Raw genomic sequence first — 144,179 nt, forward strand, 5'->3', positions numbered from 1 at the left:
AGCAGAAATTAGGCTTTCTTGTCCGAGGTCATTTAAGTGAAAAAAGAAAAAGCGCTGTAAACAACGCTAGACTGGTGGGTAATAAGCGAATGAATAATGCAGAAAACAGATTTGAGACGGGAAACTGTTCCTGAAGTACAGAGAGAGAGAGAGCTGTGCAGGAAGTGTGCTTTTTATCGTGGTGGAAGCAAAACAGCAAAAGTCAGAGGGAATTCATGACGACATTGATAAAATGTGAAGCGCAGTTTGCTGCTTCTTTTGCTGCTGGCTCGGTGAATTTTGGTTGGAGAGAGGCAAAACCTGCAGCTCAGAATCAGCGCAAAAAGACGTAAACACAGCGCGGACCCGAAGAATCGCTAAGCTCCGACAGCGTGTCCGTGTTCGGGCCTTCGGGTGAGAAAGCCGAGAAAGACGAAGCTGATTCTGATGTGTTGGGTCCGCTCCGTGTTTAGGTCTTTGTGTGGAATCCGTTAATGAATTGATATCGCTTTATTCAAGCTACTCACCTCTCTCTTCCACCTGCACTTTCAACTGGACCACGGCCAATCAGAGAGGTCCCGCCCCTGACTATCTCTGATTGGTTTAGTCCACGATAGTGTTGTTGACCACACGGAGAGTTACAGAGATTTTTGTTGTTGTTACCGGAACAATATTTATTTTTAGTCGCACTTGCGACCAAATTGGTCGCACTCTAGAGCCCTGATACTGAAGCTACACTGTGATGAGGGACTGAGAAGAAACACTGCTGCTGCAGTGTTGTTAAACAGAGAGTGGAGTGTGTCACATGCAGCTAATCTCAGGTTGAATTTGCCTTATTTTTCATTTGCCCGTGGGTTTGACCACGTGTCTGACACATAGCAGCAGATAGCGTGAGTCATCCAGGCTGCTGTTTGCTGAAGGCCTCAGAGGTCACATATATGGACAAGACATAGACAATAGACTTGAAGTCAAGACCGCCTAAACCAAGACAATACCAAGACCAGAGGGTATCGAGACCAAGACAGAGTCGAGACGAGACCACGTAAAAGTGGCCTCGAGACATCCAACTCTAATAGACAATAACATGTATGGAGGTGTCCCAATCCTGAGAGTCACAGGTAATCTCCAGTCTTATATATTATCTCCAATTAAGACCTGCCAGAGATTTTTATGATGTCCTGATACAGAAAATCTTGGTGTACTTTGTATCTCACAGATTTTGAGCTCTTTTGAAATAATCCACTGCAAACATGAAATTCTGAACATGCACCGAAGAAGGTCAAAGTCAATGTGTAGTTTTTCAAAGATGGGGGAAAGATAGAACTAGATTGATTTTAATGAATTTCCCATCATGCTCTGGGTGGAAATGAATGATGGAGAAGAAGCACAGCTGCTTTTGTGTGTTTCTGAGAAAAAGCAGGTGACACCAGAGCCGTAGACAGAGATCATTGTTGTCGACAATCATCATGCAAATTAACATCATCGTGTGCACAAACCTAGAAAAGACAAACCTGCAACAGCATTAAATCTGTCTGACCTTATCAGAACCTCAAGGCAAAAAAGGACTTAAATAGTTCAGCAAATGTTTGAGATGAATGACGAGCATCGTGAGAGTCAAGCTATAATATTACCTGATAGTAAATCAGCTTACACTGCAGCCACACACAGACTGGTCAGCCACCAGCAATGAGGGGAAGGTGTGTATCCCCCAACCATTTAGTGGTTCCTGGATGCAGCTGATTGCCAAACACTGCTATACACAGTGCTTTAATCACTAGCAGGTTGCCAGTAGTTGTAATGGAAGAAGCTGATTTGTCTGCAGACACAAAAACGACTTGCCATGGGGCGGTACAACTGTGAAAAGTGTGACACAAACTGGAAATGGAGAGTCCTGACTTCCACGATTGCATCCTATTCTAAGATCACCTTTTAGTTGTGACTCTATGCATTTCAGAGTAATGACATCCTGATGTAGGCCATGGGTCCCCCGTCTCCTCGTTTTAGCTTGCCTGTAAAAATCTCACCCAAACTCACAAAGTTATATAAAACAAACTGCTGCAAACTTTTGACTGCATCTGAGAACATGAATGCTTTAAGGATTATTCTCTGTGTACACAACAAACCTCATCCTTAGACAAAGATGCAGTTGAAAGACCCAGAAAGCCCTGATTGATATTTTTATCTCACACCAAAACTCAAAGTAACATTAAATAATAAATAGATGGCTTTTTGTGACCAGCTAACGACTCCACGACCAACTTTGTTCTTAACTGGTTTAAACAGAAATCAGCTGGTGCACTGCAGGACTGCCGGCAGCTTAAACCAGTTCATTAATTACTTTTCGGCAGCAGCTCAGTTCAGTACTCCTCCAGGTTCCCACCAGCTGGACAGTACACACAAACACACACATCATCCTCAGAGGAATGTCAGGCTGGCATCCTGACCTGCCCAGACTCACTCTGTGGAGCTACTCCAGCTCTCTGACTGAGGACTGATTATCTGTTCAGCTCCCTTACTGTGTGTGTGTGTGTGTGTGTGTGTGTGTGCGTAGTTGTTTTGGGAACTCACTCCCAGACTGCATTTGATATATGAAGCCTGGCTGATTTCCATGGCCCACACTGTCCTCTCACACTGCTATGTAAAGTCTATACTGTTTGCATGTGTGGTTCCAGGGACTGTAATTATCCCCCGCGGGGCAACAGATGTCACATTTTATATGAAATAGTGTTTACTGCAGAGTCAACAATTAGTATTACCATCTTCTTACGGCAGCTGTGAGGATGAGCACGAAGCAGGCGAACACACTGAGATGACTAAAACTCTGGGAAACGCTTTTTCTCTCATAGCTTCAGCTGAAATTTAGAGTTCTTAGACAGAGAGAAGACTAGATTTCGACTTAATCCCACAGTTTATTGCCTTTGCTGGCAGGTACAGAGGAACAAACATTATCAAATTGTTACCATCTGACTTCAGCTTGAACGTATAAACACAGAGCAGCAGTGCTAATAAATACACATGAACAGGTCTATGTGCCGGCACTCGATCGAGTACTGTAGTCATCAGACACTCGAGAGTAACGTGACGCTATTGTGCTCATTCACAGCTTCATGTTTTTATTCTTGGGCTCTGCTAGGAGGAGCTTTGCATGATTCACGGTTCAAAATCATCTTTAAAAAAAAAATCTTATACCAGGACTTTGTGCAGTCGCGCAATTAGCCATCATTTGAAACAAGCAGTCCTTCCTTTAACCTAAAGCTCTTTCCAGTGGCTGACCGTCATAACATAAAGACAACTGAGCGTGTTTTCAATGTGAGGATATCCTTGATGTCATGTGGAGCTAAAAGAAAAAAACCCTCAGAAACTTAGATGACAGATTATATGCAACTTTGGTCATGTTTTATTTGATGCCAGCATCCACATCATTAGCTACACCAGTACTAGGTTGGATCACCTTTTGCATTCAGAACTGCCTCAAGTCTTTGTGGCACAGTTTCAGCAAGTTGCTGGAAACATTCATCAGAGATTTGGATCACTACTGACACGACAGCATCACACAGTTGCTGCAGATTTTTGCACATCCATGATGTGTGTTCGACTGGATTAAGATGTAACTAAAAGGACAAGAAACTAGTTTGATGCATTTCAATTTTTGTGGCATGGCACAATATCCTGCAGGAAGCAGCTATCAGAAGGGATGGATATGAAAGGAGAATAGTATTTATGTAGGCTGTGGTGTTTGATTGATTTAATTGGTAACAAGGAGCCCGAAGTGTGTAAAGACAATGTCCTCCACACCGTTACAGCACCTGATCCACTGATACAAGAAGGAGTCGTGTTTTCATTTGTTTACATCAAATTCTGACCTCATCATCCAGATGTTGCAGCACAAATTGAGACACATCAGGTGGATGATCATTTTTCCAACCATTTATCTTCCGATGTTTGGCGATGCCATGTAAATTGCAGCCTCAGCTCCCTGTTCTGATAGGAAACAACCACACCGGGGACTGTTTCTAACAGCACATCTGCTCTAAGGGCTGACATGTACATTCAGAGCTACCCTTTCCATCAGTGTGAAACAGTTTTCCACTGACCTCTGACATCATGGTGTGTGGGGATGTGTACATTAATGCATATAGGAAACTTGTAAATAAATAATCTGCATTTGAATCCTGACAGACACTAACAAATGTTGTTTGTAGACCACTTACAGAAAACATGAGGGCAAAGGAAACTGCACGTGTTGAGCTCATCAGCTGAACTAGCTGTGGTTTAAAGAGGCTTCCTGCAGTGATGCTGTTAGTTTGTGCAGCGCTTACAAACATCGGAACCAATCAAATCAGACGTCCCTTTAAGGGACTTGTCTCTTTACAGAGTACAGTTATATTGGTTTCAAGCGAGCGTGTGTTCGACTGTAAGTGTGAGGTACACCACACTGCTGCCATCTGGTGGCAGGAGCAGAAACGCCAGGACAACATTAATACTTAATGCACAGTATAGAGTTTTATTGTTTATATTAAATCAGAAAGAAAAGCACTATAACGTATGATACAAACCAATAAAATTTTATATCTTAGGGAAAAACAAAAACTCAAATGACATTACAAAAAAATAGTAACACTAGTGGACAAAAAACATTCTTTAAATAACAGAACTGTACATTTTCATACGCAACTAAAAAACAAAAAACAAAACAGAAAAAAGTAAGACACCAAAAAGAAACGAATTAAATAGTGATGGAAAAGAACGACAGGCAGTCAGTACCAAACAGAGCTAAAGCTAAAGTCAGCTGACGCGGGAGGAAGGACGTAAGGCAGCAGGAAACAGGCTGGGACGCGGGGAGGATCAGAGCGAAGAGAGGAGAAACTGCTGTGTGGTTCCTTCACTCACCGTCTTTACAGAGTTAACAAGAGAGAGCAAGTAGCTGAATATAAACTCTTTAGAAAACAACCTCAGTGTAACCCCAGCACCCCCCCTTCATTTTCATTTTGACAAATATAATGACACTGAATCTCTTTGACACACAGACAGAAGCCACAGTCCACACAGTGCAGGACACCTCCAGGTTCCTTTGCATCAATCACTGTAAACTCTCACGAGAGTCGGCACCCACCGTGGACGCCGGACGGATGTAATATCGCAATTTGTAGGAAACTCGAGCCCGCCCATCGACTCAACCGGCGAGCCTTGTTACACTGCATAAAGTCCAAGTTGCACCTGTTCTACAGGTTTCTGAAACTCTTTGAAAAGTTGCATAGGTAAACGAGCAGGCAGCAAACGACAGCCTTCGATTTGACTACAACAAACACTAGAGGGCACCGAATGACTTTGATTCATTACATAATCGTCTGCAAATCTGAAAAACTTTTCACCCAGGAAACAAAAACTCATCTCGCATCAAAATTAAACTCGTGGTGCTTTTCTGCAACAACTGCATGTGTGCTATAGAAAGTCTTCAGTGATGGCTTCATTCTGTTTCTTTGGGTTTGCAGGTTTAAACAAAGAATCTACACAATGAGAATCAATTAGTGCAAAAGAGGTTAAATGCAACGTTACACCATGTCCGGAGTCCACGTGATCGAGAGCCCCCTGAACGACTCAGCAGCTTCAGCCACAGAGTGCTGGTGGAGGGAGGGGAGCTATGTACTGCTACAGAAGACAAACACCAGTAACCCAGTAGCACAGCGCATGCCCCGCCCCTTTTTCTTGTCTTTTTTTAAAAAAGCGCCATTACAAGTCGGTACAAAATGTAAAATAAAATCATATGCAGTGAACGTACACATGAGCAAAAATGTGTCAGGTTCCTTTGAAGCGGATTCAGCCCAGAGCTGTGCGAGCTGTGCCAGACAGAAGTGCCAGGCCGCTCACGTGTGACGCAGGAAAGATCCATCAAAAATGCAAATAAACAAAACGTCTCAGAATCTGACTTCTCCGATAGAAAATTCACAAATCTAAACTTTTTAGTAGCAATATCAAAATGTCCTCTTTGTAAACAGTTTGCCCTTTTTGTCGAGTGGGTAAATACATTCTAGTCACACTGATGCTGAGGCTTGTATACGAGTGTGTAAGCGTGTATTCACAAATCTGTGGCAAACATCTCAAAATCATCTGACGCTCAAATCCCTGTGAGCTGCACTTCTGTTGTTCAAGCAGCCACGGCTGACTTCACTGCAGAACAAAGTCGTGCAGGTGTTCGACTTCATCGCAGCTCCACTCGTACGTTTGAAGAAACGTAAATTGCGTGCTGGCGTTCGCGTCGCCTTTTGGAGCAGCGGCGGGGTTGCTATGGTGCGTAACCATGGTGATTGGCGCAGAGTGGGGTGGGGGTAGGGTGTTGTGAGCTGGTGATGAGTGAAAGGACGGGAGCACTCGAGCTCCTGTCGGACGTCCTCGAGGTTTTGAGTGTGGAGACGGGAGGGGCTGTGTGTGTGTGTGTGTGAGTGTGTGTGTTAGGGCGGGGGGGCTCAAGCGTGCATGAGGGGAACGTTGCTCAGAGCAGGCATAAACAGTGTCTGTTCACAAGTCTCCTTCTTCCGAAGTGGGCATGACCGTGTGGGCGTGTTTCACATTTCATGAATCTTAGTGGCAGTGGATGCATGCACAGTGGCCCTACATGGATTGTTTGCATGCAGATTCAGATTTGTACACTATACACTGCAAATCTGTGTGTGTGTGTGTGAGTGTGTTTCTTTAGACATGTGGTGCTCTTCACATTCAGAGTCTGTCACTGCGGAAAGTATCCTCCACAGATGGGTCCGGCAGCACCATGTCGGGATCACTGAGCATGCTCAGTCCGTCCAGGCTGAGGGGCTCGATGCGCAGCTCGTCCTCCAACGGGAAGCCTACCTCTGAGTCAAAACATTCGGGCACCGTGGAGAGCGCACTGCTGATGTCCTTGGACAGACTGGGGTTGGAGTCATCTGAGAGAGAGAAGCAGGTAACGCCCAATGATCTTTTTGCTTAGACCAAAAAGAAATAAAAAAAAAGCACAAGAGCAGCACAGGTAAAAGTCACGTACATGAAAGTGAGTTCATCTCCCTTCAGTGAGAAACGTCAGCACGGCGCTCTCCTATTCTTTGCTTTCAATGAACACTGAAAATTCGAGGTCGCAGCTGCGTGACATTTACTAATGTCACTGCAGTTCAGCACAATCACTGCAGCTGTCTGAGGCTGCACCGCATTAGCTCAACATCCACCAGCTCTCTGCAACACGGCAAACATCATAATACACAACATCCTGTGAAACAGGTGATTTCTAACACCCATAACTGCACAGGCCAGTGGCTCATGTTAGCAAGCCAGAGACAGGTTAACAGATGGGAGGGGCTCCGTGATCCACCGAAAGCAGTAAAGACAGATGGAAAACGGGAGGTGCAGTAAAACAACTTGTGACCAGCAGAGGAGCTCTCAGCTGGACCGTCCTGACAGACGAAGCTAGCTCTGCTAACGTGAATGAGCCAGATGTTGACTTTGTTTGAAAACAGTAGCACCAAAATGTGGCACCGCATCCAATCGAACAGCAGGCAGCCTGGTGAGGACTCCCTGTGCCAAAGTCACTGACTGCTGTTAACTCAAACTAACAGCAACAGCAACAAAAGTAAGACTAATAACAATGTGACATCATAGCAAACAGTAAGGGTGACAAAAACAGGGCTGTGTAACTGGCTCAGATTCCTGCACCAGGATATCCAAACAGTCCAGCGTGTCAGGAAAACACCGACTGTTCGGTTTGTTTTACATACTCGCATGTTTATTTTTTTTAATCCAGACATGACAGCGGCTCTCTCCCCGTCAGACTCACCAGTCAGTATGATGTTGGGCAGTCCTCCGCTGCAGTTTGAGTACAACATATTGGACCTCATGTGCATCTGGTCCTGCAGGCTGCTGTGGCTGCCACCCATCCCTGACTGAGCAGCCTGCGAGTAATAGAGGGAGGCGGACGACGGATCGAAGCAAGACCCCCCTGCTGTGGAGCTCATTGTGTTTTCCAACAGACCAAACTGATCCAACTAGCAGGCAGAAGGTGGAGAGAAAAACAGAAAGAATCAAGGAGCTGAGATGGTGTCACATTCACCCTGGCAGACTGTACCATGTAGCACGTTTTCTCAGCACAAGAAAAACGTCACATCCTCCTGATCTGTCCTGTCAACACTGCACTCACTTTACTGTTGGTTTGATCTTTGTTTGAGGTTTCACACATACAGTCTGCAGGATTTTGTTTAGGAAAAATGTTCCCAGAAGATATTTCAATCTTTTAACAATTACAGACACTGGAATCTGTGTGTCAATAACCAAACACTCGAGGTTCTCATAGCACATCTGCAGGTTTAACAGTGGTCACCTGATAGGGGACCATCTTGTTCTGGCGATTACAGAACTGCGGCTCCATGAACGGGTCGCTGAAGAGAGCTGCCAAATTGTTGGGCTATCAGGGAGAAAACATTACAATGAGAAGGAAATCAGTTCATTTCATTCGTGATGACGTGTGCTGCCAAAACATATCAGACTTTATTATTATTACCGTATTTTCACGACCATAAGGCGCACTTAAAAGTCTTAGATTTTCTTCAAAAAGTGCGGCGCGCCCTATAGCGCAGTGCGCCCTGTGTGTTGTAAGGAGGACGTAGTAGAGAACACCATGAGAACGCTAAAGGGTGAAGTGTGTGCGTTGACTTTATTGCACATACCTGTATAAAAGAACAGGTATGTGCGTTATGCAGGACATCGTTGTTTTAACAACCCTGAAAATGGCAAAGAGACACGCTTACGAAGCACAGTTTAAACTGAAGGCCATCAGCTACACGGAGGAACATGGAAATCGAGCAGCGGCGAGAGAATTTAAGATTAATGAATCGATGGTTCGCAAGTGGAGGAAGCTGGAAAACAAGCTCCGGCAGGTCAAGAAAACGCAGCTGAGTTTCCGCGGACATAAGGCGATCATCGAGCAAAGAACGAGCGGGAGAAGCGTTTCGACGGTCACCATTCGGCTAAAAGCAGTTTCACTTTCACTTTTTATGAAACGGTGCCATTTTTCCATCCGGACCAGGACTACGGTAGCGCAGCAACTTCCAGCGGATTATAAGGAAAAGCTGGCCATCTTCCGCTCCTACTGCAGCAAACACATCGGCGACAAACACATCCAGCGATGGATGACCGATGGAGACCACAGTTTAACCAAGAGTGGAAACCAGCGCCGGGCAAGTTACGCCACAATTTGCCAATGGATTGTAGATGCTTGGGCTAACATGTCTGCTGGCACTGTTGTTCGAGCTTTCGCAAAAGCCGGCATCATTTCCGAGGAGCCGCACGGCACGGAAAGTGACTCTGACAGTGAAGAAAGTGAACCTGGCATGTTTGATGGAGATTTAGCGCAGCTGTTCAATTCAGACACAGAGGATGAGGACTTCGATGGGTTTGATTGATGATAAAAATGTGAGTACCAAACTTTGTTTTGCTCCTGCTTTATTTTTAAATACGCACACTTGTATGCTTGTGTGTTGTTGATGATGACGATTACTGGTAATAAAAATGTGAGTAAGGTACCGAACTCAGGTTTGCTCCCGCTTTATTTTTAAATACGCATACGGTACTTGTATGCGCCCTATGATCCAGTGCGCCTTATGTGTGTGTTAAATACAGTAATGGCACACATAACTGAGACTGCGCCTTTTAGCACAGTGCGTCTTATGGTCGTGAAAATACGGTACATATAATGTTGCTTCAGTCACTTTAACCGTAACCACAGGAAAGGACAAAAAGCTAAAACAGAATGAAACTAAAGGAGGCTTTGTGTGTCTGCTTCTGAACACATCTGCATAAAAATGATCGCATATGAAGTGCTGACTGACAAATCCAACTACAGCCTCAGTGTTGCACTGGCTTGTTTGTTGTTCAGACTCCATAATAAGATATAAAGGCTCAGCCTTGTCTGTTACAGTTCAAATGCTGAAGCAAAAATGTATGAAAATCAATAATACGCTGCAAACACTGTTGTTTAGTGACATGACTGTGTGTCCCCGCGTGTGCATGCTAACCATTCTACACACACACAGACACACACAGACAGACAAAGACGCTCTTCACTCACTTGGCTCATGTTGAAGTCTAGTGGAATGCTCTGAAGCGGAGAGACGGGCTGCTGCTGCTGCTGCTGCTGGTGTTGGCGGCCCTGGTCCACTACATGCTGGGGTTGTTGGTAGAGCGGATAGGGCGGCGGAGGCTCCCTTGGCATATTGCTGGTATCCAAAGCAACTCCCTATCCACAACAGAGAAACCCAGCAGGAGTCACTAAAGTCCAATAAAGACCTGAAGCTAATTCAGTCTGACTGTAGTGTCATTACTTCATTACTCTGAACAATGACACCAGCGTGTTTTCTGCAATGTAAATGAGTAACTTGGAGGAAATGCTTTGCTTTGTTATGCGTACGTTGAATTTTGGATCCTTCTTTGTGACAGCAGTCGTTCACACAGTGAAATAACTCCTTTTTCTGGTGTTTCCCTCTAGTCAGGGGAAACCTGTGTGTGAGGTGAGTGTACCTGCGTGATGGGGGACAGCGAGGGCGACATGGTCGGAGACAGCTGCTTGGCCAGACCCCTGCGCTGCTCGGCCCCAGGAGACAGGGTGAGGGGGCTGATGGGAGCTGGCCTTCGCCGGGGGGAGTTGCTGGACAGGCGCAGGGACGAGTTGATGGAGGGATTGCTGAGCGAAGACTGCAGCTGACAGTTGTTGAGGGAAGCCTGGATTGAAGGGTTGCTCAAAGAGGAGGAGAGACCTGCAGGGAGAGAAAGCACAGCAACACAGGGACTCAATCACACGAGCTTCAGACCCAGCACGGTGTAAACGAGGAGAGTATGTGGTACTGCTGATGTACTTTTTTCCAGAATACTCTCCAGGCCCCGACTCACAACACTAGACTTTATTGTGTGACTGGGAAGGGAGAGAAAGATGGCGAGCAGAGGAAAGGAAAATGAGAGGACAGAGGGAAACTGAGGGGAAAGAAAAGGGCTGTTTGTAGCGAACCGAAAGAGGGTCAAAGTTTCTCTGTCACTTTGGTGTTCGGCCAAGCTGAACTGTATCCGACATGGGAGCCCAAACACACACGCGCACACGCAACATACACAGACATTTATGGGCGTGACCAGGCAGCAGAGTTCACAGTGGGAGCTCTGAGACAGAGAGAGCCTTTAATGAGTTACTAACAACGTATGGCTGGCAGAGACATGGAGCTGGAGCTCGCTCAAAGTGCCGGAGCTCGGCTTCCTAAGTTAAAGGGACAGTTCGAGCCCCAAATTCATGTATTTTCCCCATCAGCACTGTTATTCACCTGTCCAGACTGTTTCAGCGTAAAGTCCTAAAAGTCAAAGAAAAATCTATCAAAAGCACGTGTTACTCACTCCAAGTATGCCACAACTAAATGTTGCAAGGACAAGTGGAAGCAGCAGTGTTGTGTTAAACTGAGCTCCCACAGAATCACTGCTGTGATGTGTTTTATGAATAATTCAGGCAGACTCACATCTTTGGTCTTGGATCGGTCACGGCTCAATATTATTGGAACGTCCCAGACATATTTGAGGTGTGCGGGCCAGAGATTGTCCGCGGTGATGTCATGTGATGAAAGGGGGGGCACTTTGAGTTTGCGCTATCAGGCAAGAGGAGCAACAGAAGGGGAGGCAGGCACCCATGTATCTGTGAGGTTTCCCCTGGTGTGTGTGTCCTGTGTTTGTGTGTAAACAAGTATTTGTTTGTAATTTACTCATTTCCACGTGGTCAAAATGAGTCTTTATCACATGTGGACTGTTGATTCAGCACCATGGCTACGACAGGCGCAAGAGAGGCACGGGTGCTCCACAGTGACCACAACTGCACAAACAGCTGCTAATTTGTGATTATTTTTGTTTTTTTACAGAAATAAAGCTTTGTATTTTTTTAAATAAACTCCCATAATGACTTGCATATTAAAAAAAACTTTGTTTTTTTTTTTTTTTTATTGGGGAGTGACGGTAACGGTGTTCTGGGAATCCATCCTACCTGAAAAAACATCCTACCCAATGTTTCTGCGCAGAAGCGGCGCATGCGCACAACACCAACGCTGAATTAACTTCTTTTTCTCTCACCCATCCGGAATACTTCTTAAGGTTATGGTTAGGGTTATGGGTGGGGGTAGGGTTAGGTTTAGTCGCAAGTCACCGTCAAATTATAACATGTCTTGTGTAGTTGTTCTGTTGTGTAGTCGTTTTGTTTTGTGTGTCAGTGAGGGCACTAATGAATGTCACAAAGGCACATTTGCAATGTAAACACTGTCACTAAGTAGAAAACCAGCGGAGTGATACACCTCCTGTCGTCAGGCCTGCAGGTTCATCCCTGTGCTGTTCTGTCTTTTGGTGGACAAACTTTTTTTTTTTTTTTACTGACACACATCATTTGTGGGGCATCTTATTGTGACACCTGATTGTTCTCTCACTTTAGTTTTAGTAATACTTTTAAATGGTTGTAGAAAATGAAAAACCAGCAGGTGTATTGGCTGCATTTTTAGATAAATAGTTGTATATGTTTACAAAATGTACAATTTATATTTACCCAGCATGTCTGTGTTTTTTTACAGTAAAAAATACTACTAAGATTTTAAGTTCTTTGTGTGATTTCAGATCAGTAATAGAACTATTAATAGTAATAGTAATACTAATGCAGTATGTCAGTAAAAAAACAACAACATGCTGTTGAGCTGAAAGAATGAAACCAAACCAGGCAAAGGGGAAAAATAAAATGAAACAATCTGAGGGTGAAATACAAACGTAAACTCAAAAGGAGTCAAAAATGGCCGGTTGTATTTCAGACCTCAGAGGGTTAATCCAACAAATCATGAAAAATTAGGTTTAAATTTTTGTTCATGACAGTGCAGATTTCTGACATTTTGTGTAATTTAACATGTAACAATGTGATTGTTTTCTGACAAAAAACAGTGTGAAACTTAAGTCAGACTTGTGTTTGTAAATGAACCGCCCCATGTTGTGTAGCTTTTTATACTTATTGGGCTGCATATTTATTTATTATACAGGTTATACGGTACATAACATCAAAACTCACATGTTTTATGTAACTAAAGTGTGTAATTATGTGGGCTACATACAATAATTAAGTTGTAGACTATATTTATATGAAAAACATGTATTCTTACTGCATTTGAATCATTTTAACCATATTTAACCACCTGCATATGTGTTTGGGGGAAAAAAAGGGCTTTGATTTTGCCACCCCATTTGATTTCTTTGTCACCCTCATGCCACCCTAAGAAAATTTCTCTAGATCCGCCCCTGCACACACACACACACACACACACACACACACACACACACACACACACACACACACACACACACACACACACACACACACACACACACACACACACACACACACACACACACACACACACAACCTTGTGAGTTGCCGATGCCCAGGTGCATCATTGCAGCTGGCAGGTTTCCGGTGCTGCTGCCCCCGCTGATGTTGGGGTACCCGATGTTGTCGTCAGGGTCCAGCGGCGTGGAGAGCGGGGAGGGAAACTGCAGGTTGCTGAGGTCTGGCAGGGAGCCCCCGGTACTCAACGAGCCCTGGTAGTGGGACAGCCCGGGGTTCTGCTCTGGAGACGGGAATATGCTGTAGGAAAGGCAGACAGAACACTGATTCAACACTGCGCCGCTGACCACAAACCATTCGGATTAAAGTAACGAACGCGACTAATTGAAAAGCACTCTCTTCTGTTCCCCACCCACTCTCTGCTTCTTCAATTATTTCCAAATAATAGCATATGGGCAGCAACTGTGCCTCGTCTGTCCCCAGACTATAAAGCAAATGATCGCCTCCATAAACAGAGCAGCTCGGCACCTGGTACTCAGTGTTCTCCCTTTCTTATTTCCATGTTCAACCGGGGCAAGTCTATGAACGCTCTGCAGAAGCTGTTACTGCATTCTGTATCATGAAAAGAGAAGATATAGGTCAGAGCTGTCTCACACGGTACCACAAGGCTGCTGCTAATACATTCCTGGCAAAAATGGAGATTCACGACACCGGAGGTCGTTTGTGGTGGAAGGAAAATAGTGTCAACAAAACATGGTTAAACAATGCCAACGGCATGTGATTGTCGTAACAACACTCTTCCTCTTACTTCTAAAGGTTAAAGGTGTAAAGGACGTCCTGTTTGAAGCAGTGGGAATGCGTGGCATTTCATTTCTAGCATTCCTTTGTTTCCTTAGATCAGCTGCAGTTGTTACTGCCCATGGAAAACACCCACAGCAGGTCAGTTATGACCACAGGAAAACAGCAGAAAACACACACAGTGACCCTGCTCAGACTCACTTGATTCCAGGCACTTCACAGGATTTAGGCCTTGAGGCCAGAGACTGGACCTGAAACAGAAACAGGAAAACTATGATACACGCAAAACATAACTGAGACATAAAGCAACGAAAACCCTGAACATGCATTTACACTTCTTGAAACAACAATTCTGCATTTTGATTTTATGCTAAAATTATTTCAAGGTTGCATCAAAGACAACCTAGTGTGCTAAAAAAAGGCAACGCAACAGCAGCCAGTGACTGCAGTCAGGGCTAGGCCACGCGGTGCGTTTGACTGAGCATGAAAGATCAGCAATTAGGCAACATTTAAAATGTTAACAACATGGAGATGTTGGAGCCTCCCGTTCATGTCAGAGCATGTTCACAGCATTTACAGCTTCAATTAGAGGTTGAAACAGAACTGCCATGAGAGAGAGGAAGAGGAGAAAAAGTCCTGCAGCGGTGTCAAGATGTGCTAAACTGTGGCTTCTTTACTTCCCAGCCACTCTGTGGGCCGTGCACCACCAAAGGGAGCATCAAACCATTTATAGGCTGCACTTGACGAGCAGCGATGAAGAACTTTGTTTAGAAACTGCATCTTGGAAATGATGAACACTTAAACACGCATCCATGTGCACAAGTTAAAAACATGAACACTACCGCCAGGCAGCAGAAAAAGCTCGCCATTATTTCACTTTTCTACTACCGCTTATTGCTCGTGCACATGTTGCTATTCCAGAGAAATGATTTCAACAAACACTTAGAGAATAAAAGCAGTAAAATAAGGATCGCTCAGGCATCAAAACCAGAGCATCTGTGCTGAGAGCGGCTCTTTGCATCAGCACAGCGTATTCATCCAATAATGAGCAGAAATCCCCCTGAATACCAAGAATTGAGCAAAAAGAATGGGGACATTAATCACTGAGCAATGGGTGGTCATAACATTTGAGAATGCTGTGATCAGACAGACAGTGTTCTGACTGAAGGTCCACGTTTAAAACACACACAGTGTGCAAAAGTAAATGTCACGCATGCAACTGTGTTATGTGCAAATGTGCAGCTGGTGACTCGAGGGGTTAGAAAGACCACCATACTCTCTGTGTATTTAAATCATTTCTTGTTCCTTTGTGAATTTCAACATTCCTGATTCCGTATATTTGCCTCTCACATTTCTGGCTGCTAACGATCAGACAGGAAGGACTGGTTTGACCTGCAGTCTCTCCTGAGCCACGGCAGGAATCCACGGTGTCACGATCACCTACGCTGCCACAGACAAGTGCTGTTGGTCCCATTTTCAAGTTTGTTTCTATCAGCATAGAAAGAATGCAACCAGATGTGCAGGGATGAAGCCAGCCTGTGGTCAGTGATGTAAAAAGAGAGCAAACTTCTCACCTTCTTGGCCTGCCACAGCTGCTTGGGTAGAGGCTTACTGACACCTATGAGGTTCTCCTCGTTAGGGATGGTGGGGAAGGAGAAGACTGCAGAGAGAAAGGCGCACGTTCATTCACACATGTTTCCTAATGTCAAGTATAATATGGTGCAATGTGGTTCAACTCACCGTCTCCTGAGCCGTCCACCTCGGCCTCATTTACACTCGCTGCACACCAGCCTCCATCAGAAGCAAACAACCAGGAAGCAGAGTGCGAGTGGCGTGATCGACGAAGAAAGACACAGAAAACAAAGGCGGAGGAACGTTAGAGGATATTCTATATTAACCAGCTGTTTGAATAATCCCAGCACGCCTGATGCTCTCATTAGCCTCTCTGACAGTAACAGGCCCTCTGGCATTCTGCAATTACTGTGCAGTTTCAACAACAACAGCTGGGCATCTGGCATCGTGTTATTAATCAGAGAGGGCGAAGAAAAGTTGGGAGACGACTGTTGTTTTCTCATGCCTCAAAGATGCTTTCTACTCCTCCAGACTTAACAGCAGATCCACATGCCTGTGTCTCGTCCACCCAGCGTTTCTCTTTTCTCTGCCCAAGTCATCGTGTGGGCAACACCACTTCCTGTGAAACACTTCTGTTGCTTATTAGGAAAATAGTTTTTGTTTCTCTCGTTTGCTCCTTCAGAGCTCATCATGCATCAAACTTGAGTTTAGGTCATTTTTTTACGACTGCTATTATAGAAGTTTAAGGGCTGAAAATCTGGAATTCATGTCAATGCTACTTTGGCACAGACACTTCCCAAATTGAAGCCGGCTCGCCCCGGCAGGCTTATGCCCCCCACTACACCAGAGCAACTGCTCAGGCAGAGCTCAAGCAACACAATTAAGAGCCCAAGGCACTGACTTTGCCTCCAAACTGCACCAGCTTCCAATGGGATGCACTGGTCTAATACATGGAGGCAGCATCTGAAATCCACAGAACACAAAGGCTCCACAAACCTGTGACCACAGGTTAGAAGGGCTCAATCATCCAGGTAAGTACTAAGATCATCGGGCCAACTGCTCTTGGTGCAACCTAGGTCTCGGCTGAAGACCAGAGGAGACCGTGCCTTTGCCGTTGCTGCACCCAGGCTATGGAATACTCTCCCTCTTCATATTCGTGCGTCAGATTCCATTCAGTCTTTTAAATCACGTTTAAAAACGTATTTGTTTGATCTAGCATTTAAGGCGAATTAGGGTAATTTACATCTGGCTCTGTATTTAGATTATGTAATTATCTTATTTTATATATTTGTAATTTATATTTTATTGTGATTTTATTTGTACTGCGATTTTAATGGAAAGCACTTTGGTGTACTTCGGTCTTAAAAATGTGCTATATAAATAAATTTTGATTGATTGATTGAAGTAAATCCCTAAACGTTGATTCTGTTCATCTGGACATAGTGGGAGTGGGAGAAGTGTTTGTCACTCATCTTTCACCGTCTTATAATGCTGTGATTGCAGCCCAGCTCTCTGTGAATGGTACTCATGGACGTTGATCGGTGGTTGTTGATCAATGGCTATAATAATCTGCATATTAATGATCAAGGAACTGACCTCCATCGTTCCCTCAGTGGTGCTACTTTCAGTCATTGTGCAAATGTAGTGTTTATCATGTTGGGGAAACCTGCAGTCAGCTGAGACTGAAGAAGTCACCTGATGATGACGAAACGTTTCTCCCACTGAAAACGTCCAGAATCAACCTTTGGAACAAGTCAGAAGTGTTTTGGTTTCATTGGATTTAGACCATATTAGTGCATGTAGTGTGAAGCATAAATCCAATAAAACCTTTAAAGTATAATTGTAATTTGCTTTGAGGACAGATGTTTCCAAAGACTTTTCAGGATCTCCACAGCCCGACTCCTTCCGTGCTCTCATTCTCTCTGAGGCCCATTCAAATTCAGAGACAGCATTCAGATAGAGCAATGAGACAAGACAAGCGTCTGGCATCGCTACATTTCCCCTTTAAAGGTTGTCGAGTCCCCGTAGCTCAATGCTGCAACTAGGACGGAAACGGGACAACTGGCATGGAAAATGGTTGGGCTGGTGTCCCTGGCTCGGATCAGGCCGTGCAATGCTCTCAGTATGGGTGTTGTAAATGCTCAGGATTAAGAAAAAACACTAGTGTCTACTGCCACAGCATAGCAGCAATCAGAGCCCTGTCAGCTGCACAGACTGCTCCTTTTCTACTGACAACAACAGAAACGAAATCTCACGATTAGAGACTGCAGCTGAACTGATCTGTCCAAAGTGTTTCCACCTATTCCTCCAGTGTGACTCATAGCTGTAATTTCTAGTTAGATGCTTCTTTAATCAGCCAGGGCTTAACACCACTCTAAGTCCGCCGAAGCCTTGAGAGGTGTCAACGAGGCCCTGGAGCCTCACAGCTCTGTGCGCTTGTGCAGGAGGCCGTGACACCAGGCTGCTCCATCTCAAGGCCTCTTTCAGAGGAAACGACACAGAGCCTGTGGGTCATGTGCAACATGTATTTTACATTTACAACAGGCTGTGAGCGCAGACTGCACTGTGCATAGTCCCCCGCAGACTTCTTAGTTCATGTTGGAGAAACAGAATTAGCTCTTTGCAGATACAGTTAATGATTTATCAGTTTGACATAAATGCACCGAATAAAGTTTAACTACTTAAACTATTGTCAACGGACATTATCATAATTACACATTCATTTATAGACATAAATCCTTCAGTGGTTTGAGCCTCTTAACAATTCCAATGATGGGAGACTAAAGAAACCTTATGGATTCTGACTGATGGAGTCTCAAGCTGCAGCTCCTCTAATGGCCAAATGAGGCTTTAATGTTAAGGTTTCATTTTAAAATACCTCTTTTTTTTTTCATTATTTAAAAAAATAAATAAATTAGCGCTTAGTTATTTTGGTCTTCTTGGGTAATTTCTCCCTTCATAGCACACCTGTTTGGATTTTGTTTAAGTACGAGGTGTGCTGACAGCTGTAGTCCCATAGCTGCATGCTGGGCCTCACCTCCATTAACTGGAGTCGCTGACCTGGACCTCTGGGGTGCCGTTTGTGCATTTTGGAGCACGTTAACAGACGAGCAAATGTTACAGCTGAAATGCAGCACAGACCATCCAAGAAGTCTGTGCTTCAGGTTTGGTGCGTAAGGCTGTAATATTTTACTCAGTGTGCTGTGTGTCCACTTCATGGATGCAGTTTGCTAACAACAGTTGGTAACTCAGTACTCCACCCACTGATCAACGGCCAATATGCTATAAACACAAAAACTAATGGGTCACAGTGGCTACGTCCATCTAGGATCCACGGGTAGCCACTCCCATCAGTGCATGCGAGCTGGAACTAACATACAGGCAAAAGCAACCCTGTGTGCATAAATGAAGCTCTTTCTTGGGTTAGATCTTGAGGCAATATCCTGTTTGAATGTGTTGTCTAAACAGAAGGAGTAGGAATCCACTGCAGGAGCACTTCTGTTCCACACTTCATCAGCACTGAGATAACAAAGAAGCACAAAGTGAAGGACTAACGAGTGCAGAGAAGAGGACGATCAGCTCTTTGACTCTGAGTCGACTCTCTCTCTTTGGCTCAGCTACAGACGTATAAACAGACTGTTTTAAACCACAAAGGGCTGATGGTGAGTTGTGTAACTGAGCCTAGAGTGGCTTACTGGCCTGAAATGCAGCTGGTTGGACTGTGTTCTCTGTTAATAAATGACCAGGGGAACAGAAACACAAACATCATAAACTAGCATGATTACAATGAAATGAGCCCAGTATAGGAGCGGTCTGCTTACTCTATATGACTAAAACACATCAGCTCTGTATTGCAGTGATCCAGCTTTCTACTCTGAAGTGTAACACATTGGCTAAGTTTTTGAGGCTAAATCCACGAGTGGGTTGTAATTAGTCTCGCTGGACTGTTTCCTGGCCTTTTGGTGGAGCGTTTCACACTGTTATTCCTCAGATTCTTTCATGTGATGGTTCCTGTTAGATTTAGGACCTGATTAAGTGGCTCAGGGCAGAATAAAAACCTCTGTTGGCACCAAAAAGCAGGCACACAAACAGGTTAGCGATGGAACCTGCTGATTAATTCAGCTTGGACTTTCTGACTTGCTCAGATTTGCAGGAGGACGAGGTCACTGCTGCTGTTTGTGGCATCATTTAGCCCCGTGTCCGTCATTGCAGCAATCATTGTTAGAACAAGCACAAGGCTGTAAGATCCATTCCTTCAGTCTTTAACGACTGCTCCCTCTGAACCAAGCCCTGCATATTTCTGCTCCTCAACACTGCTGTTTTAATGCATCTGAGCTGATTTGAAAGGTCAGAGAGAGGGGACGCATATAGGCAACAGTGTGTACTTCTCAAGTCATTTAAACACAGTCGGTCAGAATCTGACTAATGCTCTGTGTTTTTCTACACATCCGACAGGTCAGCTGTTAAAGACAGATTCCAGGTTTACATCCCGCCCTCTGGTTGGGAATATAAAGCAGCCTCACTCTGGATGAATCCTGCACTCCATCTCAGCTGTCGGGATTTGGAGAACAGCATTTCTCAGTGGCTGACAGAAGATTTTACCCAAAAACACAGCGATTCTCCTTCTGCCCCCTCTCCTCGGTCGTTAGTTTTGTCCCCCTGTTATGCACAGCTCGTGGTAGCTCGTGTTGCTCATTACTGAAATGACTCGGTCACGTCTTTTCTCATAAATTGGTGATTTACTCTTAGATCACCTGCAAAACCTTCCACTTCCTGTGGCACTTTTCAGCTGTTGTGGGATTATGCTAATCCGGCCTGCTTAGCAGCGCTGTGTTAGACGTTAATTCACAAATTCTGCTTGAACTAAAATTAGCTGGTGGGGCAGACCGTGGCTTCAAATGAGCCTGAGTATGTGTTTTAAGACACAAAGCTGGGAAGTTTAAAGATGTTCAAACAGAGAGTTTAACAAATGTATTAGTCCAGGTTTACACCACAGGTACCGTAACATAACAGTACTGCTAATCAACAAAACCATTTTTATGTTTGTGTCATGGTTAAACCATCTGCATGTGCAAGTTCTTTAATCAAAATGATATTTTAATACTAGAATATAATGTTGTTAAACATGTGTATTGAGTTAAGGAAATTATTTTGTTTTAAACATATTTTCCAAAAGCGTGTTTTCCTATTTTTACAACAGACGGTCTCATAAATTTGTTAAGCACTGTACTTCCATATCACACCTGTGCAACCAAATGCAACACCATCTTGTTTGCTTGTAGCTTAAAGTGAATCGGGTGACTCACTCTGCACAGAAGTTACAAACTCACGGTGAAGCACAGACGCACAAAACCCACGGAGTGAAGAGGCGACATTTTCTGGTTTGTTTGCGTCTCTCTTCAGGCAAACTGAGGCCTGATGATGTCAGGTTCTTTGATGGCCAATAAGAGCAAAGTAACTGCTGTGAACATAGGTAATATTTACAGGAATAAGACTACTTTAAACTCCAAATGTCTTTTTAATTTTGCAACTTAAAGGCATGTCTTAATGATGGAGATGAATTGCAGGTCTTCTTAAGTCAAATTCTAACTTACAACACTAAACACTGTCAAAAGGGACGCATAGAAAGTGCTCTCTGAATGAGTGTGCGTATGATACTCTCACCATTGCGCTGTGGGGGTCCTCTACCCATCTGCTGGTGCATGCCAAATGGGTCCTGAGGGTTTGGGTTCATAGCACTTGTATGAAGAGCAGAGTCTGAGTTGGTTCTGTGTAGGAGGAAGAGGAGGAGGAAGAAATTATGGTGTGTATTCCAGCACCCTGGACAGAGGCAGAAGGTTTCTGAGGGCTGTAAGGTCAGTGAATCATTCCTGCTCTGGCTGCACATGGGCCACATTCATCTGCAGGCTCCCGCTGACCTTACACATAAACACCCTCACAGCACTCAGCTCAATCTTTAGCAGGACATTGTAACATAATCACCTTAAACCCTGAACGAGACACAGGGAACTCCATGCAATGGTTAAGATTAATATGAATGTTATAACAATCCAATTTCATCTGATTATTTGATTTGAAGCTGCGCTTTTCTTGGCGGTAGATGCCCAATCCAACATTTCACACACATATGTTCACCTTTCACTTGAAGCAATCTCTGAACATACACACACGAGCCAGCCCACACACAGCATCTTCGTCTTGCAGCGCTTCAGCTGAGAGCTTTCTTTAGTGCGCTCCATTAAGCCTAAATAGCTGCTTTTGTGCACCACAATGTAGAAAAGTGTTGTAATCACACTTATACTGTGAATGTGTGTGTGAATGGGTGGGTGACTGGATGTGTAGAGCGCTTTGGGGTCATTAGGGACTAGTAAAGCGTTATACAAATACAGGCCATTTACCATTTATACTTGATCCAGTTTAAGCTTTTAAAGCTGCCAGATTTTATTCCAAGTCTGCTTTGTACCATCCATTACTGTAGGCTGAGGCAGGCGAGTACGTTTGATTATTGAGCACATCGAAATGAAGCTAATGCATCTACACACTTTGGCTGTAAATATAAATCTGTGCTGTGGTTTGAAATAAAATAACAGAGACACATCAAAATGACCATTTTCTTCACTGTGCCAATTATAATGATGACTAGGGCTGGGCGATACATCGAGTTTTTCAATACATCGATATATTTTTATACGAGATAAGAGATGTGACAATATCGTTTATATCGATAGCGTCTATGTCACGTTATGATTATAAGTTTGCTTCTTGTCCACTTTTGTCTCTATGCTGCGTTACTCCGCCTCCCCCATCGCTTCACTTGCAGGCAACGACTAGATGGACACGCAGCTATCAAAGAGGAGCTGGTCGGTAAAAACAAAACATTTGGAAATTACTGCTTTAGTCCTGGCAGCGTTAATCTCATTAAAATGACGTTAACGTGGCAAATCTCCGTTAACGAGTTACCGCGGATCGCCCCGTGCGTGGGGCTGCACGGCGGCAATGCTTTAACGCGCTAACGCCATGCAGCCCCACGCACGGGGGCTGCATGCCCTAAAGTCCTTTAATTTTCTCAAAAATTGACAGCGCGCCTTATGTATGAATTCTGGTTGTGCTCACTGATATTGAACCGATTTTCTGTGGTACATGGCGCTCAAAATTCTGTGAAAAATGTTTTAGTACGACTTTGCTAAGCTACAAGGCCGCACCGCTTGATGGATTGTCGGAGCATTACGGCTATCGTAGGCAGGAGCCTCGCGGAGTGATAGTACTGTGCTTCAACGTAATATTACCGTACTGTGTGTGTATAAGGACCATAAATGGCACCTGTTCAGAGACACGGTTACAAAGAGGATTTCAAACTCCAGGCTGTCAGTCACGCAGTAGAAGTTGGGAACAGAGCAGCTGTGAAATCTGTCTTTGTTATTATGCTCAGCGTCTGTTAGTTTACATTTTGACTGCACAATTGTGAGCTTTTTGTTATGCACAAAAACAACATTGGTTTATTTTATTTATGGAGCATTATTATTAAATGCTGATAATTTATTTCTGAGTAATTTTTGCACGTACATCTGCGCTGTATGTTAATAAAAGTGTCTGTGTGAGATCTGGGACACAGCTTTGACTAAGAGCTCTCTCTTTGTTCTTACTTTATGGCTTTAAGAAATATGGAGAGATATATATCGTATATCACCATCGAGATATGAATTTTGGGTCATATCGCCCAGTCCTAATGATCACTGACTTTATGGTAAATGGCCTGTATTTGTATAGCACTTTACTAGTCCCTAAGGACCCCAAAGTGCTTTACACATCCAGTCATCCACCCATTCACACACACATTCACATTACACACAGTAATACATTCTAAGTTAGGAAATAGCCTTTAAACAACAGTTAAACAAGCACAGGGTGGAGACTCTGTGATCTGCCCCCATTCATAGCAAACAGGTGCATTTACAAACATTTTGATTGCAAATTTAGAAAAAAATAAAACAAAACATTGAATTATCTTCAAAGCATTTAAAATTCAGACATGTCATTTTCATTTTTCCCCTGTTGTAGGAGATCCAGACTTCTGCACTCAGTACTCATCAAATGTGGTCGTGTGTTCAGTCTTTAAGTCAGATTTAAACCCTTTCACAGCTGACGTTATTACAGTTAACTGACTCATTGAAGCTGCCTTTTACTTACAAAATTAAAATAAAATCAAAGTATTGAGTAAGTGTCCTCATTTTTATACGTTAAAAAACAAACTTCAACGTCCTTGCTACTGTGATATTTGCAATTTATTTCCATATTTGGCGGTCAACTGCAGCAACCAAGTGTTCATTCATAGACTGAGAGTGTGTCACAGTCTGGACAACCATTTTTATTCACAAGGCAATCGCACAAATCTCATAATGGGAGGCAACCTGTCTCCAAACAATCGTGATCCAGCTTCAGCTGGTTACAGTTATTCTCAGACTGGTGAAGGTGTGCAAAAAAACTGCCATCTCATTTACAAATGCAGACGGATTGCCAACACGTCGTGATCAATCTGCCAAAAAACCCCAAAGAAAAACAAGTTGATTGACTGATTGATCCAATTTAATGTTGTTGTCATAGTAACAGAAACACCGTTTTCTGATAATCCGCTGGTGCAAACCTAAAAATGTGTATTTTAGACAAACTATTCTCCGTGGTGATGACCTGGAGGCTGATACTCAAAGTTGGTTATGGAAAAATATCATGCTGAATGAAGATGGGAACGCCACATTGGAGATGGTATAAAATTGATCTGGTGCCATTTTACGAGTGTATGTGCGCAGATATTTCATATATCCCATCCAGTCTGTACCTCGAGAGCTGCAATTCGGTGTTTCACAGAAGCCAACGGTCACAGCGAGGTAATACTTGTAGAAAGCACTCAAGCACTTTGCAATGTGTGCCATTTTATTCTTTTCTACATATTCCACTTGTGTGTTTTTAATCCTGTTCTCTTATAATAAGAAATCCAATCAGACAAACAGTAAAGAAGAATGGTGCTAAGGAAGCCGCTGCTCCCCGCAACAATCGAGTACAGTGCAGCTGTTGGTTTGTTATTGCTTTGGTCACATTGTGTTGGTCCAGAGCTGTGAAAGAGATTAAGATCAGACCACATTTTATGAGTAATCAATGCAGAACTCGCTTTAATTCCAACATGTTCTCAACCTTTTCCTGCAACTGCCGCCAACACAAACTGACTCCAGAAAAATCAGAGAACCCAAAGACAATACAACATTTCAGAGATGATGTAAAAAGGCTGAGAGTCAGAAAATGTGAGTAAGGGACCTTGATGTTAGACTGCAAAGAGTCCTAAAGCTGGTTAGTGAGTACCTAATGTTACAGACTGAAAACAGGAGTGGAAAGCTACAAAGAAATGAGTGATAAGACTCTGGAGCTGAGACTCGGGTCCTCTATTCCAGTGCTTCAAAGGAAGAAAGAAGAAGGGGATTATTGAGATGTTACAAATCAGGCAGAGATTTACAACAGATAGAAACCAGGACACGATGTAGACAAGACGGATTGCAAAAAGACAAAGAACAGAATTGTTTGCCACTGTAAGCGAGGGATAAGGCAGGCCGAGTGAAAGAGGGGAAAAAGACTGAGAAAGAGAGGGATGGGGTCAAGGGGTCACCTGTTGAGTTGTGATATTAATCTAAACCCCGGCCGTTTTTCCTCAGTCCATGGCTGCTGTTCCCTTCGAAGACAGACAGAGGAAAAGCATGACAGACACATTTAATGGGTAAAAGCAGAGACCCCTGGCTCCAGCCTTAAAGTTCTGCAAGAGGAGAAAATATCCCTGTAAAAAATGTGACATATTTGCATTGGCATACACATGGAAAGAAGAAAGACCTCGGAAAACACTCAAGACCCAGCACAAAAGTCCTTTATTTCGGAGGAAAATGGAAAGAGGGGATAAATTCAAAACAGGCTGAAGACTGATGGGAAGGGAAAATGAAGACAAAGACAAGAAGCAAGCTAGGTTTATAAACCTCTCACACGTGCAACCAGCACTCTGAGGAAACGACGAGAAACAGAGTCGTCAAAGCCTGAAACGATGGAGTGGGAACGCTGACTGAGTGGATTTTGTCCTAAAGCGCTCATCAAAAAGGGTCCTGACTTCTACGTAAAAGGAAGTAGTAACAGTTTGTTTTTCTCCAACTGGCACAGCTACTCTTCTAAAAATACTAAACTGTGATGGAAAGAACTAAAAACTAAAAATAAATAAATAATACACTAGACCACCCTCTCTCCAGTCATGCTGGCTGGGATGTTTGTGGAATGCTTTCTTAGCGTTATATAGTGGTGCAACGGATCACGGTTGATCCGTAATCCGAACCGATCCCACTCCACGGTTCGGCATGCACGTGATCCGAAGATTCGAAAAAGAAGAAAGAAAAAAAATGTGTATGGTGGTCAGTCTGTCAAGCGGTAGAGTGGAGGAGCAGAGGAGTTTGCGGTATTTAAGCAGCCCTTTGCTGCCCAGTCCGACCGGGCTAAAGCTATTACAGAAGCTATTGGGGTGTTTAGCTGCAGACGGGAGGCCGTATTCTGTTGTGCAAAACAAGGGGTTTAAACTGTGATGAACGTGCTTGAGCCATGCTATGATATCCTGTTGTGCGTCCACTTCAGTGACAAGATCGCTCCAAGCATGTGTGAGCAGGAAAAGTTTAAAGTTATGGCTGAACTGTCACAGACATCTTCTGCTGCCCTAACTACAAATGGGTGGACCTCCAGGGCAACGGAAAGCTACGTGACCTTTATTATATCGTTGTTATATCACAGCGGAGTGGTAGATACAAAGCCCTGCCCTATAGATTACATAAGATTAGATGAAACTTTATTTATCCCTCGGGTGGGTTCCTCCAGGAAATTCTGCAACAGAAGTTGCAGAATGTGAGCAGAAATATACCATATTTACACATATATAAATACAGAGAATACAAAGGGGATAAATAGTATAAACAGGAATAAGAATAAGAATACAAGGGATCGGCACATTTCAAGTATTGTGAGTCTATTACACCGTTGGATATTAACAAAAACTATTGCACAGTGAAAAGGCACTACAGCTTACTTGTTCCCCCCTCCTCTGTCCCCGTTTCCCCTCCCAGTTTGATGGCGTGTGGGACAAAGGAGTTTTTAAGTCTGCTGGTTCTTGACTTTGGGAGAAGCAACCTGTCACTGAACAGACTCCTCTGGTTGTTTATGACCGTGTGCAGAGGATGCCCAGCATGGTCCATAATGTCCATATTGCACCTTAATTTATTTTTATATAAGTGCGTGGAATGAGTCTTGAATTTAATGTTTTTTAATAGGCAAAAAATACTTAAATGAGTAAATGGCGAGTCAAATTTTTGTCTTTTTTTTTCTCATTTTTGCTGATCCGAAAATTGATCTGATCCGTGAGATATTTGATCTGTTGCACCACTAGCGTTATATATTAACAACATGCTCCTGTTTTTCAGGTGCCATCAAAGAAATAGTTGGAAAACCAAAAATCAAAGCAACCAGAAACACAATGACGTCAGGCACTTTGTTAACAAGCTGTTTAGCCACATCTTCACTTTCAGTACAGGGAGACAGAATTTAACTGCCCGACGTGTGAGCCTGGGTTCGAACCTGCTGGGCAGTGAATCTCTGAGTGGACTTTGTCTGTGTGAAGGCTAACGTTTCCTCTCACTGTCCAAGTTAGGCTTAAGATATAGCTGAGAGCCCGCTGTGACTTTTTTCTCTGAGGAATTCGACCTCTGCTACTGTGGCTACATAACAATCAGTTCTCAGAACTGACATAATGTGGGCTGGTTCTCAAAGGGCACCAGTGCAGACCTGTGACAACACTGACTGGGTTCCCTACGTGACGTCTCAAGCCGACTGTCTTGGTGTTTTAAAAGTGGATATTAAAAAAAATCCAGGGTGGATCTGACTGGAAACCAGTGGAGCACACTGCAAAGCTAGCATTGCTCCAAAGCTAGCAAGCTGCCCATCCTCTTTCCAACTTTAATGTGGGCAATAACTTCAAAGTGAACATTACAATATGTTCAGTGAGACTTTTTGGTGGCAATACTATGTCAATGCAGGGACATCAAATATCGATTTTATTAAATACATGAAAATACTTTGGGAGCACTACAAACAAGAGCAGGGCTCGCAAAATTTCAAAATCCCTGGTAGCCCTTCGGGCAGGGACTCTTCAGTTTTTGGTAGCCCAAAATACATTTAAGTAGCCCGAATAAAAAAAGAGAGCAATTTTTTGATTAATGTTTTGTTTCCGTTACAATATTATACTTTAATGTATAATATTGTAACGGAAACAAAACATTAATCAAAAAATTGTTGAAACACAAATTACAACATTGTATAAAAATTACAATCATCAACTCAAATACTTGGTTCTAATTGAACAGAAATTTCTATGAACTTGTAAGAACTGTGTAGGACATGAATCAGTCTGTGTCAGATCCTGAATTTGAAATTTCCACTGAAGTCACGGGTAAGAGGCAAGTGGAACCAAGATCTAGGCCATTTGTTTTTTGAAGTTTGCAAAGACTGCTAAATTTTGCCAGTGGTAGTTCACTCTTTGCAACATAGTATGCTGTTCTAAACAGATTTTTCAGGTTTATTTTTAGTATGTTATTTGCAATTGGTGTTTGTTCTGGGAAAGATATTGCAGACTGAGCAATAATGCATTTCTTGCATTTCTCATGGGTTCTAATGGGGGCCTTTCTTAAAATGACTGGTCCCAGTAACAAAGGCGCTTGTCGACTCAGAAATCGAATAAAACCAACAACACACCCGGCAGAACATTATGTTATTTACACGGGTGCACATGTGCGCATTCGCTGTCAAAATAAAAGACGCGCACCAGATAAGAAGTTGCAACGCGCGTTTGCGTCCATATAAAAAGCACTGTTGTTGTCCGCTAGAGTGGGATTTTCACGGCACATTCTGCACCACATCTCTGTGCGTTCATCATTTGTTTGAAGCCAGCTCACCTCCTGCAACCACTTTTCCGAGAATACATGCTTCTTTTGTGGTTCGGACTCTTTCTGACATTTGTTTGGAGGTGGAGGAACATCAAAGTAATTGCTTAAAGGAGCTTCTTCGACATCTTTAAGAGTTCTAAACAAATGTCTGTCCTCCTCCAGAAAATCCTATGTACGCAAACACGCGTTGCAACTTCTTATCTTGTGCGCGTTTTTTATTTTGACAGTGAATGCGCACCTGCGGACCACTTATGTGCAGCCCTGGTTATTTAGCTCGTCATATTGCAGCCACAGAAATTATTTTGTCCATGAAACCATAAAGCTGCATTTTCTTTTTGCCTTATAGTCTGATTTGTCATAACTTTTCCATTTTGTGGTAAGCTTTTCTTTGGCTGTCACTTCTTCACCCTGACCTGTCTTATTTGGCTCAGCAGAACTAAAATATACATCCTCCTGCTTTTACACACGGACTCACATAAGCTCAGCGATTCTCTGCGCGATCAACCTCTCACATGTTTAAGCTGCGGGAGATTTCACTTGTCATGTTTGCATAGTAAGCTAACGATTGATAAGACGATGTCAGAGGAATTGGTGCACAAATTATCATCACTCACAGATCAGTGCTGTCGCTCTCTATACACAGTTCCCACGATTGCAAAGTGAAAGCAAAAAACAAGCGCAAATTGAAACGCGATTTCAATATGTCACATATTGACAGTGGCTCACCGATGCCAATGACATAATTACCCAGCTACATTTCTGAAAGAATGCAAAAGCATTGACATATATTTTTCCTTCCTATGATAGCCCGACAGGCAAGGCAGATTTTGGTAGATTTTGGTAGCCCAACTGGAAAAATCACTAGCCCCAGGACGTCGGGCTAGCGATTTTGCAAGCCCTGAAGAGGCTCATCACGCCTGACACGAGGCAAACAGTTGCAGTCTGACTGACTACGCTCACTCAGAGCTTGTTGATGCAAATAACTTCTCATTTATAAACGCACACAGATTGCCAGCATGTTGCCATCAGGCTGAGTGAGTTTCAACAGGCTGCGGTTGAGCAGGAAGGTAACTGAGCACAAATTTAACAGTAAAATGAGAATTTCCGTCTGTGTAGACAGCAACACACGTGTGATTGTCAATCATGTATCACACATAGATTGCATGTAATTGCCGACTTGACCCCATCTAATAGACTTATAGCAGACTGACTCCATAATTTTGTGGTTACTACAATTCTTGGTATATTGCAAAACATTAAAAATCGCAATAATATCACATTGTGAGTGAAGTATTGTGACAATATCGTATCATAGGATGTCTCTACAATGATGTAGGCTGGAATCATGTTTTCTCAAATCAGCACAAATGTTCACGCAACACTTACTCATGTTAGCAACGCTGACAGTTTAAGACAAACCTCTGACCTCCAACAGTCTGTGACAGAAGCGTCTCAGGAAACCAACACCCAGAGTGCCGTGCTGGAAACACGATTAGTGTTACTATTAAGCTTTGTGAGTATAAAGGTCTGCAAACCTCCAGACTTACCTGACAACTTACTGCATTCATGCAACTGTAAAAACAACAAACAAAAAGCTACAACACTACGTGTGCGACATTACCTGGCTGTTACTGCAGGGTGTACAACCTGTAGCTATATTTAGATATGACGTAGGCAAAGGAATGGAGATGAGCTGTGGCATCCCACCCATCCCACAACAAATATTTAACTTGCACAAATACGTGTGATTGTTAAAAAGGGCAGACCGGTCTAAATTCATCCAAGACGGGTTATGTTAATGCCATGTTGTACATGTGAATGCCAACCGGCGTTTGTGTTAAACAGCAGCAGCATGACGCAGTTTTCAGGTGAGACAGCAGTTGTTTAGTTGAAACAAATACACAAAAAACCCACAGCTCATTCAATAAATGCATAGAAAAAGCAGCAGCCACCAGGGCCATCAGACCGAGGGCACAATCCCTTAGCAATCGTCACAAAACATCTCCGACAGAGACTGCGGTGGAATTTAAGTCCTCTTCTCTGCACTGCAGCCTCCTGGGAGCCTGGGCTGAGATTTCATCCCGAGAGAGGCTGGTACAGGAACAGCAGGCCAAAGATGGGTGCATGGAAGAGAAGCAGAGCGTGGGACTGCATTGATGCTCTGACCCTGAAGCAGATGGTCTCCAAAGGGACCCAGAGCTGTACTCAGGTTTTATGCCTGAAGCATCTGTAGGAACTAACCCCCTTTAAGAGCAGTCTTCCCACACACAAAAAAAACAACGCACCTTTTTAACACTGGACTGTTCAGAAAGGTGTCGGTGTGTAGGAAGGACAGATGGTGGATATCAAAAACCCTGGCTCAACTCACTACAGATGGACGCATTAGGATACAACTCTTTTTCCCCTCAGAGAAAAAGAAAATCCAGAGAGATGATAAAATATTCCTTTGGCCAGACTGCTGGTCACTGGGCGGTTAAAGGCTATGTGAACAGCTCTGTTCCCCTGCATTTCTCTCATGCCTGGCAATCCCTCAGCTTATGTAACAGAGTCTGTAAACCTCAACATCAGTCATCTGTTTACAAGAGGACAGATGTGCTAATGAATGCAAATATATATTTTTCAATCATCTTCATGAAAAGCAGCTTTTATTAAAACACCATCTTATTTCTAACAGCGGCTGGTAAAGTGTGTACTCTATGCTGTGTACACACTTTATCCAGACCTGCCACAGTTCATCTGGAGATTTTCTCTTCAAGTACTCTAAGATCGGGCTCTGCGGAGGCCGACAGCGCCGCACACACAATTCCCGGGAAATCAAGTTTCCCTAATTTGGATCCATTCTTTGCAACTAAGCTCCGAAACACCTTAAGGATTATTTTAGCGCCCTATATGTTAGCTGTCAGAAAGCTACTGTAGCTAGCTCTGACACTTTCAAACATTAACGTATTCACAGCTTTATAGCTGTTAGTTTTATACCACCACAAAAACACAGTGGCCCAAACTGACATGTGGATATTTGACTTAACAGTGATCTTTTCCCCTGTAATAGCACCTTACCTCTTATTGTTGCTTTGCTTTTTGGTTTGAACGTTTATAGAAGCTGGGTTACAATCGAACACAGGTCTCTCCACAGCGTATACCAACTCAAGGTTGTATGTAGATACATTACATGTAGACCGTGTTCTACCATCACATGCTCAGGACTGAATCATGTTGCTCTTCTTGGCCCTCACCATTGCTCTTTATTACTCTGCCAACATGTTTGGGCTTGTTGTCAAACTTTTACTCAGTGCAGCACATGACATCAAACCAAAAACTCAGCAAAATATGATGAGATTTCTCCTGGTTGCTGTGTGTCCTTTCTGAGCGGCTGATTTTAAGCAGTGAAACCGAACACACTGCTGAGCTAATGCAACGAAACGGTTAAAGTGTTTTGTGGCTCTTCTCCACAACTGACTAACAGTAATGTAGTGCAGATGTAGCTGGCGCTGTAAACACTTACCACCCCACTCTCCCCTGAGACAGTCTAGCTGGAGGATCTGCTTCTGACTGTAACAACACAAGGGCCTGAGACTATTTCCATGAATGCTTATTAACCTTAGCCACAGATGGGGTCTTTGGATGAGACTGAGTGGGTTTAAATATGGAAAACAAATGAACATTAGCCTCTTGCAAAGGATTGCAACACACAAAATTTCTTCAATGGGACTTCCTGGCCAACCAGTTGAAGAAGAGCTTCCCAAATGTGACACAAGTTCAGGCCAAACACACTTCCTGTTTCCCCTCCAATCATGTGTTATGTCTTTATCCAAGCTACATATCCGTCAGCAGGCTGAGAGGAAAAGCATAACAGTGACAGTGCAGAGGGGAGCTTGTGTTGTGTTCACTTATTTGGTCCACACAGACAGCTTACAGAACGAGGACACTTGCCAAACGCAGGTGGTCCAAGGACCGTGACCTGATTTGTAAAATAGCTATGGCTGCATTATCATCAAGAGATGACCGCTGTCGCTTCTCGAGGCGTCTCAAACGCAGACATGTGCAAATGACAACAAGTGACTATGAAAACGTGGTTGTGTGCAGAGTCAAAAAAGAGAAGTACTTCTCCATTGTTTAAGTACAAATATGCATACCGGTATGTTTAAGAAAAACGAAAACTAAGAGGGGACGGGCTAATATGGGTCCTTATTTATGGCTCCCAAGCACTTTACTCTGATCTAACATCATATATTGATCAAAGAGAAGAGCAGCAGAAACAGCTTTACTTCATCGATTTCAGTCTTAAATCATATGAAACATTGAGAGCAACTTATTCTGATTGCAAAGATCTGATTACGTTACAGTTTTTCATTTTCAGCAGTGGCACTGGCATGAGACCACAGCGTGCCCCTGATCCTCAAAGGGATTTGAAATTGGATCTTTGTAGCTTAAATCTTAAATGCTCTTGTATTAAAGAACCTTGAACCTTGATTAACCTCATTCATGGACGGTTATAAGCATCTTCCGAGTATTATTACGATGCCAGATTCAATATTCTGAACCTTTTGTTTTCAAATTGGGATAATAAACTGATGGATTAAGTCAACGTTTAAACTTCTTATCAGCTTTTCAAAACCCACAATCTGGAAACTGTGATAAGTAAAATTCAGGAAGGCTACTTAGCATTTTGTTGTTGTTTGTCTTGGCTCAGCCAGATATACAAATCTCAGAATGATGAACTACATCATTAGAACTAAAAAGCAAATGAAAACACATGTAAAGCCCTCGGATGTCAGGTGAACATGCGAACATTAAGCAGGGGGACAGGGATGCTCTCTGAGCTTTCAAGCTCTACTGAGACAAACTGGGCAGCAGAGTTTGCCCAATGTGCTTCCACTTATGGTACGCCTTATAACCAGCATTATGGTACTCGTAGTTCCTCTGCCTGTGACAGTAAAGTAGGCCAAAATCCACTGCTGAGGGGGAAGCTTATCCCTGTTACACACTGTGACAGCAATCTGCTGCAGGTTGGAGCAGGAGGCTCGATTTGGCCTGCAGAGACTTGATGGAGCTGCAGAGGGGCACGAAGAGGGAACAGGAAAAGAAAACGAAAGGAAAAATGACCACAAGCATAACAAAGGGTTTTTTGGCAGTTTACATAAGAGTATTTGGATTTTAGATTGAGTACTTTGCACCTATAAACAGAGAAACTATGAAAAAAATCCTCTAGCACAACTGAGTCACAACCCATTGAAGACTCATTCAATCGATTGACGAGTTCACATTATCGTTCATAGACTTGTGTGCGCCTTCATGCCAGAAGGTCCAGTGACTGAATCACGTCAAAATGATCGTCACGTTTGCTCATACTCTAAATTCACAAGCTCAACCATTCACCACGAACAGGTCTGAGACAAAAGCAGCGGTGCCGAAATTATATGCACGAATCTGCTTTTAGTTCTTTGTGCCACATGGCTCAGTAAGAAACACGCCCACTCCGAGTGCGCTGACGTCTGGCTGCTCCGCGAGGACGTTTGTCAGCCAACCTGTTTTGTGCTATCAACAATGACGCAAGGGCGTGGGCCTTATTCAGTTCTTCGGCGCAAGCTGTTATAGTACACTGCAACGCAGAGCCAATGTCTGCGTCGCTGCTGTGGAAGAAAACGAGGCAGGCTGATCGGCAGCCGGCCAAGACGGCATACAAAACACAAAGTGTGGAAACACAGCAAGACTGAAAGAGTGAGAAGGGAGGAGCTTGGCTCAGCTCTTCTATTACAGGCCCATAATTCACTCCCTTGTAAACACAGAGAAAAAGCTGTCTACCAGCACACTAACTGCTCTACGCAGCCACGATCAGAGCTCAGGCGTCCAGCCCAGCACAGTCTTCCAGCAGATGCCGAGACAGAGTTTCAGCTAAGTTGGTGATTCTGCACCACGGGGCAGCGACAACACAAATCCCTTAGCAGTAGGATGACTGCTGCTGGGCATGACCTTTAAAACAAAAGGCTATCTGTCAGACACCTTCAGTGAGGCGCAGGCTTCTCAGGGCCAACGCAGCATTTTCACACTTGAAACATTTGTGCAGAAACAGTCGAGGCCAACAACTCCACCCAACAGCCTGCTCCAGCACCTCACTCAGCCATTACTCACTGATCTGTGTTCAATCGAGATAGCTGGGGTCTGGACTTTAAAAGAAAATAACAGCTAGCACACAGACAGACTTGATATGGGAAATACACTGGCAGGAGCAAATGGTTCCTGTTGTAAAATGATCCAGTTAGAGGAAGAAGAAAAGACGATAAGCATTCTGTCAGGAGCTCGGAGGCTCTACTCACCTTCTCCAGTTGTTGTCCGGAGGTGGCGACAGGTACACCGCTCCATACGGAGAGCTCTCTATGTAGGCTTTGGTCAAGGAAACGAGTGACACATCAACACCATAACACAACAGTCAGAATTAAACCTCATTATAAAAGATATGCAGATGTGTTCTGTCTATAAGAAGCAGGTCAAAGCCCTGCTGAAGTGATGTACAGCAGAGAAAAGGTGTGAACAACAGAACCGACCGTCCCAAAACACTCAGTGAAACAACATTTAAGAAAGACATGTTTGCCTTTATACACACGCTGTGGTGCACAGTAGAGAGGGCACGCCATCCTGGATGCTCTAACATGCTGTCCAACAACCTGACTGCTGAACAACATGAAACAATGGCAGCATTGATTTACTCCTGAATGCTGATGCAGAGTTCCTGGCTTTGTCTGCGAGAGGGCAGGGTGGCGCTTCGTCTTGCCAACAGTTACTCTTTCAGCGAGTTGAGGTCTTTTGTTTTGGAAATACGGGGTAGCTGCTTAATTCAAGCAAAGCCACGCGAGACTGACGGCTGTTCCAGGAGAATCTGTATCACATGGATTATTATTGACATGGGGCAGATTTACAATCTAGATACTTGGTGTCATTCATCAGTTCTCACACAAAACATCGGACAGGCCCAGATACAGAGCAGAGAGGCCATGATCCAGTCAAACTGGATTAACACCTTTCAACAGCTACAATGGAGGAGTCCAGCCCGGAGCGCACAAAGAGGAAAAATGAATGAACAACCTTCTTCTATATGAGCAGTGAGCCTGAAATGGGAAAATCATTCAAAATCAGCCCACCCTGCATTTCTCTGGCCTATTGGAGCCACCATCACATTTTAAAGATTTGCCACTGTTAAAAACAGAAGAACAATCCACTACAAGTGTCTCGGCTTCAGGTGTCGTTTGATACAGACACACTTCATTACATGTTTTTGTGATTTTAACTAATGGTCCAGTCTCAGCGTGAGTCTGCATTCATTAAGCTGTCATTTACAGTCACGCTAGTTTCTCCTTTCACTGCTCCAAGTCTCAGTGTGAGTGCACCTCCTCAAACATATGCATGCAATGTGAACAGTAGAGCTGACATGAAAGGTGGAGTGTATATATGTGCGTATCGATGAAGGTGAGAAAGCTGCTTAACGTAACAAACAGAAAAAGAGAGTGTGCAGCACAGGTCGTCCTCGGATCTTTCCAGCAGTATCAACACACACGACCTGACTGTGCCTAAGACAAGAGCAACTGGAATACCTTCAACCTGAGCTACACTGCTGATGACTGAATCAAACAGATCAGGCTCATAGTTTGTCCCATTGTCACGATGACAGCATCTCCAACTTTCATAGTCAGGATCAGACTGACATCAAATTTGTCATTTTTATTTTGAAGGTGATGTGCTGCCCCCTGTAATCACCACGTAACAAGTAAAGAGTAAGTAGAAGGTCGACTTTCCAGCTCAAGTTCAACCAATCATCAGTAGCCTAGCTGACAGAAAGATTACTGTTCAATCCTAATAGGGCAACGATGACATGTCTCCTCCCCCCAGCTTTTTATCTGCACAGTGGCAGATTTGGCTCTCAGCAGTTCTAACCAGTGTTGTTGACTAAAGTTTCATTTCCGCTACTGCGATGTACATTTTTACTATTGAAATAATCAGATATTAAACAGGAAGGCTATGACACCATGTGACCATGAAGCACAGGTGCTTAGATGGCCTCCTGTCCCACAGGGCCCATTCTGAGCAACAAACACCTCATTATTGACCTTTGCAGACACCAATGCACAGAACTGACACCACCGCTTTTGTTTTGATACTACGAGATCAAACATCAACACGGGGGCCCCACCCAGGTTACATGTTACATTACAGTATACAACTTTCATTAAAATTAAAAAACAAACAAAGCTATCCATCCTAATCTCTCATCCTGTTCTACTGCTCGCTGATGTGAACCACAATCACAGCTCTTTAACTGTTAAGCAGAACAAAGGTCTGCAAACTGGGCTCAACTTTATTGTTTTATGTCAAACAAAAGTGATCAAAAGGAAGTGCAGCTTATGCTCCTATCTGGAAATGTACAGCTGCAAAACTTAACTGAAATAGAGAGTATATGTAATGTGTATATTTTGAAGGCAGTGTTCATACAGCAGTTAATGAAGCTGTCGTAAGCTTTGGAAGAGGTGTGGTGTGTTTCAGTCTTTAGCAACACGGGTTGGGAAGCGCATCTGTAACCGGAAGGTTGCCGGTTCGATCCCCGGGCTCTCTGTCCTGGTTGTTGTGTCCTTGGGCAAGACACTTTACCCTGCCGCCTACTGGTGCGGAGTTATATTTACTTAGGCCCACAGGAACCAGTCTACCTGCAGGTTGTGGTTAGAGGGCCCAGCTCGCTCCAGAGCAGCAGGAAGATAACTGTGGAGCTTCTAGAAAAAGCCACTAAATGATGTCAAGCACCACCACAACAGCAACTTGGTCAGCCAATAGAGAAGCACAGGGTGTGAAGGACTGCAGCTAGCTGGTTAGCAGTGACTAAAAGGTTCAAAGAAGAATGAGGGCATCTACTAGCAAATCGATTATGGATAGCATTGTTTGCTCAGATACAAAGAAATCACCAAATATGTTGAGCTGCTGTTGATATAAATGGGTCCAAGTGAAAACGATGCCTGGGAAACAGTGGACACATCTACGTGTCCATCCATACAATGTCTTCACCAGTCTGTCACAGGGCCAAGTTAGAACTTAACAAACAAAGTAAATGGACTGGTCCTTATATCGCACTTTTCTACACTGGGCTCATTTAGCTTTTCACACCCATCTGTACGAGCACGTTTTTCTAGGTTGTTGTTTTTTTTCTACGCAGGTGCTTTTCTATCCAGCATTCACACTCCAGTGGACACATCACAGAGCAACTCTAGGTTGGTATCTTGCCCAAGGATATTTGGCATGCAGCCACCCCACAAGTTACCACTTGTTTCATTATAGTGTAACAGATGCACAACAACTTTGGTATTGATTCAAACCAGAGTATTGATTTTATTTTGGCAATCTTACTAAAGTCAGTTAGTATAGATATATAAACTTTTATATATAAAGAGCTTCTCTTCAACATCTGTGCAGAGGCAGGGAAAGAAGAAACAAGTAGGGCTGCTAGAAGTGTGAACAAATGCTTAATTTAAATATAAAAAACTGGGTGTGAATGAATCCACATCAAGAAACTCATGTTTCAGTCATCGGTTAGAAGCAGCTACTGTTTTTGTGCGATTGCATGTTGGATAATGATAACAGCACACAACAGGCTCAGTCTAAAAAGGAATCGGGCCGTCTCTCCTGCACTGCAAATTCATTTTTAGAACAGTCTGTCCAAGTTACTTCTCTCATCTCTTATAATGGTTGCTCATCATTCATGAGTTAAATTATTATACGTGAACTGCCTACGCAGCTGTTATGCATCCTGACAAACACCGCGCATGTAATTGCTGACTGCTAAAAACAATCACAATAATTAACTGTGCATCGTAAAATCGTACAAATCCTGAATTATTTCACTGCCGACCGTGAAATCTACAAGGACGTATAAAACGAAATGATTTCTCTTCTCTTGCTCATTTCAGCTGTGATGAGACTCCATGATGAGATGAAGGTCGCAGCTACGAGTCAAACAATCACCGCTCTGCTCCTGCATCTTCACCATGAAAGTCTCACTTACTGCGACACGTGCATGCAAAACACACACATATGTACCCACACCTTCAGTGTGCTCTCAGACGATGCTGAGAATCTCCTGCTGTCAGTGTCTATTAGGAAAAAGCAAGCACATTGTCTCTGCGTCACACTTGAAATTAGCATAATGACTAATTCTGCTCCTGAGGCTAGAGAACATCTGCCTACACCAGTAAGTGTCGTCACATTAAAGCTCACTATGAACACAAACCATTAACAAACAAAACAAAAACCACCTGGAAGCCACAGCACCTACTTTCTCATCGTCGATTAACCTTTCATGATGATGACAACATCCGTATTGCACAGAAACTATCGTTCGTTCAGGCTTTAAAGGATATCTGCCGGCCGTGCTTGTCGAGGGGTCGGCGATGGGGAGAGTTGATACGGTTGCGGTCCCTGTGGACCCTCTCGACCAGCCCGTGGTGGCGAGTCCCTCTCACAGAGTCCAAACCTGAAGGGAAGCCACCCTGTAAAGGACACAGCAAAGGAACTGTTCACATCACACACATCAAAAAGCTGTTTCCTGAAATGTAGTTAGAGCTGCTGACACTTGGTGAAAGGTGCTGCAGAACTGAAATGAGCCGTTTAGTAATCATGTTAATTAAGGTTGTACACCTAAACAGAACAGACTTAATGTGATCACTAACACCTTTTACACCTCACTGTGCTCCATATTTTCACTCTTGTACACTATTAGAGCAGTTATGCCACAGTCACTGGCCCTCAGTAGTAGCTCCTCCCCTTTCCCCTCTGGTTAAGATGACTTTCTTCTGATTGGAAGCCCCTCCCAAACCAGCGGTTTAAACAGCAGGTCGATGGGGTTTGTGGGCCTTAGATGACCAACGCAGAGATATCCCTTCTCTATGACATCTCATGCTGCTGTGCATAAAAAACAACTACCTGACAGCGAGCATATGGAGCAGTCTGCAGCCAGATTATCTGAAACTTTAGCCATGTGTGTAATTTAAAAGTCAACATTGAAAAATGTGACAGATACACACAATAGGTCCCCTTTAAAAGTCTACAAACACTGTCAGAGACCAATATGTACCCATGCATTTTCATCACATAAAGTGCCACAGTGAAATACATGTAATGTCACATGTTTAACAGTTTAGAGCTGTTTATTCCCTGGCTGAAACCCAGACATGTTACTCAACTATGTTAACATAAAGATCGAACCATCTGTTTTCATACAAGTCATCTTTAAAGTGTCTGGTAGTTATGTCTATATATGCAGCTCTGACCACAGGTATGTGGTCATAGAATTAAAACACTAAGACTAAACATCTTACAGACATTAACAGTGAGCGGCAGGTAACAGAGCACAAAATAACGCTGAAACCGATTAAAAACCCTGAAAACCATACATTTCACACCTGAGCCTCAACTCTCGCGGCCCAGTACCAAACGACTCACGGACCGATACCGGTCCGAGGCCCGGGGGTTGGGGACCACTGACATAGAGCACCTAGAGAACCACAACCACTATCCTCAGTGATTTGTGAGAGCAATGGGTCAGATATAGAGCATAAAGCAAACCGCCTCAGTGCAAATTAGCAGTCATTGCTCGATGAAGTCAACAAGACCACATTATTTACCCAAAGCAGAGATGAGATCCTGAAATAGCTGAACTCAACACCTTCCATCCCATGCCTGCACTAGAAAGAGAGCACCTAGAGAGTCTATAAAATTACATCAGAGTCCGTGATGAAGGGCAGTCCTGGCAAAGTCAAACCCGCCGAGAACAAGTCTGACTTGTAGCTAACAATATGAACCAAGCTCCCACTGTACAGGGACATGATAGGAATACCACATACCCCAACTTCCCAAAACATCCCGAAATGCAACTGGATCCCATCTCCAAGTTTACTAGTTGTGTTTTGTGTGTACATATGGAGATAAGTTGGGAAAACTCCCACAAATGCTTGAATATCCTTGAGAAAGAGCTGAACGAAAACCAAATCGTTCTTCCAGAATCCAAGCTTCAACTAACGGATAGACTCCCCTCTCCAGCACCCTGACATAGACCTTACTGCACTCAGGATCTCCTTGGAATATTGTTGAGATTCTGACTGAGGGTGGGATTTAAAGACCTCACTGCCCGAGGCCTCAGCCAGATGCTCCCAACGGACCTTTGCTATATGCTCGGCTGTACTAAGCCTGTGTGACATCCTCTCCACGCTACCGATAGTAGTGTTGCATTATTGCATTGGTTAGGTTTTGTATGCTTGCAGTATTCAGGTCTTATGAAAGGAATTTTGGAGTTTAAGAGGTCGCACTTTAGTGGAGAAATAAATCAGTTCAGTATACAGATTATCACCCCAGTCAGCTGAGATCAAGCAGAGGACGTTTCCACCTCTCGTTAGGGCTGGGCCATATTATACCGTTCACAGTAATACCGGTACAATGTTAGGCAACGATAAGAAAATGAAATATCGCAACATAATATGGGTGAAACGCGCATGCGCAGTGCCTTTGTTTTCATACGCACATGGCCGAAAAAGCATGGTGGCAACAGAGAATGAGAAGGGAAAAAGCGGATCGTTGAGTGAAACAGATGAACTAGAATTAGTTTGTAAAAATGCTGCCACTTCAGTGATGCGGAACTGGTTTGGTGTTTGTCCATCAGATACACAACAAAGCACTTTTTTTGTAGAACATGCAAGCGGGCTGTCGTTATTGCCGTATTTGTTGGACTAAGGTGCTTGTAATTCTGGGAGCAATCTGGGTCCTAAACTCCGCCCATTCCAGGTCCCAAAGTCAAACGAACACTGCAGCATCACTGAGAGTTAAAAACTGTCTAAATTCTTTCATCTTTAATAAAACGATCAGCGTTGCTGCTTTACCAGGTGTAACTATGAAGTTTAACATCCAGGCATCCATGAAAACAGAATTTATTACATTTAACGGAGTTAGAAGCTAGCAGGAAGTTAGCGGAAGTTAGCTCGCTAGTTTCGCTAGTTACCTAAGCATGATATAGCATGTTCTGGCAGGGAGATTTCTGAAAAAATTCAAACGTACAGCTCTGCTATCACTTCCAACATAAATGAAGACAGAAAACTAAACAGCAGTGACGTTTGTAGGGTTACTGAAGTTGGGCTAGCTGGTATATAATGATGTGCTACGTGATCGCTAGCGACACAGCTATGTTAGCATAATATAAACAGTGAAGCTGGAGGATGAACGCTAACTTTTTTCCACTCGATAAAAGTTAACGTGAAGGTTCCTGATGGTTAGAGACAAATGCAATCGCATGGCAGGATGCTGTAAACGGACCAAACTTCAGTCAGGAGAACAACTGAGATAATCCATCCACAATACAAGGTTAGTCATTAATATACTGCAACAACATGGGAATAGAGCAGCTGTGAGAGAATACAGCATTAAGGAATCAATAGTACAGAAGTGGAGGAAGCAAGAAGTGTGAGTTGAATAAAGTTTGATTTATCTGACTGCTTTGTTTCGCTTAATGTGCCTAATAATCCCGTGCACCTTATGGTCCGAAAAATACATATTTGACTTTTTTATGCAGTTTAATGTAGCAAAGCACCTCTTTTTAACTTCAGTGGATATTATACATGGTTATGCTCAGGATATGTCAGCGCATTTCTACTGGAAATGCCTTTTGGTTAAACTTTCAGCAAGGAATTTACTTTTACACTGTTAAATGTTTATATAGCTTTAATGCACATAAAAAACAGCTGCTTGTTTAAGTGAAAAGAAATGGATGGGGTTTTTTTTCGCTAGTATGGAGTTCTGTTTTGTCTTGCGTCAATTATATCGTCAGTTATATCGTTATCGCAAATTTTCAAATATATATCGTGATAAATATTTTTGGCCATATCGCCCTGCTCTACCTCTCGTTAAGGCTTAACACGTGATGGTAGTATTGTGGTGTTTGGGAAAAGTTGGGATTAAATGGGTTAATTCTGTCTGATTAAGAAAGCCTTGGCAAGTATTACATTAAGCACTCTGCACTCATTTAATTGAATTAGGGCTAACAAATGATCACAATCGAGTAAGAGCTAGAAGCCATTTAGTTTGAGTCCCAGTAGAGACGAATGCACTCGATCAGTGAGGGAGGCTTTATCCGTCAGTGAGGGGAAAGCTCCACCTCAAAAGGCCATTCTTTCAGCTAACAGGGACACCTTTACCTGGACTTTGTGTATCTTAGGACAGATACTCCTCAGAGAACTGATACATGTCCCAGTGTGACAGAAAAGCTCTGTTAGAACTGCAGCATTGATGTTTTATCCTGGTTTTTCTTCCAGTCTGCAGAAACTCGAGTGAATTATTTAATGCTCTCGAGAGCAGCTTGTTTGCACTTCTAAAGATCCAGCACACAGTTTTGCTGCTTTTGCAGTTGAGCCGCACATCAAAAGTGGGCATCAAACACAGCTGACCTTGAACAACCCCTCAATGAAAACGAGAGCTTACACATGATGGACTGCAATTTCAAGGAAAGCACACATCTTTTTCTTTTCTTTTAATAAGAAATCTTTTTTAGCTTAACTTCAAAACTTCAAACCGACTAAAACCTCCCGTGTTTCTGCACCAGTATGTCCTGAGGCCATGTTCAAACTGACATTAGCCCTGTGAGGCCTCCTTAATAGGTTTGAACAACAATGCTGCACTGATGCAGCTGCAGCGCTAATGCAGAGCTCCACCAAGACCAAACATACATATATAAAGAAAGACAGAAATAAGGCTCGTCTAGTGAAAGAGTTGAATTTGGCTCAACTTCACTGCAGCATAACTGCACAAGAATTGGCCCAAGTGCACAATGAGTATTTCTGTTAAACCTCTGGGCTTTTTTTCCACACAGATTTCATACAGACCTTATCAAGTCCATGATATTTCATTTTGCTTAAAGTCTTAGAGAGGTGTTATTACATTTTGAATGCAGTCTGTGTGGGTGCTGTATATTTTGACGGTGACGAGTTCCCACCTGAAATTCAGTGCTGGTGTTGCCGATTTGATTGACGTTGGGCAGAGAGCCTCCGTAGTACTGTGCCCTTGACTGAGACAAGCGAAGCTGCTGGATCTTCTGAAACTGGACCTACGACAAAAACAGAGTCACGTGTTGATCGTCTGGGCACGTAGAGAACAAGTTCTGAATGAGAAATGAATTTGAGCAACCGACCTTATATCATACTTCAAATTCTGCAATATCCTGCGGATGTCTAAAATGTCACTTGGGGCCCACTCCTGTTATACTGTCACTGCTCCTCAAATTGCATTTTTTTTCTTTGCATGTCTCATCAAATGGATTTATGGTTTTCAATCAGTTTGAAGCAATATCGTAGTGCAAGCAGCCACTCCAGATGCTTTAGCACAGCTGTGCTCTTATTATTTAATCTGATTTTACCATCTACATTTTGGAAGTGAACAGAGAGACAGGCGTAATGTATAAATGCATTAAAAACTGTCTGTCTGATTAAAAAGCAGCCATATCCACTGGACACTGGGGACACATTCTAGGAAATGGGCAGCTTGGCGTCCACATTAGCAGCCTACTGCAAAGACGCCACAATGATTACCTCGCAGAAAACAGAAGGCAGCTTGTTCTGCCAAGGTAAACAGGGCCGGCCCTTAGCTGTGATTGGGGATAGGCAAATCAGAGGGCCAACTTCCCTTAGAGTGCCGAAAGGACAAAATTTAAATTTCAAAGACTGGCCTTGTTTGATTGTATCGTGTTGTATAAGAGTTTACAAAGAGACTGAAGTTGGCAAGAAATTCGGGGCGAGCTAGGACCACTGGACTAAAAACCTTATCTTTTGGCACAAAATGTATCAGTTTCTGTGCAGTGTGGGCGAAAGACTGTTCTGATTCAGCACACACAGCACAGCAGACAGTGGTACGGTGTTTAGAGGTGCTGGTGGTCAGTAACCAATGGGTCTGTGATATACACGACAGAAAAGTTGGTAAACACAGGCTTCCTCAAGCCAACTCAGAAATTTTTACTGCCAACAACTGGTATTTAATGTCAGAGGGTTTCTAGCCTCAAATTTCAGTAACATTGATTATTAATGTAGGACACATGAAAAAAATATTGCCTCTCTTAGAGTGTCTGGGTCAGCCTTTATGTAACATCTACATATATTTATGTATGTGAAGGGTGCAGACTTAAGCCTCTTGGTGTACTCGCTACAATGCAGAGTTCTGCAGAGCTTCTCAGGGGTTGATAGTAAGACTTTATGGTTGGTGTAAATGCTGAAGCAGCTATTTCTAATTTCAGCTGTTTGCTTCAAGTGTGCCCTGTGGCCTGGCCACTGACTGGGCTTTTCTGTCTCAGAGGTCACTTACAGTTCACATCTTATGGCAAACTTAACTCAGTGTCGCCTCAAAACCACATCCTCTTTGACTAGCCATTCAGGACTCTCGCTCGCACAGAAAGAGCCCACTGTCAGTGGATGGAATGAGAATAATGTGAAAAGGCCTTTATATCATCCAAGGAGTTTTTATGACTTGGAATGCATAAGGTTTACAGTCACAGGAAAATGAATTTTCCAGGTTTATGTGTGGTCTGATATCATCCTAGTCACAAATCTAAACAATCTAGCAAATAATACACAAACACTGTACATTTAATGTCTTCAGTAACTAAGAAAACTTCCCATCTCAATTCTGACATAATTGCACCTGCAACGCATGCAGGTCTAAGGTAGCAAAGCACCTCCAAACCCTAATGCTTCACAGCTGGGATGGGGCTTTAGTGTTGGTGTGGAGAGCTGTTTAACCACTAAACAACAAGCGTGTCTTTTCTCAGACAGAGCAGCTACAACAGGAGCCATTACCAGCTCCTAATGTTAACGTTTGGCATCCGTCCGGAAATAACAGAAACGTTTTCATCTATTTTTTAATCATTTTCTCTTTATTTTTTGTAGCATCGCATGAGAATCAATCTGTCTTTGTTTGAGTTACAATTCAGAATTACGTTCTGATCATCTTTTCAGTCACTGAGCACAGTTCCTAGAGTACATGAGGTGGTCATGTCAGGGACGTGCAACAACATCTGCCAACAGCAGCCTTATTGACTTCGGTTGGCCTAAAGACAAATGTTGTGACATTGAAATAGTGTAATATCAGAACATCATTGTTATAGCTAGGGCTGAACGATATATCGCATTTGCGATAATATCGCGACATGATCAAGTGCAATTTTCTAACCGCAAAGGCTGCGATTATACTGCGATTATAAGGCTGTCCAAATTACTACCATATCCCAGAATTCATAGCGCGGCCCAGCCAAACTCCAGTTTCCAGCAATGGCGGCCGCTACTAAGTTTTAAAATTACTCATACTAATCTTTCTGGGTCACAAAATAAACTTTTAACATATTTTCAGGCGAGAAAGTAGTTGTGTAAACATCAAATATCTGCTCGGTTTATCAAGATATCCCATATTTGCAAAAGTGCTTCGACGTTTTCAGAGGCGTCTGCTACCCACCAGCTCGACAGCTAGCCGGGAGCTCGAGGATTACTGATGCGGCCGAGAACGGCACAACTCCCGGCACATCATTTTCAGATCACCGCGGAGTTTCGCTGCTCGGGTTAAACGTAATATATAAGTCACTTAGACAACCTAAAAATGTTATTGTTGGGCTTTTTTCAGTGTTTTGTTTGTTCGTGAGTAAATCGGTTTGGCTGAGATTAAAGTTATTAGATTAGATAAAATAAAACTTTATTAATCCGGGTGGGTTCCTCCTTGGTTTTCACACAGCTGACTAAACGTCAAACAGAAAACTTATTAAACAGAAGTATGAGACAGTCGAGAATTTACACCAGTGTCTGGTTATATTTTAGATAGCAAGAAGCAGACGGCCGAGTTTATTAAACTCCACCGAGACAGCGGTGACGCTAATCAGAACTAGTCAGAAGGCTAGACCGTCCAATTTCACGCCTTTAAACTTTAAAGGCGTGTTTGTGTGTGTGTTTATACAATTGCTATTATGTTTGCACTTTATGTGTAATGTTACTGACTGCAGAGATCAGTAAGATGTGTGTATTTTTTATTTATTAGTTTTATTTATTTAATATTATTTTTTAATTGAATGACTGTCTAGTAGTTCACAGATGTCGAAAAACTGAGTGTGGTAAAGCCACTGATTTTTTTTATGTATATTTCTGCAATCTGCACATTGTACTGACTTTCATTTTAATGTTTACACCAGGGTTCCTTGTCAGCACTTTATGCTCAGATGTTTGTAAGCTAAAAATAAACTATTGTGTATGTTCAAATATACTGTTGTGATTGAAGAAGTTAAATAAAAATGTCAGTCATCAATTCATGCATCACCTCATGTCATCATAACAGAGGTCTGTCTTCCAGGAAAGAACAGTTTAAAATTAATGTAATATAGTATTGGCCATACTATATGATGTATTGCTTGTCTTTGTTTAATAATACAGAAGACAAAGACCTTAAAAAATAATCGCATATCGCATCGCAATCGCAATATTGGGGCAAAAAAAATCGCAATTAGATTATTTTCCATAATCGTTCAGCCCTAGTTATAGCAACACCATGACTTCCCTAGTGTGCATAACAAGGCAAGTCCTGGAATGTCTGAGAGCAAGAGCTGCTTGCCAGACTCTGACAACAACTTAAAAGAGCACTACTTAGCAACTAGGGGTGGGTTTTTATAATCGATTCATCGATTAAAATCGATTCTGGCTTGGATAACGTAAAATCGATTCATTAAAATCCTGAATCGATTTTTTAATATAAATTTATTTTGTCCGAAATGCCAGAATCTCTGGTGACATCTCACAAAATTTCAAGAACCACCAAACAGTAAATGAGAGCAGGTACAGGGATTCTGCACATAGACTTAAACACACAGCGCGACCCGCGGATCAGAATCAGTTAGATGTCGCCTTTCTCACAGTCGGGGCTGAAAGCCGACAGCTCGCTGATCCGGGTCCGCGCTTTGTGTTCACGCCCTTTATGCGCTGATTCTAAAGCAGTTAGTTTGATCTCTCTCCAAACAATATTGACCGAATCAGCAGCAAAAGAAGATCCAAACGCTTCACATAAACATCGTCATGAATTCACTCTTTTACTGTTTTGCTTCCATTGCGATGCGCAGCTCTCTCTCTCTCTCTCTCCCCCCCCCCCTCTCTCTCTCTCGAACAGTTTCGCTTTCTTCATTATTCGCTTGCTTGTTACACAAGTCTACTGTTGCTTACAGCGCTGTCGGCCGCTGTTTTTTCCCCTTTTACATTCTTCCGAAAAGAAAACCTCATTTCTGCTGTTCAATACTGAACAAATTGAAACTTTTTAAAATTATTCAAAATGCAAAATGCTTAGCCATGTCTCTAATAAAACCGCTGTAACGTCAGAGGTAATGTTGATTAATTAATGGTTTTCTTTCGTTTTTGATGTACTGCAGAATATTTTTATAAAATCCCAGGCCAGGAAAATCACCTACATGTTTTTCTGTGTTTTATCTTCAGCTACTTTGACACAAAGGCATCTGCTGTGATGCTCACACCTTGGATAAAGTCTTGAGAGTATCAGCTTCCTTTTTATAGATACAAAAATATGTAAATGTCCTGATCTGAATTATATCTCTGACTGTCAAAATTTCCCAGATTTAAATCGAATCGAATCGAATTAAATCGAATCGTGGATCGAATCGATTCGGGACCTTGTGAATCGGAATTGAATCGATTCTAGAAATCAGTGACGATACCCAGCCCTACTTAGCAACCTCCAACAAAGCACAGCACTTTGGAAAATAAAGGCCAAAATAACAAACATGTTTCACCATTTGCAACAAAAACAAAACAAAAAAACCCCACCAGACTACGAAGGAGGAAAAGATGCTACCAGCAGGTAATGTGCAACCCAAATGTAAACAAATGAATCAACCGAGCATGGCTGGAGCATCGGTTGTCATATGGAGCCATGGTTGCAGTCCATATGACAGGAAGCGCCAACGACAGATGGAAATTACTGACGTAGTTGCATAGTGGAGCTGTAAGCAACAGGTTAAAACACTCAAATGTTCAACGTGCCAGGCAGAAAATTGTTTCACTTTCAATGTTACTATGTGGCAAATACTGTGCAGGCTGCTGAAGAGTTACAAGGTTACTTTAGTTATTGTTATACTAACGTGTTACACAGTTATTTGATACTTTTACTTTAAATTTCCTGAGAAAACACGACCCAGACTGCTTATATTTTGACTTGTGCCATGTCACTGGATGTTTTGGATACTTTGCTTTGTCACTACTATTGCACTACAAACCTGCTGCTGCTCGCAACTTGTTAAACTAGAGTCACACGTTGAATTAGGTACTGTCATCAGTAACAGTTCACTGGAAAAGGCGGCACACTGAAAAAACACTAATGCAAGTAACAACATAATGGTTACAGCCGTGTACTTACTGAACTAAGTACAGTAATGTGTTACCGAGTTACTGAAAAATGTAATGTGACTACAGCAATGCGTTACTCTAATTGTTACATTGTAACCCAACACTGGTCATCACATGTTTACAAGTATACAAATGTGACAAGTGAAGAAAGTGAAGCGAAGCACTGACTGACACAAAGACTGAGACTATGTAACTAATGTGCCGACATCACGAGCCTCTTTAGTTCGCCCTAGTCGGATTTCTCTTTTCAAATTCGTATTACATGAGACAGTAAGCATCAGGTTGAACCTGTGAAAGCATTTTCAAGAAATACACTGACAACGTGTAAACTCTGCATTTCTGAACAGGAAACTCCTTCAGTGTTTATGAAGCCGGAGCATGTCCAGAAGGGGGCCTGGAAGGCCGGCTGCCAACGCCATCAGCATATGGTAGTGTTACTCTTACAACGCCAGCGCCAACGAGCGAGAGCACAGTCTGGGGGAAAAAAGTACTCGTGTACTTTTACTTCACTGGTACTTTAAGTACTTCTATGTCTCTACTTCTGCTCCACTATAATATAGATTAATATATTGTACTTATATTGTAAAGCTTAGTTATGTCTTATTTTGCATGTTTAAAAATATAACTCTAATGAATGATGCTATATAAATACAGATAAAAGTCATTAAGTAAGGAGTCAAACTCATCTGATACACAAATGCATAAATACTTATGAGACAAAATCATTATGTATATGATTCTGCATAATGAGTGCTTTTACTTTAGTTACTTTATTCTTGTGCTCAAACTTTTATACGGTTGTGTTAGATATGTTTTTAATAAAATATTATATTAAAATTAACAATATATAAGAAAATAAAGTAGGTTTATGACTTTAGTAAAAAGTAAGTCTAAAAAGAGAATGTTTCATATAACGGCATCACGGGGTTACACAGAAGCTGGAAAACTGTGCCCATGTTTTCTGTGCCTAATGTGTACACTTTATTTATTTGTGCTAAAAAAAACCCAAAAACTTCCTGTGCCCCCTCCCCGTGCTATCCCATTCAAGAAAAATCCTGTACACGCCCATGACAAACAGGACGGCTTTTAAGCGGTTGGTGCAAATATTAAGGAGCCAATTTCTCCATTCCTGTCTCACCGCCGACTGCAGTTTAAAAAGGCTGTACGTCAATCGCTGCACCCAAAGTCGCAAGTTGCTTAATATTTGGCTCTTGAGTAGAATTACATAAGCCGAGTATCGACGGGTGTGATTTACGGCTGCTCAAGAGAAACGAGAAGTACTGGTTGAATACCAGAAATCTCCGCCGGCAGATGAAGCCTGACAGCTCCGGTGTGAATGGGGTATATGACCACATCCGCGTAGAAGACAAGAGAGCAATAAATGTCAACAAGCTGAAAGTGAAGCGCATTTACCCTTGAGACATTGAGGTCCGTCATCAGCTGTTCAAAGGCCCGCGTCTCCTCTGCTTGCTTCTGGTTGTGCAGCGCTATCTTTTCGCTGAACTTCCTGGGGTTCGAGCCACCTGTGCCTGGGGAGCTGGACATGGTGCGGGCCGCAGTTCAACAACTTCAGCTACTTGTTTTGAGTGGAAGACTGTGCTGGTGGGGTCTTATTTTGCAAAGTCTCTCAGCAAGCGTTGTAGCAAACCCATGAGAATTTTAAGAGCACACCTCGCGTTATCGGTTAAACTAAAGTCACTTCAGACGTAGCTCGGCTGGCTGCACTGTCTCAATGCTTTTACAAGGCAACAGGCAAGCTAACGCGGCTAGGCTAACACTCAAAGCTCCCTTTAATAAAAGTTGTTTAAGTGTGACTAAAAAGCGGACAAAATAAAAACTTTGCAAAGTATATATTTACTCTGACTTTCTAGGCAAACTGCGAGGCGACAATGGGTTAAAGTTAAGCTGTAACTTCACGCTGACACTCTTCCAGCGAACCACTTGTTTGAATCTAACGTTAACATGGCGTTAGCTGTCACTGCTAACATAGCGTTGGAAGTGAACGGAGAGCAACAGCGACAGCTAGTCGGCTAAGCTACTGTCAGTGCCATTTTAATTCCGACAAATGCACTTTATCTGCTTGTCGACATCTACCCGCTGTCGGTATCTTTTAGAGGAAACTTCCACCTAAATATTTACAGCTGCGGTCAGAGAAAGTTGATAGCCTCGTTAGCTAAATCTCTCCACTCCCGCTAGTAAAGCTGACCCGCAGTTGGCCAAAGGTTTACTCGCCGAATTGTATTTCAACAAGTTTCCGCTCGTTTTGCATAGACTTAGCTGTAGTTCCACTTTGTTTCCAACCAAACCGGGGAAAGCAGCCGCTGAATATTGGCAAGTGACGTAAGGATCACAATCCACAGTTTGACACTTTAGCTGATATGACAGCGCTTCGGAGTCGACTCTAGTGTTAATCCATGGACAGCATAGAGACCGCAGACAAACTCCAGCCGAGCGACTCCGTGAAGATAAAACAAACAGCGCCGACAGGGAAGAAAAAAAACGGTGGTTTCCCCGTCGCCGAAAAAATGTCTCTCGGAAAAAATGTTTTTCGCTTATTCGTCCTTGGTTGAGGGAGCGAGTAACAGCAACTCAGATCGGCTGGCTTGTTATCCTCATACTACTGCGAGAAAAACATTACCTCGTCAAAGGCGGTGTGTACCTGTGGTATCCACAAGGGGGCGACAAAGTCACCACGCCCTTACCTTACGCAGCCGCAAGAAAAAGTAAAAACAAAACATGGAACATCACTGGCTATAGCTATAGATCAAGAAAACTACTTCTGTGCTTACAAGATTTTCTTAAATGCGCTATTTAGATATGCAAGTATTGCATTTATCAAATTAATTTTCATGTTTCTATGAAATAGAATAATAAAACGCTGTGTTTCTTGGAATAAGCTATGTACAAATCGTGCTCTGAAATACACATGAAAAACACCCTTAAAATGTACATCGTGCATGAATGTACCATAAACATGAGTACACTGTGCTCTACAATTCACCTATTAGAAATCCAGATTTTGCACATATCATGATGGAAAGTAAAAGAATTCAGGAGCTGGACTGTCCTGTTGTTCTGTTGGAACAAAAGGTTGTGTAAATCAGAATCTTAATGATATGTGAACAATCCAATCAGTCAAACAGGAAACAAAGTTTGGTGTGTGTCTCAGGTTTATGCAGGGCACCCAGTTTTCAAACACACAGAAACATCTGTGCAGGAAAACTCCACACTGCTGTCGAGCCTGCAGACACTGAGAACACTCAGCATTTAGCTACAATACATCAAATTACTGAAAACTGCGGGTATGACACAGTAGTATGACACATTTACAAATCCATTTCCAAAAAAGTTGGAATACTGTGTATAACAGGTAAATAAAAACAGAATGCATGTTGTGCATATCTTGTGCACAATAGCATTACTCCATAGACTTCTGGGCAGAGAGACCAGCTGCTGAAATGTTGGGAAAGGACACAGCAGTCCTGGTTCGTCTTTGTCATGTCTTTCGTTTCACGATGCGTCAAATGTTTTCTGCTGATGGAAGCTTTGGAATGCAGGCGAGCAAGTTTAGCACCTGGACTTTGCCATTGTGACGCCACGCTGTTGTAATAGATGCAGTATGTGAGCTCCAAATCCTGCCTTTACCTTTCAGCACTCGTGTGGAAACACTAATGTAGTGCAGAGAAGCAGAAGGTCCCTCTCCTCTTTATCCCAGAGGATGCAGCATCCTTGTATTCCAAAACAAATTTCACATTTTCTATTTGTCTGGCCACAGAACAGTTTTCCACTTTTCCTCGGTCCATGTTAAGACAGCAGTGTTTCCGGTTCACGTATGGCTTTGTCTGCGCATCGCAGGGCTTGAACCTGCATCAATAGACGACACCGTGATGTCTGGAAGTGTCCCTGACAGAATCACATCGGTTTTTACTGAAGTGCCGCCTGAGGGCTCAGAAATCCTTGCACAGAGAATTCTTCAGCTTCCTAGAATATGTAGATATTATTACATAGCACAGATGATGAGATCATCAAAGTCTTTGCAATTCTACAGTGAGGAAGAGCGATCTGCAGTGCTGAACCTCTGCCTCTCCAAGATGCTCCTTTTATACTCAGTCTGTTACTTTTCCAGGGCTTTGTTGAGGCATGTCGCTGCTGCCGTAGTCAGAATGGACTGAACGTTTTCTGAAAGTGTTACATTTTCTGTTTAATGTTTTCTTTTTAATTGTCAATCAAATCTAGATTTGAAAATCACCATTTTATTAACATTTTGCGCAACATCCAAACTTTATGGGAAGCGGGTTGTAATTTCACTACACATTCCTTCTGGTTGTGTGTGTAGTGGAGGTGGGTTTACAGGTGGTTGTAACATAAAATGGAAATGCTCATTTGGGAAAACGCCTTCTCTTCCTGCACGAAAACTGTAAGATTAGGAAAAAGGCAGCGCATTGGTAGAGCTTTATTCTGAAACTGGAACAAGCACATTTCATCAAATGAAGAACAAATAATGAAGCGAGCACAAGGTGGCCACCTCCGATCAAAGTGAGTCTGCGTGAGAAGCAAAATCGATTTCACCAAGTCTGCACAGATTTTCAGCCTGGCTGAAACAATCGCTTCAAGGACCACTCAAACGCCACGACGTGACAGCGCAGAGTGACATCTAGTGGGCCCACAAGGTGCTGTAACACTGCACGCACACTGGAGCTCGTTGGGTGATGGTGCAACCATCAGCTCCAGCAGACTGAAAACATATAAAATATAAATAATGGCGACCAGGTATTTTCAACGCTAGAAGCATTCTCAGTATTTAACATCTGCTCAGCTTACAAGTCCAAATCCCATCTTGTTTTACAATTCATCAGGCATCATGTTGTGCTTACCCATTTTATAACGTAACAAATCGTTCTACAAGATAAAAAGAAAAATAATGATTTCCAGTAAGTTATCTGAGAAAGCCAGCAAAGCGGCACGTCTGCCCAGTTTCGTGTGATTCCACGTTTCGCTTGCTTCTCTTGCGGGAGCCAGAAGCACAAATGCACGGCAGTTCAGTTCTGAGAAGCAGCAGGGCTGCAGTCACGGCCAGCTCAGTCCACTCAAAACCACTGACCCGTCTGTAGACAGGAAAGGCCTCAGAGCCAGATCAGCACCAGTGCAGCCTGGACTTCAGAGGTAACATCACACTCCTGCAGCTCAGTGTTAGAATTGGACATTTTGGTGACTGATGTCACAGTAAAGCCAGGAGAAGATGATCAGAGAGAGAGACGGCTGCAGCGCTTTCACCATAAACACACGATCAAAGATAAGGAGCCCATCGTTTTCTTTTCTCTCAGTTTTTCCTGGACAAAGTGCCGTGTACTACAACCCTGCTGAAAAGTGCGCATGCACATCGATGATGTTCATCGGGCTTTTCTCAGTCAGGTGAGCGGATGAACTAACAGCTGAAAAAGACGTAAAACTCTCTTTACATAAAAAAAAATACACTTTTTTCTTTTTAGATCTAAGCCCATGCACAACATATTCAGAGTATTTAGAGCAAAAACAGAAATTACAAATCTTAAACCTCTGACCGAGCCTCAATGAGAGATGAGGCACTAGGAAAAAACTTGGGTAATGGAGGTTTTGCATTAAGAATAAAGGATACTACATATCCATGTAATAAAACATAATGCATAAACTTGTATAGGCACAGTGGAGACGTGCTGGAGGAAATGTGTAGGTAAGACAGCATGGTTCTGGTCAGGGCTTTAAAGCAACCCTCAGAGGGGGGGTTGTGGTTTCAGTGTCTCTAGCCCTTTTTTCTCCTCTTTTTTTTCTTCTATTTCCCATAAAATTTCTTGTTGAGCAGGAAAATGAGCAGGTTGACGTTAATGGTGGCCCGGTCGAAGAGCTTCATCACTGCCACGCCTTCATACTGCAGCTGGAGCAGATCCTGTGAAACAAAAACCCAAAGAGCTCAAACAAAATACGTCGCTGGTCAAGCTACTACGAGAAGAGCCAACGAAGCTGAGAAAGGCAACGCTACCTGATATTCTAACTGTAACGTCTCCAAGTGGACGCCCATGAACTTGGCCTTCACGTCAAACACTCCGACCGTCTCCGATGGGGAAATCTCAAAAATGGCATTCTTGAACCTGCGATGAGAAAAGAGCAGAAGACGGCTGTTTAAAGCAGAGGAACGGCAGACTTCTAACCTTGGGCTGTTCATGAAGCTAACTATATACGTGATCAGCTGCACAACTCACTGGTTGGGCTGCAGGTCCTCTATGGAGATCAGCACGCCCTTTTCGTGCAGGCGGGCGGCTGTGTATTTCTGAGAAACCTGTTTGCTCTTCTTAGCCTTGTTGTCGCCTGGTTTCTTTGACAACCTGAGAAGAAAGACACACAAGTGTACAATAAAAGCAGCTCTCAGCACAGACTTCAAGGCTCACTATTGTATTCTAGGCTGTGACATGCAGACTTTAAAAACACTGAAGCCAATGCTGCACGGTCACCATGCAGCAGACGACGCATCGCAAGTCGCCAACGTGCATTTAAATGGAGGAAAAGAACAAAGATTTATGCTGTATGTAACAACAGCAATTTCATCACATTCACAGAGTTCAAACAGCCAAAAGACGAACAAAAAGACAGCTTCGTGATTTAAATTTGACCGAGCAGCCCACGCCACTGCCTGTGTTTCTGTTATGGGCGGATACGAGCCTCAAACATCAGCTTGTGCTAACGAACGCTCACACTGAGCTGAGGATGAGAACAAGCCTGAAGGTTGCCCATCAGGTCAAGTGCATGTTCAGTTTCTGTTTCTTTGTCCCCCCCAGGTCTGCCGAGGGAAGACATGTGGCACAATCAAGAGGTCTTTCTGCCACACCAACAGTGAGAGAAGATGCCGGGCAGGCCAAGAACATCTTTGATCCCCCAGGAAAAGATTATGAAGCTCAACCTGCCTCGAACCTTCAGAGGCAACGATGGTCCATTAAAAAAATCTGGCAGCTATAAAACACTCAGTGATTAGAGATTAAAACCCAAAAACAAGGAGTCCAAGGACCAGTGTGAGAGACTGGCTCCTATTTTTGGTTTTGACACAAACGTGAGCTGTAAGCTCGTCTGCGGAGGGAAAGGATACAGGATGTGACATTTTCAGGTCACGTCTGAAGCCCATTTACGCTGCACGTTTGAGTGCGGTATGTTTCAGATGTGGTACTGAGGTTTGCACTGACAAACGCACAACTTTACCAACATGTAGGTGACAAACTTCGCCGTATCCCCAGCAGCAGTGCAGCTCATGACAGCAGTAACAACCAGCAGACAGTGGAGGTCACTCACTTGCCCTTGCTGGCCAGGTTGTCCATGCAGGTCTTGATGTACTGATTGTAGGAGTCGATCTGCACGTTGTAAAAGTTGCTCTTTGAATTCAGGGCGGCGTTGGTCTGCTGAAGCTTCACCAGCTCGGCTTTCCTCCGCTGCCGATACCGTCTCTGATTCCTGATGTCCTGCAGACATTGAAACGACAACCCGTGAGGCAGCCTCTCTCTTATTTGTCCATTGAAGGGACGAGCAGTTTATTTTACCTTGGCGATGTCATTGATGAGGTCCTGATAGCGGTTCTCTGGGTGGACCTTCCCCAGCTCTGCCAGCCTCTGCAGGTTACTCTTGATCTTGTCCTTCTTGCCCTGCAGCGTCAGGCTGTCGTCCACCACCGGTTTGACCTGCTTCATCTTCTCAGGCGTGTTGGCATCTCTGATTGCTCTCCTCTGCATGGCCCGCTGGTACTCTGCCTCCTGCACATTATGTTCAGAGTCTTTAAAACTGTCATTAACAGAAGTGGCAGCAGTAATACTGTTACACTAGTAGTTGTAGTGAGTTTTTAATTTCCCATAAACTTCACTCCTTTTGATTGAAAGAGGATGTTACCAAATATGTGGCTATTGCAGTTTTGTGTTAGTAATTCACCAACTACAGGACAAAGAGTCATGTGTAAAAGTCAGTTCCTGTTTTGGGTCGTAAGGCAGCTGAGTAGTTTTCCGCTCAGATACAACATGCTGAGTAGACATGTCTCAGGACCATCTGCTGAGATGTTGACTTGGTTACAGTCATCACCCATCCAGATTACTGAGACCTGGTGCAGAAACACACAACGTCATGCACTCCCCACCTGCTCTGGGCTGGCTGTTGAGTCCAGGATCTCGGTCAGAGTCTCCCCAGGCTGGAACCGGATCACATCCACAATGAGCCTCTTGGTGCTGGAGAGAGAAACACAAAGACAGAGATGTGAGAAGTCAAAGAGATCCGACAAACAGCAAGCTGCTGACTTGGACTCTGCGGTCTGAACTCACTTTAGCAGGAGCGTCTTTGCGTCCATCTCAGCGTTGGCCTCACCGGGGACATCGAATTTATTCGTGAGAGTGAGCGACACTTCGGTTTTGCCCATCAGCTCTTTGTTGGGGTCGTCAGCGGGGAGAGGATTTTCACCTGAGTGCAACAGAAAACAAGGCATCGTAAACTACTGACGAGTTCCTGACCCGTGACCTGCAGAGTGGAGGCAGGGTTTAGACAGCCACCGTTTCAGACAGACCTGTTGTTTTCACACAAACGTTCCCTGCCAGCATATTTTAGGCCAGAGGAAGTCCAAAAGCCAGGATATGAAAACCAAAATGAAAACCACAGAACATTGGAGGAAAATGTTCTGTGGTTACGTTTTACGGTGCAGCCACGCTCAGCAACACATTTGAAGTCATTTAGGGATCGATTCCACTCTACCAACATTTAAGGTCCTGTAAACTGAAACATTTAGTTGGCCTTGAAAGCTTGACCCAGACAGACGCTTCCTCTTAGTCACAAATATGTTTCACAGGGTTTTGCAACCCAGGGGTTTCTTATAGATTTGAAATGATTTGGAAGTTTTCAGCCGTTTCTTGGATGTTTTATATTTCTACAAATGTCTTTAAATTTCTTTCCATGAAGCACTCTCTAAACCTAAGTGCTACAACCTTATAGCTAACCTCACATACTCGTTCTTGTGATTGCACCCTCCCTGTGATCGTCCTTTGAAGATCAATCAGCCTGTCTGCTTTGCCACCCAGAGTGTGAATGCACACCTCACACTAACACACTATAGCTAGTTAATGTGAGCATATGCAATTCATGTTAAATAATAAAAACATACCATAGGTGTACCTATTGTACATGTGTACATGCATGTGGTGTGTTTGGCATCAAGCTTACAGCCCACGATAAGAATGAGCAAACATTAATGAACCTTAGTCTGTAAAAACAAGTTTTTTTGTTGTTCATTTAAATATTTGCTATTCACCAGTTATATACATTATATTATGTTATATTATATTATATTATATATATATTAGGGGTGCAACGATACACAAAATTCACGGTTCGGTTCGATACTTTGGTGTCACGGTTCGATATTTTTTTGATACAAAAAAAATGTTCATGCCTTTTTAATTTGTCATTTATTAAAATTATAAATATATATTTTAACTCAAACGTACAGTTTTTAAATTTAATGTTGCTGAAACAACAAAGGGATAAAATAATAAATCTGATCGAGAAATCACTCATCTTTGGAAAAGAGAGTTTATTACAGAGAAATGTCTCTTTCCAATATAAAAGCTATACTATACGCTTCTTCTGGGCTATATTCTCAGCAGCATAAGGAGAATCACGTGCCAACAGCTGTCTAAATGTTTTTGTCTTTGCACTAGGATGATGTCGGCGTAAATGTGCAGTCATATTTGTTGTGTTCCCACTAGTGCTGTCAGCGTTAATCTCGTTGAAATGACGTTAACGCCATAACGTGGCAAATCTCCGTTAACGAGCTACCGCGGATCGCCCCGTGCGTGGGGCTGGACGGCGTCAACACGTTAACAAGCAAACTGAGCTAACGCACTAGTTCCCACCCATGTAATTGAGCATTGCGTGGCACATCCAACATACTGTTTTACTTTTGTCCATGACGCGCTTACCTTCAGGGTCATACGTCACATGAAAACCAAAATAGTTCCAAACGCCAGATCTGAATGAGGGTGGGGGAGGTTCAATTTGCCATGTTGCAAGGAGAGCTTAACTTCTGTCTCGCTAGCTTGCGCTGCGCTCAGTGGATCTGCACTCGAGAGTGCAGCCTAGGCGGAGTAGTCGAATGCAGATCCACTGAGCGCTCAACACAGACAGCATCGTCAGAAGAAAAGTTGATCAAATAAATTACAAATGTTGTATTGTTCGATACATAATACGAATATAGTTGCACCCCTAATATACATATATAGCAGTTTGCCACTTCCAGTGGTTTTGTTCATTTTGTTTTGTCTTATTACTGTTAATTCCTAAATATTACAAAAAAAACGACAAAGCTCACCAATGAGGGACTCCACAGTGGGAACCTCGCCTAGGTCCTCAAGCAGCTCATGGATGGGGTCATTGTGCTCTGGGGCGATGGCATCCTGATGGTCCAGCAGCAGCTAAGGATACAAGTTCAAGTACAAGTACCCGATCAGTGTTCGTACTGTACAGGCAAAACTTTTCAAGACCACCTTAAAGCGAGCGCTTTGGCACCTCAGTCTCAGTCAGTGAGAGATAAATGGATGAATGAGGTGAGTCAAACTCACTGTGTGAGTGTTAATAATCTCTCCGATGGAGATGTAGATGACAGGTTTGGTGACTGTGACCAAGTCTGAGTATTGATCCACGTTGAACTTGTCTTCGAGCGATGGGACGTCGCACGCTGCCAGAAAGAAGCGCCTGTGACAGAAGACAGGAGGAGAATGTCACGGGGAACAGAAACGGTAACAAAGTAACAGTTTTGGTTGTTATTTAGCTGTTCTACGTGCACACATTCATAATCGTATCAGACCTGAACTTCTGGTAGGAGGTGCTAAGGTATTCGTTGATGGGATTGAGGTGGGCGTTATCTCCCAGGAACATCTTGTTGGACGCAGCGTGCTGCAGCATCTTGGCCACAGAGCCCAGGTTCCGTCGCTGCTCGGTGGTCAGCTGACCACCAGCAGACATCTCGATGATGTCAAAGGCATCGGGAGCCACGATGGCCGGGTTCATGTAGCGGTAATACAAAAGGTTGCCCACAATCTGAAAGTTTCAAAGTAAACTTAATGATCACCACCAGAAAAATCAGCAGCATTTCAAAGCTTTGTCTCTATTATGAAGAAAACTATTAGACAAAGAAAGTTTGGGATCTAAAACCTCAGACTGGAAAACACTAACTGAGCAACAACAGGTATCAACAGGTATGACTTCATCGGATTTAATGTTAATTATATAGAAAGGAGGCCTTAACCCAAGACTGTATATGCTGTTATGGTTGGAACCCCTCTACTTTAGGATCATTAGTCATGAGGGTAATGAACAGACTCCCAGGATAAGTGCTAGTGTGTCATGCAGAAGAGCGCTTAAAAGTGTAAGGAACAAGTGGAGCAGTAAGAGAAGGAGAGCCAGAAGAGTGGCATGGCTCACCTTTGCGTCAGCAGTCGGCCGTAACATGGAAAGGAAGGATGGAGCTGGTTGGTGAGGCGGGGAGAGAAGAGCAACAGCAGAGTACGGAGGGGAAAAAAAGGAAAGAGTGTGAAACAAACAGTGAAAGTAGAGCGAAGCAAATGATTGATGAAGAAGGCTGGAGAAGAGAGGCTTATGAAAGATCCAGGTCAAAGGTCAGAGTGTGAAAGAGTGAGCTGTATGCAGAGTGCTTTCTGTGTAGCATGGTTGAACATGTAATGCTCTTAGGGCCACACATCTCTGTGTCAGTAGCACTGTCAGTTTTACACAGGCACAGTCGGCACAGGCACAGACATGCCGATGTTCTTGAACACGACTAAAGTAGTCTGCATGATTCACACTTCAAAATAACACCTGCTGGGTGTTAGCATAGTGCTAACATGCTTCGTCCTGTCTGAAACACAACATTTAAGCTGCTCCTCCCACCGTGTGAGATAACCTTCTCCTGATTGGCTGCCCCTCATGGATAAACAAGAGCATTAAGCTTGCAAATGACTGATGCAAACCTTGAGCAGCTCATCCTCCGTAGCATCTGGGAACTTCTCATGCAGAGTGTCCTTCAGCACTTTGGAGATGAACCGCATCCCGTATCTGAAATAAAACACACAGATGCTGTGACACAAGCCAGAGGTGGGCACTGAAGAAGAAAAAAGCGATGTTGGGAGCAACGTACGGAATCTTTTCCACAGAGACGATTATGGCAGACAGGAATTTGTCAGTGATTGTCTTCATGTTCTTGATGGAGGCTTCCAGTCTGGTTCTCACCTCCTCGTGGCTCATGGCCTGCTCCGGAGTGACGTCATAAGGCAGCTTACTGTAAACAACAGTATGAGGGAGGATACATAGAATAAGGTTAATGTACCTATATGTGCAAGGTAGTGTTCTTTAAAATCTTGTTATTGTGCCGCTCCAGGTGGTGTCTCTGAGTTTTCGGAGAACAAGATGCTGGAGGACACCTCCACCTCACCTGGCCTCTCCAGTCTGAGACTCCATCTGGTTCACCCAGCCCTTGTAGATGTCCACTGGGTCGGTCTTGATGTTTAGCGTTTTGTCATCCATGATCTCCTTGACAACTGGCGCCAGGATCTGCCGCAGTGCATTCTGCCCCCGTGCACCTCTGTGGAAGCTCACTACCATCTTGATTACGGTAGGATTTCCAGTGACGATCTCCTTCATCTGGTCCACTTTTGACCTGCACACAGTTGTTGATGACAAGTCTTTTATTGAATTTAAGACATTTCTTTGTGAATTAGAAAGGTCATCGGGCTTCTCACTTGATCTCCTCCTGCAGGGCGGTCTTGAAGAGCTTGAGTAGCAGGTACTCCTCTCTCTGGTTTGATGCATAGTTATACAGAGTGAAGATTACAGAGTCCATGAACTTGGTGGATTTATTCTGTGGCATCTGGAAGATCAGCTTGGCGAGATACGTGGGGTTGGTCTGAAAGGACGCAGAAAATTTAACAACCTTACAGTATGTATCCACGGTAACACGCTGTGAGGATACTGTGATGCTCAGTGCTTTGTATCTTTACAGGAAAAATGTCAGATCTGTTTACATTACTCTCATTCATCTAAAGAAGCGACTCTGAGAAGTCAAACTGGTGGAAACTTCTCCTCCCTCTGTGCATCAGTGTCCTGTAGCAAAGACAACAAAGTGCAGCGATGTCCTGGGTTCTTACCTGTAACAGGTAGAAGAGGTACTGGTAGGCTTCCAGTTTAAGCCGCTTTTCCTTGCTTAGAGCCTTCAGGCCTCCCTTCTGCTTGGTCATCATCATCATGTCCGACAGCTGGCCCTTGTTCTTCTTGGTCAGCTTTTTACTGTGGGACACCACCTCCTGCAACGTGATCTTGTTCTTCACCAGCAGGCCGATCTTGATGTCCATCAGGTTCAGGTCGTTCTCCAGCTGCTGGTTGGAACGGATGTTGGTGACCACCTCCTCACGGAGCCGCATCAGTTCCAACTCCTCCTGGAAGTCCTGGTCGCTGTGGTCCAGCAGGTGGACGAACTTCCTCACCACCCCCATCGGAGGATTGTCAGCGCTGACTGGAGACAAATAAGGAACATGTCAGGTGGCCCCCCTAAATCGTGAAAAGTTGGTTTGACAGCCCAGGTCCTGCTTACTCAAAGTCTTGTAGTCGTCCCTGGCCTTGTTGGCTCTGATGAAAGCCTGAATCTTCACCACATCATTGATCTGTAAGTGACAACCGCTTGATCAAAGGTGCTCATTACAAACAGCTCCAAAGGGACCCGCAGAGGGTCACATGTGTCAAAGTGCTAAATGAGCCACCGCCTGGAACGCCACAGGAGCCAGAGGAAATGTCAGAGGAGATTTATATCCCGGTAAAAAAGCTTTCATTAAATAACAAGTAATTTGTTTACGTCAATGTAAATTGTGGCAGAGGATGAACAATGACTTCTCTCGAGCGTCCCGCGGCAGCTCATTTGAAACGACAGAGGCTGAAACAAATAATACTAACGTGATCTTCAAAGTACTTCAGACGATCCTTATACTTCTTACGAGCTTGATGCATCCGAACCATGGACTGGATCTGAGAGAGATAAAAGGAATGTGTTAGTTTCACACGTATTTAATCACACGCAGACGAATGGAGCCGCACACTAAGCTTACCTTGACGGCCTCAGCAGTGTGGTCTTTCAGGTACTCCTTACGGTCTTTGAACGCCTTCCTCTGTTTGCAGCCTTTCCAGTGAGCCTGAGAACGAGTGAGACCAAAAATGATGACTTCTTCCATCAGGCTCATCTTTCCATCTACACACAAACGTGATGGCAGTAAACATGGCTATATCACCTGTATACAGGTAACAGCAGGGTCTTGGGATTTCAGGAACTCCATCCTCTCCTTTTGGCCTTTTCGGACCAGATAGCCACGGCAGCGGGCTTGTAACTTGGTTATTAGAGTTTCATTGGCCAGCCACAGCTGCTCTCGATTGTAGGCCGTGGTTACCCCAGAGACCACGCCCTGACAGGCAGAAGAAAATAAAGAGTTAAAAGGTGTGTTAAACAGCCGGGAACCCGCAGAGCTTCCCTGGGAGAGACGCCGACCTGGATGTCCTCCTTGTTGAGCTGAGTGTTGTTCTGAATGAAGTTCTCTGGCTCCACCCAGGTGCCCTCCTTGGTTTGCAGGTTGTAGTAGTAGTTGTGTCCTCCCTTGACCCAGTGTTTCACCCACTCACTGCCATTATCACCTAGACACAGGATGGACGGAAGCAAGATAAAAGCAAGTTTCCTCTCGTAGTTGTGCTGTGAAGTGTAGTAATGTGCTAGCACTTTATTTATTAGCCCTAACACATTTCTTATGGCAGCCTGAGCCTTCAACTGTATGCATTTTACATGAAGGCCAACAGGTTTGTGTTTTTTGCGAGCATAAAGCAGACACTAAAGTCACTTCTTTTGGTTTTTGTGTTTCCTTGCAAAAATTCAATTGCCTGACTGGAACAAACCATTTCTACATGGTTCTGACACAGACAGAAAGAGTCGTGAGTTCATGAAAAGCCACACGAAATGCTCGTGCAGAAAGCTGCAGGTCCTCTAACAGTCACTTGAGCCCGAAGTCGATGTTCCCCTTTTAATAGATATTTAATAGATATTAAGGGCACTGATAAAGTAATACCCACCTCCCCATCAGTAATTCTATCACTATATTTGTGTCTTAGAAATAATCAGCAGGTAAGTCTGTGCACCTGTGCAGCTGATGGCTTTGTACTCCACCCTCCTAACGCTAAGACCTCACTATGCACATCGCGGTGTCTCCATCGTTTATATACAGTCTGTGTTACTTATTTCAAGTGTTGCGAGTTTCATCAAAACGCCACATCACTAATCCGTCTCAGGCTCCTCACCTTCCTTCTTTTTCTCCTGTTTGATCTTGGCCAGGTCGTCCTGATAGGTCTGCGCACACTCAGACGTGACGCCATACAGTCCTGCTCCAGGACCACGCAGAGCGGCCAACGTCTGAGCTGCATCTCCGCTGTCCACCGCCTCGTTAACAGCCTGGATGGCCTGAGAGACTGCAGATAGATAGGCTTTAGTTCTCTCTAGACTACTGAAGACAAGTGTGGCATAAATGTACGTATTCTTACACTGCAAAGCCTCTTTTGTGTCCTGGTTGGCTTTCAGAATGGCATCCTGGATCTCATCCAGCCACAGCACAGCAGAAGGATCCTGTGTCTCCTGGATGAACACATGAAAATATGTTTTGAGACAAACACAGCAAATCCAATCATAAACACGCCACTTTGAGCTCCCGTCACCTCTCTCTGAGCTGCTCACAACATAAGGATGAAGAGTGCTAACAGCAGGAAGTGCATGCTTGGATCTGAGATGATGACCATATTAGGGACATCCCCGATCTATGACATGACAAAGAGCCAAGAATACAAAAAAAGCCTGAGCTTTTGGCTCACAGGGATTTATTCTACATATTATTACAGATGAAGCTCCCATCCCGCTGCCTCAGATCTTCATCTTCTCTTTCTCTCTCTGTTCCCTCTGCTCGTCTGATCACAATGGGAGGGAGGGCCTTTAGCTGCTCTGCCCCTCGACTTTGGAATTCCCTACCCCCGGACCTCAGAAATATTAGTTCATTCTCTCTTTTTAAGTCCACCCTTAAAACTCATCTGTTTAAAATTGCCTATTCTTAAATTTCTGTATGTTTTAACTTTTATCTTCTATTTTTATCATTGTGTATATTTCCAGTCTTTATCTGTTGTACAGTGTCCTTGGGTGCTTTGAAAGGCGCTATTTAAATAAAATGTATTATTATTATTATTATTATTATATGCTGACCTGATTATATGAAATATTCTAATCCAGCATACATGACAAAAAATAAAGTACACTACGGCCCCTTTGTAGGTTTTGCTCAACCAGAAAAGAATTGCCTTCATATATCAGCATGTTGAGAGTTAAATGAGACACAAAAATGGTTAAATATTGCATTTAAAAGATACATTTTCAGAAAAACAGATTATTTTCACAACAGCTGAACAGCAGATTTTGTAGAGATGCTTTGTTAATCCCAGAAAGCCGCTGTCATTTATCTGTGATATTTTTATCTTATGTAACTCCTGCCGTGCATATTTTTACTTTATGGAACATTTGCATAGTGCAATCATTCACAGCTGTAGCCCAGCATGCCATTTGTTCACCATACAAACCACTCCAAGACCTCGACTTCTACAATGTTATGAGATGCAGTGGCAAACAGCAGCATCCAGATGGCGCTCTCTGCCTCTGTATAAAGAGTGCAGGAGCTGGCTGCTGCTTGTTCCCGCTGCTTTTCAGAGCCTGGTGAGAGCAGGCAGCTCATTTGGCAACAACACCCCCACCTCCTTGGTGCGCCCCGCCTCTTCACATTTAGTGCCACGCATTAACAGGAGGTGTGAAAGAAGAGGGCGGATAAAATCTGGTCCCGCATCTTGTGCAGCACGCACATGTGTGGAGTCGAACCAGCCCCGTCGTTATAGTAAATAAAGTCGTAGCTGGGATGGTGCCGATGACTGTTTGTGTGTTTGCATTTTGGCGCTGTAACTGGTGATTGCAGGCGATGAGTCACTGCAGTTAGCAGGAGGTGCTAGACAGGGTGTGGTGGCAGAGTGGGCAGCGGGTGGAGGAGGAGGACTTGGGTGAAAGCTTTATGAAGTTTGTCACACAATACAAGCCCACTGTGGAAAGGGAGGAAGTGAAAGCTGGGGGGTGGTGGGGGGGAGGCCATAATTCATCCATCTAGACTTTTCTTCTATACTTAGAAAACATGAATCTCTCTCGTGAGAAACACACACATGCAGAACTACAGTACAGTCTGCACACTGTAAACACTGCAGCTACAATCACATGAAGAGGATGAGGAGAGAATATTTAGCTTGTTAGTCAGTGGAGTCTGGGCAGGACTTCCTGCTGTTTATCTAGGCACAGCCCTCTGCCCACAACAGACGCCAGCTTCTGCCCAAATATCTTCTCACTAACTGTTCTGCAGAGTTAAAGGAGCGACAATAAGAAGCTAGTCGCAAACTCAACATCCAGCAAAAAACAAAGCAAGCCCTGACCTCACGTTACTTGGAAACAGCCACCTTACATTCCCACTATTCCCTGCCCCTTGGAGACATCAGCGGCGGGGAAATACCTCATTGACTTCGACCCTTTGAAACCCAACAGGAAGCTTTAACCGCTTCCTGTCTTCAGCTCGTTACTTCAATCAGCCGCACTCGCCCGCTGACACGACGAGCACGGTCAGAGTGCCCGCGGGTCTGTAATGCAGCGGTCAACTTTCTGCCCTTTTATGGAAGCAAACGACTGAGACTGGCTTGTTATTTCCTATGCCTGTGAAATCAGCAGGAAAATAGCTGGCTGCTTTTCCCATCCAGGTTTTTTTTCCTCCCCAGCTTCTCTTTTTCTGGTGACTGTACTCAAAGTGAGTTCCCATATGATGTTTTTACAGATTTTAGATGAACCTGATGATGTTGACTTTGAAAACAATGTGGGCAGTGACTTGATAAGAACATTTCCCTTATCAGTGTTTATGCTGGAGCAAAAACAGACTACTTTCTAAAAGCAATGCACCGAGTCCACGCTCGAGAAATCTGGAGGGGACCTTTGGTCAGTGCGGACTTCCTTTGTGCACGGCAGTAAAGCTCTAACCAGCTCCTGCAGCTGAGCTTCAGCTTCAACAGGAAAACAGCACAAGTGTTCTGTGACATCATATGCAAACTGACTGCCTCACCACAAGCGCGCCCAAACACACAAGAACCTCCACAGACTCATCATCCATCCAGTAACGATAACACAGGCAAATGAGTCAAAGAGAGCACGGGTGCCTCTCCATCAATGATCAACCAAAGAGGAGCAACAGAAACGACGTGTCAGGCCTCAGGAAAGAGTGAGAGCAAGGAGACAAGCGCACACGTCCCACACAGACGTGTGACAGGAAGTAAGGGGGGATGGTACACATGACATCAGCGTCCACTCGAATCAAGCACCGCTCCGAGGACAGAGTCACATGAACGACACCTGGTGAGCTTCTTGTGCACCCCCCCCCCCACACACACACACTAAATCATGCAATATTTGCAACAGCTGTGTTTTAGTGACACAGTACGATGTGTGAACAATCAAACACTCCTCGCATAGCCCAGGATCATTAGTCGACCCAAGAGTAGCAAGTCCATCCCATCTGAATAAGACTCAACATTGCACTAAGTTCATATAAACAAGTCAGTAAGTTGATTAAAGTCTTCTACATGCGTCGCATGTCACGTCAAAGAAAACCAAAACCAAGCTGTAACTGTCTAAGCTGCAGTTAAAACTGTAGCCTGTTTGCATAATGTTCACAGGAATACACACAAAAAGCAAATAGAGGCTGAGTGACGCAGTAATTGCCATCCACAGCCCATGCTTAGCAGATGCAGCCGAACACGTTATTCAGTTTTGCGCAGCAGAAATCAGGAACATGAGGTCCTTACATGAGCCTTCTCCCTGCGGGCCTCCAGCAGTTTGTCATGGTAGTGCTGAGCAATCGACGGGTCCACGTCTGTGAGCTTGGCTGACGGGCTCTGCAGCATGGACAGCGTCTTCGTAGGATCTCCCTCATCCAGGGCTTCATTGATCAACCCAATGGCAGCAATTCCTACAAATGCAGAAGCAGACACACACAGAAAGTGTTGGGCTGTCTGTAAACGTGTGATTCTCATAGGACGACAACGGAAAAGCACCTTTTTGTTAAATACTGCCACATCTTGAATGATAATTCAAGATGTGGCAGTATTTAACAAAAAGGTGCACTATAACTAAACTAAAGCTAAGGAATATAACTAATAAAGGTGCTGAAATGTTCTTAAACTTGAACATATCATACAACAAATAAGAAAACATTTTATGGATCAGAGCTTAGATCATTCTGTTCTATTCATGGGTATGTTTGTGTTTTACCCAGAAACTCTGTTCATTTGTTTGTGGACTGGTGTCTCGAGTCCATAGCCATCTATTTTTTTATAACTACGGGGAGGGAGCAGAAGTGATGACACGGGGTGAGAGACGCGAGCGCCAAGTTTCCAGCTCGCTCTACCTGACCTGGCTCTATATGTTGTATTGTTACCATGGATGGGAAATTGGAACAAAGCTTTTCATGTTTATGTAGCATTTATGTAGCTGCAGCATTTTAACCAGCGAGTTTATGGGGCGTGGCTGCGTTTGTTAGACTGCCATTTGAGGAAGTACAATAATTGGCAGTTCAGTGGAGCCATCCACGGTGATGTTGGTTTAAAAACTTTATATCAAAGTGTCAAACCGATGATCTAGCAGCGCCACGCGTTTATGTTTGCTGCACGAGCACGTCTGAGACCGTGGCACTAAATCACACTTTTAATTAGGAAGACTGTCATCAATGACAGAAACTCCTTAAAACAGAAGGATGTTCAGCATTTTTTGGATGGCATCAGGAACATCATCTCAAACTTTGCTGAAATATCGTGGCTCCATGGTGTGGTGGTTTGATCCTGGGAGGACACACGAGATCAGCAAACACACCGATCTACCAGGTGAGACACCTGTGAACAAGCGAGCAGCCACAAGTTTCTGACAAAGACGTGAATGGATGCGATCGTGTGGCCTCTTACGTTCATGCTCCTCCTGCACAGCCAGGTTGACCTGGTCGATGCAGGCCTGAATGTCGTTCCAGGTCAGATAGTCGGACCCTTCCTCTCTGGCTGCTGCTTTGAGACGCATCAGTTCATCCATGTATCTGAGGAGCACAGGGGTAAAGAGTTTGCACGTCTGCTTTTGTTCACGCAGAAACACTCAAGACTTGACAAAGGACGTGTTGATGACGCCAGGCGTAGGCGCTCACCTCTGAGCGTACTCATCCTCAACATTGCTGAGTCCAGTTACGGTGCTGGACAGTTGTTTCCAGAGAGCCCCTCGGTCTCCGACGTCCAGCGCCTCGTTCATTAGCACCACCGATGACAGCATCTCCACGGCAACGAGCAGCTCGGGGTGGGTAAGGTTACCCTGCGGGACAGAAACATAAAGCGCTTCATATGTAAAACTACCATTATTGCTACTAAAATAATCAACTACACTGTTTACTCGGTCATGAAGGAGGTCGTAAGATACACACCGCTTCCAGTCCAGTATATAATAAATATACACCAAGCATGGCTCCATGCTCGGGTAGGAAATGGGAATTCAAACATGGAGCATGGAAAACAGGACCAAAGTATTCCATGTGGAAATAAATAAAATCTTTCTTAGTTACAGAAACTGGTACGGTGAGTTTGATACGACAACACTGCACCTGCACATTTTATGCTTGCTAACCAGGCTTGCTAGCATTAGCTAATAGGTTAGTGGTTGACGCTCTCACACAATGAGGTCACGATTGGCGCCAAAGGAGACACGGCAACGACAAGTTCACAACCCAATGGCTGCCATCACGGTGAGCACATGCTGTGCTACAAAAGACGGATTCTGATGTCTGTCGTGGAAAACACACGAAAAAACTTTTTGGGGGAAAAAAAAAAAGTATATTCTCACATAGATGAGAACTTGGGTTAGGAGTACTTCCTACCTCGGTCTGTGCAGACTTTAGTGTCCTTTCTGTTTTGTGTACGTCTCAGTGAAAAATAAAATAAACTGTGCTATCATCAGAGCAGGCTGGATCCCAATAGAGCACCTGTTGTGATATAAACTGGAAGACTGTCAGCTGCTGCTGTAATTGGCATTAAAGCCACACGAACACGTTTCTCTGCTGAGAACTGTGTCAGTGAGCGTTCACATTATGCACTGAGCTTTGGGTCCGGGTACCTCTTGGCTCTGCTGCTGCAGGCTGGCTAGCTCTCTCTGGTAGAGGTCTGCAGCGCTCGGGTAGACCTCAGGCAGCTGTGCGTCAGGGTTCATGAGCTCCTCCACCGTCTTTTCTGGCACACCTTCTCTGATTGCATTATTGATCCGTTCCACTGCTTTCAGCACTGCACAGAGACAGGAACCGAGTTACAAACGCATAGATAACTTTTTTATAACACAGTTGTTACAGTCGTACTCTTTAGGTAGCTCTCTGCTATCCCGTTGGCCACGTCCACGCCGCTCTGCAGCTCGTCCTTAGTCAGGGCTTCTCCTGGAGACGTCTAAGAAGGAGAAACCAGGTTAATGTGGAAAGAGGGACGCAGGCTTGCTACAGTGGTGGCTGTTAGACTGTTGACCCCACCTGCTCTTTGTTCTCTCGGTCACCCTGCAGCTGTTTCAGGTACCAGGCTTTGTTCTGGGGCTGCAGGTTCTGAATGCCCATGGCCTTCAGCGCCTCATACAACTTATCCTCATCTCCACTCAGCAAGGCCTGTTCAGCTTCACTCAAAGCATTGTTCACTGTTGGAGAGAGGTCGGCATTTCCACGAGTGCACCACAGAATCCAGTAAATACCACAGAGTGTGTGTGTGTGCTGATGTAGCTTACCGTTGACCTTATTGACATTGCCTTGGATTTCTGCCTGGGTAAGAAGCTCATCGTAGATGTCCCTCTCTGCCTCGGCGTTCTCCATTTGCTGTGAGAGCAGAGCAGCACGTTACACGTTTGCACTGCATGATACTAGAATAAGATGTTTGTGCGCTTAAAGGGATGTTTGGGCCATGCATTCAAAGTGCATCAGTATGGCAGTGCTTCGTTTTAGCCATTCTCAGCACATCGCAGACTAATGCCAACATTTTCTTCCATCTTCAGGCTGAACCTTCAATTATTTTCTAATCAAAAAGCAGACGCGACTGCTATGAGCTCCCTTCATCTTTAATTATAAAATAATGTGCCTCAGGCTGCTATGAAAGCAGTGGACGGTAAATCCAGTTACCCGCTTGCGTGAGTTGGCCACCTTCTTCCCTTTGGCCTGGTACAACGTGTCGTGGTACTGCTGAGCACAGCTGGGATCCAGTTTGACCAGCATGGCGTTGGGGTTTTGCATAGCGGCCAGCGTGCCCTCTGGTACGCCCTGGTCAATGGCCTCATTTATGGCAATCACAGCAGCGTGCACTGAGGAGGAGAAGCAGTCACACCGTTTACTTTGTTAGTTTTTGTGGAAAAACTTTGAAACGTGGGATTGTAACATCGCTGCCTTACCAGGCTGTTAAAATTGTGTCCTTTGAGCCACAGCTGACTAAATGAAATCACTTTTCAACTGGTGTTATATACGACACAGTAAAGACGTCACTCATCAGCAGATCTTTATCGATCACGTCTCCATTTAAGAAATCATTTATTGGAAGAATTTGTTTCTGATTGTCTGTGGCTGTAGAGATGCCGTCTGACGCAGTGATGTCAGGTTGGCTTTGGACTGGACTGAAGTAAACAAAGGCAGGCCGACGGTTTCTTACTTAATCAACAATCAAACGTCCTAAATTCCTGAGTTGGAATAATCCTGAGACGGATGGGAAGAAATGCATCCGTTTCATTAAAGCATTTATTAGAAGCTCTGAGAGCCCGCCCCCTCCCAGCGACACCCGAGCCCCTGCTTACATGCCGCTTCATCCACTGAGAGCTCATTGGCCAGGATCCCACCAATCTTGCTGAAGGCGGGCATCTGGATTCCATACTTTTCCAGCTCGCTCTTCATGTTGTTGATCTCCTCCTCTGGGAGAGAGAAGACAGAGCAGATGGAACAGATCCACGGATCGCAGCGGAGAGGGAAAAAGAGAGAAAGGAGTAGGGTTGGGGGGGCAGAGACAGACTGTTCCTGGCTCATGTGTGATAATCTGATTTTGGAGACTGGCTCAGGGACAGCGAGCTGAGCTGGGCTGACAGGAAACCCTCTGACAGTTACTAATGACTTTCACATTTCCAGGAGCTCCTCCGCTCTTTACTCACAGCGCTGCCAGTGCTGCTCTCAGGCTGACGGCAGTTTCACCATGATTTACATATTACTGTATGTTGTTACAGTGGTGGAGGCTCATAGCAATGACATGACATTTAGCATCACGTGATGAGGTCAGGGGAAGTGTACAAGTATTCCCTGCATAGCGGCTCCAAGCTTTTGTTTACAAGTGGAAGCCAATCAGAAGAAACCCAGCAGCGTGATGTTTAACCATAACAATACAGAATGAGCACCACAGGTTACCTGTAAGCGGCACGCTAACTTTGGCAGTGGTCTGGATTTAAGACGACATAAGGACGTTAATAAGAAGCAAACGAGGAAAACAGATGCGCACGTTCAGGCTCGCACTCTTACCAGTGAAATCGACTTTTCCATACAGGTCCTGGATCTGAGGTGCCAGACCCAACTTGAACAAGTACAGACTGCAACACAGGGGAGAAAAGAAGTGAGTATAAACATGAGTGAAGATGTGCAGAAGAAGAGATGAGCGTCACCACAGGAACGCATATAAACACCAGCGCTTGGCTGACACCTCCAACAACTCCAGGATTTTACTACTCGTTTTATTTTTGGTTACGCAATCGACAAATAGTGAACAGCCAATATGTATGAAATATATGAAAAGTACTGTATGTGCCTTTGCTAAAGGCTGGAAATACTACTTTTAATTATCACTGTGAAGAGGTTCAAACCAAGGAGACGTGATTATTCAGCATGTGCCTATAAATGATCTCAGCTGACCTGGGGCTAAAAGGATATTTAGACTGAACAACAGCGATGTGTAAAAGTGAACTCTGAAGGTTACAGGTAGGAAAGTTAGTTTTGCTGTGAAGTAGAGCAGCAGCACAAGAGGATGAAGAAGAAGGATTTGGGATGGCAGTTTTCAGAGGCACCATGTCTTAATCTGAGAAGATGTTTCAGAGCCGCCTTAACACACTGACCACCACAGTAACCGTGAAGGTTTACAAGCTGCTGTACAGCTGCTCACAGCACCAGTTGGACAAACCACACACTTCAGTGTTTACAGTAGAGCACATTTCTGTGGCAGTGCATGTGTGCGTTTTCTTTAGGAGGGTAATTACAGAGCTCAGAGCAATGACAACATCTGCTCTGCTGGCTTTGAAGGCATCAACATCCTTTACACCTGAGCGTGCAATCAAAACAAATGAGCACATACTCTGTGCCGCTGGATACCTCAGTGTCACAGACCCATTGTTGGAGCCTTTTTCAAAAGTCACGCCATATGCTGAGCGCTCCAGGCTTTAATGCTTTTAAAAAAAGAGCCTCAGCAGCAGTCTGAACTGCAGGGCAGCTAAAGCTGGGTCCTTACTGTCAAATCAAACTCAAAGGACGAGACACAAACCTGAGTGCATGTATGCAGTAGATGCAGCGTGGCATGTTCTTCCGGTCATATATGTCTGTGGTCTCAGGGTAGAAGATCTGAAACACAGAGACAACGGCTTCATCATGTCGCAGCATGTGTGCAGGAGTGACTCAGTATATTAGCTCAATGGTGGGATTACTCAATGCAGCTCTTCTATTCACACGCCCTGGCGCTGCCTCTGTGGCACAACTGGAATGAAACATTTAACACAGCTACCAGCGGGTCATTTTCATGTCTGATAGTCGATTTTATTCACGTCCAACTAAATGACCCGCTGCCAGTTTGCTCATGTGGAAATTTCTCACAAAGGAGCCTCGTTACTACAACAGGCCAGTGTTTCCTCATTTTAGGCTGAGTGCTCCTTTACTGTCCTGAATGGACAGTTTACAAACCTGCCAACTTCTCCAAAGCACTCCGAGCGTCCGAGGAGTTCAGACCACAGTATCAAAGTCAACGTCCACTGAAGGGAAAGCTTGTTTGAAGCAATCAGTCACTCTGAAAAACGCTGCTGTCATCAAAAATGGGAATCAACCTAAAACTCATTCTTTTCATATAAAAGCTACATTTAGTGATTCATTTTAAACATTTGACACGAGGGTAAAGCACCGTTCTGTCACGATGCACAGGGACGGCAGTGCTCTTTAAACTGAGTATTGGTGAGCTGCACTTCAGCGCTGCTCTGAGGATCCTTCTCTGTCGTCTGGCAGCCGTGGCCATCGAGCTCTTTTTCCATCCGATTGTTCATTCGTTTGGTTTGAATTATCAGGAAAAAAAACCCCACACCCACTCAGGTCAGACAAACAGCTCAATGCCTGAGGAAATTTAAATTACAGAGTTTCTGACATCCCACTCAAATGCAAGAACAAAGTAAAAATAAAGAACTGCTTTTTTGTGGGGTTGGCATCTTATTTGTAATCTGATATTACCTGTAGCTGCTATCATGACCTTGGTTGATAAAAAAAAAGCTCATCAGGTAAAGTAAGTGTCTCCAAACATTCTGAGCAATAAACTAAAACTGTGTGACTTTTAATGTCCCAGCAGTTTCCCATTCTGACAAACGCATGAAAACAACAAGGTCGGAGGAATGGCCCCCCACCCCCCCAACACTGACACGGCAGCATTAATACTGTAGGACTTAAGCCGCTTATTTAAATCTGACAAAGAACTACTCTTAACAGTCACTGGCTGCAGGACCGACACCCTGTCATATATTTACTGTAATGTCATCTCTAGCACACTTCTTTGCAAGCTTAGCTCAGGCTACCTGGGATCATTTGATGTCTTGAGGGTGAGAAATTGAAATGTCAAACAAAGCATGTGCTTTGAATGTGAGCACTGGCATCACGTAACTGGCTGACAATATGCAAAACCAACACAATCCAGTAAGTCTCTGTTGTAAATGCTTAACTGACAGTTTGTGCACATTTGTGTCCCCTGTGGGCTTTGAGCCGGCCTTACCTTTGGCAGTCCCTTCTCTGCCATGGCGTTGAGCCACTGGATGACATTGTCTGTGTGTCTAAAATGAAGACCAGTCGCCTGTAAGAGAGACGTATTACATCAGAGGAGAACAAAGGCTCACAGTAACAAATTACAGTAAATAAATGACAAATGCATAAACATCTGCATGTTTTCACCTTGTAACGTGTCTGCTCACGGTCGTAAATCTTCTTGAGGGAAACTGTCTGCGGCGCAAAGAAGTTGCCCAGTTTGGCCAGATAAACGCCGTTTCTCAGCCCCTCCTCCAGCTCTGTTGTTGGAGGCAAGTCCTCATCCAGGCAGGCCTCCATCCATCTGCAAGGAGGGCAGCACAAACACGTATCATGCATTACAGTCAACAAAAAGCACAACTTCAAGTGAAGATGGAAACACTGCAGTGCCTCTTAAAGGCCATGAAACAAAGTGAGTCATTGCTCACAGCATTTAAAAGCAAATATCACAGATGCATGCAAAGAACATTTGGTCTTGATGTTTAGATTTCCCCCAATAGGTTTAAAGGCGACAAAGCTAACCATAGCCGATAGCTATAAGCTAATTCAACACACTTAGCAAGACCGCTCTCGAGATCATTTTCTGGCAAATACTCAGAAACCTGCTCTGAAGTACAGCTGAGAAGTTTTTGTTTTTAACCCAAAGCACAAACAACTTTTTGTATGTAATGCACGCTAGTGTTAGCACGTGCAGATAGCAACACTGCACCTCCATGACTGCCACCCCTGCTATTAGAATAAGAGCAAAACACTTTCATCTAAAACGGTTCTTTTTGTATAGCAAGTTTTATTTCAGGATAAATGCCATTAAAATATAAACACATCGGCCATCAGAAGTTTCCACAGAAACATTTTCCTACCATAGCCTGATTCATTGGTTATTATGAATAAGGAGTAAGCCCTGCTCGGGTTTAATATTAATGCCGCAGGTCCAAAAGGTCCAACCTCACAGTTAAAAAGGATCCAACTAGTGTCTTGACTTGATCTCAGGGGGAAAGAGCACAGCTTTCCTTCCTGTGTTGATCCGTTTCACACATCAGTATTAATTCTCTGCAGCTCCAAGACAACAAACCCCCCTAACCTGGTTAGTGCTGCTAACCCCTCAGCATTCCTCACGCGTGACATTTCATTTCTTCCAGGTCACACTGTGGAGGCGCATTCCCGCTGAGTGACAGTGTCAGCCCCGGGCCACAGAGCAGACACGCTGAGCTCTCTCACTGGGACGCAACTGGTGGACTAGATTCCACCAGCAAATGTCACTTACCAGTAACAACATATGAAGCCAGCCAATGTTAGTATGTAATTTAAATCACCCTGTCATCTCCTTTCATTCTCTTAAATACGGGTCAGTTTACACAAATTAAAGGAGGAATGATCCCTGCAGCAAAGCATCATGGCGGCGTGTAACAGCATGGTGAACTTTTCTGCTCTAACACTGGTTATGAAACTACTCTGAGTTTTATCTGTGTAACGTCACAGTGTGAAGGCAGTGAAATGAAATGTGTTCTTGTGAACAGACAGCCTGTGTTTGCATTCGCTAAGGAAACACTCCCACTCTTCAGAAACAGCACAAGGTTAACTCTACGCTGATTACAAGATTCCTTTCTTCCTACAGACAGACTGTCCTTAACACACACACACACACGCACGCACGCACACGCACGCACGCACGCACGCACACGCACGCACGCACGCACACACACACGCACGCACACACACACGCACGCACACACACACTTGTGAAAACTGTCTCTGACTTTATTCAATCAAATACAAAGTACAGAGGCTCATTTTTAGGCAATATCCACGTCTAAGCTCTTGTTAAAACACTTGTGTGACGAAACATTCACAGCAACATTTTCCAACGTGAGAAGCCAGCGAACCACCAGCTGAAACAACTTCCCTCTCAGGAAGTCGTGACACAGGGTCTCCAGACAGGCCTGCTATTGAGGCTGAGGTGATGGACCCACAGCGCAGGGCTCGGGCCTGCCAGGCAGGAACAAGCCCCCCCTTTCACTGCACATGGGAGCAGTGAAAGGCTCCACAAAGGCTGCTCAGTAATGGCTCTTTTATCAAGGCTATACACATTCCCCTTTTCCCCCAAACACAGACACACCCTCCACTTAACTGGGAAGGACGGCGGCCATGAATGGGATCTCTGAATTGTTTGTCGTCAATTATGGCAAAGAGCTGCCAAAAATGATCCGTGTGACATTTACAGGCGTCTACAATTCAAAAAATAACCACAAATATGAAAATGTTATCTGAAGTCTCTAAAGTGGCTGTAAACAGTCTTATCAAAGACGTGACGGTTCAAGAACGTCCTCTGGGACAAGCTCATCGAAGGCTAAAGCTACATTCATGTCATACCAAAAAGATCACCATTAGAAAACTTCTGATATCAAGTTTTTTTGTCCCACTCGACAAAACAGTTTAAGAGCTGCACGCTTTCACACGGACATTAAGTCAGGATTCATGTTTGTGAAACGAAACCAAATCAAATGTTCACACGTCACACTTCAATGATAATATTGGACCGATACTAAAAGCATGAGACAAAGCAAATTAGTGACAATTAAGATTATTTTTAATACTTTTTCCAACAAGGTCCTTATTTAGGAGACAGCTTTCAGTATGTATACTAGCTAGCAACAGTTTACACTGGAAGTACCAGTTTAATGATTTCTGTTGAAAAGCACTAACATTCAGTGCTGACACTCACACTGAATATACGTATTCACAAAGAACTGCAGATGTTTGATGCTCATCGTCCTGCTCTTACTTAAGTTTCAGTTTAATCACTTCTGTAAAACCAAAGGAGTGGCTAATGGCTAATGGCTAATGGCACAGACAGCTAACATGATGTAATGCAGTGTGTGAAAACCAGGCTCAAGCTCAGGTTACTTTTTTAAAATGGTAAGAAGACATCAAACTAAATCAATCTACATGAGTGTGGTTTCATAATGATGACAATAACGTTACACTGCTGTGATTCAGACATGGACGATTTTTTAAAGACAGGAATTCTAAAGTTGTTACATTCTGATAATAAATCTCATCTGTGGAGCTGTAGAAGTTTGTGAATGTAACAGTAATATGCAGAATAAACTACAAGGCCAAATAACCAGTGTTGGGAGGTTACTTTTAAAGTGTATTCCACTACAGATTACATGCCCCAAAATGTATTTTGTAACTTATTCCGTTACGTTACTCAATGACAGTAACGTATTCTGAATACTTTGGATCACTTAATATATTATCATGCTGTTTACAACTACATGAATGTACTATTGTTGTGTGATTTATTACTATTACTGAAGGCTACTCGTCATACCAACTTGATGTTTAAATCTTAATATAAATGAGTAACAGTAGGTGGACATTAGGTAAAGCTGCACTTTCTGCAGCGATCTCGTATAGAAAACGATTCGTCGCGAATATAAAATAGGTCCGCGGCTCCGAACCGTAGTAAAGGGACCTCTGGCTAATACGTCGGGTTCGTGTCGGGCTCGTAGCTGAAAACTAGCTTTACTTTGTTGTCTGGGTCAACTTTGCTAGCGAGAGACAGAGAGAGGCTGAAAGGCTGCTCCAACTGAACTTCTTGTTTCAGAGGAAAACACGAACACAGTGTACAGTCGAGTCTTAATAGCTTACTTACAGCTGGGCTCGTCGGGCTCTCTTTTTGGCTGCAGTGGTTATTATTATATTTACATGCTTCCAGCTCCCGTTTCTGCTCGGTGACAGCTCGTACTTTTCCTTTTTCTCCCTCCCTCGCTCACAGACACATCACGGGTATGACAGTCCATTTTCGCAGCAGCACGGACTACACTGCCCATCAGGCTACATGCTTTAGGGCGATGCCTGTAACACTCTGCCTGTTGCCTTCATATTAAATCATTTTTGTGAATAATTTTTTTAAATATTTCTTCACATCATTATGCTGCTGCAAGTAGAGGTGACATGGGCCACGAGACTGAGACACAGACATCAGAGCCTCTAGAGCCCCAAAAACAGAGAGGGCATAGCCCAACATATGAAACAGGAAAAGACCGCCGTGTAATCCATTTATTTCAGCAAAGTAACTGTATTCTGAATACCACCTTTTTAAACGGTAACTGTAACAGAATACAGTTACTTATATTTTGTATTTTAAATAGTAACGGCAGTACATGTACTCTGTTAGTCCCCAGCACTGCAAATAATCAGCCTCGAGCTGAACATCTGCTGCTGGACCCGTAGATCTTTGTTTTGAAAGGAACCTTTTCTTTTGAAAAAGCAGACAGCTGTCCTTCCTTAGGAAGCACAGCTCCAGCCCCAGAAACTGCTGCTCAACTTCTCCAGGACCACCATAGAGAGCATCCTCACAGACTGCATCACAGTGCGGTGCAGAAGCTGCACAGCTGCTGCTGGACTGTGGCAGGGCCGTACGGCTGGAGAGCCCACACCACAGACTAATACAATCCCACACAAACAGACCAAGAGCAGCTTCTTCCTCGGGCTGTGGCCTCCATCAGCCCCACCCCTCCACATACAACGAGGTGCACTGATAACTGTCAGGACACTCATGTACCCCTATATAAGCACTGTCTCAGGTTAAATAATCTATTTATCATTTTTAATATTTATACTTAATGTTATTTTGCTGATCACAGCAGTTATGTTGTTGTCCTTGTATAAAGACAAAGACTATTCTACTCTAACAGCACAGGACACAGAGGGAAACTGCAGGAATTATTGTCTCATTCCTCCTCAGATCCTGCACGCTTTCAGGAAGCCGATGTCAGTGCTGAGTTCAGAGGTCAGTCTCATAGGAAGAGGTCTGCTACTGACCGCTGTTACTCCAGGAAGACACACCGACCACGCCTCTGCCTGCTATCGAGGAGCTTCCTCTTGTTTTCCTGCATGACTTAAATCAAACGGCCTATACTTGCCCTGCACTCTCTTTGCTAGGATGGTGGGTTTGAGATTGAGGCGGAGCGTTAATAACATAAGCTAACTTCAGCCGCTTCCCTTTTCCCCAGGTTTCACTTTTGGACACAGACACACCGTTAACGTTTGATAACAGCTCAGAAATATAGGCTGTGCAGGCCACACGCCTGGTTACTGTACAGCTGAGTCACTGCTGCCCGATGCCTCTCAGGGAGCGGCCTCATAGGTTTCAATGCCTCATTGTTTGGAACAGTTAGGTCAGGGCTATAAAGAACGATAATGTGCTTCAGTGAGTCGAGTGTGCACATTAGTGAAATTATATTGGTTTAGTATGATAGACATGTGTCTAATGTGAGGCAGGTAATTACACTGATGAACCGTAATTAAGAAACCAGCATTTAGAAATTGGATGTTTGAGGGGAAAATAAAAAGTCCTTTATGAGGACAATCCTACTAAAAAGGGGAAGTCAAGCACTGCCACAGGAAATGACAATTCAGCATTTTAGTCACATGATCAAAAGAAGTCTATATGTTTGCTTATGATAGCATGAACCACACTCAGTGCTGTTTTATTACGGTCGGACAGAATGATCTCACACCTAGTTGAGGATCTTTCTTCATTTCATGCTTTTAATTTTTTACCACTTATAACCAGATTATTTCACATGGGAGTCCAACTAAATCCTGAGTGCTAGTAACACTAGAAAATTCAGCAACTGAGGTCAGAGACAGCGAGACAGCCGCTCAAAGCTTTTATGGTTAGTCTAACTAGTTCATTTATGTTAAATACATTTCCTGCTGATTACAAAAGAAACCTTTGATCAAATTGTAGTTTATATGTTATATTGTGACAGAACTGTAAGAATAAGTTTTGGTTTAGTGAGCCAAGCACCAGTAAAGCCTCACGTCCACACCTATGGAGCTTGTTCTTTTTACATCGCTTAAAAGATCCAGGATTAACTGGATAATCCTGGATTGGCTAAACCTGGGAATGCTGATACGGTTTATTTGGTTCTAATGCAAGTGAACTGAATTAGCTGAGTAGCCATGAATCACTTGAACTGATTCCACAGTGTTGTGGTCACAGTGTAGGGGAAACGTATAGATGAATGCTGTGACAGGAGTCTGCATAGCTACAGCTCGATGAGAGCTTCTGTTTGAGGGCTCTGTGATGAAAGCCAAACAAGAAAGGAGTGGCTGTTGAATAACAATCACAGAAAACGTGACCACGTTTTTACCAAACCACAGCAGCCGCTGTTTGTCCAACGATGCTCGCTCCACCTGAAATCTTCTTCGTGTCATGAATGCAGCATTTGACTGAAACCTCCCAAACCAGACGAGCCCGGCGTGGTTGGACATTTAGTTCCGTCATGTAATACATGCAATAACCGTGCTGTGCAGCAGGTTTGATTTCTATGCTATTTTACTGTGACACCCAATCCAACAGGAGAAATATCTGGGACCTCATCAAATCATTGGCAGTTTGCAGGATTACCATCCTGGTTAAAATGGGAATGCCCCTGTGGAGAACGATCCCTGCGACACACGTATTCATTGGTGCGATGAGCAGAAACACATGCATCACCAGGCCTAACATTGGGCCACTTTTAGCCCGTGGATGGACCGAGCTGTGGAGAAAAGCAGGAAAAGGCTGAGTGGCGACAGCGCCAAGCTTCGGCACTTATCGACGTGCTCTCAGTCTCGCATTGTTCCCCAGCATTACAGACCTATTTCTGTGTGTGCCTGAAAAGAGAAGGGTAGGAAGTGGTGTTTACATAATAGCTGGAAAGGCAAATGATGTGTGGTGAGCCTTATCTAGCAGCAGCACAATGTCAAGGCACACGTGGCCTCTATGTCCTGCTCTGTGAAGCTAAAGGAAGGTGTGTATGCTCAGCCACAACTCTAACACCACAGGCCAATCCAGCCCAGCGGGAATCTGACTGCGTTTCATGGAAAACGAGGCTGTGAGTGATGGAGGGAGACGAGGAGAGAAATGACAGGAGGGAATACAAAGAAAGATGAGTCAAAGCCAAGTTGTCCATTACATGCTTTGCTGCAACACTGGAATCTGTGCACCAAGTGACCTTGCACTTTCCCCACTCACAGTCAAACAGCCTGTCCTGTCTGTGACAGCAAAGCCAACCACGTTACCCTGCACTCACCCACGCCTGCTCCACACAACCCTCTGCTGTCCTTTATGCTACAGAAGGCTTTGATGGATTTATTATTTGCCACCTTGGACATTCTGCTGCATTCTCGTGATAAACGTGAGCTCAGCACATATGCAGGTATGTGCAACAAAAGCTCAAGATTCAGGCTACACCAGCTGCTTTGTTTCAGACACTTTTTCCTGTCCTTGACTCTGTATGATGTTAGAGAGAGCTAATGTAGATAATGCAGTTATCTAAGGCAGCGGTCCCCAAACAGCTGCTGCTGAAACCTTATCGTTATCAGGACTCAAAAAGCCTTTTTAAGACAGAAGATGAACAAACTTATCCGAAAAATAAGGACGACTTGGAACTGTGAAGTATGCAAAGCAGCTCTCGTAGAGCCCAAGAGTCCCAGCACGTCCGACCTGCTTTTACTCGAGTCCCAGACGAGGTCACCTGAGGTCAAATAACAGCTGATGTACAGTACAGCAGGGGGTTGGTGAGCAGGGACGAAACTATTGTGAAGTCCAGAGTGTAACTTGCAGTCTCAGGTTTCACAGGTGGAGGTAGGGCGGGACCTTTCCCGCAGGGCCTTTATGGAGCACTAATCCCTCTCCCTTTCATTCCCATCTCATTCCCTCATTCTCAACTGTTTACTGCCAGCCGAGTGACTCAGGCCTGTTTTCTGGGACGCCTCGCTGTCTCCCAGGAAACAGGCAGCAGGTAGTATTTACACAAATACCCAAAATACTACACTGAATACTACGATGAAGACTCATGTCTCAAAAGGCACAAAGAGCAGAGGAAAGCTGAGTTTCCTGTTAAAACAACCAAGCAAAGAAAAAGAGAAGAAACTAGTAAACAAGTGTTTTTAACTGAAATTTCATCAACAAAAATAAAACTTTGCTCAGAATGAATAAAACAAAAATGTCATCCTTGGAAGCTTTTCATTTATATGGAATCAACACATCAGCTGAGCCTTCAGGTTTAGTCACCTGACGACTGTAATGGCATCGAAGAGGCCATTTTTCACCTCCTACGCTGGCTGTGACATTACGTAACAGGTATTGCAGCAGCAGCAGCAGCTGTACACAACAGCGTTGGGAAACTTTTGAAAACAGGAAACTGCAGGCAGTTGGCCGGAGCTTTAGGAGGAACTGTGCTGCTCTTGAAGGGTGAGAACACCGGGCTTCTGTTTTACACTGCAACATGACGCTCGGCATGGGGACAGTCCTAATCTTAACTTCAACACCAAAATACAGATTTACAGTTTAAAGCCTTTCATTGCTGTTGCTTCAATTCTCCTCGTCCATGCAATCGATGTTCGTTTTCCTTTTTTAAGCATAAACTTCCTAAAATCTTCTTTTCAGTACTGTGGGTGTCAGATAAGCTCAGATAAAAGATAAAACACAGAGGATCCTTGTGTTTAGCATGATAGGTGGTTTATTCGACTGGCTTCTCTTGAGCTAAGATTAAAAGACAGTGGCGTCGCACCATTCCCACGTATTAAGAAGACAATAAGAAAGAAACTTTATCGCGTCACGGGTTAATGTGTGATGAGATATTCTGCACTCCACAGATCTCTCTCTCATATCATATATTCAACACTATGCTAACACAGCATGAGGCAAGCTAATAGCAAAGGGTCAAGAGTTTACAGGTCACATAATGTGATAACTCCATGTAACATAATGTGTTGTGTCAACCTTAATTTAGATTAATTTCTCTTCAGCACAGCTGTGAGGGGTGCACTCAGTGATACCGAGAGCAGGGAACAGAAAACTAGTGTGAGTGTAAATGTGAGCAGCGTGCAGTGAAAGACTCACACAGAGCTAAAATAAATGTAGTCCAAATAAACAACACCAACATGTCATTTTTTTATTTTACTAATCAAATATCACTTCAGTAAAATTATGTTCGCGGATTTATTCATGTCTTAAATTTTATTTTATAAAGTTAGGAAAACAGTCTTGTCTGTTGATAGGTTTGTAGCTTGAACCTATTCGCTGGAATGTTGAAGACAATTTAATTACACAGCAAAAGCAAGACACGAGTAGGCAAAGTTCTTTATGTCTCTCGTGCACGGGAGAGAACTGGACAAACGCCGTCCCTTCGCTTGACCCCAGTCGCTCTCGTCCGCTCCCCCGTAACACTGCTCTTTTATTGAGGTTACATGAATTTACATAGGTTCATTAACATATGACATCTACATACACACAAAGAATACCTTGTGGGGGGGGGGGTTGTCAGTGTGTGACCCCATAAACGACTTCCCTAAACCTGCTGGTCTGGAAGTCCAGCCGTTCATCTAAACAAAAGGCACTTAGACTTAAACAGATGTACGTGTGTTTGCTATACCATATATCAGTAAGAGCAGATATAACCTCTCTCCAGACCTTAAGTTGTGTGCATGCCAGAGTGCTCTGGGAGGCACACAGAGTCTCCACAGACTACTAAGGATCAAACCTCTACCAACATGACAGTGATTATAAAACTCTAAGCATATATGAGTAGATATTTCTAAGCATAAATGACAATCCACTATATCAACCTGACATCTGTTGTTGCCTTACATATAAAAGAATGATTCCTAGTCTCTTGCCGTGGCCAAGAATAAAGCTTATAACCTTTTATGCAAGTTCGCCTGAAAAAAAGAAGATATATGTTAATTGATAAATACATCTTTGGCCTCTTTCACTTTCACCCAACACCTCGAACCCTTGAAGAATAGACGTTCACAAGACTTAACAACATGAGGAACTTTGAGATGTCAGTGAAGCTCTGGCTGTCATAAATATTAATGTATCCAGCGCACACATTAATATTAGCCTTTTAGCTATTGTCAGTTACCCAATAGCCACATTAGCTGTCAAAGCTAATTAGCTGTAAAATCTAATGTGGCTATTGAGCTACTGATAAAATTAACACTCACTGCATAGCATTAACAGGACAACACAATTATTAATTTTATTGCTTTCTTTAACAAGACAAATAATAATAAACATACTTGGCTAAACCTTCATGAAGAAAAGCGTCAGTGAATTGTTGTTGCAGTGACTCAGCCACACCTCTGGTTAGCAGAAAGGCTAGCATTAGCTTAGAGCATTGTGAAAGCAGAGAGAAACACACAATCTGCACCAAGAGCATTTTAATTCATTAAGCAAATGAAGGTAGATACAGCTTAATGCGCCTGTGTGAGTGGATTTTGTGTTGCGGGAAGAGAGTTTCTTAGTGTGGGAGAGAAGTAGCAGCAGCCACAAAAAGAAAGAAGGAAAAATGGATGTTGTTAGCGGCAGTCGCATTCGTTGACTGCACCGTCAGCTCATATCTGCCGTGAGGTTGACTGAACTAGTTACTTCTCTAATTGAAAGGGAGCAGAGCAGTTTGATTTTCAATATAGAGTTATTGCTATAGAATTTATGCTGAATAAAGTACAAGGATTTAAACAGATTACACAAAAATCCCAAAGATTTCCACTCGTATAACAAGAGCTTAGTGGCCGTCAGCTGCCAATGATGTAACCCAACAACCACCTCACTGTGCCACTTGTGATATCTCTCCCCACTGTCGACCACCTCGTCTGTGAAGAAATTCTCATCGCTCTTAAGTGATGGGCGAAATGTTTTCCCCATTTTAAGAGGTGACACACCTTTGCTGTCAAACAGCATTTACTATGACCTGAAGGATGGATTTCATCTGAGCAAAAACAGCCTGAGTGCAGCATGTCAGTCAGTGTCAGCGAGGGTGAAATCACAGGTAAACTCTGCTGTCGTCATGGCAACAAGTTAGGTTTTTTTTGTTAGTTCACCTTCAAATTTATTACCAAAGTCCATGAAAAAAATCCCAAACTAATCAACTACAACTGTGCAGTATTTTGGAGCACAACACCTGCACACAGGTATCTACAGTTACATCACAGCAGTATGGCTGGCTTTGAGGTTGAATAGTAGAAAGAAACTTGTTTGTCGTTGTGTACGAGACCTGGTAGCATTACACTAAGAGCTTCACAGCATCATTTGACCTTTGTGCTGTCTTATTCAGAGTAAAGGTTCAACTCTCGTGCAAAGCATACCCAAATTCTGTTTGCGAAGTGTGTGTGGGAGGAAAAAGATCAGAGAAGGGGAATCAATAAAGAACAATGACTGGGTTCATCATTTGCAGTGACCTTAAACATAATGGATACAATAAATGATCTTAGAGCAGTTATGTGGGCTACACATGACGAGTGGCTGTTATGGAAAGTAAGCTACAGCGCTAAGTTAGATTCGATGTAACTTTCCTAAAAATGCTTAAATCGTTGGCGTATTTTTTTAGATTCACATGTTCGGTTTCTTGCAGAGTTCACTCTCGTTTGTGTGTGCTGAACATAACCAGCAGCCAGCGAGGTTAGCTTAGTACTGAGACCAGCGGGGAAACCGTTAGCATAGCACCTAATCAGTGCCACGAATTCTCACATTTCATTTGTTCGTCTGTCCAACAACCAAAGCACGACCGCCTCTTGAGCTCCAAATCAAAGAGGGACTCAAAACTGGTTTAATCTAAGCTTTATAACGGAAAGTTCCAGCAACGAGTCATTGCAACCTGTTTCAGTCATTTACATAACTGCACTGCCATTTCTTTTCAGTTTTCAAATCCAAATCCTTTCTAACATTTTGCAGGAAAACTGTCATGTAAATACGTACGAGACATCCTCTCTGACTTCTGTGAGCTGTTAATAGACCTGAAAATGAACCACACTCTCACAAAAGAAAACAAAGCCAGACACCTTCCTGTTCTTAATCTCGCCATCTCAGCGCGCTGTCAGCGGCAGGACTAATACCACAGATGGCAGCTGGACGACATCGGTGGTACACACTGACCTGGTGACTGAAGTGCTTCTGAGAAGGTACGAAGCACAAACTGACTACGTACCCACACCTCTGTTATCAATTATAACATTTTCATGGTGAGTGATGCACGTGGTGTCTGCGGGTAAAAGAATTGTTTGTTGTCGTTTTACTTCTTTAACCTGACAGGTGAGTCTGATCTCTGATCTGACCATAAAAGTCAGTCAGGATTCCACCTACGCCTGGACAATAGTTTTATCACTTCCTCCTTGTTCTTTTGAACAGGCTGTGAGTTTTAATAAAAACAAAACAAAACAAGAATTCATGTCCAATGGACAAATTAGAAGAAACTCAAGTTGGAAGATGACAAAGTTTTTCCTTCCTAAAATAACTGCCACTCAATGTTTTCTTTTAAATTCCTTTTTTCCCCCCAAAACATTTTAAATTTTTTTGTTATTGTTGTAACAAGATTATTTTCCAAATCTGGAATAAATAAACTATATCATATAAAGGTACTGATTAGGGCTGCTCGATTATGGCAAAAATGATAATCACGATTATTTTTACTGAAATTGAGATCTCGATTATTTGACGATATTTATTTAACCCTTTAAGACCTACTATAGAACCAAGTCCGCCAGAGATTATATATATTTTTTTTAATATGTGGTAGTGCCATTTGTGGGAGCATTTCAAGTTGCTATACAACTGTTATAGCCCATATTTTAATAATATGTATGCATTAAGTCCATAGTAACTACATTAATTGCAAAAAAGTACAATAAACTACAAAAAAATTGAAAATCGTTTTTGTTTTTTTTACATATATTTCTACTTTGAGAAATTTAAGAGGTTTATCCCTCAAAACTTTAAAAACAAAAAAGTTGCACAAAATAGTTTACAACAACAGGAAATTTATTTTGAGTGTCTTCATAGTTTTATTTTGGAGATACAGCAATTTTTATATACTGCAGGAAAAACAAAAAAAACAATCCTATGATGCAAATTTGCAAAGAAAACAGCAGGTGCATCAAAATAAACTATTTCCAGCAGTGATGTTTGAGTTCTAAGCTCCCAGAAACTATTCAGAAAAGTCAAACATGACCAGTATAGGCTTTTAAGGCCTACAAGTAAAAAACTACATTTCCGCGAAAATGACGTCACTTCCGGTTTCGGCCAGGAAATGGCGGACATGTGATAGTTCGCACTGACGTCTGTTTCAATGTGGGAAGTGTTACGAACAGCTGATCAGATCGGCAAAGCGTGTTTCTGGAATATTATGTTTTTGTTCCTGCAAGCGCTTTTTATGCAATTTTTGCAAAGCTTTATGTGGAAGGAAACCGTGACCGAGGACAAGCTGATGGCATAAGATGTAAGTACAACTCCTCCGGTTTCATATGCAAAACAAATTATTGCGCTAGCTTACACGGTTCAGGTTCTACAGGGATTTAAAAATAGTTACACAACACGGAGCGTGCAGCTCTGACCGGCTTTAAAGGGTTAACAATGACTTTAAAAAAATAATATAAAATAGTGTGCAACACCACTGAAGTTTTTTTTACCTCTCTTTTCAACCAACGGCAGTCACTCTTCTCTCCAAATAACTTCTGCTTAGCTTTCCGAGCTTCCCTCGGGTCCTCTTAATCAGCGGTCTCCAACCTTTTTTGCGCCACGGACCGGTTTATGCCCGACAATATTTTCACGGACCGGCCTTTAAGGTGTCGCGGATAAATGAGGGAGGGGCTAATAATCGGCTCAGTCATTTTTAATGATCGTTGAAAGCCCAGATCGTAATCGTGATTAAAATTCGATTAATTGAGCAGCCCTAGTACTGATTTTTTTGTAACAAATGGACAGAAATAACATCGGAACACACACATTTTTGTCCAATTAGGTAACACATGCCTTTTGTATAGTCACTCTGCTAAAGGCCAATTTTGAACTGGAAAAACCCAGCTATACTATCTGTTTACCAGCCCATACTGTAAAATCAAACAGGTAACCTCTGCCCCTCTTCTTCAGCCAAAACAAACACATGCTCCTCTGCTGCCTACAGTATGCTGCGCATGGTGCCATCAGCTTTGGGGGGGGTAACCTGTCACGACCCGCTCCTACACCCCAAACACAACATCGTGATCTGCAGAAAACATATGCTGAGTGCGTGACTCGTACCCAGCTTCACTACACTGCAGAACATACAGACAGGAAATGATCATGAGAAAAAAAAAAAAAATTGTAGCCCACATGACACTATGTGCCATCTGTGCACTGAGACTACTTGAAATTGTTTTCTGCTTGTGGCAATGTATGAAATGTCTGAATGTGTAGCCTGGATCAATAAAAATAGTATCACACTGAAAACATGTCTGACTGCATTCCCACTGCACACTGCACGAAAGGAGCAGAAAGTGAAAGAAAATTGAAGCGAAACTTCAGAAACATTAGATACAAGATAAGTTTCTTCTTATGTAAATGTTACCCAAACACGCTGCTTTCAACTTCTCAAACAGGACGACTGGATTTCTACTTTGGATTTTTTCTTTTTCATGAAACATTTGGGGGGGGCAGCTGCTTGATTACTAGACAATGAAAATAATCATAATACTCATGGCCTCTCCAGTGAACGGAGCTCAGCAGAGGTGCGCGACTCACTTACCATTCAAATATGGTGTGATAAAGAGCAGGTTGCCTGAGCCTCACTGCTTGCTTCTGTGCATTTAATGGGAACATGAAGATAAGAGCGATAAAACCTGCTGTCGTTTGCATCCGTCTGCCGGGCTGGCAGGTATGAAACGGGCACTTGTGTCTGTATCGACACTTGAATGCACATCTGACAGTAGTAGTGTTGGAGCGGTGGCAGTGCATTCCCACAGCCAGGTACAGGCTCACGCCCTGCTGTGCATCTGTCACATACATTCATATCATACCACACACACTCGCAGCATTCCTGTGCCCCGGCCTTTCTCTGCAGGTGTTCCCTACATGGAGTCGCTTCACTGCCTGAAACTCTGATGTAACAACTGTAACAGATTCCTGCCACCAACGGCCCGGGACACCGTCACTCAGAGGAGTCGTTCTTGTAGAGGTCAAGAGCAAATACTGTGCTGCTACTGGCAACAGACTATTTAAATCAACAGAGGAATTGTGTCTTCATCAAACATCGTAGACTTCCCTTGAAACAAAGCTGTGATCAGCTAGTGGGGCAGTTGGATTAAGTCTGGTAGAAATGAATGTGAAGACGGGAAATAACCCAGACTGGTTTATCCAGGACCGCACGCACACACACACGCGTTACTGAATCCTTTCCTCCAGGTTTGTCTGATATTCACAAACCAGAGAAATGTTGAAAAATCATGTTTGTTAATTTTAAGAAAACAGGGCGTCCTGCCCAACGCCACCTTCAGGCCTGAGATATGAAGCCAAGACACAAGTGCTAACAGCTGCAGTACCTGCAATGGCCACTTGAGGCTGTTCTAGAAACGAGTCAATTCCCAAACGCTCCCAAGTAAAAGGAGCTTACAGCAGAAATGAGCATCAGTCAGGATCACTGTGGTCACTATCACTATAATTGATGAGGCTTTTACATTTGATGATTGCTACCTCACTATTACAGTAACATCAACATCAGAAATTGAAATCTGATTTCAAAATAATATCAAAGATTTCAAAATATTGAAATATATTTTCACACTCATAGGCCATTGTTGCAATGCAGGATGGGTAGTGAAACAGTTGGAATGATCTTTGAGCTCACAGTGAGACAAAAAGTCCTGTGTTAATGAGTCGAAGCCAACGTAACGTAACCGCTATTCAAACAGACACAGGCAGGCGTGTCTTTGCAGCACCTGCTCCTCGATGCCAACTGGGAGGCTGCGCTGGTTAAAAGCTCCACTTTCATTCAGCTGGTAGAGGTCAGTTTGTAACTTTCATTTTATGATAAAAAGTCTATTACTAATGGTAATTTCAAAGATTAGTAATGACTGCCGTCATACAGTCCTTCTCCAGTTTTATATCAGAGTAAGTTTCATGTTGACGCACAGAAACGTGGCCCATAATTACAGGCCCAAACGCTTCTCCAGGCCACTGTGTGTATCAGACATGCCTGCATCACACTGAGCTCTTGGGAATTGCTGAGCTGCCTGACCAGGAAGACTGTCTGCTTCCTCCGGGATCGGGGCAGTGAGCACATCGTTTAGCATCCAGCTGAACAGTGTCTAATATTTTCCTTCTTTTACAATCCGACAGTGATTTTCACTCATTTTCCTGAGGGAGTTTTGAGTCCTCGTGGGAGAAAGTTGTAGTAGCAGCATCTGGTTTTAGTCTTCACTTACCACCAGCAGCATTTGTGAACTCTTTCAGCCAACTACATTGATGAAGTGCATGTGGATGGAAGCGCAGAGAACACAGCTGCAGGGCTTTCAGGGCTCGTCCTCGTCCAAAAGCCCCCCCTCTCAAAGACTGATGTAACGTCCCTTGATTCCTTCAGACTGACAATCCCAACCAAAAAGCAGCACGCTGTGGCATATTTTTATATTTATATAATCGGGTTCATTCTGAACTGTGTAATGACAGCTCTGTGACAATCTGTGCGATCAGCAGGCTGTGCCATCAGAGTGAAGTCTTGTAGTTCACAGCAAATGTGTAAGAAAAATGAACAAGTGTCACATGTTGAATGGTGTGATCTTATATTATTAGCATATTAATGCTGACAACTTGAAGTAGTTTAGGTTCCCAAACTAAGGCAAGAACTTAGCTAAATATCGAATTTACCAATATGGTCTCACATATGCTTTCCTCCAGCAACGCAGTGTGAAAAACACAGGAAACTCATGTGACCCCACATTTCATACTTAGTGCTTTGCTCACCTAAAATGTGCTCTTTTCCTCTCAAGTGTCCTGATTTACCAAATTTACAAATCCTAGAAAGCATTTCAGGGGTAAAAAAAAAAGCCGCCCAACTGAAGCAGAAATGTCAGATACTCCGAAATCATTCCAAGGATTTCCTGATGCCCGCCCGTGTGAGCCGGTGAGGGACGAGGGGCAACACACACCTTCACTGCAGAAGTACAATCACACAGAATCAGAGCGCACGCAGCCTCGCAGCAACCCGGCTCCACTCACACCGGAACCTGTTGCTATGACAACTGTGGGTTTCTGTGGCAACAGTGGGAGATATTAAAATCAACAGGGACTGAGTCACTTCCTGTCTAACACAATCCTTCCTCTTTTGAACCCATGAGCCCGCGCTGACTCCACACACACTGAAAGCAAACATACGTGGCTGCTGACAAGCTCGGGCAACCGCCACCTTTCTCTCTCACACACACACACACACACACACACACACACACATACACACACACACACACACACACACACACACACACACACCTAAGAGAAAGAACAGACCTCACCTATTTCGTCATGAATGTACTAACGAAATCACCCCCAAAACAAGAAGTCGGCTCAACATAAAGTTATGAGGTGTGGCTGCTTGAACCTTTTCAAGTGTGATGATCTGCATTTAGCAATTAATGTTCAAGTACGCTCACCCTGACGACTGAGGTATCCAGTCATACTGCAAGGGTCCTCATAGAGACTTTCTGTTGGGGTCACAGGGTGTTGCTCAGACAACACAGCAAAGAAAAGAAGTAAACAGAGTACGCCTGTGGCTTTTACTCCAGTGAAACCACAGACCTCCAGCATCACTACATGTTTGAAAGTAGGGCTTGTTAGCATACAGATCATTAGAACTTCTTCCAACATTTCAACGCTGGTCACTGAGTGGAGCACCACACATGACATCCACCTAAGAAAAAGCAAGTGTTCTCCAAAGCTAAACGTTTTACCCGTCAGATCAAAGAGTCACTGAAAGGATCACATTGGATTGCGACGCGCTGTTACGCAGTCAGCACCAAAACCACCGCCATTCAGAGACGTCACTTCCAAGCTGCTTGTTCTCTCCAAACTGTAACTTCAGCACAGGTTGAGATTAAACGATGACACGTCTCCGCTGCACGCAACAGTCAAGCTGTGATACGCTTCAGTCAATAAATAGACTCCTGCTTTCTTTCTAGCAAATGTTACATCTCATACTCACAGGTTACATGAGGGCAGACATACAGTTGAATTAGGAACCAAATCAGTGACTTGCTCTGGCTATTCAGATTTTCCCGTGCATGCTTCACATTACCATAACTCCTCAAACATCTTGAGCCAAAATTACTAAATAAGTGCAGCCTGCCTGTCGTGAGCGATAAAGCGTTAACAGATGGCAGATTAGCCAGAAATGAAAACGATGACACCGCCGTACAAGCCATGAACGAGTTCTGCCGCAGATAAGACATTTTCTCCCTTTCTTTAAAGCCAGAAACACTTTTCAGTCATTTGGACGACAGGCGGGATTTTTCTCACTGTGTTGCAACATTTAACCACATTCTCTGGGTTTTGGGGACCGAGAGCGACTAAACTCAGTTTGGTTCTAATATTCTTCGTTTTAAATTGAGCTGAATGTTTTCAGTGGGCGACCCAGACTCTTTCACTTCAGAGCCGGGCTTGCTTTAATATGTACAGACTGTGGGTTGACACAGTGTCACTGAAACAATCATGGCCTTTCCTAAAAGACACACATAACCCTCGTATGTATCCTAATGTGTCATCAGTGGCTTCACAGATAAGCACTTCACCCGTGCCACATGCACTAATGTACCCTGATACTATCGTGGACGCTGGCATTTAAACTATAACAACCTGGGCCGTCCCCCTCAGTCTGTGACTGACACAAAGTGTTTGAGCCTCTCTGATATTTGTTGTTAGATTACAGGACAGTCTGATATTCTGCCTCAGTCCATTTAAATGGGGATGGGACCCACAGACTGTTTCTGGATGGTTTTCATGGTTTGAGCTCGTTGAACACAGTGATGAACTGTGTTCAGCGAAAGTGGTTTTCACAAGTGGTCTTCAGCCCAACAAATGATTAACACCTTTTCTTTTTTTACATGTAGAATTGTCTGAAGGCCTGAACATCACAGCCGTGCAGCAATGCTTACAGCCGTGATGTCATGTGTCACAGATCATTTGACCTTCACTATCACAGCATTTCCCAGAGAGGTGACGAGCTCCCTGCCCTGAAAGACTCTGGACGCTGATTTTGAATCCAGTCTGGGATGCTGGGATGCTGTCCCGGGTGTTTTTGTTGCTTCAGCCCAGCTTTACTGGCAACAAGTTCAGACTGGACATACATTCTTTAAAAAGAAAAAAAAAGGCAACAAGGCCGATCACTTTGACCTTCTTATGAGTCGTCTCTGGTCTGTTTTCTGTAGCTTTTTGGAAACTGGTTGTTTTCTACATAATTCTCTGTGTATATAATCTGACACTAGGTGCAGGGGCTCATTGCGAGCTGACTCACAGCTCTTACTCATGAACCCTGCTGCCTCTGCAGGCTCAGCTGACTTGCAGATGAAGTGACTTTCTTACCTTTTGGCTTCCTCCAGGTGGCACAGGTACTCATAGGCCATGTTCTGCTGGCGCCGCTCATCCATCTCCTCGGCTGTGAGCCGCTCCACGCCATCCAGTACAGCTGGAGGCAGGAAACACAAGGAATGCTTTTGAAACAGCAGGAATACATGGGAAATAAGAAACTATGGCTGTGTTGCTGCACAAAGAGCCTCACAGTGTGGCTATTCACAAACAGCGTTTACACAATGTTCACCTCATCAATTTTTGTTTTGCTTGCATAACTATGGAAATCTTTCCAACCAGCAGCGTGGCCTCTAACTTTCTCCATAAAGCCAGCGTGTTTGTAAGTCATCTGTGCTTCACACATGAACACAGGTGCGTGTAACTTTAGGGAATGCATGTGTGTGGAGATGGCAAACAGTAACCCACACAATGCAGAGGAAGTCACAGGGCGATTCCCCGTGAGATTACACAGAGGCCTGCACAGAGCATGAGTCCCTACAGCCGTGGGGTTTTTCCCACATAATGATGGGAGGGGGATGGGGACGAGAGGAGGGGAGGGACCACCTCAGCAGGTAAAACAGCTTTCAGCAGAAACGGAACATACGGGGCTAAGACTTCAGAAACGGCCTCCTGTTTGGAACCAGGTTTGGTAGCCACTCATAAATGACATACCATCGGCTAAGCAAACCACTTCACATTTTCCACGCTGCGTGGATAAAGTGTCACAGTGCAATCACCACACGTTGCCTCAAAAGGTCTGAGTTTATGGGCGGTGGTTGTTAAGTTGGTAGCTGTTCGCTTCATGTGTGCGAGGACGCAAAACTTTGGACTATCGCCGTCTGTCCCGTTTCCACCAGGTCCAGTCCCCATCCCACGTCCACGTACGAACTAACATGGACGTAAAGCGGCATTTAAGAAGGAAAAAGTCGGGGAAACTGCTTCCCCGCTCTACGATGCCTTGCTATTAAAACGCGGAAGTCATGATTAGGCTGTATCATGCCGTCAGAAATAAAGAGCCAAGCTCGCCGTGAGCGCTTTCTACTAACATACAACGTCTGTTTCGGGACTTTTGGAGGAGTCTTGCGTGAGCGCAGTGTCCACTGTGGTCCGGGGCTGTGTGCGGTTAAAGGAAGCCTTCCTGCCTGGCATCTCAAGGTGAGCACGGGGGAGAAGCGCATAACTTACAGCCATATCTGGGCCGGGGCCCGTCTCCCTCCTCTGAAGTTGACATCCTCCTCTGTCGAGAAACGCGACTCTCTGCGCTCCACTGCAGTCACGAAGAAAAGTTGAAGCGCAACTTCAGTCCCAAACTCAACAGAACTTTGAAAAGAGCAACACGCCGAGAAAGAGCCGAAAGAAAAGCGCACAGGACCTTTCGGCCCTCTTGTTCCTCCTCTGCACAGTTTGAGTTGCGAGCTTTTTTTTTCTTCTTCTTCTTCAAACCTCACTGATGTCACTGGGTGTGTTCTTCATAATCCTGAAGTATGCGTTTCAGGAAACACGGTTTAGCAGCCTGGGGCCGGCCAAGCTGCAGGCGCAGCGCCCCCTGCCGTCCACTCGAAGGCGGGATAGTGCAGGGAGGTTCCCAAGCGGAGGTCCGGGGACCCCAGGGGACCGGGGAAATCGCAATGACATGACAAAATGTTGCATTTTCCAAGAACCTTCCCGTCCAACCTGTAATCATGGGCAGTACATATAAGTCAGCATGTGTTAATGCGGATTTGACCCAAGTGTTCATCTGCAACAAACACTGGGGGGGGGGAAGGATGCTGTGACTTTCAGTTACTGGGATAACGATGTATTTACAGTAGAAAGCTGGAGTAATAGACACAATAAGATAAGATAAACCTTTATTAGTCCCACACGTGGGAAATTTGTTTGTTCACAGCAGAAAGTGGACAGTGCAAAGTTAAGAGCAGCAAAAATTAAGAAAACCCCCCCCCAATAGAATAGAATAAAATAAGATAAACTAGAATAACATACCAAATACAATCAGAATGACAATGATAAAAATGGTTGGCGAATGTGCACAACCGCTAGAATCTTTTTCTGTCTTTCACCAAAAGGGAAAAACCACAGTGAAATATTAGGTTTGTGACAAATGTATTTGTTCTTTTTATGTATGTATAATGTTATAAATACTTTATTATCAGGCTGCAGGAGTGCGTCTGTGGCACTGCACACGAGTTTAAACATTCCTTTGAATTCACATTGTTTCACAAAGTATTTGGACCCTTGGTTTGAGTGCAAACGTGGTAATTGTGAGGCACTCTAAAATATATTTATATATGTGTGTTACTTTAATGTTGCAGGGGAGATGATTTTAATGACTGAAATACTTCTGGGTAGCTTGATCCATAATAGTCACGTTTTAATAAGTTTGGATTTTAAAATGTGCAAAGACGTAAAAAGACTCTGGACGGTTCAAACCAGGATCTTTTTACTGTGAGGCAACAGTGCTAACCACCATATCTACCTATCTATATAATAAGATAAAATACATGTTTGTATAAAGTCTCACAGGCTAATTGGCTAAAACAGTTATCAGATTTAAAAACAAACAAACAAACAAACAAACTTGCAGTTATACTGTTTCTATGGAAATTCAAGTCCACTTATCAGTCGCAAGCTGGCACTTAAAGTAAAGATCTTCTTATGTGAGCAATTTTAGTTAAATGTCATTGTGAGCAGACATGATAGAAGTGTTACGTTAGTGCAGAGCAGAGCGATAACTCTTATTAATAAACCACAGAACAACAAGCCTTCTTATAATTCCTTCTTTGTGCATAACTACAAGGTCAGCTGCTGACTCATTTTTCTCTGTTACTAAATTTAAAGGGGTTTTCCAGCAGTGCAGTAAGCGTCCCCTGAGAGGCCGCTGTCAGCAGCAGACTTTTGAGTTTCGGTGGCCGATACATTCACTGAAAAACGAGGCCCATGGTGCACACACACACGACTCGCTGGAGCTCAGAGCTTTTGTTGAGTTACAGTTCCAATCAAACGATGGTGAAAAGCAGACACAAGTTGGACTCAGCTTGTAGGAATCGATGCAAACACACAGTCTTCTTTAGAAGGATGAAAGCTTTATCGTTAAACCATTTACATTTTTTTTCTAAAATATTTCATAAAATTGTATTTAAAACATATTATTGTGATACACTGAAGCATGTCGTCGACGCCGTTAGGAATAGATTCTGTTATGTGGACGATAATAATGATAACAAACAACAAACAACAGATATTTATATTCATGCTGAATTAAGAATTTCATAAATTTTCCTTGCCATATGTATCTTGACAAAATTTTATCCCATTCATTAAACTGTTTCTGGTTAATTTCTATTGGTAATGTTTGGAATAAATATAATAATTTAGGAAGAATATTAATTTTAATTGAGTCTATTCTCGAATATAAACTTAAATATGGAATTAGATTCCATCTCGCTATATCTTCCTTAATTTTTTTTTGTATTGGTAAATAATTTCGTTCTAATAGTTCTGTAAGATCCTTCGGTATTATGACTCCTAGATATTTAAAGTACTCTGTTTGCCATGCTAATTGATACTTATTTTTAATTTCTTCTGATGGAATATAATTGTACTTAAGCAATTGTGTTTTACTCATATTAACCCTATATCCAGATAGTCGACCAAAGTATTCAAATGATTGCATTAATTTAGGTAAAGAATTTGATGGTTGACCCAAAAATATTAAACTATCATCTGCATAGCAGGCTAATTTATGCTCCTTTTCATGGATATTAATACCTTCTACTTCTTTATTTTGTCTTATATATTGAGCCAATGGTTCCAGATATAACGCAAATAATAATGGTGAGCACGCACAGCCATAGGTAGCCATTAATTTTAATCCTTGCCGTAGGGTTATCATAAAGTGCCTGTATTGTCTTAATTATATTTTCGTGAAAGCCAAATCTATGCAAGACTCGGTAAAGAAAGTTCCAATTGACTGAATCGAATGCTTTTTCTGCATCGATACTGATTACCATTGCTTCTATTTCATTCTTTTGAATATGATTAATACTTTGTAATGTCCGTCGTACATTATCTTGTATTTGGCGCTCTCGGATAAAACCTGTTTGATCATTATGAATTAGATTAGGTAAGAAATTTTCTAGTCGTCTAGTCATGATAGATGTAAACAGCTTGTAATCTGTATTAAGAACAGATATTGGTCTATATGACGCACATTCTAATTTTTCCTTATTTTCTTTTGGGATGGCAGAGATAATCGCTTCTTTCCAGCTAGAAGGTACTTGAGCCTTCTTTAGGACCCAATTCATTGTTAGAAGCATCACTGGTATTAATTCTTCTTTTAGCTCCTTGTACCATTCTGACGTATATCCATCTGATCCTGGAGATTTATTTATTTTAACTTTACTTATTGCTATTCTTAGTTCCTTTTCTGTTATATCTTCAATCAAAGTTTTATTCTGTTCTTCATTCAGTACTGGTAAATCAAGAGAAGCTAAAAAACTGTTAATTTCAACTATACTACTCTCTGTGTTATTAGCATAAAGAGTCTTATAAAATGTTTCAAATGCACTCTGAACTTCTATTGGTTTATTTTTTATTAGTTTTGTCACTGGATGTTTGATTTTGTGAACTGTATTAGCTGCTATTTTCTTTTTTAGTTTCCAGGCTAATACATTCATTGCTTTTGATCCTCCCTCATAATACCTTTGTTTAAGAAACATTAATTTTTTTAAATTTCATATGTGGTCAAATCATTTATTTCATTTCTTGTTTTCCTAATTTCCTCCAATATGTCCTGTGTTGTTTTTCTTTTATGCCTTTAGGCCCCGAATTAGATTTAAAACCCTACAACTTAACAAAGGAAAAGGGGGGTGGGGCTTACCTTCTCTTAGGGAATATTATTGGGCAGCACAATTAAGGCCTATGATATGCTGGTGTAATCCTTCATACGATGCTCAATGGAAAGCCATTGAGGAGGGTCTGACTTCCATCCCCATACAAGCTATTATAGCAGACAGAAGCTTGCAAAATTTAATAAAAACTATTGAAAATCCATGGATCAAGTTGACTTTTAAAATTTGGGAAACAGTAATAAAAGAATATAAACTAGAAGAGGATATAGCAGTTCTTAAGTGGTGTGCATATGACACACATTTTGCTCCAAATAAATTGGACACCAGATTCAAAGATTGGACATATAAAGGATTAACAGCTTTATGTATGGTAATGGAGGAAGGGAGACTAATTAGTTTTGATAAAATGAAAGATAAATATTCATTAGAAACACAGGATTTTTATAGATATCTACAGATGAGGCATTTTGTCAATAAAACGATAAAAGCTAAGGCTGAATTAAGTAAACAGCTGCTAGACGTATTTAAAAGGGCATATAGTTCAAATAAAAATAGAGGTATTATAGGTGACCTCTATAAAGGATTAACAAATATGAAATTACACTCAACCTTGTATATCAAAACAAAATGGGAAATGGAGGGAGGAATGGAGATAGAGGGGGAAGAATGGACAACAATATGGGCATATCAATGGAAATGTAGCAGCTCACAGAGCTGGAGGGAATTTGGGTGGAAATGCCTGATAAGATATTTTATTACACCTCACCAAAAATCTCACTATGAAGGTAACCCTCCCTCTTGCTGGAGAAATTGTGGAAATACAAATGCAATCACTATCATATTTTCTGGGACTGTCATGTTATTAAAACTTATTGGAAGGGAATACATGCAGCAATACAAGAGACATTTGGAAGATATTTACCTTTGGAAAGTAAAACTATTTTTTGGACTTATGCCAGAAGGATGGACAAAGAACGATAAATACTTGTTTAATATTTTACTGGCAGCTGGCAAAAAAGCCATCGCAAAAAATGGCTTTCTTCAGAGAGCCCAACTATGAACATGTGGATGAACATCACATTGGACATTTACAGAATGGAGAAAATGACAGCAGATGTGAACTACAAGAGGGACCTGTTTGTATCACGATGGAAGAAATGGATGGACTACATTAGAAAACGCAGGGCAGTTTTTGCTTTTGCTTTAGATTTTGACTTTGTTAACTACTAGAAGACTAGAGGAAATATTAGTTACATTAATGGAAACAAAAACACTCCCTATATTTATTTATTTATTTTTCTTTCCTTTTTCTTTTTCCTTATGTATTTTTTATTTATGTTGTTTGTTGTTTCCTGTTTTGCTTCTTTTTCTTTTCTTCTTTTTCTTTTATTCTTATTGTATGGATATTTTAGTTGTTTAAATATAGAAAAAAAGAAAAATATATATGTACTGAAAGATAGCTGAAGTTGATGGTATTGTATAGTGATTCTAAAATGTTAATAAAAAATAAAAAATAAAAAAAAGAATTTCATAAATACAGCTTCCCCACACCTGATTAATATCACTATTATACCCACTGTCAGTGTTATCAGGTCCTGCTGTGACGTGTCAAAATGTCTCTTGAAAACAATCATTATGGTACAATTTTTGTTAAGACTGTGGCCAAATACACTTCAAAAATATAGCTTTTGTGTCATCCTCCTTGTAGAAACACTTAAATATTCCTGATACTTATTTAAACACACGTGGAAATCACTGTCAAGTTTGTCTTCGTTCTCCAAAATCAGCCAGGACAGCAATGACAAGTTTCTTTGGAAAAGGGGGCCTGGAAAAATCAAAGCATGGATAAAAAAGCTTGTTTGTTTAGAGTTGAAGCAACTTTTTAAAAAGGCAGTCAAACGTTCCAACAAGCTTTTATTATGCCCCCCCCCCCCCCCCCCCAAAAAAAAGGGGGGTGGGACATGAATAAACTAGTAATAATGGTGCACTCAAAAAATAATATTCCTCCAATTGATCCCTTCTTTTCCACTTATCCCATTCAGGGTGTAGGAAAGCGGCTGGAGCCAGTCCCGGGTGGTGCTGGGTCAGATGGTGGATTCAAACCCAGGTCCTTGTTGCTGTAAGGCATCACCGTGCCCTAAGGTTGTAACCTACACAGCTCTATTTACTAAAAGACGCAGAGCTCCAATAAGGCCCCCCTGACACTGGATGAGCTGTTTCTCTACTCACACACACACTCAGCAGAAATGTAAATCAATGGGCTGAAGGTTTGGGTCTGATCGGTGTTGTTCTACACTCTGCAGGGGCACATCTTTCCTGTGGGGCCAACAGCCTGAGTAATGGCTTCATTTACAGTATTCACAGTTAACAGGCTGTCACATCTGCAGCAGGATGACTTGCAGCTATTTGTGGGGTTGTAATTCTCACCGACTTGTATCATCAGTACAGAGAGCCAGTCTTTGTTTTGTAGTATTGACCCCAAACCTCTCTCTCTCACACTCACACTCACACACACACACACACACACACACACACACACACACACACACACACACACACACACACACACACACACACACACACAGAGGCTCTCATTTTTGCTTCTCAGCCTCTAACAGTTATGGATCTTTTGGCCTGTATTGCTTCTTGTACTGTCACTGCTCTGATGCACTCCGCAAATTATTATTTAAAAGATGATCTTGCTGGGTGGCAGTCAGGTTGGTAGACAGGCGACTAAACATGTTTGAAAGGGTGAGAGGTGAGTTTACAGGAAACAAAGGAATGATGAGTGAGGTGCAGGTAGAGAAACTGGGATAAGGTGGAGTGGGTGTGTCAGACAGGTGACTGGGAGGAGACTGAGGGCCTCTGCAGGGTGGAAGCAGGGATATAAACTGTAACACTGCTCACCTCTGCCTAAAGAGTTAAGGAGAAATAATCCAGCCATAACAGTTTGATCCAGGGCCGTTTCAGGCCACAGCTCCATGAAAACGCTTCTGCTCTTCTTACCGAGGAAGAATTTCTTACTTGTGTTTGTTAGACTTGAAGTAAGAATGCAGAAGTGGCAGTTTTACACACAGTGGTGTTGAAGGTAATTCTCTCAACTGTGTGTGATGTTTTCTGATGTAATCTAAAATATATATTTATATATAAGTACCTGCCCTACAACACAATTCATATGAAAATAAATATTTAAAATATGAATATTTTATTCAGGATGTAATTTGATGTGACTAAATGATAACTTCGTTGTGATACATGGCGGTGCTACAACAGTAAAAGTTATTTTGATGGGCAAAGACGTTCAGAATGAAAATCCCTCCTTCCTTTATCACACAGGAAATGAAGTAAGCAGGTAATCAGGGATGATGCTGGAGGGATGAGGTTTCTAGACATTTAAACGTGTGTGTGTGTTTACACATGATGTGTGAGTTCCTCGTGGTCTAACCAAAAGAGGGAGGAGAGTGGGCTTCTCGTGCTTCTGCCCCCCCTCCCCTTCAGTATTTTCCGGTATGGTAGTCTCGCAGCGGCCTCCCGGGCGGGGCTGTGTGAACCGGTATAAGAGGGGACATGGTCCGGAGGGTGGAGGGAGAGTCACCTGTAGACCTGCTGCGACACTGTGCTCCTCAGCCTCTAATCTGCTGCCTCCCACTGGGACCTCCGCCCTCCCGCTTCACCGCCACCAGCACCATGGATAGCTCCGGGATGCTCCGCGGGCTGCTGCTCGTCGGCCTGCTGTCCGTCCTGTGCCACGGCCAGGCATCACGGGAAGTCTCCGCAGAAGACTTTGGAGAGAAGAAACAAGAAGCAGCTGTAGACAGAGACCTGGTGAGTATCTGCAGAGCTGTGAGTTTATGGAGGAAGGCCACAGTGAGGGAGGGAGCAGTTTAATGATAAAGCTGAGAGACGCCAAATAACTAAGAAAAGAAAATATCGTTTTGAGTACAAACTCAGAATTCTGGACGGATGCTGTAAACTACATGTGAGGTATAAACTGTTTGTGAGGCACAAATACTCAAATCAACATAAACACGTAGGATCCAAATAAAGCGCATTTCATTTGCATGCGATTCTCTCACTTCCACGCTGCTTAAACACAATCAGAATAAACAGAAGTAAAAGTTTGCAGACTTATGCAATATTCCCGGATTTCCTATGACAGCAACTGTTAACTGTCACATCAGCTGCTTTTCTGTCTGCTGTATGTCTTTGGGTTTCAGTGGGGATGCAGCTGCACGTCACAGTTTTTTGTTTTTTGTTTTTTTTTTCGTGAAACTTAAGTGTGATTTACTTGACCCTCGGTGGTTTCTGGTGGCCAAAATGATGGCTCACGTTGTCAATAATTAGAACCATGTTTTTCTTTGATCCGTGAATAATGATGAAGTATTTTTTTTAATAGAAAGAAAAAAAAGTTACATTAAATTATCAACACATGTACTGCACAACGGCTCGTTATATTAATAGTCACGCTGTAAATAACGTCAAACTGAGAGGTGATTATAATGGTCACTTTTGTCTGTTTTGCCTGTTTATCATCATAAGTTGTTGCTGTGGTTAGTTATGAACGTTTTGCCATTTAGCATATGGCATGATAAGCATAATAAACAAAAGCTTTATTATAAAAGCTGAACAGCTTTTCAGAGAGTTCAGTTGAAATTTAGTAAATTGCGTTCTTTCTATTTAATTGCATTTGTATCCTTTGTCATGTGTCTAATTTTTTTTCCAACTGCAAACATATAAACTCATAAATTCATGATTCATATGATTCAAATGAACCTGGACATGTTTTAGTTTGCTGGAATAAAGTTACAGTATCAAAAAATTATCTCACTGTAGTCTTAGTAGTAACTCTGTAACATAATTGTGTTATTAACATGAATAACGCTGACAGTGCAGTGTTACAAATGCTAACACGTTTAACATTTAACTCTAACCTGAGTGAAACTGACTGAAAGGGTAACACAGCTCATAGTGTAGCGTTAACACTCTATCACAGTTAGTTTGACACTTTTGTTTTTATTGTGTATCTTCTGGCTTCATTAAAAAGTTTGAGCACGAATAAATGTGCAAAAGTATCAAAAAGTGGATGAATGTTATTTAAATCAAACTTTTTCTGTTGTTCTGTGCTGAGCAGCTAGAGGCACTGGACGTGCTCCTGGACAGAAACCATAATCAAGTCTCCTCCCCTGAGAAAAGAGGAAGCATCCCACTGGTAACGTCACTCCCCCCCCCCCCCCCGGTTTTAACATTAATGCACCGTGGCTCTAAGGACGTCATTTAGTCTCGGCTTGTAAGACGAGTCATTAATATGTACTGCGTACATCACTCCACTGCTGTTTAATTAAAGCGTATGGAAAATATACCTGCCAGTAATTAAAAGATAACAAGGGAATGCCAACAACACTCTTTCATTCAGTGCAATTACAGACTAATCAAGGCTGCTGCCCAACTCCAATTAGCTGAGAGAGGGAAACTGGAAAGCTGCAAACAGCTTTCAATCCTCCTGTCTCCTCACACAAAATAAGTCAGCCTGTTTCCTACAGGCCCAGCTGGAGGTAATGGATGGCATTTAATTACAGCGCTGAAGAATGATTCATCTTCTTCTTTCTGTTAAATAAATTGAATAACTGTTCGCAAAGTAATGAAGTTTTTGTGCGCAAATAACAGAATAAAAAATAAATATCCTCCCTGACAGATGTGAAAGCTCATAGTTCTTTTTGCAGCTGTTTCCACATTCAAAGATAAATAAGTAAACTCGCTCAGAGTAACAAGTCTGTGTCTTCCTGCTCCCCTCAGTGCGGGTTGGGGAACCGGTGTGCCATGAAGTACGGGCCTCGCATCGGGAAGCTCTGCGACTGTGGAAGAGGAGCCAACTGCAACTCCTACCTCCTCAAGTGCATCTAAACCGCCCAGGGCTCTCCTTTAATTTGTCACCTCTGCTATGCCAAACACATCCTTCAGCACAGCTCCCATAAACCAACCCTTTCATTTATAGTCATAGCTGTTGTTAAACAGTTGTCGCCTGAGGATAAGCATGGATTTTGTACTGCTGACAGTACTGAATATGTTGTGTTTAATGTAAATGTTTCATCTTCAATAAACACGTCAACATATAATTTGTTTTTTTTGTTATTTCTTGGTCCGTGTCGCTCGCCCTTTGTCATTCAGGTTACTGTGTGTTTTTATATTGGAGATGAGAACATGTTGTATAAAGCTTGTTTGGATTCGTTTTTATTGGCACTGCAGCCATTACACTACACAGGAAGTTTGCTCAGCTGGAAGGACAGCACTGTGCAAATTCAAGCTCTTCAATGTAGCTGGAGTGTGTCCAGTAACGATACACATTTATTCTGGTTTCAGAGGCCTTTCGGGCCAGTGGAGAATGCATACGTAAATACACTCTAAAAAATATTCGTTGTGTTTGTCGGTAGAACTTACCAAAAAAGCATTTTTCTGCTAAAAAAAAAGTAAGTTGTCTACATGTACACGTTTCAGTGAGTTGAATAATCAATGTTAGAAGTCAGTGCAACACAAAAATTAAAAAACAGCTCCTTAACTTAAATGTTTGAGTATATTGAATAAAATACTTTTGTCATCAATCAACAACAGAAAATATTAAGTTTGTGTAACATGTAAAAATGAGTTTCAACATCCTTCCTGTTTGAATTGAGACCATTCAGACAGACGAGGGCAACCCCGTAGCATATGTTCGTATCGTGCGCAACAGTTTCTGGATTCTTGTGGCTTCGTGGGAGAAGAGGTGTGTTTGCCCTCGACTGTGTTCGGTGAGTTAAGTAAGTACTGAATTCTAAATAGATGAATTACAAGTTATATTTGTACACTTTAAAATGTCATATTTAAAAAAAACTGAAATTTGATGGTTTTAATCGTAATTTAGCAGAGTAGAGTTGTTGTTGTTTTTTTAAGTTTAGCTAGCCGTTTCTTTTAGCTAGCAAACGTTCCTCACAAATAAAAGAGTACAGATACAATTAAAACATGTCACTTGTCAGGGTACATTTGGTTAGCTGATAGACCATGCCGACAGCAGAGCATGTTCAATTTGAACCCGTATATGTTCAAATTAACCGGTCAGTAGCTGCCTGCATTTTTATCATGGTGTCAGAGTAAATTCGTGTTTCCACATGATGGTCTCGGGTGAGGTAACTAATTACTGACAGAGTAAAATGTGGTGAATTTATCCCTGACTAAAAGTATTTCTATCAATTGTGTTGATGTTCTAAGCTCGACTGGGAATTCTGCCTGAGGTTAAAGTTGGTTGACCTAGCAAAAAAAACCCAAAAAACAATATTGTGTGTGTGTGTGTGTGTGTGTGTGCGCGTGCATACGACTTGCATTTGCTTTCTGTAATTGTAAGCATAATGTAAAGTGTGGGATTGTGGCATGTCCACAGTGGTATTTAACTAGTTTAAAAGAATATAGCCATGGTGGACTGTTTATGCCTTGCCTGTACTGGGATTGTAACTGCTCATTTGAACATATGCTTCCCATAGGAACCGAAAACACACTCCTCACTCATTGGATGACTTCAAGCCTGAGCTGATACAGAGGTGTGTCAGTCGTTTGAATGCAGGAGATGATCCTCTTGAGGAACATAATGAAAATCCATTGTGTGAAGATGTAGCAAATGAAGAGGATGAAGAAATTGGTGAATTGCCTAATTTAATTGAGAAACATTTAGCCCACCTACTACTGAAACTGGAAAGTATATGTAATGTACCTCGCAGGTGTATTGATGAATTAGTTGTTACAGTTACAGTTATAGTTCATGTCATCCTCTGATTCAGGTCCTATTCATCAAAAGCGCAATTGTGCTGTTGATGAAATTTAGGTTACATTTACTTTTACTCACTTTATCCTATTGCTAGCAAAGTGGGCATTTAAAGCAGGCCAGTGTGTAACAGTTTAAATTGAAGTTACAAAGATTAAAACTTTATTTCTTTTAAAAACATATTTAAAATCAATATTTGGCACAATGCAAGTCACATAAATGTAATAGTTTTGACTTTTCACCTAATAAACTGTAAGTTTAAGTTTTGTTTTGCTTTTTTTATTCTCCAGAGTTCAGTGGAAATGAAGAGAGAGGTCGCAATCCGTTGCCTGAAGGTGTATCTGAAAGAGAAGGAAGAGGATCTCTTCAGAGAACAGCTGGTAGGTGAATCTCGCATTCTTTTATGTTTTATTTTTAAATGGCACATAAAATGCTGACATGTTTCCATTTAAACTACCTACTTGCCAGGATGGTGAACAACAGTTCCCAGAAGAAGTGGTAAAGATTGTAGTCACCAGACGTGCAGCAGTGTCTCTCAAAGCTGTCGCTAAAATTGTGATTGAAGGAACAGCAGTCCTGGAAGACCTTGATGTGCCCAGAGCGTGTGCCTTAATGATGGGGCTTATATACACTCTCAATCTGAGCTACCAAAACAAGTAAAGAACACTCTAGAGGTATTTCTGGAACTTGATGGGCTTAAACCAGTCCACGGGTAATGTCTGTTAAGTGCAAACTTCTGTCATGAAACGAATGTGAATTGGACTGTAGTATTCCGATGTGCCTCTTACGTTTTTGTATGCAGTCCTAGATGAGTGTAGTTTTGAGAAAAGTTTGTAATACATATAATCTTAGCTTTGGATTGTTCCGTTGTTGAACATTAAAATCTTTTGTCATTTCCTTGATTCTGCGACAAGTTGAACAAGTTGATACCAATTTAAGTTAATGTACATGAAGTACTTTTTTTTTTCTTAGTCATTTATAATTAAAGGGCTGCTGTAATGTTTCATTTATGTTGTATTGACACAGAAGTGTATTACTTTGAAAATGTTTTGTAATAAAATAATCAATTGGAATAAGTGAAATGGCTTTGTATGATTTTAGAAAAGCTATAGAAACCTAAACTAATTGGCATGGATAATTGTGAGTAGGATATATGTAAAAAAGTTCGTTGGTGTAACTCAACTAATGTAATTTCTCAACTTAATTTTACCAGAAATTTTAAATTAATATTAGGTTGAATAAACTTAATTATGCTTGTGGAGGTCAAGGTAAATCATGTTGGTTTGTTAAACAAGTTGAGTTAGCCAAACCTAAAAATTACTTGCTGAATTTACTTAATAATATGCAAAATTTGTAACTTAAAAAGCTGAGTGGAAATTGTTACCTTACTTTTTTAAGTTGAGGCAACAAAATATTTTTTAGAGTGTAGGAGGTTTCAAACTTGGGAAAAGCCTTAAAAGTATAATGTACTGACACGCTGGTTTATTTGTTTATGTAGAAACTTCAATTCAATTCAGTTTTATTTATATAGCGTCAAATCACAACAACAGTCGCCCCAAGGCGCTTTATATTGTACAGTATATCCTATAATAATAGATACAGAGAAAAACCCAACAATCATATGACCCCCTATATGAGCAAGCACTTTGGTGACAGTGGGAAGGAAAAACTCCCTTTTAACAGGAAGAAACCTCCAGCAGAACCAGGCTCAGGGAGGGGCGGGGCCATCTGCTGCGACCGGTTGGGGTGAGAGAAGTAGAGACAGGATAAAGACATGCTGTGGAAGAGAGACAGAGGTTAATAACAGATATGATTCAATGCAGAGAGGTATATTAATACATAGTGAGGGAGAAAGGTGACTGGAAAGGAAAAACTCAATGCATCATGGGAATCCCCGGCAGCCTACGTCTATTGCAGCATAATTAAGGGAGGATTCAGGGTCACCTGGTCCAGCCCTAACTATATGCTTTAGCAAAAAGGAAAGTTTGAAGCCTAATCTTGAAAGTAGAGATAGTGTCTGTCTCCTGAATCCAAACTGGAAGCTGGTTCCACAGAAGAGGGGCCTGAAAACTGAAGGCTCTGCCTCCCATTCTACTTTTAAATACTCTAGGAACAACAAGTAGGCCTGCAGAGCGAGAGCGAAGTGCTCTAATAGGGTGATATGGTACTACAAGGTCATTAAGATAAGATGGGGCCTGATTATTTAAGACCTTGTATGTGAGGAGCAGGATTTTGAATTCTGGATTTAACAGGGAGCCAATGAAGGGAAGCCAATACAGGAGAAATCTGCTCTCTCCCTTTCAAGGATGCCAATGTTCACATTTTGGACAGAGAGGACAGATGGTTTGTGAGCGACCATCTTTGAACAGAGGCGGGGGTTTACGACACCAACTCTCTGCCATCTATAATCCAGTTTTGAGATCCCTTCCCAGACGCCTTAACGCCCACTCACATCCTGGGCCATCTGACCTCAGGAATTCGCATGATAAGGTGGGGCCAGGTTTCACAATGAACTCACCCGAAACTCTGACTGATTGGGACCCACGCCGAGTTCGACACGTTGGCTCAGGCGATTAGAGGATCATCAGGGGGTCCTTTTGTCCCTCTGTGGGGGGATACTCCCACTAGGTTTATATCTGGGACTCTCCACCATTTGACCTTAGAACTGAAGAAACTTCTCGGATGAGAGGTGAAACGTCTTCAAGTAACTTAAAGAAGTCCAGACGCTTTTCTTTGCAAGCTCCTTTGAATATTTGTTTAATATGTGCATTGAAGGACATGTCCTGGTCAAAAATGACTCCAAGGTTCCTCACAGTGTTACTGGAGGCCAAGGTAATGCCATCCAGAGTAAGAATCTGGTTAGATACCATATTTCTAAGATTTTCGGGGCCGAGTACAATAACCTCAGTTTGATCTGAATTAAGAAGCAGAAAGTTAGCGGCCATCCAGGTCTTTATGTCTTTAAGACATTCCTGCAGTTTAACTAATTGGTGTGTGTTATCTGGCTTCATAGATAGATAGAGCTGGGTGTCATCTGCATAGCAGTGAAAATTTATGCTATGTCTTCTAATGATGCTGCCTAAGGGAAGCATGTATAATGTAAACAGAATACAACTTAGACTCACATTAGTGTCAGGTGTGTTAAAGGTGTTTTAACTTCGTGTAACAAAGAAGACGATTAAAAGACGAACTGTTGCCAGAATAAAGTTGGTAGCACACACTGCCATTTCTAAGTAACCACAGCTTATAACAGGCACGACATACTGTGCAGTTACCATTGACTCAGAGCTCTTTTGTTGTTGTTTTTATATATTTCTGGGAATATTCATGGGAATTGAAAATGAGCACTTAAATCAGTAAAAAAAAAAAAAAGTCTATAAACACACAAACACAAACTGTAATATACAATGACAATGAGAATGATAGTGAAGATGTTCATTATTTCCAGCAGAATCACAACAACACCATCAATCATCTGGAATCATATTTCAATGCAGATGATTACTTTAAACCCAATATTCACTCTTGTTTTTGCTCTATTAGCATCACCACCCAAGTACACTGTGTAGATAACTACACATTACACCTACAGGAGTTGTTTGGCAATGGAAACCCTGCTATGATGTTCGAGGCACACACTTTTTGTGTTTGGAAATCTGCAGTTAGTGAGTCAGCAGAGCGTTGGCAACTTGTATGCACTATACACCTCTGCAACAAAACTCTATAATTTTATATGATCAGTCACTTCTTGGCTAAGCTGCTCCTAAACGACTGTGAAACATCTAAATTTCACAAACTGGTGGCACCGTCTTACAGGACCATGCCAGAATTCAAAAACACATTCTTTGAAACATGTTGGCAACGGCTGCATGGCTACAAGCTGGAGTTGATACCTGTGGCAATGAGACTGAAAATGTCTGGACTCAGTAAGAGATGTGGCCTGACACAACGTCCACACCGTGTACAGCCTTTTACCCTTCACTGGCTCCGCCTGTGAGCTGCAGTGATTGGGTACAACGATTACTTTTTTAAGAGTTAAAAGGCTTAAACCCCCCATAGTGCTGCAGACACAAGGACAACTTGTGTTCCTGACGAGGGGAAGCCTCTTCCACACAGTCTATCTGGATCATTGTTATTATTATATTGTTAATATACTGTTTGGTAGATATTCATTTATAAAATAAGTCAGAATTTGAAGCAGAATATTTCTGCAGTGTATTACAGGGTGTGTCACATAACTTCTACAAGCAGTTGTCTTCATGTTTTGTTTTTAACCCTCCAGTGCAGGAGCCATTAAACAGCTCCTGCACTGGACTCCTGCAGGACTGTGGCTTTAAAGGTTGATGGAGACCCTCTGCTGGCTGATGCTGCTTGGGCTGGAGCCAAGTGCAACATGCTTATTAAGCCCAAAGTGGAAACAGACCAAAGAAAAACAAATCAGCGTGACGGCTCATCATTTATAAATGCTTATTTATAACTGCCCTTTCCTAAACTTTTATTCTTGCTCTTTCCAGAGCCTGTGCACCCTGCTGCGTGACACATTTAACCACAGCTTGGAACAAATGTAGTGTGTTCATAATATTTGGCTGTATTTAGTCACAAACTGTGACAAATAAAAGCACACTGTCCAGCTGCGCCAAAGATATGTACAGTAATGCTGCAAACATGTGGCCTGCAGCCAACAGATACATGCTTTTCATTCATCCTCCTAATCCGCCATGAAAAACCGAGGAGCTCATTTAAAGTTCTTTGGCTTCCTCTGCTTCTGTTGAAGAGATAGCAGACAAACAGCCCTGTAATGCGTCCCCTGTCCAACGGCTGAAGAAATTTAACCTGCATTAAAAAACAAGTCAATCAACAGTGGATGAAAAGCTTCTGTTTTTAATTATTGCAAACAGTGTGTACCATGTGTCCCCAATAAGGCAACCTTACCTGTGAATTTTAACATGTAACATGGGAGATGCACTGCCTTTTAAAATTAGCCTGAAGTCTCATTAGAGGAACCACATGTTTTGGTACTTCCACACTGACTTAAAATGTAAGCCACGTAAATGTTTTCACAGGGGTCTGTGAAAAACCAAGAACACCCCACGATTCAGTAGATTGTAGAACCATGTTTAGTTGAAGTGATGATATTCTGTATGACTGTATCATGTCTCTGACATCACTGCGGAGGAGGCCCTCTCTTCTGCTAACAGCCCACCGTTACCAGTAGCAGGGCCTAATGTAGCCTCGGAGTAGTAATCTGGCCTGCAGGAGGACTAAAAAGGTCTGGAAAGCTCACAGTTTCACACACTGTTTTAGTTTGTAGTTTTCAGACTTCACATCGCTCTCTGTGGTGCCCTTATACTCTTCAGCACCTGGAAATATTGTTAAAGTTCTTATTAAAGCAACATCCTGCCTGATAAGGAATCTATATATCTGTGTCCTATTGCCCAAAATTATTGTGTGCTGGACTGTACTGGGACAGTGGCTGCTGTCGTCACAACCCCAGTGATGTTTCAAATAAGGTTTTTTTTCCAGCATTAAATCTGTTACACCACATTCACTCTGTCCTGGTTTCTTCCAGCCTCATGACTCCCCTGGGTTCTCTTAAAGTGGTGCCAACTTGATGAAAAAAGCTCTTTTTTTGTACAGTTGTGAAGCACAATAGAGAGAGCTGTTTTACAGCAGACAGAAAGCTGTTGTTTCCACTCCCCACCCAGGTAATGTGATCCGTTCCCGACTAGATGGCGTGATTCAAAGATAATAAACTAACTGCTACAATGACTCACATGAAACATAAAAAGAAATAAAAGTCACTATTATTCTTTGTCTGTGATGTTGAAAGTCTTTAGTCTGTAAGAAACACATCATCGCTGCGTGTGCTTTTAGATCTGGGACAAACGAACAACTGCAAAATGTTATGTAGATGACTTGGCTTTTCTTTTTTTAGAAAGTTTTATTCATGTTATAATTCATACATTTACAGCAATGGCAGCCACAGAGCAGAAGAGATGCATCTGCCTGCAAGAAATGAGCAAATGTGTTCATGCTGACTTTAATCTGAATTACATGATTAATGATCACTGGCTACATTTGTGTAGATTAGATTGTCAGATGAAATACACAACATCCCTGCATTAGCTATAATAATCCAGGGCAGCCTTAAATACCACAGTGCTCACTGAGCCCATCAGGATCAGGATCAGGATCAGGATCAGAATCAGGATCAGGATCAGGATCAGTGATCACTGGATCACATGGAGCAGTGCTCGTGATGATGTAAGTTTTTGACCTACGTAATGTTATCAGTATCTAACATTACCTCAGAGTTACCTCAGGCCATTATCAGGCCCACTGTATAACATAATGGGCTTTTGTTAAAGCGGCTGGTGTGTCCCAGTTACACACAAAGTACGTTGATGCATGACGTGCGCGGTACATATGGAGAGTCACGCACATTAACATAAAGTATTTTAAGAATGAATTATTAATTGTGAAACAATTATTCACTTTATATTCATTCATAAATTAAGTTTTGATGTCTAATACTTATTTATACACTAATGAAGCAATTTATTATTTAAACACTGGATTGTCAGCAAAAATTAGGAAGTATAAATGTTTCTAAATGAGCTATTAATCCATTCATAAATAGTTCAAATGGAAAAGGGATTTACAAAAAAACACTCAATAAAAGCTTCATTTAAAATATAGAAAACATATATATACATAAACGTATTTAGGCGCTATACACGAGCGCCTATATATATTTACATATATATGTATATATATATATTTACATATATATATACATATATATGTAAATATATATATATACATATATATATATTTACATATATACATATACAGATATATCCGTGCTACTTTGATCTTGCCCTCTAGCCTCCTTCTCCATGGAGGGTACTGCCCCTTGTGGCTGTTCAACTTGTAGCCAAGCATCTCACTGATCACTGCTGCCGTATTGTAGATCAGCTTGTTAGTGTCGGTAATCGTGGTTGTAGGTATTGTCCGTAGTGCTGCATTAACATCATCTAGCAGACCTTCTGAGGGTAAATATGTATATATGTGTGTGTGTGTGTGTGTGTGTGTGTGTGTGTGTGTGTGTGTGTGTGTGTGTGTGTGTGTGTGTGTGTGTGTGTGTGTGGTCCGCGTCAAGCTTGGCCATGATCCTATTTTTCAGGTCAGTTCCTCTCGCACTCAACGATCCTTCTCCTATCGCACTTGGGGCTATGTAGCCAATCTCGGGTGGGGGTGATGATATCTCCTCCCTGACCTGGCGTCCTGACTAGCCGTCTGTGTGCATGGGTGTTGGACTTCCTCACTGGCAGAACTCTGGTGAGGGTGGGCAGGTGCTTCTCCAACAGCATCACCATCAACACAGGAGCACCTCAGGGATGTGTCCTCTCGCCACTGCTCTACTCCCTCTACACTTCAGACTGTGTGGCCACCCATGGCTCCAACACCATTGTGAAGTTTGCTGACGACACAGTGGTGTTGGGTGCCATCTCCAACAACGATGAGGCGGCCTACATGGATGAAGTGAAGAATCTGGCATCGTGGTGCCAGGACAACCACCTCCAGCTGAACGTCAGCAAGACCAAGGAGCTGGTGGTGGACTTCAGAAGGGGTCAGCACAGAGACTACAAGCCCATTATCATCAATGGAGCTCCAGTGGAGAGGGTGCAGTCCTTCAAGTATCTTGGTGTCCACATCTCCTCAGACCTGACATGGGCTGCCCACATTCAGGTCCAGACCAAAAAGGCTAGGCAGCGCCTGTATCACCTACGACAACTGAGGAAGTTCAGGGTCTCTCCAAAGATCCTCAGGATTTTCTATACAGGCGCTGTGGAGAGCATCCTCACACAGAACATGACATCGTGGTTTGGGAACAGCTGTGTGAAGGACCAAAAAGCTCTCCAGAGAGTGATCCGTACAGCAGAACGCTGCTGCAGGATTGCTCTCCCCCCGCTTCAGGACACCTACACCAGGAGATGCCGGACTAGAGCAGCGCAGATACTGAAGGACCCGTCCCATCCAGGCAACAAACTGTTCCAACTTCTGTAATCTGGTAGAAGGTTCCGCATCTTCCGGGCAAGGACAGAGAGACTCAAGAGGAGCTTCTATCCCCAAGCCATCCGTGCCCTAAACACACACACCCGCCCTCTCACATCATCACATCATCTATAATTGACTGAGACAGGACTCTTCCAGACACTAAACCAAGGCACAATGTACATTTCAATTCCTTTAATTTTAAATATGTTTATATTGTCTATCCTGTAAAATAGTCAGATATCTATTCATATTAATGTACAGAATTCACCTGCTTGCTGCTACTACTGCACATTCACCCAGTGTATATACTATATGTGTATATATATATATATATATATATATATATATATATATATATATTGTTACGTTCTGGTCCCGGCAAGTAAATAAACGTAACAAATAGTTTGCCCCACTCACTTCCCACCCACGCAAAAACCCCAACAACGACACCTTTTTCAAGTATTTAAGCAGCCATTTATTTTCATCGGCAGTGAGCAATGCCAAAACAATAAACAAAACTCCCTATAAAACAATCCCTACTCTTCCCTACACCAAAATAAAAAGAAGCCAAAACAAAAGACAAGTCACTTACCTAACTATCTAACGAAAAACAGGAGAAAACTTGCTCAACAAAAGAAAACGGCTTCTCACGCCTACTAGGCTGCGGCAGTGACAGTGATATATCAGGTGAACCAACCCGTGATCACTACTTGACAATCTATTTACAATTATTTACAACATAATAGCCATCCCACCCAGATATACTATTTACACTATTTACAACCAAGTAGACATCCCAACCAGATATACACTCAAAACTCTACACTGCACTAACATAGATCATCACACAGGTTCTTGGTCGAGTGGTGGAGGCTCGGGGAGGGCTTCCAGGTGGCTGTCGTTAAGTCCTTAAGTACCGGAGGTGGTCCATCAATTATCCACACAGGATCCACACAGGACAGGCAGAGACTCCACCCGGATACCCAGCAGCCACGCCCAGGTTTCCACCTCCTAGGAGAGAAAAAGGGGAAAGATACCCACAGCCATCCCCCCCGTGGGAAGCATAACACAACACACACATCACTGGGTCGTAACAATATATATATATATATATATATATATATATATATATATATATATATATATATATATATATATATATATATATATTAGGGGTGCAACGATATTCGTTTCGATATTGAACCGTTCGATACAGTGCTTTCGGTTCGGTACGCATATGTATCGAACAATACAACATTTGTAATTTATTTTATCAACTTTCCTTCTGACGATGCTGTCTGTGTGGAGCGCTCAGTGAATCTGCGTTCGACTACTCCGCCTAGGCTGCACTGTCGAGCGCAGATCCACTGAGTGCTCCACACAGACAGCATAGTCAGAAGGAAGAGCGCAGGGCACCTCCCCCACCCTCATTCAGATCTGGCGTTTGGAATTATTTTGGTTTTCATGTGACGTATGACCCTGAAGGTAAGCGAGTCATGGACTAAAGTAAAACAGTATGTTGGATGTGCCATGCAATGCTCAATTACATGGGTGGGAACTAGTGTGTTAGCGCAGTTAGCTCGTTAACGTGTTGGCCGTCTAGCCCCATGCACGGGGCGATCGGCGGTAGCTCGTTAACGGAGATTTGCCGTGTTGTGGCGTTAAGGTCATTTCAACGAGATTAACCTGAAAGCACTAGTGGGAACACAACGAATATGACTGCACATTTACGCCGACATCATCCTAGTGCAAAGACAAGTGGAAGCAGAAAAAAAAACAAGCAAGCATGCTACTAACTTTAGCCGAGTCATTTAGACAGCTGTTAGCACATGATTCTCCTTATGCTGCTGAGAATATAGCCCAGAAGAAGCGGATAGTATAGCTTTTATTTTGGAAAGAGGCATTTCTCTGTAATAAACTCTCTTTTCCAAAGATGAGTGATTCCTCAATCAGATACAGGGCTCGCAATATCGCTAGCCCAACGTCCTGGAGCTAGCGATTTTTTTCAGTCGGGCTACCAAAATCTATCTCTTCCCTGCCCGTCGGGCTATTGTAGGAAGGAAAAATATATGTCAATGCTTTTGCATTCTTTCGGAAATGTAGCTGGGTAATTATGTCATTGGCATCGGTGAGCCACTGTCAATATGTGACATATTGAAATCGCGTTTGAATTTGCGCTTGTTTTTTTGCTTTCACTTTGCAATCGTGCGAACTGTGTATAGAGGGCGACAGCACTGATCTGTGAGTGATGATAATTTGTGCACCAATTCCTCTGACATCGTCTTATCAATCGTTAGCTTACTGTGCAAACATGACAAGTGAAATCTCCCGCAGCAAGCTTAAACATGTGAGAGGTTGATCGCGCAGAGAATCGCTGAGCTTATGTGAGTGCGTGTGTAAAAGCAGCAGGATTTATATTTGACTACGATGACCTGGATGACTGAGAACCTTCACAGACAGATATATATTTTAGTTCTGCTGAGCCAAATAAGACAGGTCAGGGTGAAGAAGTGACAGCCAAAGAAAAGCTTACCACAAAACGGAGAAGTTATGACAAATCAGACTATAAGGCAAAAAGAAAGTGCAGCTTTATGGTTTCATGGACAAAATAATTTCTGTGGCTGCAATATGACGAGCTAAATAACCAGGGCTGCACATAAGTGGTCCGCAGGTGCGCATTCGCTGTCAAAATAAAAAACACGCACAAGGGTTAGGGTTAAATTTACTTTTGAGTTAAAATATATATTTATAATTTTAATAAATGACAAATTAAAAATGCATGAACATTTTTTTGTATCGAAAAAATATCGAACCGTGACACCAAAGTATCGAACCGAACCGAACCGAACCGTGAATTTTGTGTATCGTTGCACCCCTAATATATACATATATATATGTGTGTGTGTGTGTGTGTGTGTGTGGTCCGCGTCAGGTGATGAGGAACCAGGGCACCCTGACGAGAAGTGGGCTACTGGAACAAGAAGGCATCGGTGGGCAAGAGACGAAAACAGGGCGTTGTTGGAATTCTACTACGCAAGTAACCCCGGCGGAAGGGGCTACATGAATAGGATGATTCTTCTATGGATTCTTCGATACCCAACATCCACAATAACGGCGAAACAACTAGTAGCTCAGTGTTCCAACATTCGAAAGAAGGGACTGCTCTCACAGCTAGAGATTGACGAGGTACAACATAAATGCTACGGCAAGGAGTCAAGGTTCAAGGTTCTTTATTATTTGTCACATGCATAGTTATACAAGTATAACACACAGTGAAATGTAGCCTGACACGCTCCTCGACATGTGCAAAAATTGGGGGGGGGTGTAGAGGAAGAACATTATATATATATATATATATATATATATTAGGGGTGCAACGATACACAAAATTCACGGTTCGATATTTTTTTGATACAAAAAAAATGTTCATGCATTTTTAATTTGTCATTTATTAAAATTATAAATATATATTTTAACTCAAAAGTACAGTTTTTAAATTTAACCCTAACCCTTGTGCGTGTTTTTTATTTTGACAGCGAATGCGCACCTGCGGACCACTTATGTGCAGCCCTGGTTATTTAGCTCGTCATATTGTAGCCACAGAAATTATTTTGTCCATGAAACCATAAAGCTGCACTTTCTTTTTGCCTTATAGTCTGATTTGTCATAACTTCTCCGTTTTGTGGTAAGCTTTTCTTTGGCTGTCACTTCTTCACCCTGACCTGTCTTATTTGGCTCAGCAGAACTAAAATATATATCTGTCTGTGAAGGTTCTCAGTCATCCAGGTCATCGTAGTCAAATATAAATCCTGCTGCTTTTACACACACACTCACATAAGCTCAGCGATTCTCTGCGCGATCAACCTCTCACATGTTTAAGCTTGCTGCGGGAGATTTCACTTGTCATGTTTGCACAGTAAGCTAACGATTGATAAGACGATGTCAGAGGAATTGGTGCACAAATTATCATCACTCACAGATCAGTGCTGTCGCCCTCTATACACAGTTCGCACGATTGCAAAGTGAAAGCAAAAAAACAAGCGCAAATTCAAACGCGATTTCAATATGTCACATATTGACAGTGGCTCACCGATGCCAATGACATAATTACCCAGCTACATTTCCGAAAGAATGCAAAAGCATTGACATATATTTTTCCTTCCTACAATAGCCCGACGGGCAGGGAAGAGATAGATTTTGGTAGCCCGACTGAAAAAAATCGCTAGCTCCAGGACGTTGGGCTAGCGATATTGCGAGCCCTGTATCTGATTGAGGAATCACTCATCTTTGGAAAAGAGAGTTTATTACAGAGAAATGCCTCTTTCCAAAATAAAAGCTATACTATCCGCTTCTTCTGGGCTATATTCTCAGCAGCATAAGGAGAATCATGTGCTAACAGCTGTCTAAATGACTCGGCTAAAGTTAGTAGCATGCTTGCTTGTTTTTTTTTCTGCTTCCACTTGTCTTTGCACTAGGATGATGGCGGCGTAAATGTGCAGTCATATTCGTTGTGTTCCCACTAGTGCTTTCAGGTTAATCTCGTTGAAATGACCTTAACGCCACAACACGGCAAATCTCCGTTAACGAGCTACCGCCGATCGCCCCGTGCATGGGGCTAGACGGCCAACACGTTAACGAGCTAACTGCGCTAACACACTAGTTCCCACCCATGTAATTGAGCATTGCATGGCACATCCAACATACTGTTTTACTTTAGTCCATGACTCGCTTACCTTCAGGGTCATACGTCACATGAAAACCAAAATAATTCCAAACGCCAGATCTGAATGAGGGTGGGGGAGGTGCCCTGCGCTCTTCCTTCTGACTATGCTGTCTGTGTGGAGCACTCAGTGGATCTGCGCTCGACAGTGCAGCCTAGGCGGAGTAGTCGAACGCAGATTCACTGAGCGCTCAACACAGACAGCATATATATATGTGTATATATATATATATATATATATATATATATATATATATATATATATATATATATATACATATATATATATATAGGCCCTGGCGGACTGACCCCCGGCTGCCAAGACTGGCAATAGGGACATGGAATGTCACCTCTCTGGTGGGGAAGGAGCCTGAGTTAGTGTGTGAGGTTGAGAGGTACCGGCTAGATATAGTCGGGCTCACCTCTACGCATGGCTTGGGCTCTGGAACCAGTCTCCTGGAGAGGGGCTGGACTCTGTCTCAGTCTGGAGTTGCCTCTGGTGAGAGGCGGCGGGCTGGGGTGGGTATTCTAATATCCCCTTGCTGCCGGTACGTTGGGGTTTTTCCCGGTGGACGAGAGGGTTTGTTCCCTGCGCCTTAGGGTCGGGGAACGGGTCCTGACTGTCATCTGCGCTTATGCGCCGAGTGGCAATTCAGAGTACCCAGCCTTCTTAGAGTCCCTGGGCGGGGTGCTGGAAGGTGCTCCACCTGGAGACTCTGTTGTCCTGCTGGGAGACTTCAATGCTCACGTGGGTAACGACAGCGAGACCTGGAGGGGCGTGATTGGGAGGAACGGCCTCCCTGATCTGAACCCGAGCGGTGCTTTGTTATTGGACTTCTGTGCTAATCACAGTTTGGCCATAACGAACACCCTGTTCGAACATAAGAGTGTCCATAAGTGCACGTGGCGCCAGGACGCTCTAGGCTGATCGATTTTGTAATCATATCACCAGACCTGCGACCATATGTTCTGGACACTCGGGTAAAGAGAGGGGCTGAGCTGTCAACTGATCACCACCTGGTGGTGAGTTGGATCAGGTGGCGGGGGAGGACGCTGGACAGACCTGGTGCACCTAAACGTGTAGTGAGGGTGTGCTGGGAATGTCTAGCAGAGGCCCCAGTCCGCGAGATCTTCAATGCACACCTCCGGCAGAGCTTCAACAGCATTCCGAGGGAGACTGGGGACATTGAGTCCGAATGGACCATGTTCAGCGTCTCCATTGCCGAAGCTGCTGCATTGAGCTGCGGCCGCAAGGTGGTTGGTGCCTGCCGTGGTGGTAATCCCCGAACCAAATGGTGGACACCAGAGGTGAAGGGAGCCACCAGGCTGAAGAAGGAGTCCTATCTGGCTTGGTTAGCCTGTGGGACTCCGGAGGTAGTATCGACAGGCCAAGCAGAATGCGGCTCGGGCAGTGGCTGAAGCAAAAACTCGGGTGTGGGAGGAGTTCGGAGAGGCCATGGAAAAAGACTTTCGGACTGCCTCGAAGAGATTCTGGCAAACCGTCAGGCGTCTCAGAAGGGGAAAGCGGTGCTCTACCTGCACTGTGTATAGTGCTGGCGGAGCGCTGCTGACGTCGACTGAGAAAATTGTCAGGCGGTGGAAGGAATACTTCGAGGACCTCCTTAATCCCACTGACACGTCTTCCGAGGAGGAAGCAGAGTCTGGGGATGAGGGGAATGACCCGCCAATTTCCGGGGGCGAGGTCACTGAGGCAGTTAAACAACTCCTTGGTGGCAGAGCCCCTGGTGTTGATGAGGTCCGCCCCGAGTTCCTGAAGGCTCTGGACGTTGTAGGGCTGTCCTGGTTGACACGCCTCTGCAATGTTGCGTGGAGATCAGGGGCAGTACCCTTGGACTGGCAGACCGGGGTGGTGGTCCCCATCTTTAAGAAGGGGGACTGGAGGGTGTGTTCCAACTACAGGGGGATCACACTCCTCAGCCTCCCTGGGAAAGTCTATGCCAGGGTGCTGGAAAGGAGAGTTCATCCGTTAGTCGAACCTCGGATACAGGAGGAACAATGCGGTTTTCGTCCTGGTCGCGGAACACTGGACCAGCTCTTTATCCTCTCGAGGATACTTGAGGGTGCATGGGAGTTTGCCCAACCAGTCTACATGTGTTTTGTGGACTTGGAGAAGGCATTCGACCGTGTCCCTCGGGGTGTCCTGTGGGAGGTGTTGCGGGAGTATGGGGTGTCTGGCCCATTGCTACGGGCCATTCGATCCCTATACAACCGTTGCAAGAGTTTGGTTCGCATTGCCGGCAATGAGTCGGACTCGTTCCCGGTGGGTGATGGGCTCCGCCAGGGCTGCCCTTTGTCTCCGGTTCTGTTCATAATTTTTATGGACAGGATTTCTAGGCGCAGCCAAGTGGCGGAGGGCTTTCGCTTTGGTGGCCTCAGAATCTCATCTCTGATTTTTGCGGATGATGTGGTTCTGTTGGCTTCATCGGGTGAGGGCCTCCAGCTCGCACTGGAACGGTTCGCAGCCGAGTGTGAAGCAGCGGGAATGAGGATCAGCACCTCCAAATCTGAGGCCATGGTTCTCAGCCGGAAAAGGGTGGAGTGCCCACTCCGGGTCGGGGATGAGTTCCTGCCCCAAGTGGAGGAGTTCAAGTATCTCGGGGTCTTGTTCGCGAGTGATGGGAGAAGGGAGCCGGAGATCGACAGACGGATTGGGGCTGCAGCTGCAGTAATGCGGACGCTGCACCGGTCCGTCGTGGTGAAGAGGGAGCTGAGTGTAAAAGCGAAGCTCTCAATTTACCGGTCGATCTACGTCCCTACCCTCACCTATGGCCACGAGCTGTGGGTAGTGACCGAAAGAACGAGATCGCGGATATAAGCGGCAGAAATGAGCTTCCTCTGAAGGTTGGCTGGCCTCTCCCTTAGAGATAGGGTGAGAAGTTCGGCCATCCGGGAGGGGCTCAGAGTAGAGCCGCTGCTGCTCCACATCGAAAGGAGCCAGCTGAGGTGGTTCGGGCATCTGACAAGGAGGCCCCCTGGGCGCGGTGTTCCAGGCATGTCCCACCGGGAGGAGGCCCCGGGGCAGACCCAGGACACGCTGGAGAGATTATATCTCTCGGCTGGCCTGGGAACGCCTTGGTATTCCCCCGGATGAGCTGGAGGAGGTGGCTGGGGAGAGGGAGGTCTGGGCCTCTTTGCTTAGGCTGCTGCCCCCGCGACCCGGCCTCGGATAAAGCGGATGAAGATGTATGTATGTATGTATGTATGTATATATATGTATATATATATATATATATATATATATATATATAAAAACACCCAGCACGCCCCTGCGGGCGGTTTATCCTTCAAGCTCGGGTCCTCTACCAGAGGCCTGGGAGCTTGAGGGTCCTGCGCAGTATCTTAGCTGTTCCCAGGACTGCGCTCTTCTGGACAGAGATCTCCGATGTTGTTCCCGGGATCTGCTGGAGCCACTCGCCTAGCTTGGGAGTCACCGCACCTAGTGCTCCGATTACCACGGGGACCACCGTTACCTTCACCCTCCACATCCTCTCGAGCTCTTCTCTGAGCCCTTGGTATTTCTCCAGCTTCTCGTGTTCCTTCTTCCTGATATTGCTGTCATTCGGAACCGCTACATCGATCACTACGGCCGTCTTCTTCTGTTTGTCTACCACCACTATGTCCGGTTGGTTAGCCACCACCATTTTGTCCGTCTGTATCTGGAATATATATATATATATATATATATATATATATATATATATATATATATATATATATATATATATACACACATATATATATATACACACACACACACACACACACATATTCCATGTGTTCTCCCTCAAAGTACCTTTTCCTTGTAGATGCAAAGGTTTGATTTTCCTGGTTTTGTTATTTTGTATTTTATTTTAGTTTAATAAAAAGACCAATGAGTTCATTCCTTGAGTTTCTGAGTCCTGTGTTTGGGTCCAACCTCTGCCAGCCACACAGTCACTGTGACAGGTAAAGTACCTTTGGCAGCGATTAAGTCTTCTTGACTTCCATCGCTGACCTTTACCACCCTCACCTATTCCTTACCCGCTCAATCTGTCTGTCCAGCCTGTTGATACCTCCTTTTCTCCTTCCTTAGTGTGCAGCCTTACACAGGACTCACTCTAAGCTTTTGTGACCTCTCTTTCTGCTGTCTGCCTATGTCTCCCAGCATTTCTACTTTCTACTTTCTTCATCTTCTTGATTATCTCATGTTTTTTTTTTTCACCTATTTTTTTTAATGCCCATCAAAGTCTGTTCCATTCACCAGTCTCTCCCTGATGGAGACACTCCATACTACTTTATCCACCTTACTTCAGAATTAGTTTTTCTCTTTTAACCTCCAACCTGTGCACTCACAACATTCAACAGCCAGCAGCCCTTCAGTTTACAGCTTCAAATCCAGGATCCTGTCTGAGATGAGAGCAGTTTAAGTGTCATTCAGTGACTGTCCAGAAGACAGACGGGGCTCAGCTGTTAGTCATAACCCTTCTATAAGATAAATCACCAGCTGATTTCCCCCTATTATGGGTTTTTTTACTTTTTTGTTTTTTTGCCTTTCAGGCTGTCTTCACACTCACAGTTGGTTACACATTTGATAAATCCAACAATGATCTGCAAACTCATGCATACCAGCCGAGTCAAGGCCTTCTACAAAATGAAGGTATATCTGTAATGCTTAGCAAGTATTTATTACAGTAACATAAAACCACATGTCAGTTTTATCATTAAATTAACACCTACAGCTATTCATTTTTAAAAAGTCTAATTTTCTCATTTTTTTCAGTCCTTTTCTATGTAGAAAAAGTAGAGGCTCATTCAAAATTATTACTGTTTTATATACAGACATTTTTTTTTTTAAACTAAAATTGTGGTTAATGCTGAAAACGGAAACTTTTCATATGGGGTGAATGTGGCTCAGGGGGTTGGGAAGCGCATCTGTAACCGGAAGGTTGCTGGTTCAATCCCTGGGCTCTCTGTCCTGGTTGTTGTGTCCTTGGGCAAGACACTTTACCCTACCGCCTACTATTGTTGGCCAGAGGGGCCGATGGTGCGATATGGCAGCCTCGCTTCTGTCAGTCTGCCCCAGGGCAGCTGTAGCTACAACTGTAGCTTGCCTCCACCAGTGTATGAATGTGAGAGTGAATGAATAGTGGCATTGTAAAGCGCTTTTTGGTTAGTACTTGGATGGGAGACTGCCTGGGAATACCTGGTGCTGTAAGCCTATGGCAGCACGGCGGCATGGTAGTTAGCACTGTTGCCGCACAGCAAGAAGGTCCTGCGTTCAATTCCACCATCAGGCCGGGGTCTTTCTGTGTGGAGTTTGCATGTTCTCCCCGTGTTTGCGTGGGTTCCCTCTGGGTACTCCAGCTTTCTCCCACTGTCCAAAGACATGCAGCTTGTGGGGATAGGTTAATTGGATAATCCAAATTGTCACTAGGTGTGAATGTGTGAGTGAATGTGAGCGCGAATGGTTGTCTGTCCCTGTGTGTTGGCCCTGCGACAGACTGGCGACCTGTCCAGGGTGTACCCCGCCTCTCGCCCTATGACAGCTGGGATAGGCTCCAGCGCCCCCCGCGACCCTGAAAAGGATAAGCGAATGGATGGAAATGGATGGATGACAATTCCAGCACGTTGGCGATATACTTTTATATGTTACCATAGCTATAGTGGATTTTTCCGACCACATGTGAGAAGGGAAACAAGTGGAACCAGACAAGTACGTGTTACCAGCTTGTAAAGTGATTACTAACAACAGTCGGATAGCAGCCTTCATTTGTAGCTGTGTATTTGGCCATGTGACACATGTAAAGCAAATACTGCTTCACTCTACACAAACTCCCCGGGGAAATATCTTTGTGTTTTTAATCCTCTGTCTTCACCAGTTAGCTGCTAACTTTGTCTGCCATCTGATGCTGAGCAGGCAGTGCACACTGGGCTTAGGGGAGCTTTTCTGACACCTGTTGTGGAAATAAATGTGGTTAATGAGCAGCAAAAGTGAAAAAAATACAAAAGTTTTTGGTCATTACATCAAAACAAAGTTTCTTATAAAGACAGTAGCTCTGTAGGATTGAAGGGAACTGTAGAGGCAGGTGAAAAACTTGATTCACGACTCTTTAGAGTTTCTTTCATTTTCAATTAGTGGAGTGATTTAATTACACTGAGCTATAAGGTCCTGTCTGCACTCAGTGTTTGGACAGGATTAGTGATGCACCAGTGCTCTGATGTCACAGTGGGCCAGGCACAAATCCAGACAGAAGCATAGAATAGTACGAGGTTCCTCCTCAGTGAAAAGACTCGTTCAGTATTACCTGATGACTGATGGGGAGTCTGGACTCTGATTCACACACATGGATGATCGTGAATGTTTACACATAATGGAGAGACATACAGTATTTTGATAATGTGCTTAACACACAAGGATCTTTTGCAAATTCACATGAAAATGCAAAATAAATAAATAAAATCATGTCAAGAGGTCACCATAGCAATAGGTGGTGATGCATCCCTCAGCAAACAGTAATGCTGGCCAATCAGAAGTCTACAAGCAATAATATGTCACTGAAAAGTCTTCATCCCGGAGGAAGTTTTTGACATCTGGAAGCAGACTCACTGGCCACTCGGGGAACTGTAGCACCTCCATGTTTACTAGTTTCAGCTCCAGTGGCTGCCACCTTGTAAACTCCAGAGTTTAGTAAAGACTGCATATCTTCCAGAGAGTGAAAACTCCCTCTGTCCCACAGTTTTATCTGTCATATATGCACCCACTGTGTGGGCTGCAGTGACTAATAGTATGAAATGAAAATATAAGATGTGTATGTGTGCAGAGTCATTTTTACAGTTCTGCTTCTTGTCGATTGATCACTCAACAGCTCCTTAACTGATGCTATTTTTCTAAGTCATGACACATGGAGGGGTACCTGAACGCTATCTCAGCCAGCTGCATGCGTCCCATCTTGCATCTATGTGCAGTACTGCACTGCTGCTTTGCACAGCTGAGGTAAGCCTCTAAGTCCACGGATGTTTTGATTCCACTAATCTCTTACCCCATCAGAGAGCCCACCCCACAGGTATGTGTAAACATAACACAAAGATGTTAGATGGGATCTCCACGGTCTTCAAGGGAAAACGGCAGCAGTGATGGAAGGACATGCCCTCCCTGAAGGGGATAATTGAAGTTCAATCAGGACTGGGTTTGGGTTTTTTTTTTTCTTTATGGGTGGTTTTCTCAAACCTTATGACTGCACCTGGTATAGAAAGTCACTCAAAATAATGCAGAGTGGTTTCTTTGAGAAATATTTGCAAATGTGGTGCAAGAGACGTAGGATGGACTCAAGCACTGAAGAGAAGAGCAGCAGCACAGCTGTTAGTGTTAGAAGTGCACACTAATAAGTGTGAATGCCAAATGAATCCCACAGAGTTTATTCCCATTTTTACCAGTTTAATATAATGTGAACTGACCGACACTGAGTGCAGACGAAAGGGAAGCATCTCATCCTCAGGACAGCTGTGGGCTATTTGGCACCGATGTGTGTGATTTTAAGTCTAAAAATATGAAATAAAATATGTCACTTATATAACAATCTAATAAACACGATTATAAAATGCGGTTTAATTACTCTCAACATGAGAAACACAGCAGTTTTGACTTCTTCTGTTATTAATCTGTTTCTATTCACATTCGTTTTGCTGTGAGGTTTATGAAAATGATCCATCATGCAGCTCTGTGGGCAAAACCCCAAAACTGGCCGCCATACTTTCCGTTGTGCTACCACAGTAACATAAATGGAAATCCATCAGAATGAGATGTTATTCAATTATACCTCTGGGCGTCCAACCTTCATTTTCATTTTCGATCTTTTTGCTTGAGTGTGTTTTATGGACAGACACATAAAACATCAGAGTCGTGAACAAGAAAGAAAATGCAATTACTCCCCAGTTCCCAGGAGCACTGGTCTGATTGCAGATAATTTTATTGGATTACCAATAACCTGCAGGGAAATGGAACACAATCTGTGTCTGGCACCAACATCACTGCATAGACCAGATGTTAATGAGATTCTTCTGGACCTGATTACCTGAGAGAATAAAGTCGCAGGCCCAAGAGAAATGGCTGTGTTGACTCTTTGCCGAAGGATCATAAAAACAGCTCAGGTGGTAGAGCAGATCAGCTACTGATCGGAAGGTTGGTGGTTTGATCCTAGGCTTCCCCAGTCTGCATGTCAAGTGTCCTTGGGCAACTCCAACTTGCCCTCCGATGCGTTCATTGGAGTGTGACTGTGTGTGAATGTAGATTAGCACTTGCGTGTAGAAGTGCTTGCATGAGTGGGTGTGATTGGGTGAATGAGGCATGTTGTATAGAGTGCTTTGAGCACTCCGGGAGAGTAGAAAAGCGCTGTCCATCAGTCCATTTACACACACGCCTGTTCAGCTATCTTAGTTATCAGCTATCTTCATTGACATAATGGTTTCCCTAGCCCCATAATTGTAACCCTGACACTAAAACCACATTTTGAGCCTCAAAAAGGCCTTCAAACTTGTGAGGACCGGTGCGTCTGTCCTCACAAGTGACTGTTGGTTCTCACAAGTATAGTAGAATGCAGATTTCGGTCCTCACAAAGATAGCTAGACAGGAACACACACACACACACACACACACACACACACACACACACACACACACACACACACACACAGTAAAGTAAAATGACAAAATACTGTAAAAATGAAAGGTCTCCGTATCAGACCATCTTGGACGTAACATGTTTACAGCCTTATAAAAAGACCCTTTTAGTCTCCTAGTTTAATTTCTGCCTTCATAACAAGTTTACGGGTGATGTTTTTATATAATTCACCCTTCTGTTAATGCTTTAAGATAAGGGAATGACTACCTTGACTAACAAGTGTAGCAGCACAGGCCACTGTAGCTGGGAGCTCTTTGCTAGGCGTTGCTTCTGGTAATCCGACCCACTAAAGTGGACCTCATGACAGGATTTGAGCTGTTGGGGACTTGTTTTGTTTTACTGCAATTATCTGGCAAATAACACGGATCACTGTGTGGCACAGGCCATCAACAGCTACTTCAATCATTAATTTGACACAAAGTGAACAATGAGGAAAAAAATAAGAATCATTTAAGAAGCCTGAGGTGATAGGACCACTTTGTTACTTTGTTACACATCATACTGAAATGATGATGATGGAGTGGATATGATAAAGAGCAGGACCACTGAGGAGTTTTCTGGAATGATGAACACTGGTCCTGTTGAAATGTGGAGGTGAAGGAGGTAGAGGAGAGAAAATGCAACGAGAACCTTCAGTTGGGACAAACACAGATCATCTCTCTCTCTCCTGTTGTAGTCTGTTTGGCTCCATCACTACAGTCACTTGCTGTTCCTTATTACTAGCTTCAGGTCTAGGATGAGTGGTGACACATACCAGTACATTCACTGGCTTCAAGTGATGTAGGATAACCAAAGTACTGAAGAAGTTAGTGAGATCAAACAGTTGTTTCACTTTCAAAGAGAAATGATGGAGTCAGACCCAGGAAGTGAGGACACATGTGTGGATACAGTAAGCCTACAGCATTTTGAATGAGTCTCTCTTTTTAGCATCCAAAGCGATGATGCTAATTTAACTTGCCTAAACTCTTAATGGGGAATGGCAATACTAGAAAGATACTGGTACAACGATCTTATAGAGAGGTCAAGTTTTGATCATGGAGCAGTTGTTTTCATAAGCAGACTGTTTCTAAAGTGAATGGCTTTCCTCTACCAGAGCCGTAGATGCACCCTCCTGTTTGAGCTATAAAGATCAAAATCTCCGCAGTTTTATTTTGTCAATGAAACAGCTGCTAGAAGGATGCAACCGCTTGCTACAAATGGCCACAACAACTAGGAATTGTCCTTTAAAGCTTTTCCAGAGACCAGGAGATGGTGCTGTTTCTTAACAAATGTCCATCATTTCCCCTCTAATCAGACTGGGTCATGTGGCTGAAAGCAGAGAGAGAACCAGCAGGACTCTGAACAAATGTTTGAAACCACACTCCAGGACTGTCACATCAGTGCAGCAGCTGATTTCACTAATTAGGCTCTGCTCTCTGTGTGAACATGTGTCAGTCACTTAAATCTGGTGTTGCTGTGTTTGTTTAGAAGAAATCCTGCATCGGCTCAGCACTCAGTGCCTGCTTTGTCACAGTCTGGGGGAGGCAGACTGTATGAATAGAAAAAAAAGGACCCAAAACGCAGACTCCAAGGAACAGGGAACAGAACTTGAATGTTAACAAAAAGCGAGCCGTTTAATAAGGCTGGTAAAAAAAAAAAAAGGTACAAAGAAAGGGCAAGGCAAACTGAAGTAAACTGTCAACATCAACCTAAACTGGAAGAGCAAAATAAACAACAAGAAAAACCTAGACATGAAACATGACATGAAAACCTTGGCATGAACAACAGACGACCTGACAAAGAATGAACAGAAACACACAGACTAAATACACACAAGGGTGATTAGGGGAAGTGAAAGACATGCAGCTTGAACATTTAAGGGGAAAAGGGAGACTAAAACACAGGGGTAGAAGACACAAGGGGAATCTAAATAAACAAATGAGCTTAGATAACCTAATGAACTAAAAAATAAACCATAAACATCAAAATAAACTAAAACTCAAAACGCTGGGTCAACAGACCCAGGAACGTGACATGCTTTTGTATGGATGGAAGCATATTTGGATTGCAGTGGTTATCAGCAGTGGCTCGGTGTTTCAGTTTCCAGACACTTTACTTGAATTCAGTTTGGTTTATATTACATCAAATCACAACAGCAATCAAAGTGCTTTATATCATAAAGTAACTGCCCTAGTGAGAAACCCCACAAATCAGACTACCCTCCATGAGCAAGTACTTGGCGACCGTGTGAAGGAAAAACTCCCTTTTAACAGGAAGAAACCTCCAGCAGAACCAGGCTCCGGGAGGGGCGGGGCCATCTGCTGCAACTCCATCACATGAATCTTTTTACTACAATGAAAAAACTCTCAGATTTATTTAACAAAGCCCTGAAGAGTAGTTTTACTGGTGCTAGAAGACACTGGTTTTACTGGGTGTCAGTTTTCCCATTCACCCTGTCGATCAGGGATCATGGCTCATTGTCAGCAAACATTTTCTTCTGAAAAGTTCTGTTTCTTAGTTTAGATGTGTATTTAAAATGACACCGTTGTGCACATGAAATATTGCTAAACAAGACTGTTGTTTCAAAAAGTGAACTGGAGATACTGGATTATTGTTTTCTTGTATGAGTAAAGCACATGTTAGTCACCTCCAGTCTGTTCATACTGCTGCTGTAAGTCTTTCAACTCACTCATAAATCTTGACACATCAGGGTTCTTACTTGTACGGCCTTACGAGGTGAGGGCCCCTCCTGCATTACTCAACTGCTCCATCTCTGGGTTTCAGGTCCTCAAACAGGGGCTTTCTTAAGGTTCACCGTCGGTTGTGGATTGTGCCTTCTGCACATTAGTTCCAAAACGTGTTCACACTTTTAAAAAGCAGCTTCAACACAGACAGTGTTTGTAGTGTTTGTGTTTTGTCTCTGACATAGGCTGCTTCTTACTGATCCCTTTGTAAAGGACTTTGTGACTGCTCTTTATTTTAGAAAGGGTTGGATTACACTTTTTTTCACATTTGCATTTTTCAGATCATCAAACAAATGGTAATAGTAGACAAAGATAACCTGAATAAATGCAAAATACCCCCTTTGAAATGATAAATTAGCATTGATTAACCACACTTTTTCTTTAATCTTTTAATTTGATGGTCAGAAAATATGACAAAATTGCAAAAAAAAAAGAAAAGAAAAGAAAGAAAGAAATCAGGAAGGGGGCAAATACTCGTTCACAGTGCTATAAAAAAGCTTTACATGCTTTCTATTACTGAAGCAGTGTGGGCTCACTGACAGAGAATGGAACAAAGGGCAGCTTTTTAAAATTCATTTGTCACTTTTGTAACACAGTACAGAGTCATTATCCCCGTGGTGCAGGTGCACTGTCTCACAATGAACACAGGATGTCTCAGCCATCTTAAAGGATTGAAAATGTGAACATCTAGAATAGTTGGACAGACGTCATCTGCAGATGAAGAGCATGTGATATAACTGAAAGCAGGGGCGATTCTAGGATCAGAGCTTTGGGGGTGCTGAGCACCCAGAGAGCTGCCCAGCCAGGCAAGATAAACTTCAAGATGAGACTTCTTCCCCATCTCTGTCAGTCCCTGCATCCTTAAATGTCTCCCGAGTTCTCTCTGACTGTCTCCTTGGTGCATTTAAACCCCTGTTCCTCCCTGTCCTCATTGTCTGTTGTCTTCATCTCCATTATCAGTCATCATCATTTTACCGTCTCTGTGCAAGTCTGCAAATTTCTTTATTAAATCAAAAGATTCTTAAATTCATCAAGTCTCTCTGTGCCTGGGTCCTCGTCACAAAACATGACATCACTGTTTTGTACATTTTAACACAATTTAATCCCCATATTTGTGAAAGAAAAGCAAAACACTTTTTAAAAGTCTGTAACAAAACCATCAAATCTGATAAAGGTTATTTAAATGCTGCAGAAGAAGAATGGATTGGAATAAAAAAAACAAACAAACTGATGATGAAAATGATGCTCACAGTGAGCAAAAAGTAAACTGAGTGCATTTTTTGGACAGAGATTCACTTTTAACCCTTGTATGGTGTTCGGGTCTATGAGACCCGTGTTCAGTTTTTTTCAAAAGAAAAATTAAACAATTAATTATTTTTTCACGTGTAAATGTGTTGTGTCTTTCCACTCACTCCACTTGATTATAACTGATTTATTTATAACATTTTATATAAAAGAAAAACGAGAAGCACATTAATTCATAAATGTGATCTAACAAAGGTAAAGGGAAAAAATTAACCATGTTTGCTGTTCATATGTCTTGTAATTGGGATGAAGTAAACATCTGTTGAGTAATTTAACATAAAATTGTTTGATAGTGTTAATTTGGAAAGCCAAAACTCTAGCGGGTCCACCAGACCCATGAACACTGGCTGAGTAACAAAAATACGAACACCACACAAGGGTTAAAGTGTATGTATGATATAATACAGATACATAAAAATACACTCCAAAAATAGAGTCCTTGAAATGTACAAATGTACAAAATATTGATAAAAAAATGTATAAAAATGGAAGCAATGTCGCCAATGGTACAATGTATGAAAAGATCTTTACTGCAGATGCTACTATGACTCTGCAGATTTTTTCATTTTATTTTAACCTATGTTGCCTCACCTTGAAGTTGGCAAATCTGTCACTTTTGGTGCTCAACTCTCTCAACTGACATCACAGCCAGGTGCTGGAGTCTGCTTTGACCCATGGTCCTTCTCAGCCAGGTGTCCCTGTCTGTTTTCATACCTGGTTCTTCCTGACCTTGTACTCTCTCCTCATGTTCCCCCCATACCTCTTTCCCTCTTTGGACTGACAATAATACACAAATAGATTGTATTCAATTAGATGAAAAAATTACATTAATGTGAAAAAAAATATTATTAAGATCACTAGTAAAAAAAAAAGTCCTCTCTCAGTGTACTTTCAACCAAAAGGCAAATAACCCAACCACATGTACATCTAATAAAAGATATAAATATTGAAACACTGATCCAACATTATCCTTTGTTGACAGATCATTTGTTCTTACACTTTTACCTGAATGTTGCTTCTGGGTATCATATTGGCACATATGACAAAATAACCAGCTTCTCTCTTTCCATTTCAAACAGGACAGTGGTAACAGCAGCAGGCTACGGACAATGTTAAGTTTTAGATTTTAAATAGTCTGTATAAATGTCAATGGGAACAACAGGACGGTCAAATGTAGCTGATTTTACTACAGAGCAGGACGGATTGTAGGGTAGCAAACATAGTCGGGAAACAAGTTTTCAACACTGCAGGTTACCTGGTGTAATGTTTTTCAGCTAAAAAGAAACATGGCCTGACTCCTACCTAACTATATAAAGAGTAACTGAAGGTTAAATGCAGCTAATATGTCTTGTTTTAAGCCAGATGCTCACACCTCCACTCAGCTGCGTCTCAAAAAGTAAGAATGAATCAAAGTGTGAACTCTGAAAAACCTTATATGGTCATCTTGTACGTTATGCAGCCAATTTTCACAATTGTAACTGGAACTGTAATTATATATGTGAATATGCCAAAGGAAGTGCCAAACTGAAGCTTTTATAATGACCTGTGAAGGTCCCGGCAGTTATGAAAACTACTTAAAAAGAAAAGTGGCATGTTTTTAAATGTAAAGAAGTCGCTGCTTTGACATTACGAAATGTCAATCTCAGCATTTCTAATATCAGGAGTGATGTAAAGCTGGTGTGTTTTTTGTAATAATTCCTCATATGAAGCATTAATCATCACTTCCAGCCGGCTGAATAATAACTGTGCTTTCGTTTCTTCATATAAAGGTTTCATTTTGACGTATGGGAGCGAGTCTGGCACGACTCCCTTATCAGTGGACAACAGGAGATTAAAGATGGTCACTTCTGACCTCTTGATCCTGAAGTAATTTTTCCCGCTGGCACATTACTCTGGTTTGATTGTCAAGCAGAAAGACATTACACTGGTCCATCAGCAAACAAAGAAAACCTGGGTGACTAATGTGAGTCATTACAACAGCTCTAATAACAGCTACTTTGCACTCCAGGATTAATTATTTAGGAACTCTAATTAGTTTTAGGAGCTTGTTGGACAGTTTTTTTCCTTTTTTATGAAGTGGTGTAGAAATGGGAAGAGAATAGAAATGTTTTATTGGCTCGTAAATAAAGAAGCGCTGACTATTTCCTCACAACACATGTGTAACAGATACAACCTGACCACCCTGCACTGATTGGTTTATTGAACATTGACTTTGATGCCAGGAGCCTGAATAACAGGTGAAGCTGGATTTATTTAATATGAACAGGAAATGCCTATTAATACTAAATGTGTTCAAACGTTCCCTCTGCAGTGTCTGTGTTGTTTCTGCATCATCACTGAAAGAGCATTCAAACAGAAAAGGTGACAGGTTTTTGAGAGTTGAACCTAATTTGAACCATTCACCGATTTCACACCGAGCAAGTTTATTTGGATTTGAGGTATGAAGGTGTGTCCACACACAAATGTGACTATGAAGAATGGTGTCCTTTCATTTAAAGGGATGTCAGACGTTTCCGTAACATCTTCACTGTGACTACGTCTAACCTAAACAAACCTCAGTTTTAACATTCATTTGTTCAGGATGGGGTGAGACCACAGCTCTGGTTCTGAGGTCAGACTTCCAGGCTTTATTTATTAAACCGAGCTGTGACAGAAAAGCACGTATAAGTCGGTTTTGAAATCCATACTTGGAAGTGGCAAGAATCTCTAAACAGTCCAGACTTGACTAGAAGCGATTTTTGGGTTTTGCTCTTTAGGGACGTGCTTGCTCTTGTCCGTCTGTCTTCGTGCTGCAGTTTTGGATGGCTGCTCGTTTCCCCTTTGGTCAAACTAGTTCTGCTGAACCAAAACCTCAGCTCTGCCACTCTATCAGCTCAGGGACGAGGCAGGTGATCAGTCTGATATGTGCATCGTCTCTCCCTCTGCAGAGTGAATTCAACAGCTGTGTTTGCACTTAAGTGTTAAATGAAAAAGATGAAACCAACAGTATGGGTAATGTTACTTACATGGGTTTATGTGGTGACACCAAACATGATTATTGTAGATCAGCACTCATATTTCTTTGCAAGTTCAGGTTGTCTTTGAACTTCTGGGCATGAATTAAAACACAGACACAACTTTAAATTCATCGTGTTGTTCTTTTTATCTTCACTGTGTCACTGTATATAGACGGCAAAAACACCTGTTCATAAACACCAAAGAAATTAATATTAGAAATGAGTATACTAGTTGTTCTTTTTTACAAGCTACACGTTTATTGTGTAAGACCAAGTAATCAGTTACAGGCACTATCACTGTCCATCATATCTATAGATATGCATGACCACACATTCCAGTCACCCCACTGCAGAGAGCCACTGCACCAAAAACACTTATTTATAAACAATGACGTACGCTTACATATCAACAACACGCATGTATATGTAGATGTCTGCGTTTGTACACATAATATATTTAATTTGAGTCTTTTAACCCTTTCACACGCCGTGGTCACTACAGTGGGCAGCTGTTCAAAGGTTCTTGTGTCAGTGTTGATGGTGTACTTGCACATAAATCACTACATTGGACACTGATGTGTCCCTCCATACCTGCCACCTACTCCAAAGGGGATGTTGTCCACCTAAGTGGACATGTAAAAACTATTTGAAAAATACATGTTTAAAAAATAAAGTTCAAAAATCTTTTTTTCAAGATGAATAAAAAAATCCTGATGGATTTTGCCATAATTCATGCATGACAGGGTTAAGAATAATTCCCATAATCTATATGGGCGTTGATACTGGTGCCCGAGGCAGTGTAGAGAGAGCAGAAATTTGATTATCATTGGAAGATCGAAGAAATTAGCAATGCAGCAAAAATTAGCAGCATAGAAAACTTTAGTACTAGCATTTGAAATACTGCAGAGTTACTGCATTAACTGGTTTTTCTGTCCTGTCGCACCAATTTTTATTTACAGCACCAATTCACATAAACTGTTGCCTCAAGGTGACCCTGTAATATGAACAAAGACAAAGAATCAAGAGAAAATCCAGTGATTACACAGCCCCGTACAAGCAAGGACTTGATGAGGGTGGGAAGGAAAAACTCCCTTTTAACAGGAAGGAAGCTCTGCTGCCCTCTGCTGCAGCAGGCTGGGGACTATAAGCAACCTGTAGTTTGGAAGAAAACTGAAGGCTAACTGAAATCCACTTGGTTTCATTGCTACAGTCTTTCATTCTACTATTTCTGATGTGAACATTGTAGGGACATTTATGCAACTCTCTCCTTCTGCAGCTATACTGTCATTAAAGTCTTCACTACTGTAGTTCCTTTTGCCTGTGCACCAAGCTGAGGGGTCTGAAATTGTGCCTCTTCCTCTGTGACTGTGTCATGGACTTGCACTCCACAGGTGGGGACACCAGGTGATGATGCTTGCAGCATCGTTAATAGTGCTGCTCCTGCACAGCTCCAGTACCAGTGTAAAATTTGCCGATGACTCAGCGGTGGTAGCCTTGGTCTCTAATGAGGATGACTCTGCCCACCTGAAAAAACGTGAAGGTGTCATTTCTGTGGATCCAAGGAGATTATTGTGGATAAGACAAAATCAGCTCAGAATCTAACTCCATCCCACTCAGGCTCCACTGGCCTTTTGTGGGATGAGTCAGCAGTTCCAAATATCTTCATGTGTATATTTTTGAGGCCCTGGCCTGAACTATTCACATCTCCACTGCAGAAAGCAACCACCTCAGCAACTGAGGAAATTCACTCTTTAATGCCATACACTAAACATTCTTTAATGCTACTGTACTTGTCGGAGTTGCATATAACAGCTCATTAGACAGACCTGCAGGTCATCTACACCCAATGATGCAGGCCTGGGGCGAAACAGATCACTGCTGACACGTTTCACCCGAGCCATATACTTTTCTACTGGCTGCATTCAGGCAAACGCCTCTGCAGGCAGAACTGAGACGAGGAGAAGCTTTCTTTGCTGTCTTTTTAACCACAGGCTGTGCAAAGTCTAAATTTACCTTAATCCCACTTTAATATTTTCATTCTCTTCTGCGTGGCATTACTTAAGCTGCATGCACAGTTTAAATTCTGCCCACGTGTATTAGATTAATATCTATACTCGCTCATTACATAACACTTACCTGCCACAATTGAACTTGTTGCCCTTCTAATTGTAACATTAACTCATCCCTGTTTATCTTACACTCTCTGTTTTACCATTTGTCTAACTTTGGTCTCATTTTGGAGCCTGACCATGCTCTCACAGTTAGAGGCTGCAGCCCTTTCATTTAGCTTAGTCCTATCCTTTACATAGAATTTTGTTTAATATAATATATTATATGTATAATGCATTACAGTCATGTATAGTGATTATATTGCTTTTCACCACAGTGCTACCATTTTCACACTGCTACCATTATCAGCTTCAGTGGACCAGCACATCATGAAAAAAGTAACACTGAGTGTACAATGGGTGTAGTGTGAGTGCTTATGCGTCTCTCAGCCTTTAGTTTTGTTCTCAGTAACTGAGAAGCTCTGTTGGGGTTGAGATCAGGTAACTTTCCCTGAAGAATATCTCATGTCTTTGCCTTGAGACTCTTTGCTTTGGCAGTATACTCTGGGTCGTTATCCGTTTGCTCCGTGCTGTCTGAGCAATTTTGTAGCACTTGGCTGAATCTGAACATAGAATATAGCAGAATTGATCACATCATTAATAAAAACTGCTAACTTTTCTCTTCCTATTATTGTGGTGCAAGTCAATCTTAGTTTCATCTGTGCAGAGAATTTTTCCAGAACTGTGTGTTATTTTGGATGTTTTGTGCAGTCTGACCTTTCCTTCTTGTTCGTCAGTATCATCAGTGGTGTGCACCTTGTTTTAAACCTTGTGTACTGAAGGTTTAAAACATGAAGGCGTCTCTGGGTTGTAGACAGCGATACACCTGGCTCCCTGGCGTAACTATATGCTTTAGCACAGAAAGAATTCTGTAATTATCCACTTTGTCTCTGATCTTTCAGGCCTTTGGGTCTTTCTGAGCTGGCCAGTGTATTTTCTTTAAGCATTTAACAGACTGTTGATTTGCCCTCTCCTAAAGTTTTCAAAAGTCCTAGAATATTCTCCTCCTAGAGTATACTCAGAGAGGTGTTAGGTAAAGCAGTTTCACCCCGGTTCTTTTTTATTCCTCAGGCCTCCAGAGACGACACCAAGCTCAGCAGTCATTTCACAAAACCATCTTCAGTTACGCATGCACCTTCTAGAAGGGGAGACGTGCAAGGCCCTCTGCAGAGCTCCACTTCTTTGTTTGTTTCCACCAGTTTTATAGAAGCAACCCCATCGTGAGTGCCTGTGTGTGCGCAGTGGCATTTGATTAAACATTTCATTTACTAAGCATACAGTTTCAGCATACCTGTGTGTGTGTGTGTGTGTGTGTGTGTGTGTGTGTGTGTGTGTGTGTGTGTGTGTGTGTGTGTGTGTGTACGTGAATGAATGTGCATGTCTGTATATGTGACTTCCTGTTGGTCATAAAAGTCAATCTCCCCTCATCCAAGCTACACCAAATTCCTCTACAAAACATAGTTAACAGATTACAAGCACTGAGACCCCCACTCTACACCCACTGGCCTCTTGTTGTCTTACTCTTACAGCTAAGCATGTGGAGAGTCTCCTGCAAACCTACTTCTAAGTTATGACAATTATGAGCTTTTATTACATTCAGGGACAAGCATCAGCATCAGCATCCCCAACTGTAGCTTCCTGTCTCCTTTTATGACAGGCAGACCCCCAGTGTCCATAAATTCCTCTCCTGCTACACAATCACACACTCTCAGGCCTACAGCTAAACCAAACTGAAACACACAGACACATCCTTCCCTATTCCTCTGATCTACTGCCAGTTAAAAGGGAGTTTTTCCTTCCCACTGTCACCAAAGTGCTTGCTCATAGGGGGTCATATGAATGTTGAGGTTTCCTCTTCTGTATTTAGGGCAGGGTATCGTCACAGTTCTCTCTCAGCATCACAGCAGGTGTGTCAAAGTAACTAAAGATATAAAACAGAAAAACTTGAAGCAGATTTTCCTCTCCTGGCTTCGTATAGCAGATAACATTAAAAATATTCTGCAGTAATTAAAAAACTGAATAAAACCACGAATCAACATATGAACCTTACCTGATGCTGCATTGACATTATAATAGACAATAGATAATAGATAATAAACAAGTGAATAATACAGAGATTTGAGATGGTAAACTGGTAAATTCATGACAATGTTTATCAAGCATGAAGTTTGGATCTTGTTTTGCTGCTGGTTCAGTGAATTTTGGTCAGAGAGTGACGAAACCTGCAGCATCAGGATCTGTGAGCTGTCGGCGACGACGGCGTGTCCGTGTAGGTGTTTACGTCTTTTTCCGTTGATCTGCTCTTTAATCGTTGCTGTTTTAGCTGTTTGGCGGTTGTTGAAATAGTTTTGTGAACTGTTACCTGATATTCTGGCGTTTCTGGCAAAACAAATCGATTCAGGAATAATGAATTGATATCACGTTACTCAAACTAAAATCGATTTGAATTGGGAAATAATAATTTTTCAAACCCACCCCTAGCTGTGTTATAGTATAAAGAGCTGAATGTTGTTGTATAAATAAAACTGAACAGAAGTGTGTGCCATCTCTCCGATGATTTATTTTTGGGTTTTCAATCTAATCTAATGTTACGTCAGCATCTCTTTGGAGTTCATATTGAGAGTTAAACATCTCCCAAATGCAAGTTTCAAATTTGGAATGAACTCTAGATTAATGAGGTAACAGGCCGGGCCAATCGATCGCCCAGTTACTTTTAAGCTTCAAAAATGAGCACCATGTATAAAAATGGCTTTTCTTAAACAGTTAATGCAATACTTTTGTTTTGTTCTTGTTTATGAAGGTCTGCACCTCAATCATTGTGTCATTGTCCAGATCTGGGAGATACCATATTTTGCAAGTCAGCAAAGTGACTATGAGTGCAAGTTATATGTTTCTTGCAAGTAGTATCATAAACCATAGAAACCATAGAAACGTGTGCTGCATCCCTCCCGTAGCTGATTATCACCCAGCAGGTGATAATATATTCATTTTGACCCTTTCCAGGATTACTGAGTTCCTTAAACCAATTATGTTTTCAGTGTCTGCACAAGGACAGAAATCACTGACCTTTGCCACATTGATGTCACTGTGTGGTTGGTTACAGCTTTAAATGGCAGTGACTGAGTGAGCACAGGCCCAACTTTCCCCTCTCTGACGTAACGTGATGAATGAAACAGCTGCCATTGAACCACTCAGGAGGAGGAACAAGCTGAAAGCATGAGGAGAAAACTGAGCTTAGCTAAGTCTGTGCTGAGGAAGTGTTTTTATTAAGTGACTCCAGAAGTGAATGTCAGCACATTTTACAAGTTTCCTGACATTACTGAACAATGAGGAGCACTTTTGTCCAATCAAAGTATATCTGCTCTGCTCAAATATAACTTCAACTCTATACTCAGGGGACTTTAGATCTTTTACCTTTTCTCAGCTGTAGGGAAACAGCTGACTATGAGATTCTGTATATAGGAAACATCTGACATGTCTTTCAAGGAAACATCTGCTGCTCATCACTCTAGACACAAAGGATTAGGTACACCTGTGCCTTCCTTTATCTGTCCACACTGATTGTGGTCACGAAAATGTAAAAATATCCCACTATTTGCATAAATGTCAGGGATAAATCTGATCAGATCTCTGCCTACAAGCAATAGTAATGCATACGTTATGGATCTTTATCCAGTGTAGTTTTTTCTGTAAAACGGGCCCAGCCTAATGGATTATGATTCCTCGTGCCGCATGCATCCACTGCCAATATTTACCACTGATAATACTGTGTGTGAACAGGTGGAAGATAAGATTACAGAGTGTATTCAGCTTGTCTATCAATGCAGGACAGCACAGCACCTGTTGAACCTGCACTAGGCTGAGAGGAGCTTGCTCACTTCAGTAGGACATCAGAAACCCAAAGCATCCACTCAGGCAAACATAATGGCTGAATTTGGTTGTTAAAAGTTATGGTGTGGACTTGATGGTCTGTTCTAGTTCACCGGCATTGTGCTTTCTCCACAGACTGGACATTGATTGTTAACCTGAGAAATGCTGAACACAGGTTCTACAGAACCAACAGCTTCAATTCTGTCCAATCCAAAAATGTTTTACTGTGCAGTAGAGGAAAATCTTTGGATATGGTGTTGTAGCCTGGTTTGGCAACTTTGGTCCGGAGTTAAAATCTCACTTTATCCTAAATGCTATGAAAATCATTGACATGAGGCAACATCACTCCGATGTATCACATGGTTTACCTGGAGCCACCTGGGGCTGTCACTGTTTGGAAAATATTTAAATTATCCATTTAATCACCTTTTACCTGTTGTCACACTCATGCTACACAAATGTCCTTTCAGTTTCTTATAGAAGTCATCCAAACCTGTTATACACTAGTTAAGTCTAAGTGGATAAACCTATAGCAGTGTTTCCCAACCTCTTGGAGCCACGGCACATATTTCACACTAGAAAAATCCCACGGCACACCACCAAACAAAAATGTCACAAAAAGCATATTGATCATTTACCCAAGAACACCAGGTATAACACAACTCAATTCAATTCAATGTTATTTATGCAGCGTCAAATCACAACAATAGTCACCTCAAGGAGCTTTATATTATACAGTAGACCCTACAATAATACATGCAGAGAAAAACCCAACAATCATATGACCCCCTATGAGCAAGCACTTTGGTGACAGTGGGAAGGAAAAACTCCCTTTTAACAGGAAGAAACCTCCAGCAGAACCAGGCTCAGGGAGGGGCGGGGCCATCTGCTGTGATTGGTTGGGGTGAGAGAAGGAAGACAGGATAAAGACATGCTGTGGAGGAAAGACAGAGATTAATAACAGATATGATTCAATGCAGAGAGGTCTGTTAACCTTTGTGGCTCAAGAGTTGGCAGTTCGTCTTGTAATCGGAAGGTTGCCGGTTCAAGCCCCGGCTCTGACAGTCTTGGTCGTTGTGTCCTTGGGCAAGACACTTCACCCGTTGCCACCTACTGGTGGTGGTCAGAGGGCCCGGTGGCGCCAGTGTCCGGCAGCCTCTCCTCTGTCAGTGCGCCCCAGGGCAGCTGTGGCTACAATGTAGCTGCCATCACCAGTGTGTGAATGGGTGGATGATTGTGTATAGTGTAAAGCGCTTTGGGGTCCTTAGGACCAAGTAAAGCGCTAAACAAATACAGATCATTTACCATTTAACACATAGTGAGTGAAGAAGAAACACCCAGTGCATCATGAACCCCCCAGCAGCCTACGTCTATTGCAGCATAACTAAAGGAGGATCCAGGGTCACCTGGTCCAGCCCTAACTATATGCTTTAGCAAAAAGGAAGTTTGAAGCCTAATCTTGAAAGTAGAGATAGTGTCTGTCTCCTGAATCCAAACTGGAAGCTGGTTCCACAGAAGAGGGGCCTGAAAACTGAAGGCTCTGCCTCCCATTCTACTTTTAAATACTCTAGGAACAACAAGTAGGCCTGCAGAGCGAGAGCGAAGTGCTCTAATAGGGTGATATGGTACTACAAGGTCATTAAGATAAGATGGGGCCTGATTATTTAAGACCTTGTATGTGAGGAGCAGGATTTTGAATTCTGGATTTAACAGGAAGCCAAAGAAGGGAAGCCAATACAGGAGAAATCTGCTCTCTCTTTCTAGTCCCTGTCAGGACTCTTGCTGCAGCATTTTGGATTAACCGAAGGCTTTTCAGCGAGTTTTTAGGACTTCCTGATAATAATGAATTACAGTCGTCCAGCCTGGAAGTAATAAATGCATGAACTAGTTTTGGATAATTTAGAATTGGCTCGGTTTGTCCCCAGTATACCTTTGTTGCTTTCTTCTGACCACTACTCATGCTAGGACCAGGACCAGCTCAGACTGAACACTTTTAATTTTCAAATATTTATCTATTGCTATTAGCACTGCCTCATCTTACAGCATGACTATTATGTCATTTCATCTTCATCTTCTTCTGTTTTCCTGGCAGTTGGCAACTCATTGAATTAGAGCAGGTAGTTGTACTGCCCTCTAGTGGAAGAGAATGTAATTGTTCTGCCTGTTACTCATGCTGGTCGCTTAGAGTATTAATCAGGTGGAAGCAGATAATCTTCCACAGCACACCTGATCATTTCTCACAGCACACCTATGTGCCGCACCACAGTGGTTGGGATACACTGCCCCATAGTGTGTAAAGTTGCTGGCAGGGAT

At 42.9% G+C, this 144,179-nt stretch overlaps 3 protein-coding genes and 1 long non-coding RNA gene across 5 annotated transcripts; 2 read left to right on the forward strand and 2 right to left on the reverse strand.

Annotated features, from left to right (window-relative positions):
• Positions 1 to 4,460: 4,460 nt before the first annotated feature.
• On the reverse strand, positions 4,461 to 51,908 carry crtc3 (CREB regulated transcription coactivator 3). Of its 2 annotated transcripts, XM_082532634.1 has the most exons (15): positions 50,568 to 51,908; positions 43,718 to 43,828; positions 39,102 to 39,233; positions 35,025 to 35,083; positions 25,359 to 25,421; positions 21,371 to 21,474; positions 15,875 to 15,913; positions 15,709 to 15,794; positions 14,336 to 14,385; positions 13,416 to 13,636; positions 10,516 to 10,751; positions 10,067 to 10,234; positions 8,321 to 8,404; positions 7,781 to 7,988; positions 4,461 to 6,899 (listed from the first exon to the last, which is right to left on the reverse strand). In XM_082532634.1, exons 1-15 carry the CDS (start codon positions 50,697 to 50,699, stop codon positions 6,694 to 6,696), a joined length of 1,899 nt encoding a protein of 632 aa, XP_082388760.1. In that variant the 5' UTR covers positions 50,700 to 51,908; the 3' UTR covers positions 4,461 to 6,693. The 2 variants fall into 2 exon arrangements, with proteins under 2 accessions (XP_082388760.1, XP_082388761.1); XM_082532635.1 differs by lacking the exon at positions 25,359 to 25,421 and having other exon boundaries at positions 50,568 to 51,906.
• A 1,683-nt stretch (positions 51,909 to 53,591) lies between these two features.
• iqgap1 (IQ motif containing GTPase activating protein 1) lies at positions 53,592 to 96,282 on the reverse strand. Its single transcript, XM_082532623.1, has 37 exons — positions 95,955 to 96,282; positions 94,785 to 94,887; positions 75,551 to 75,707; positions 75,375 to 75,452; positions 73,896 to 73,972; positions 72,887 to 72,954; positions 72,178 to 72,291; positions 71,516 to 71,694; positions 71,128 to 71,215; positions 70,883 to 71,040; positions 70,718 to 70,802; positions 70,483 to 70,646; positions 69,527 to 69,687; positions 69,297 to 69,421; positions 68,145 to 68,308; positions 64,767 to 64,857; positions 64,527 to 64,694; positions 63,730 to 63,872; positions 63,476 to 63,646; positions 63,296 to 63,379; positions 63,144 to 63,215; positions 62,788 to 62,857; positions 62,345 to 62,709; positions 61,940 to 62,103; positions 61,633 to 61,857; positions 61,339 to 61,479; positions 61,172 to 61,256; positions 60,010 to 60,242; positions 59,765 to 59,897; positions 59,515 to 59,617; positions 57,479 to 57,614; positions 57,298 to 57,385; positions 56,714 to 56,923; positions 56,469 to 56,635; positions 55,391 to 55,513; positions 55,171 to 55,279; positions 53,592 to 55,077 (listed from the first exon to the last, which is right to left on the reverse strand). Exons 1-37 carry the CDS (start codon positions 95,998 to 96,000, stop codon positions 54,964 to 54,966), a joined length of 4,962 nt encoding a protein of 1,653 aa, XP_082388749.1. The 5' UTR covers positions 96,001 to 96,282; the 3' UTR covers positions 53,592 to 54,963.
• Positions 96,283 to 102,932: 6,650 nt separating this feature from the next.
• On the forward strand, positions 102,933 to 105,638 carry cartl (cocaine- and amphetamine-regulated transcript-like). Its single transcript, XM_082541670.1, has 3 exons — positions 102,933 to 103,444; positions 104,751 to 104,828; positions 105,413 to 105,638. Exons 1-3 carry the CDS (start codon positions 103,187 to 103,189, stop codon positions 105,518 to 105,520), a joined length of 444 nt encoding a protein of 147 aa, XP_082397796.1. The 5' UTR covers positions 102,933 to 103,186; the 3' UTR covers positions 105,521 to 105,638.
• A 444-nt stretch (positions 105,639 to 106,082) lies between these two features.
• On the forward strand, positions 106,083 to 108,472 carry LOC309708969. The gene is made up of 4 exons (XR_014277387.1): positions 106,083 to 106,410; positions 107,128 to 107,282; positions 107,696 to 107,785; positions 107,874 to 108,472. It is a non-coding gene; the product is annotated as an uncharacterized lncRNA (long non-coding RNA).
• The last annotated feature ends 35,707 nt before the right edge of the window (positions 108,473 to 144,179 follow it).

This window comes from Aulonocara stuartgranti, assembly GCF_965226115.1.
Source record: "Aulonocara stuartgranti genome assembly, chromosome: 1".
In the NCBI taxonomy this organism is placed as follows: Eukaryota; Metazoa; Chordata; class Actinopteri; order Cichliformes; family Cichlidae; genus Aulonocara; species Aulonocara stuartgranti.

What these genes read in the sequence shown, in the direction of transcription:
- crtc3 (XM_082532634.1), bottom strand. Translation starts at nt 50,699, where the DNA reads ATGTCCAGCTCCCCAGGCACAGGTGGCTCGAACCCCAGGAAGTTCAGC. An exon ending in AGCTGTGGCAGGCCAAGAAG is followed by an intron (nt 14,386 to 15,708) that starts GTGAGAAGTTTG and finishes TTTCTGTTTCAG; the next exon opens with GTCCAGTCTCTGGCCTCAAG. An exon ending in TGTGAAGTGCCTGGAATCAA is followed by an intron (nt 13,637 to 14,335) that starts GTGAGTCTGAGC and finishes CCTTTCCTACAG; the next exon opens with CATATTCCCGTCTCCAGAGC.
- iqgap1 (XM_082532623.1), bottom strand. Translation starts at nt 96,000, where the DNA reads ATGTCAACTTCAGAGGAGGGAGACGGGCCCCGGCCCAGATATGGCT. An exon ending in GGACGACTACAAGACTTTGA is followed by an intron (nt 62,710 to 62,787) that starts GTAAGCAGGACC and finishes ATTTGTCTCCAG; the next exon opens with TCAGCGCTGACAATCCTCCG. An exon ending in CGGAGGATGAGCTGCTCAAG is followed by an intron (nt 60,243 to 61,171) that starts GTTTGCATCAGT and finishes TGAAACTTTCAG; the next exon opens with ATTGTGGGCAACCTTTTGTA.
- cartl (XM_082541670.1), top strand. Translation starts at nt 103,187, where the DNA reads ATGGTCCGGAGGGTGGAGGGAGAGTCACCTGTAGACCTGCTGCGACAC. An exon ending in CAGCTGTAGACAGAGACCTG is followed by an intron (nt 103,445 to 104,750) that starts GTGAGTATCTGC and finishes TGTGCTGAGCAG; the next exon opens with CTAGAGGCACTGGACGTGCT. An exon ending in AAAGAGGAAGCATCCCACTG is followed by an intron (nt 104,829 to 105,412) that starts GTAACGTCACTC and finishes TGCTCCCCTCAG; the next exon opens with TGCGGGTTGGGGAACCGGTG.